The sequence below is a fragment of the Coloeus monedula genome, assembly GCF_965178545.1.
Source record: "Coloeus monedula genome assembly, chromosome: 1".
Classification (NCBI taxonomy): domain Eukaryota; kingdom Metazoa; phylum Chordata; class Aves; order Passeriformes; family Corvidae; genus Coloeus; species Coloeus monedula.
The window spans coordinates 61403685-61507159 of NC_138781.1; the positions used below are offsets into that span (position 1 = coordinate 61403685).

The following is a 103475-nucleotide window of genomic DNA, read 5'->3' on the forward strand; positions in this document are numbered from 1 at the left end:
GTCTTGTTTTGAAAGACAGGTGTCTTCCAAGGAAGGGCAGGAACCTCCCTTGGAATGGAAAATATTACCTCCTTCCCTCCAAATTATTGTAACTTTGAAATTACGGGGCTTTCAGGCAAAGATATGGGAAAAGGAGTAACTGTTCTTTACTTTTACTTTACTGACAGCAGCAACAAACGAAACCAGAAACCCAGTCCCAGCCTTCTCTCGGCTGTCAGGCCCTTTCCCCTTTGCTGCAGTCACGGCCGCAGCCGGCAGGGGCGCTGGTGGCTCCCGGCCGGGCAGGGCAGGTGCGATGATTCCCCCGCGGCTGCAGGGGGCGCTGTGGCGCGAGCTCAGCCACCTCTCCACACGGGTAATGGCGGCGCAGCCGGCACGAGAGATTGAAAAGGGGCTTCTTCCTTTGCAAACTCACGGGGGGCAGCTGGTCCAGTGCCCCTCTGGATGGTGAAATGGGCTGTAGCAGGAACCTTAGAGCAGCAAGCTGGAACAGCAGAGGTGAGCACACCCCCCAGGGTGGCAAACAAAATGTAGCAGCAGCTCCACAGCCCTAGCAGGAGCCATGGGGGGCTGGGCAGACACAGTGTACCGAAAACCCCGAAGCAGTGGCAGAAAACAGCGGGGCTGGAGAGCAGCAGCCAGGCTTCTGCAAACAGCCGGGAGATGCTCCCTTGAGGGGAAGGGGGGGAGTGGGGAGGGGAAGGGTCAGGGTCCTGGGTTTTCCCCTGTGGCACACGAGCAGATGGTGAGGGTCCTTTCCAGTGATATCAGGTGTTAATAAGGTCCCAGTTCAACGGCTGCCGAGCAAAAGCCCACTCACGGCAAGGAAGAAGCAGTAAAGGACAGAACTCCACAGTGGCCTCAAATTCTCCCCACAGCAGCAACAGTACGATCTGCTCCTCTGGTCCTGAGAGTGAGAGAGAGCAAGGAACTGAGCCCAGCTCGTCTCCCATCAGCCAAGATCTCTCATTATCTCTGCACTTCCAAGGAGAAAGCCCCCTAGCTCAGAGACAGTAGCACACTGCACCCTTCCCCCTCCTCCTTGGCTGCATCTTTTGTCTCTCTTAAGTACCATCTTTATCATCTCTTAGGCAACAAATGGGAGAAGATAGAGCTAATGGAATTTGAGCACTAGGAATCAATGAGGGAGAAGAAAAATGTGAAAAGTTCCCAGAAATATTCATAATAATTAATTTAAAATAAATACAGTTTAAACCATTCCTACTTACCCGTAAAACACAGCCTGATTAAATTTGTCTTTAATTTAGTCATTTACTTTATATAGGATTTTAATACAGCATATCCATCTGTAATCTTTCTTATGACAATATGTAGATCTTTCCTTCAATGAAATTAATGAAGCTACCAGAAGTGTCCAAATGTCAAGTTGTAACATTCGTATTGGCCAAAGTGAAAAGTGAATATATAATCTAAACATTTAAATAAATGAATTAAATTAAGTTGATTACACCCTGTAAATATGCATTGCTTTTTAGAGCTAAATATACTTGATTACTTAGATTTTTGTAGAAAATCTATCTTTATGTGTATTTTGTGTTGAATTTTCTGAGGGTTATGGCAGCTCAACCTTTCTGAGCTAGGAGTAAAAAGCAAGTATTTATGTTTCTGTGTGTAATGTGTAGTTCTGATCTAAAATTAAATTTAATATTGTAGAACTCTGATGAATGAACAAAAAAAGATTATTTGCGATTTCTGAGATTTTGTTTGGCCTTTTCAGGAATTATTAAGATGATCTTGCAAATAGTCATGATCATTAAGGGACATCCTAAATTATACCTATGCATAATACCTCTGCAGTTCTGTGAGACTTATTGAATTATATTATAAGTCAAACCAATTGAAAGAGAGTAAAGAAAGCTGTAGATTACACAAGTGGAAAAATCTGTCTGCAACTGTTTCTATGCTGAACAAATGTAAAAGCACTGTAAAAGCAAGATGTCACATATATACCGGACAATTCTACTTCCAGGCATGATTTAATTCTCAAGAGTGATATGACAGTCTTGCTCAACGTTTCTGTAGAATTTGAAAGGAGAGCCAGAGTAACTTTTGTGATGATTCATGCCTGAATATTTTGCACACTTACTGTTCTGACTAGCTCAGTTTAAAAAGTGAGGGAGAGCACACACAAACTGGATTATAGCTCTTGTTCAGACGTGTTTATAAGCATCCACTTAAGATTGAGACAGTTGGTTACTTATGCAACCTGAGCTCAACTTTAACAGATGTCAACAAAGGCATACTTTTAAAAAATGGGATTACACAACTGTAATGAGGGTACTGTTTGGCAAGGGAGGACTTTCGTTACAGGAAGTGGCATGGGAGCAAGAAATAATGCTGGGTGATTAAAGGAGCCAAGGTTGGTTTTGTACATCTGGCAGTTTTCTTTGTAAAAAAACAACAAAACACCCACCCGCTCACCCAAAAAAAACCCCAAACAAAACTCAAAAAACCATCTCTCCACGTGACTACAGAAAGCATATGTGGTGTCAGAATCAAGGCAAAACAAATAATATTTTTTTCATGCTGTTTTTATAGGAGTTTTTCTGAGCAAAGCTGTACTTTGAACCACACCTTAAGCTTTTATGCAACAACTTAGCTTTGCTACTTTGTAACAGACATCGGCTCATTTAATCACTTGAAGCTGAAAACAGGAACTTTTAGGATTTATTAACAACTATAGAATGGATTAATCCACCAATTCAAGAATCCTTCAAATCACCAACAGAAATTGTAACTTTTGATTTTATATATAAAATACTGTTATGTGCAATATGTATAAACTAGAACATCATATACTAATAAATTAAGTATTAAAACTGATAGAGGCTAAATGGAATCTCAGACAGGTCCCAGTGTCTAATGACAAGCAATTACTTAAATAACCCTTTCATGTTGTTAGGTTATTCCTTCACCAAAGATGTCATGGTATTCTCCGAACTCTCCATGTCTGCTTTGCTTCAAAACTTTTGAGAAAAAAATTAAATAGAGATCATACCAGTATAAGTAAGATGTGTACTGACTTTTCAAGCTTTTCCTGAGGGAAATGTTCCTGGTAAGCAAGACAGCCATGCATATTTTTAGAAAAAACCAGTTCTGCATCTGCATTTATCTACTTTTTATGTTATGGAGAGAACATTTGGCTGGGTTGCTTGTAAAAGATGGTACCAAGCATAACCAGTAGGATGAGAACTGCTATCTAAACATAAAAGTATGGGTTAATGTAACTAAAATTTAGTTGATTGAAACTACATAATACTTGTTGTGTTTCTCATAATTTGTCATTGATAATCTGCAGTATAACCTAGAGCAGGAAAAAAAGTGGCTTCCTATCTACATGTTGTTATTGATAAAACAAACACACCTTTTCTTAAAAAAAGAAAAAAAAGACCCCAGGGGAAAAAATTAACTTCCATGCTGAAAGAGGAAAAGCAGTAAAAACTCTTCTTCCAAAGTAGGTATTTGAGGGTTGGACTTGTTTGTATTTGTCAGATTTAAAAGAGTAGTGTCCAGAAAGGCTACTAGGAGTTACTTTCTAAAAATTTAGTTCAGAAATTATAGAGATCAAGAAAAAAGTTGTAAAGGACACATTGAATTGAAACTCATCTGAGAGTCTCGTAGTTGCAATTTTAATTACTCTGTGTTTGGGCAACTTAATACAGGATAAAAGTGCAAAATGGAACTAAACTATTTTACTTCTTCCTTTGACCATGCTTGGTCAAGATGAGCAATGTGAGAATTTTGCCTGGAAATTTTGTGAAAAATCCAGAAAGTTTTAATTTGAAATTACTCCTTTGATAATGAATAAATATTACAGCCCAGCGTACACCCTGTAAAGTAATGTCAGTGGCTCACTCAGCCTCTCTGACATCAGCCCATGACTGGCACGGTGCTAAGTCTGTATAAGGTCAACAGCTGATCAGAGGCGCCGTGGGCTGTCGGGTGTCCCAGCAGGGAGGGTGCAGTGCAGGCATTGCTGACTGGCCACCTGGGAAGCAGCTGCTCTCCACCCTAAGCCAGGCAGCTGGCTGAAACCCAGGATTGAGAGCACCTTGGTTTTGCATAGAGAAGACCAGGGAGTGGAGTTTGCAGGGGTATAGTAGAGGTAAGAAAAGAGAGAAGTAGGTACAAAAGTATAAGCTGTTACTGCTTATCAGCTAATGAAAGCTGCTGCTGTTTGCAGCCCCTTGCTGGCAAGCTCTTGTTGCAGGTTGCTGTAGGAAAAGTACTCAGAAGGTCAGGATTGCAAAGATGTGAAGGTTTTTACGCTGGTGTACTGAAAACCTGATACTTATTATCCTTAGGTGGGTACCGCTGCTCTCCTTTCTCAATACTGTGATGTTATCTCTACAGTGAGGCCATTTTCTGATCCTTTTTCTCTTTTGTATTTGCACTGTGAAGTCTGATTTTGAGTCCCTTGTTTGAATTCTCTTGATAGTTTATATTTTCAGTAATTACACATTCCCCTATTTCAAAATATGTCAACAAAAATATACTTAAATATTTAAAATAAAACAGCCAGGAGTTTATGTTAAAAAGTAAACAATTAATGATTTTTGTTTAAAGGATATAAATATTTTCTGTTAACTAATGTGCTTGACAAGTTTCTCATTCTTAAAGGAAGCACTGTTTCCATCATCAAGCCGATTAAGTATTTACACTCTCCTGCCTTCCCTCCTAAAAATCATATTCTCTGGAGGCATTGGAGGCAAACTTCAGTTTTCTATGCCTTCAGTGTTTCTATCTTCAAGCAGCCTTCATCTTTGAGCAGTCTTATTGTTAGACTAAATTAACAAAACAACAGTCTTCCATGACAGCATAAATGAAATTAGTTTCACTAACTAAAAGTAAAATTAACAGTGGTCATTAACGGAGTTTATTTCATAATTGTTAAATTTCTTGTCTGCAGTGGTAATCCTCTCAAACAGGCATGAGGGAACTCATTATTATTTTCTTTGCACCGTATAACAAAGCTTTTCACTTGCTTTTATTCTTTTGTCTTCCTGGGGGCATCTCTGCATGAATGATGCAACTGGATTTACCTATTTGTAAGTTGGTGCTAAAAAAGACAAAACTGCATTCAAAAAAGTGCAAATCTTTGAACTTAAAGTTAAGAAATTTTGCTTGGTTTTCGGCAAAGAGTGATTTGAAGACTGTTCATGTACCTGTCTCTCTGGTCTGGATTGTGTTAGCAGTGTATCACCTCTCTGTTCTCTTTGCTCTGAGACTTCTGTCGAACAACAACTGTGTTTACCTGGGTGATGTCTGCTTTTCTGGTTTGCTCTTTGGAGACTAGGTATTCTCCTGAAGTGGCAATTTCTCCTTTGAACTCCAGAGAAGTACCCCGTTGATTCTGAATGCTTGATTCTGAAGTATTTCAGGCTGCTTAGGTAAGAGAAGTCACTTCTAAAACCACTCAATAGTTTCACAGCAGTTTTGCAGGCTTTAAAGTGATGGCAACAAGAGAATATTTTAAAAGTATACACTGTGTACTCTACATTACTGATGCCACAGAAGCTGAAGTACTCTCATTCATGGTGTTTTGTTACTTCAAAATGTTCCCTCCCTGTACCTAACCCTCCTGTATGTCTCCTGCTTGAGTACATACTAAATGGACTACACCAGAAGACCCCAAACCCCATGCGGTTTTTAGGTAGTATATTACCCAATGGGGCTTTCTGACATTGTTCATACCTGTAAGAAATTAAAAGGTTTTAACAGAGGTTGCCAGGAAGGAAAGCAGTATGTTGTTTGGTTATTTGTTCCTAATGGACTGCTAGACTATAAAGAATGAAATATCCAGAAAAAATACTTTGAATAATAAAATTAATGAATCTATGAAATGTCATATTCTGCCTAATTAGATGAACTTAAATAAACCAATTTTTAGTACATGGAGGAAGAGAAGAAAATACTGCATGAAACATTTTCAGTGCAACTGTTAGAATACTTAGAACAAGAATTATATAATACATTATGCTGGTTAATGTGTTATGACAGCATGTGAAGAGTTACCTTTCTTCCAGTAGCTGAACAGAGCCAAAAGGAAGTTATGCCTTTCTTCTAAGAATCTGTGTGCATATTTGTAGTATAATTATGAAATTTTAACTGTTAGCAACAGTTTTTCTCATCATAATAAGTCTTTTTCTCTTCTCTTGGGGTACCAACTGCCAGATTATCTTTGTGTTTTGGATTGTGGCACTTTATATTGAAGAATGAGGTGAACAGAGGTCTAGGGAGTTACATGACATAGAAATAACATTACTAACTATTTTGAATAATTACAGGGATGAACTAAATAAGGTAGGATAATAGAAGAACAATAAATTACACTTTACACTTGTAAATCAAAGACTGTTCAAAGTCTCTCTTTAATTCATTACTGGTAGGAGACAGAATTACATCTTGATGTTTCCATGAGCTCTGTGTATTTTGACTCAAGAAGCCACCGCAGGCCTCCCTGTCTGAGCATGTCTGGTCTTCATCTCTGGTAAATAATTCAGTGTAGCACTTCTGTGAAGAAGTAGTATCACATGTTCAAGAGAAAAGAGTCACAGAGTAGAAATCATACTGTAAATTCTTCAGTAAGCAGTGACTTCCATCATAATTCTGAGTTTCTTTGGTGGCATGCAAATTGCTGCTAAATCAGAATTAAGAAGCTCCAAATACAGTTCCTGCTATCATAAGGACCCAACAGTAATGGAAGTATAAAAAGAAATTGCCTGAAATCCTTTAATTTAGCCAGACAGAGTAATAAAACACAGTTGTCTTGTTCTTTTTATGCCTAGCTAGTTTACTCTATGTTGTAGTACTAAACGAACTTGTAGAATTTCTAGTATCTTTCTAGAGCTGAACTTTCTGATTATGACCTCTGTCTGACCCAAATATACTGAATACAGTTTAATGCTGAGACAATCCTGATCAACACAGCATCTGTTTTGTCTTGTCTCCCAAACGTCTATTCCAAATGAAGTTTCAGATGCTGCAGGACAAGTTGAGGTCAGCCTAGTTTTTCATAATAGAATAATTTGAGTTCATATTTGGTTTATTAAAAATGTAACTGCTTAATTGCAACCCTTAGGTTAAACCCCTTTCCCCTTCAAGAGCCATAGAAAAGTTCAAGTGGTTTGAAGGAAATTACCAGAGGAAATACTTGTGTGAAGACTTGTCAGTGTTTTGTGGTGATAAGGGGTTTTTTTAAAGTGTTTCTTGTGTAAATGTCATATTGCAATACTTCAATTACAGGCATCAGAGGTTTTTTTGGATAATTGGAAAACTGTTACTTTGCTACTTAGAAGCTATGTGTTCCATTTTAATACATGAACACATAAATAATATATTAGTAAATCAAGATCTTTATTTTATATTAACAATTAAACATAACTATTCTGTGAGCTGTACCTGATTTTTTTAACCCCATATCTCTGGCCTTTTCCATATAAGCAAGGAAAGGCTTAATATGTGAGAAAGGAGTGTGGAGTCAAAGTGACAAAGTGAGCAAAGTCTGAGAGAGAACAATTTGGTTATTAGAATTTTATTCTAATTTTAAATAGTGCATGGTAAGAGATGAAGATGCAGAGTCACATCCTTGGAGCATTCTGAGCAGTTTGGTAATTGCTTCCTTTTAAATATATTTTTCAAGTCAAAGACTTTGACATCTCCATTTGCAATATTTCTTTGCAGACAAGGGAGGAAAGGAAGCATGTCAGCATGTCATCCTTATATACAGGTGAGCTCCTAGAAATGATGAAATAGCATGAAAATGCAACAAGGGAAGCATCTCTTTTCGTTATGTATGTACACAGTTATGTAAGTGTCTTCTAGCCAAAGGATTAAAAATATTTTAAATGATAAATCTGAGAACAGTATCAAATAGTCACTGCTTAAGTTCCATAGCCATCACTAAGTTGCTGTGCAGTATCTTGAGGTTTTCAGAACTTACTTTACTCACCTGTAAAATGACTTGTGTTTATTTTATGGACATGCCATCAGACCTACCACACATTGGTTTCTAAAGCACTTCAAGAAAGCCAGATATCCTGTGTGCAAATCAATACTGAATAATAACTGTGCTTCTATAGTAGTTCAGGAGAGGTGATGAAGTATTCTCTATTTTCAGCTGAAAGGCAAGTTACTCTTCTTTATGTAGAAGTGTCCTATGGCCTCTTACTGAGAAGTAGATCAGACATGAAAGGAGTTTCAAGCCTGAAGCCTTTGGTCTCTTCAACCAGATATTCCACCGCATTCCGTGGGTGGTAAAGCTTGTAGTTAATCCTGGCAGCTAGAAAACGGAGTTAAGTAGAGCGAGAAACACCTCCCTCCAAAACATTTCACTGAAAAGTATAAGGAGTAGGGAATTGAGTATGCCACTACTCAAGCAGTATTATAGCAATATCCAGATACTATCTTAAGCTGACAAGTTTCTAATCTGAAAGTGGTATTCTTAGAGATCTGTTACTTTCGTAATCCTTATGTCCTGAATGCAAGCACTAATTGATAGATCTAGCTGCATAAAACTTGTCCTTTTGTTGTGTGAAATTGTAATGGCTTTGTGCAAACATGAAACAAAAATGTGTATTTGTTCTGTGTCAGAGACTGAAATGGTTTATGCCTTAAACATTGCTATGAAGGAGTTTTGCCCATTATAGCAAAAACTATATAAAGACAACCACAGAAGCCCACCCCTCCTTGACGATGCCTGACTGGAACTTTGGACTGTGAGATAGGCCGCCTCGATAAGATAAAGAAGACACTACTGTTCAATCATCTCAGGTCTAGGGAGAAACAAACAAGGCTAAGGGGAAGGAATGCATCCATAAGAAAGCCAAACAGCAGAAAATCATCCCTGGCTAGGTTTGGGGTGCGGGACACCACAGCCCACAGAGGCCAGGTTTACACAGATTCCCCCAAAACAAGGGGGGAGAAGGAGGTTTCGGGTGTGTGGCGTAACCTCTAGTCAGAGGCAGTGAACATCTGTTGCAGTGGGGATACTGCAACATGCATATATCAAACCAGGAGTCCCGTGGAAAGGAAATGTATATGGACAGACAGATTCTTGCTAGATGTTTCAGAGATGTTTATTTCTCCAGCCGCATGGCCGGGGCTCTGCCGAGGAACTGTTCCAGTCGCGGGACCAAGGGTCCTTCTGCCCGCGCAGGGAAACACAAACCAACCCATGGGAACGAGGCTGAGCAGGGGCAGGGAAACCCCGTGTCTCCCCTCAGGGCCCCTCTCCCAGGCTCCATGGCAGGGGAGGGACCCCAACAAACATCCATTCTCCCGTACACAAACCAGCTGAGCTGTGAAACTCCCAACCCTAGAAAGGCCACATCCACGGTACATTCATGTGATAGGCAGCTGAGGGGGTGTCATCATCCATCAAAGACCGCCCGAAGTGCTCCCCAGACTCATTCCTGAGGCCTTGCATTACAGGATTGCATGTGATGCAAAGTGATGCAACAGATCCAGAGTCTGCTGCAAGAGACTGTGTAAAACTGCACCCCCCCTAGGGGATGTACCTGAGCGTTCCCACCTGGTCTGGGCATATATTAATCCATTGGATTCTGTGCTTTTTGGGGGACCCTTGGGGACCCTCACCACCCAGAAGACCAGCTGGAGAGGATCAATGGAACATCATTGGGATCCATGGAGTGGTGATATTTTCTTTAATCTCTCTTTTTGTCCCTCCACCTCTTTTCTACTTCTTTCTCTTCCTTTTCTTTCTCTCTTTCTCATATTTACTATTAAATAAAATCCATACTATTGGCTTTGGCATATGGTCTCATTAACACCTTAATTCAGGCAGAGACATTTGTAGTAACTTAAAAAACCGGACCATAACAGTTCTGTTTTGTAGATTCCAGAAATTGTGATGCAGGGAAATAGTCTAATTATTCCTAAATTGTAACTTTCTGTATTCTGCATACATCAGTTTTATAAATTTGATGTCTGTCTTGGTTTTGAAAGACAGGTGTCTGCTAAGGAAGGCAGAAGCCTCCCTTGAAGTGGCAGATGTAACCCCTTTCCCTCTGAGTTATTATAATTTTGAAAATCAAGGGCCTTTAGGCAAAGATGTGGGAAATAGGAATAACAGTTCTTTACTATTATATATATAACCAGTCAAACAAAACAGCAATAACTATGGCAGTAACAGCACACACAAACCCAGTCCCAGCCTTCTCGGCTGTCGGGCCCTTTCCCCTTGGGTGCAGTTCCGCTCGCAGCCGGCAGGGGCGCTGGCGGCTCCCGGTGAGCAGGGCAGGTGCGATGGTTCCCCCGCGGCTGCAGGGGGCGCTCCGGAGCGAGCTCGGGAAACACGCGGCACCCGTGCCCTGGGATCCCGGGAAGGGAAGGAACAAAGGCTTCACAAACCCCTGGGCAGCCGATCCCGGGCTCTCGGGAACAGCAGGCTGGAGCGGCAGGCTGGAGCAGCAGGGACGAGCCCAAATCCCGGGTGACAGGCGAGATGTATCCAGATGGGAAAACCCCACGGAGGCCCAGGCAGGCAGGGCGAGCAGGGCTACAACGCAGCGAAAGCTCGAAGCAGCAGCGGGGCAGGGCAGCCACAGCCCGGCCGCCAGCAGGGCAGGGAGAACGGCTTTGGGATCCCGGCGTTGTTTCCAGCAGGAAGAAAAACGGCCGAGAAGAGGAACCAGCAGCTCCTTTATCTGCAGCTCCTGTCTCCTGACGCTGAGAGCGAACTGAACCCACACCCCGGTGAGACAAAAAGGTGGCTAGGCCCTTTTGTCTTTTCTTAAGTACCCGGCGATTTATCGTCTTAGTAACAGAATGGGGGGAAATTCCTTTAACAGGAAAAAAACTAGGTCTCTTAAAAACCCCAACAATGTCATAGAAGGAAAGTATTTTCCTTAATGACCTATCAAATTATACAGTATTTAATTGGAAAAAATACTTCCTGATTCTCCTTGAAATAGCTGCTTATTTTGATGGTGGCAAATGTTATTCAGTACATTTCTTTCAGAATCTGTTATACTATGACTTAGTGACTTTTCTCAGCTGTGTTCTGCTGAGTGCAGCATCTCCAGTGTTGTGGTTTTAGATGTTCAGTATTTTATCTAAAGCAATCATACATATTAGGGTTTTTTTAGCTCTTCCCAACTCAGTTTCTCAGATCTTTGCATGGATTTTTACTCCTGCTGACCAGAAATTATTAAGCAAAATCATTTGCTGTTTCTTAGTGTTTAGGGAAAAATATTATCATAGTATAAGAAAAATCCCAGCAGTCCCAGTTGTGTTTTATGAATACGTATCTCAGTATTCCTAAAAAGCAACTAAATAAGCAGTCATTCATTTAACCTTTCTATCAGCAGCTGGGCAAGATAAGAGGAAAACTAAGCACGTGTTTGCAGGAAGTTGGGAAGGATCACTCTTCTTCATCAAAATACTTAGAAGCACTAAGATGCAAAATAGCTTGCCCACTGTGGGTGACCAGGACACTGGAAGATTTAGGAATAGAGCCTAGGTCTCCTCAAAACCAGCCCATTCCTCTGCAGTGAAGCAGCTCTGTCTTCAGGAGCAAGCTATTTTCTCTTTTTTGATCAAGGTCCCTGCCCATATCGATTTGGTGGGGTGTCTTCCTCTCAGCTGCTGGCAGAGGAGCCCTTGCAGAGGCTGTCAGCTCTTTAGTGATTATCAGCTTGTGATTCCAGCTCAGCTCTGCAGGGCAGCCTCCAGGCCAAGCCAGACCAGAGAGAGAGACGAGAAGGCTCGTGTGGCTGGTTCCGCACGGAAGGTAGCTTTATCGTGGGTCCCCTCCGGCGAAGGGGAAAGCCAGGGACGGGCTCCCTCTAGGCCACAGGGGCCAATTGATCTTGCTTTTATAGGGATGCAGGGGATCAGCAAGGGGACCAATGGATTACAGGGGGTCTGGGACAGACCAATGGGTTACAGAACGATCTGCATAGGGTCTCCCAAAGGATTGTGGGTCTACCTTTCCTCGCCATGACCCAAGTAGTTGCCTTTCCAGGGAGTCCTGCTGGGAGATTGCTCAATCTCCTTATCTCAGCAGACATCCCTCCAGGGCAGTGGCTGGGCATACCCCACACTGGTTTATAGCATAATTGGCTCCCTTTTCATGGTATTCAGAGTTTTTAAGGTACAATTAAAGTAAAATAGAATTTAAGAGAAAGGTTCTGACACTCTAGAGAAAAGTAGAAAGGAAACACCACTTAACAAAGTAGTGATAAAATTAAGAGTTTTGTTTTAGGAAAGTCAGACTCTTGCAAGGTCAAATCCTGTCACTCACTTTTAAATCTCTTAATCTCTTATATTCCCATTCATAAAAAAAAAAAAGATGTCTCGAGTAAGCCAGTTTGCTGCAGTGGTTCTTAGTAATTTGTCTTCAGTGGCTGAGCTTGCACTTTCTACTTTTGGAAAGACAGGTACATGGCATGAAACGTGATCTCTTAACTTTCCCATTAAAACACAGAGGTTCTGTTCCCTCCCAGGTGCAGAGCAGCAATGCTTGCTGCTTTTCTTCTCTCTGAAGTGATTCAATTTTTCTCGTCTTCTCAGTGTGAACAATTGCAGCCTTTAGGTTACCTTTCAGCTTTTTCAGACAGTGTTCTTTTCATAGCCTTGTGCATTTTGAGCACACAAATCTGACTTCTCCCTCATGTCACTCACCATCTTAATTCAATTCATTAATTAATTCTTTCCTCTGTTTTACTTGCACTGAGTTCAGGCCAATATCTAGGCACTACAGGTGAATATATGAATGCACAAATAAACAGCATAGACTGTTTGCTATGAAGTCAGGCAAGTGGTAAAGAAATTTAGTATTTGATATACAGTAGTTTACCTAAAGCATCCTTGGACACAGGGGGATTTTACAGCTGATATAGAAACTTTGGGTTTTGTTTGTTCCCTGACCTGAATGGTATTAAACTCTCATTGTTGTAGTTTTAGTATTTACATGTAATGTAAAACATGGTACAGTTTTGTATTTGTAATACTGACAATGGCTCTGCAGAGGCATAATCTTCTAGAACAGTGTCATCTGGTGGTGGTTGTAAGTCATACCATTTAAATGTAAAATTAGCAATCGGATCACACTAGAAAAATGCTCTGATTATCCCTTTTATTTATATTAAAGCTTTTAGGGCTCTAATCACAGTACTATAAAGAATTTACTTTGCACAACTACTTCTCATTCTGTAGGTTGCAGGTACAACGAGTTGCCACAATTTTCACTGCACTGTCAAGTAACGTGCTGTGTTTTGTAACATTTGTATTGAAGTAAAGACAATACTTGCAAAATGAAACTGATTGCATGTGCATCTGTGCAAGATACACTCCCTGACTACTTTAACATCAACAATAGTATTTTGAATTTTATTAGTAGGAGTAGAAACTGCAAATATTACCAAATGCAACATTCTGTAAACTGTGTGTAAAGAACTGGTTTGTACATAAGCTCTCGAGAAAGCAGGTTGAGGATGATGGGTTAAGGCAGATGTTGTTAAGGCAGTTAGTGAGAGATAATGCAAATGAAGAGTGCAGAAAAATCATAGATGCTTTGCCAGGGGATCCTGAGGTAACAGACATGGTCGAAGCCTGCGCTAAGGTGGGATCTGGGAACCAGAAAAGGTCTGCTTTGGCTGCGTTCCTGCAGCCTGTTCACACATCTTCTGGTCGTGAACCAAAGCAACCAAAACAGGTGAAAAATGGAAGCGGCCTAAGCTCGGTTGTGTATGCACCTGGATCTAACTTTTTAGCCGGAATAGCGCCGGGCGTGCCTGCTCCGAGACTGCCTGCTTGTGGTCCGCTGCCTTCCTTGGCGCTGGACTGTTCTGCGCAGTCGCAGAACCGAGCCATCAACCTTTTAATGCAGCATCTGCCGTTGCTGACAGAGTTACCAAACCTATCCCAAAGGATGGAGGACCTGTTCAGCTTGCTACTGCAGCGGATGCCAGAGCCATCCTGCTGCGCAGGGTGCGCCGAGCCTGCGCCGAGCCTGCGCTGCCAGCACCGCCCGCGCCGCCCGCGGGAGCCACGGCTCCAAACCAGGAAGCGGCGCGGCTGGCGGCGAACCCAGAAGTAGCGCTGCCGCGGGAAAACCTGGAAGCGGCAGCGGCTGCGGAGCGGCGGGCAGGGGTGGCCTAAGCCGAGCCAAAAAGAGAACACACCGATCCCCCAGTGCAAGAGGTGTGGCAGGCCAGGGCATTGCACGGGCTACTGTAGATCCCGGACTCATGCCGATGGTCAGCCTTTGTCGGGAAACTTCCGCCAGGGTGCAAGGAGGGGGAATTGCTCTCCGATGCAGTCGCTCCCCCAGAGAGTGGCACAGATACAGGCACAGGCCTACTCAGCCACCCTAGAGACAGCACCCAGGGATCAGACGGGTTTGACGTCCACACTGCAGCCGCAGTCGTCTTAGACTCTAGCGGTATTTATAAGGTTCCCTTGGATGTATATGGACCCTTAGCCCAGGGATCCAGTGCGATGCTGGTGGGAAAACCTGACGTTGCCCATCAAGGAATTTTAGTGCACTCAGGAGTTATTGATGCTGACTTTAAAGGTCAGATTTGTGCTATGGTCTCCACGCAAAAACCCCTGTCACTATTCCTGAAAAGACCTGCCTTGCTAAATTAGTGCCTTTTAAGTCTTGTGTCCCCAGGATAGAACAACAAACTCACGAAGATAACGGCAGTGGATCTACGGGACTTCCCCAGGCCTTCTGGACTGCAGACATCTCTGACCAAAGGCCACAGATGACATGCACCCTGATCCTGCCGAATGCCCGTCTGCCCTGGACTCAGCTTCGAGTCTTCAGATACTGGGATACAGTGGCTACCTTCAAAATGTGTTCGCCCTGACCTACGGCACCAGAGGCAGAACAGGCAACTTCCAAATGATGACCGGAACGCCAACCATCCAAATGGCAACCAGAATGTAGCTCATCAGCCTAATGACTCTTCTGATGATGACCAGGATGTCAACCATCAGGCAGATGGTCCTTCTACATTCGGAGACTGGGATGGTCCTTCCACCAGCAGAGACTGAACTTTAAATTTCTTGTTATGGAGTCAGATAGTTAAAGCCTTAAGGACATATTTAGAATTAATAACTGATGTAAATTTCTATTTAGGATTAATAGTATAGTTGTTCTCTTATCAAACAAAAAGGGGGAATTGTAGATACAAAAACGCCACTAGCAAGGATTTTCTTGCTAGTTTCTAAGTCCATGAGAGACTTTTCTCTCTCACAGAAGAGGTAGCAGAGTAGGTAAACAACCAAACACCTGCAGCCTTGAGAAGTCTTGTTTATGGTATAGTAGAAAAATATTTTGACAATGGATGTTTTAGGATTTTAGCCAATCACCCCAAGGGGTGGCTGATCCTTTGTCCAATTAGACTATGAAGAAAAAAGTCTATAAAAGAGTTTGTAAAATACTTAAATAAATTAATCTTGCTGCACAATTCCTGCCTGCCGGATCTTCTCTCCTTCTCCTCCCTATGGCTGCAGGACACGGTGATATACCCTAGGGCCCAGGCCTGCGGTAATAACAAGGAGCTAAGGTAGTTGAGATAGTATCAATACTTCCAGTAACAGAATTGCTTGTTATCTGAACTTGAAAAAGCACTCAATGGGATTACTTGAGTAAAGTTAAGCAAATTGCTCACCGAAGACTGTATGTTTGTGAGCAATCTGAAATAACTTGCAACATAAAACTGTCCAGCTCCTGACTGCATCTGTCTCCCTTGCAGCAGCTCTGGTTCTCAGGGGAAGCTCAGCACACTAAGTCAGCAGAAATTACTTACTCTTTTGCCAGGTTAGTTTTCTGCAGACTGAACATGCAGAAATTACTAAGGAGATGGTCTGACAAGCAATGAAGCTAGCAAAAGGCAAGGAATGAGATGGCAGGCATGTGTGGGCCAGTGTTGCTGACAATTAGAGAAATCTAGACTGGTGTGAGAATAATCTTCTACATTTATGCTCTATTCCCTTTCCCAGAGAAATACCTTAACGACTGCTATAGATTTAATTTGGAACGGATTATTCTTAATTATATACCATAAGCAGTGCCTTTTGCAAGTATACATTTATCTTTTGCAGAGAGCACCATAGTGTCATATTTCTCTTTTTTAAATCTGTGTTAACTGGTGTACTTAAGGAAGATAAAAAAGGAGGGGCATATCTTCACTTTCAACTTCTTCTTTTAACTTTGCAAATAAATATGCTAGGATCAGATTGACTCTCTAGAAAAAACGTATCATTCAGCTAAGTATGGGATTTTGACATTCTGTGTGTAGGAATGTAGTTTGAGATGTTTCCTCCAGGACTTCTGTGGGGTTTAGAGTAAATGCTTTGTATGTTGCAATATGTTTTAATCAAACTTGCTCAGATGCTAAAACATTTAAAGTCCATTTAGAAGGCTTTTGATAGGATTTTGCAGAGTTATCATACATATCTTCAGAATCTGGATACTACTGCTTGATGTGGGATACCGTTTTGTATTATGGGAGTAATACTAGACACATAGCCATGCATCACAAAAGATACTGTCCCGGTTTGAGACAAATGCAAAGGAACGTCTGAAATGAACGTTCTCTGATAGAAGGCAGGTTACAGCCATCCCTCCCCCACCAGGTTTGGAAAGGATTTTCCTTGGAGGAAAGTGAAAAAAAAAGTTATTTATTTAACAAGCAGAGTGCGCACAGGCACAGGAAAGGGAAAAAAGAAGAATAATGCTAAATAATAAAACCTCTTGCTGTGGAGAGAAACCTGGTAAAATTCAAAGTCCTTGTGGGTGTGACTCTCTCCTCTCTGGAGCTGGGTTTCGGCGTGGGCCCCTTCGGGCCACAGTGTCGGGTCTCCCGAATGATATTCTGGTGTTGCTGAACAGTCCAGAAGAGAAGAAGAAGAAACCAAAGTCCCAGGGCTCTGTGCTTTAGCTAATGAACAAGAAGCTAGCTAAAAAAACAAGGGAATACCACTTTCTTCCCTGTTGCAGAGAGCCGAGAGCAGCCAGGCAGAAGTAGTTATCTGTGTTTTTGAACACAACGCTGAAGGAATTCCACCGGCTCTACCCCCTCTCCTGGAGCTAGCTTTAAAGGTACAGAACTCATGTCTGGCATAGGGCAGACGATAGGGAGCATAGTATCATACAGTCACCCCAAGACAGATACCAATTCAAAAGTAAAGAAATTCACATTGATTTTTTTAAATACCACCAATCTATATGTGATTAAATTATATATACAAATATTATTTCGTCTATTTCTAAAACCCAGGTTAGGCACCTCCTGTGAAGAACAGGAGGTGATCAAGTACCTTGAAATTTACATAACAAAAGACCTTGCTGTAGTAAAAAAAGTCCCCTAGAAAACATCCAATTATCATATGATTACCAGATTAGTATTATTGCAACCCATTAAAAGAGTTTCAATTAATAAATCTCCTTACCACTTTCTGTAGAACTAAGACTTTAGTGTAGGAAAAAATGACTTATTTTATTATAGTTTCTAATCTCAAATTTATTCTCTTCCACACAGCCTTTAGTCCTAAGAAAACATCTGTACTATGAGAAACACTCAGAACATACCATCTCAAGGTTTAAATTTCCAAAGGAAATAATACAGAGCTCTCTTTTGTGTTGTATACATTTTATGAATTAATTTTAAAAAGCTGTGGTTTTCTATTTGATAGCTGTAGGAGCTAGAGTCCTTTCAATTATGCATCTGTCCATCAAATTCACATACTACATTTAGTGACTTAGGTTTAAATCAAAAGAGTAATCTGAACAGAAAAAGAGAATATGAGCTAGCATTTGTAATAGAGAACATAGGTGTGAGATGATCATGGATTTATTAGGTTATTGAAGGTTGTTAAAGGGTTTCCCAAAACATTTATCAGGCAATGCTCCTCTCACTTGATAACCTCTGAATTTTGCAGCCATACTGCTGCATGTCATATTTAGAGGAAACAGAATCTACCTCACAAGTAGAAAATGTTTAATTTTTATGGATGCAATAAACTGAGTTGCCCATTTTATGTCTTTTCCTCATGGACTGCTATTCAGATGGTTTTGCCCTTTTAGTCCCAGAGACTTTTTCCTATACTTCTGTTTCAACCTACAGAAAAGATACCTTACAAATCTTCAAGATACTTACCTGGCTGTTACAGCTTATAGGTTCAGATTAACTTTTTTGAAGGTTTTTGCAGTCAGTAGTTCTCACCAAAAATCAGTAGAGTGTGCAAGTCACTGCTGTCATCTGAAGCATGCATAGTAGTCTTAACAGGAAGACACAAAATAGAGTCATTACCAGTCACAGTTTATTTACAACTAAACAGATTGCTGAAAAATATTTTTGTTTAAACACGTTGCAAAAAACCTAGAAAAACCAGCTGTTTATTTTTGCTGTATATGTATCTTGATTTTTTTTTAGTCACTGTAACAGCAAATGGGAAAATAATTTCCTATCCATTTTCTCCCCTCAAATTACTTACAGATTTCAGGAGTGTATTTCAGTGAAAACATTTCTGGGTGTTTGTGATTACTGCATACAGCCTCCTTAGTAGGAAGCTTTACAGAAGACCACACGGTTCGTTGCTTGCAAACAGCACCATGTATTTTTTAGCCTTCATACAATGTCACTGTCAACAAGTTTCAAAACAGTCCCATTGTTGGAGAATGAATGCTGGCTACTGCTGACAGCATTCAGCATCTACACTGGCAGCACTGAACACGCACAAACGTCATCCAACGAGGGATCTAAAGCCAGAGGTTTTAACCTGAAGTAGCCAAGAACATTTCCGCCCTAGTTTCATGGAAACAGTAGCAACAACAATAGTAGCAAACACTGCCTTTCCACCTTCAATGGTATTTCAGTCGTAACAGTGTATCTCAGGTTTACAAACAGAAGGTTTCAGGGTGGACTAGAACGAAAACGTCTCGACTTTGTGATCAGCGGATAGGTTTCCAGGCAGTTTCAAAAAGCAACTTTTGGGCATTTTTAGTCGGAAGCTTTCACAAGCCCAAGAACCAAGCATCTTTTTGTTTTCTTGCTGCCCGATTCTTCGGCTTGTCCTCGACACTGTCGCTGACCGACTCAGGAGGACTCTCACGTGAGGGCTTACAGACCCTCAGGGTCAGCATTCTGGTAAATCAAGCGTCGCGGTGGCGGGGTTTAAGGTACGGCTACGGCGGCGGAAAGGTGCAGCGAGGCGGTGTAGCTTTTACCGCTCTGTTTTTCCTCCCTCCAGACAGAAGCGGTCACTCCTCCGCCCGCTCCATTCCCAGGACGGCACGGCCTCCCGCACCCGCCGGGAGAGATGGAGCAAGTGAAGCCAGGCAGCGCCGCTCCGCCCCGCCCCGCCGCGGTCCTGGCTCCCAGGGCCGCTCGGGATGCACCTCCGCCTGCGTTGTGGGAGGAGTAGCGCCGGGCATTGCGTTCGGAAGTTTGTGCCTCGCCGCACACCGTGCTGGCCGAAGCGCTCGGCTTCACGTTGGCTGCGCAGGCGCAGCGGTCGCGGCTGCCCGTGCCCCGCGGAGGGGCGTCCGAGGGCCGAGCGGCGGTGGCTTCGCGGGCCGGGGCGAGGGGAGATCGGTTCCGCCGCTCCCTGGGCGCCCCTCGCCGCCTGGCCGGTCGGCCCGGAAGCCGTACCCTCATCCCCTTCTCCATCCCGCCACCATGTTCAAGAAGCTGAAGCAGAAGATCAGCGAGGAGCAGGTGCCGCCGCGCGGAGTGGGGGGACGTGCGGGCTTCCTCCCACCGCAGGTACGGCGGGGAGGGGCCGCTGGGAGACGTGTCCGCCGGAGCGTTGTGGGTGCTTGTGACGGCCTTACACCCGGCGGGGCGGGGCCGCGCCTCGCCCGGGGAGGCCTTGGTTGTCCCGCGGGCCGGTCGGACCGGCCCTGCTGCCGCAGCCGCGGGAGGGTCACGCCGCTCAGGCCTGGCCGACCAAAGGCTCCGGGGTCGGTCGGCTGTCGGGAGTCGCGCCCCGGGTCGCCGTCAGCGTGGTTTCGCTAGAACTTCGACATCTATGTTCGTTGTTACCCATCCGCCTCATGCCAGAGACCGTGCTTCGTTTTGGCCGCGTTACAAAGGCTGACTTGCGGAGGAATGTAAAAACCATCTCTTGCTTGAACATCAAACAGAATGAAACAGAAATGGGTTTCTTCCTTAGCATTTAGCGTAATGATACTTTCAGGTGCACTGAATAACAAACCAGCATTGAGGTCCCTAGTTATCCTTTTCTCTCATCTTAATGGTTATTCTTTCAGTTCTGTACGTCCCTTCTGTTTCCATGTTTTAGAGGGCTGGTTTGCTTACCTCAGCCTTATCCTTGGGTTTTTTAAAACTGTAGATTAATTGAGCGTATAGTATAAATCAGAACAAGGCATTTATTTATTTGTTCTAGTCATAACATTTTTCTCTTGCATGTACTTTCACTACATTATTATAAATGTTGGATTCTAGAAACGGCTGTTTTTAAGTGATAATGATACACACTAGATATAACACGTGTGCAGAGTATCTGTCCAAGTGACAGTGGCCAGAAGAACGTTGTCATGATTTCACGTGTGTGTCCAAGCAGAATAAATTCTCTCTTAGAAAATTTTGGGTAGAAAGACTTCAACAAGTTAACTTCCTATTGGCAAAGTCTTCTGGTAATGTCTGCCTGTGTCTTATTGCTAGGTTAAGTATCCTTTGTATCTTGGAATCTAGAAGTATAAAACTGAAATAAACTCTGAATTCTGTGAATGTTAAGCTACAGGCAGGTAATTTAGTTAATTTGACAAATAAGTGATTAGTTGCCTGGGCTTGATCTGAATGTAATCTGAGCCACTGGGAGATTTGGCATTGCATAGTCTCAGTATTAGACCATGGTTTCAAAACTTCTGACATTCAGTTATGTTGTATTTTTTGAATCACTCATTTGTGAAATAGAAGTAAGATTCTTGGAAATGGGTTTATTGTGAAGTTTTATGTAGCTTGTTGAGTCTTACTTTAAGGCCTTCCATAGTTATTAATTTTGTGCCTTCTCTAGTTAGTGAAGTATATTTTTGTTAGTTGCAGTTCAGAGTGCTGTCTTAATTGCCATATGTGGTGAACTTTCAGTACAGTGTAAAAAGATTGAGCTGCAGAGTTTACTGTTTTCAATATGCAGCAGCTAAATTATGATACCTTTCACACAGTATTGTAATCCATTTAGTTCAGGGTATTGTAATCCACATAGTTCAGGATACTCAGTGCATGTGTTCAAGAGTTGGTACTTGCTTAAAAGCATCCTACTGAATAAATAAAGGCCTACATGCATGTATGCACCCAACAGTGTAATATACTTCAGTCTTTATCTGGCTCTTGAAAAATTAACATTGACAAATACCCTGAAACCTGATACGAGGGCTTATGATAAATTATACCTAGTGTACAGACCTAGTGTGCTGTACTGTGGACAGAGCAGATTATGTAACTCAAGGGTTGACATAAATGGAAAGGCAGAAGCAAAAAATTACTGCATATTTTTACTTTCATGTAAAATAGTTGTCTTGCAATGTTTCTTACTCTTCAGTTGCTCTCATGGGACACTAGGGGGACATAGTTAAAATTGATCTTAGAAGTAAAATAGGTTTGTCTTCTCATTTCTTGTATCTTACCTGAAAACAGATTCTCTGAAGGAGGACGAAGTGAAGTTTTGAGGCTTATAAAATATACTGTAGTCTTGCAAAAAGTGTGGGATATGCTTTTTTCCTTTGCTTTTAGTAATTCAGATCCTTAAAATGCATTACTTCCTGTCAAAACGTTTTCAGATCAAATTTTCCTAACTGTTACAATTTCTTAGTTTGTGAAACTCATGTTTGCATTAATTTTTGCTCTTTTCTTTCCTATACCCTGTTGTAGAGGGGCTTCACTCACTATGCTCTATACCCTCTCTGCTCTACTCATATCCCCTACATGAATAGAACAATTTTTTTACAAACCCTATGAATACTTTGGTATGATTTTTTTCAGCAATACGTTAAGCTTTCATGGTAAATAGCTGTTTGGTACTCATTAAGCTGTTTGACTTTTGAGTAGTATTTTTGGGTTGGGACATTGGTCTACCTCATCAGACTTCTAACTATGACAGATTTTAGAATAATTTTGATATAGCTACCACTCCTGTTTTCAGCAGTGTTCAGCTGATAGAAATTTCAAGAGGAGGTAGGGTCAAGATGTGCATGTGCTTGCCTTATATATCCCGGGTCAAGTGCTCCTGGGCCCTTCCCCCAGGTGGAACTTCTGATCGTCTGACCACTCTGGGGCTGGACTGGGGCTCCAGGGGTGGAGTGTGGCACATTTCCTCTGGTGTGCCAGATATTGGCAGCCACTGCAGGACTGGGATACAGGTCCAGAGGCATGGGGTGTGTGGAACAGGGCATCACCTCATCAAAGCAAGGCCTGAACTTTCCCTTCCCCCGCACACATGCTGGAAATGTTTTGAGCCCACAATTCTTCCAGCCTCTTGAAATAGGTAATGAGAGATCTTGCTAATTACTTTTTTTTTTTATAGATACGCTTGTTGATACTTTACTACTCATTCTATTTATACTGAGATTTTATATTTGAAGTTTGAATTATGAGGCTGGCAAGGTGGTTTGTTTGAATTGGTGTGTTAGAATCTCAGTTTGCATGAAGCTGTAAAATTTCTGTGAACAGATTTTTATTTCAGATAGGAAAAACAAGTACATATTGACATCTGAAAATATAGTAATTTCTTCTGCCCTTTTTCATTGTTTAGATTCAATTTTATAAATGTTATAAATTTAATGTTTATAAATTTTCTTTGTGTCATATTTTTGTTTTTAATTTTCTAAATTCATGATCAGATGCTATTACACTTGTAAATGCTTGAATCCCTGTCAAATCACAAAACTTTTAAACTGTAAGCAACTGTAATATGTTCCTAAAATATTAGGAGGCTGGTTTTTCAAATATGGTCTAAGAGGACCGTAGTGAGAAATAATCTAAATAACCCATTGCATGTTCTTGTGGCTGATTCATGACACATTCTGCTCTGGAGACCTTGTAGTAAGGTAGAACTTGTTATATACGGGTTTTTTTTCTTTAAAAAGATCTAGACTAGGCTTTACTGAGATTATATAGTTAGTAATTGTTGAAATAAATTATGATGCAGAATAATTATTCTGGAATTTATAGTATTACTTGTTGATATACATGATCTCTCTGTAGGTCCCTTCCAAATCCCCTCCATCAACTGGCAACAGAATCAGGCCAACTTCATTTACAGATCAGAATGATGAAGGCACTTTAACACCAGACAAAGAGGTCAGTAGAGAACTGGTTTTCTCTGTTTTTCAGCATAAAAAATTCTAACATTGTGTCCTTCGGTGCTTTTTTTTTTTTTTAATTCCTCAATCTCACTATTTCCTGTGCATTTATAGATGTGAATAGTCTATTTTTTAGGTTGAATACTAAAGTGTTTAATATTAACAAAACAGATCTTTAACCTGTAGTGATTAACCCCCAGATGAGGAAATGTTTTAAGTCTTCAGGTCTTAAAAATCTTACTCCTGAACTGAACTCAGTGAGGTAGTGGGACAGAAGATACATTCAGAGAGGCTAACTTCATTTTTGTCCTGCTTTTGGTTGAAAAGCCTAGGTGAATCCAGGTAATCTGAGGTGGATGATCCAAAAGTTTTAAACAGAGCATTTGTGGTTGTTGCTAACCATGCCAGTAATAAGTATCAAACTCAAAAGTTATTTCCCCCATCCCACTTCCTCTGTCCCCTGCCCCCAAAATAAAAAACAACCCAGCCCTCCTCACCCCCCCCAAAAAAACCTAAACAATAAACCAAACTGAGTCTAAATTATCAGTCATAAAATATGATTAAAATAATTATCAGGATGATGGGTAACCTTGACTTGCATAATAAAGCAAACAAAGAAGATAATCTGGACTTACCTCGTTTCATAGTGAGTACTGCAGCTCTTTTGAAGTGGCTTGATTTTAAAAAAGGCAACAAATACAAACAAACAAAAAATTTCCCTGACTTAGTGGGCATGGACATAAGCTGGTAGCATATTTTTCAGCGGAAATGTTGTGTCCTAGTCAGAAAATTCAATTGCTTCGTTTTCCCACAAAAAATCATGTGTTTTCTTGCAGTGGAACAATCCACTTTAATTTTTAACACCATGTTTTCTTTAGGACATAGTCAGCTATACCTGAAATTTGTAATAGATTTCATTATGAATGCTATCAGTGATTACAGCTTGGCAGTTTGCTCCCTGCAATAATAGAAATTAAAGGGAAACTACTTCATGATTTGGTTTTGTATTTTGGTATTTTCTAATAAGTACTTATTTTCTCTACTGTGAGATATATGTATATGTATGTAGGTATGTATGTATGTATGTCTGTAATGAATTTCCTCTCTTCCTGGAGAAAGATTTTCTGTTAACTGGTGCTCTAGAATGTTAGCAAGCAGTGTCACCCAGGATAAATTACCAATATTTTCCGTAAGGATAGTTTTCTGTTCTTAATGCAGGGTATAGAAGTAGCATATTGCCACATGAGAACTACTGCTGTGGTCTAGAAGGAGTGAGTTGGTACTGAGAATTGATTCCCCTCTTTTTTTTTTTTTTAATTTATTGTACATTGTGCAGGATGTTAAAGAACTGATTTGGCCAAGGTTTTCTGACTTTTTAAGAGGCAAAAGCCTAGGAGAATATGAAGTATTGAAGCCATGAGTCATGTTCTTCTGTGCAACTGAATCACTGTTTTTTGTCTGTCATTAACTTGGTGCTGCCTCCACAAATGGAAGAAATCTTCCTTCCTTTTTCACTGAGAAACAAAGGAAAAAAATTCACTGGTAACACTCCTCACCCTTTTATTGTACTAATGCCAGCTGTTTTTCTGCTCAAATACTTACTGGTTGACTGAAAGGCAGAATACTTTTCTTGAGCTTGGGTTGATTTTTGAAGATGGTTGCTTTTATTCCAAATCTGAAAAAGGTATGTGAGCCTGAAGGCTTACCTTCTTTTTCAATTTAATCAATTGATTTAGTAAAAAAATAATAGTTCTTTTCACAATTTGGATAACATATTTAAAAGATACATATTTTTTTTAATTTTGTTGGATGCTACAGACATTTCACCTGTATGTATCAATGCTTTCTGTAGTGTTCATAATTTCTATTGAGAGCTACATTTACTTAATTAGATATGTGTTGTCCCCAGCAAACTCCATTTTCAGACTGCTATTCCAGATAAACAAGAGAAGCAAAGGATTCCCCGTAGCACATGCCAAGTTACATTGGAAGAACATGTATCTCTGAATAGAGTGGTTAGACTGGAATGACCAGAGAGACAGAAGGAGAAATAAGATTAAGAGTGGAAACAGAAGTACTAAAGTATCCTCAGATTTACAGTTATCCTTGGTCTTAGGGGAGCTGCCATAACAGTTTTACTTGTGAAACACATCCTTTAATTAGAAATTCAGGAAGTAGTGAAGTCCTCAGGGGATGAAAACCTCTTACTTTTTTGGTAAGGTCTGGTTTTACAAAATCAAATGGAAAATTTTGTAAAAAATTAAGTTTAAATGATTAAGACAAGAAATTTAGTTTCTCCAAAAATTTCTCATAAATGTTGGTGGTATGATTAAAAGCAAATAATCTTTGCAATGTGTTTCTTGGATTAGGTTTTCATAAAATTCAGTTCAGCAGCAGTATGCTATGCTTAAATAAGATGCAGTTATTGCATATTGTCACTGAAAATACATGCCCTGATTATATGGGCACATTATGTCTTTTAGAGCGCATTTTTTTTGCAGTGTTCTCATTTGACCAAGCAATTGTGTTATGCGCAGGTGTCAATGACAGTGGCATTACAGTGAACTGTTGGACAACATTTGATACAGTGAAAATATTTGGTTGAAGAGTATTGTATGCTAAAACGTTTTGCAGTACATGAATAATTGCTAACCCTTTTAGTACTGAAAGCTAAGCAAAATTAGTGTTTAATTATTCTTTTGTATGGTTTGTGTCCTCTGTGAGCTATGTTTTAGTATGTCTTTAAATAGATCAGGTTTTTTTTATTTTTGCTTCTGTAGTATGAAAGTTCCAACTATTACACATGAAATCTTTGGTTTATTCTCAGTATATTTTTATAATAAAAACAATTTCAGAATTAATTACAGTTGTAAATGGCATCATTAGTCTGATCAAAGATTTATAATAAAACATATATGCAAACATTCTTGCTTTATATTCTACAATGATAAGATTTTTTTAATATTTCAAAATCCCAAGATGTTATCAATTTAAAATAAACCTACAGCTTGTATGCTCCATTTATGGAATACCAGGTCAGTTTCTTTTTCATGCCAGCTTTCCTCTTCAGCTTGTATTTATTGGATATGTGGATCTCCAGTCGAAGTATTACAGAAAACCTTAAAATCTTTTCATGTATAGGAAAAAGCAGACCTCTGCCTAGTTCTGTGTTCTCTTATTGCACGTAGCTTGTAAAATATGACTACACTGTGAGGTAAAACTACTTCCATAGAACTTCTTCAGACAATTTGTGTATCCAATGCTTTCTGAGTTGGTATGCTGCTGTTTGAAAACAGCCCTAGACTATTCAAATATGCTTACTTAGTGATTCCAGTTTTTTCTGGGGAAGACTAGTGATTGGTTTTCAAACTGTTACTGCATTGACTTTGAACAGAGTTTGAGGTGAAATACATCAGTTGTATTCACTATAGTTCCTGGAAGTTAAAAATGTTCTTTTTATTCTACAATATACTTGTTTACAAGTATACAAGGCCCAACTGCAGAAGATAACAAAGCTAGTGCTAGTTTGCTACCAGCTGACAGCAAACAGCTGATATATTGCTGTGGATGACCTCCCAGTCATGCAGATCCAAGTATCATTGACATCCTCATGAGTGTTATGGAAGTGACAGCAGAGCACAATATATATAGCTCTTAGACCTTGTCCCGGTTTGAGACTAATTCAGAGGAATGTCTGAAATGAGTGCTCTCTGATAGAAGGCAGGTTATAGCCACCCCTCCCCCACCAGGTTTGGAAAGGATTTTCCTTGGAGGAAAGTGAAAAAAAAAGTTATTTATTTAACAAGCAGAGTGCACACAGGCACAGAAAAAAGGATAATGCTAAATAATAAAACCTCTTGCTGTGGAGAGAAACCTGGTAAAATTCAAAGTCCTTTGTGGGTGTGGCTCTTTCCTCTCTGGAGCTGGGTTTCGGCATGGGCCCCTCCAGGCCACGGTGTAGGGTCTTCTGGATGATGTTCTGGTGTTGCTGAACAGTCCAGAAGAGAAGAAGAAGAAACCAAAGACCCAGGGGAAAAAAAAAACTTTCTTGCCTCAGCTTGCAGACTAGCTGAAAAGCAAAGGAGTTTAACTCTCCGTCTCTCTCCTGAGAAAAGGAACTGAGAGCTGGGAAAAAGCGGAAAGGTGCTTTCCTCTGCTCTGTAGCAGCCAGGAATGCAGGGGAGTGTATAGCTGTGTCCTTGAACACAAAACCGCTCGGGATTCTTTTTTCTCCCTTTCTCTCAGACCCAGCTTAAAGACACAGAAAGGCACAGGATTCATGTCTGGCATAGGGCAGATGATAGGGGATACAGTATCATACAGTCACCCCAAGACAGACCTAAAAATAAATGAGTCAAGGTATTTTTTGGTCTCACTTCAGTGGTATATAATGTTATTAAATTAGTTTAAATGTTTCTCTAGGATTGGCTATTAATAAAGCATGACAAGTAAAGCTGTAATAATATTCCTTCAGTACCTTTGTTATTCCTGCATCTTTTCTGTATTCGTATGCTTAATTTGAAGTACTGCTAAATAGGTGTTGGCATGCAAAGATGGTAGTGGTTCAGATATATCTGTGCTTTTTTTCCTTTCTGATATTTAAGACTAAATTTTGGAGGCTGCATAAGCTAGTTTGAATCTAAACTTGTATTTTACAACTCCTGCTACATACACCAACATGCTTAGGTTGCTCATCAAAATTAAAAGCAAACCAGAAAAGACCTTGCATTTGATTTCCGTACTACGTTTTTCTTAAAGTGCAGTTCTTCTCTCCTAGGTTTTGAGGCTTTTTTAATTGTAGGGAGAAACCCCTGAAATTTTAGCTCTTCAGTTTTTCCTATTCCCTTATCACAGCAGGGATAAGGCAAAAAAGATTATGTTGCAAATTGCACAAAGCTTTTATAAATAAGTATTTTGTAAATAAGAAAATTACTGAATTATTCACAACTTTTTTTCCTGACATTCACCACTGTTGGGGTTTTAGGAGTTCTCCTATTTTCTTTTTCTCTTAAATAATTTTCCCCATGTATGTTGCCAGGGGGACAAATTACTGGGTGCTTAAGAAAAACAGAAGACCTGGCCATAGGGGGAGGGGTCCTTCTGGCTACTCTCTTTCACCTGGGGTTTTCTTGTGTAGAGTGGGGGATGCTGCGAGATTTGAACTGGGAAAAAGGGGTTGGGTACAGCCCAGCTGGTGTTCTTGGCAGAGGGAGAGGAGGGCTCCCATCTTTGTGGAGGGAGTTCGTCGCTGCTGGAGGCTTCTGCTTTTGGCTGCCTTCCTTCTACTGTGAGTGGAGTTTGCTCACTGGAGCGGCTGTTGCACTGGGACCCTAACACCCCTCCTTACTAAATGAGGGACCTTTTCACCATCTGCTCGGGTGCCTCAGGGAAAACCCCGGATTCCCAAGCCTGCCTTTCCCTTCCCGCTGGGGAGCTGGGCTGCGGCCGCCCTGCCCACCGTTACTTCGAGCCTTCGCTACTCTGTAGCTCTGCACACCCTGCCTTCTGAGACATCCCAGGGTTACCACCGCGGCTCCAGAGTTCGTCTGCCAGCCAGGATTTGTGCTCATCCCTGCTGTTCCCGAGGGTCCGGCCGGACACCGGGATCGGCTGCCCAGGGGTTTGGAACTACTGATTCTCTTCTTTTTCTGAAAGGGAATAATAATTACCTTTGGCAATCAAACATATTATATGCATGTAACATGTATAATATTCAACTACTGCCATCTCCAGAGCAGTGAGACTTGGGTCAAACACTGATCCCTGTTAGATTTTGGGTTTTCTTTCACAGCGTATTAAGGAAGCTCTTGATCTAGGAATTGCATGTACTTTGGCCTTTGTACCTCGCTCATCAGAATCCTTACAAAAGAAGATTTGAGCATGGTATTTCTTCAGAGGGAGGAGGAATAATAAGAATAATAAGAACACAGTTGTTTCTGGAGTTCAGAAAGTCCTTAAAGATCAAGTAAGGCTGCTTCACTTAGACCAAACTTGAGTGCTACAAAAACTGTTCAGAATGATGAAAATACGAAGGTTATTTAAACAATAACTTTATGTGTCCTTTGATAAGGTAAATGTCATCAAGCATTTGGCTTCGTCAATCGTTTTACCTCATTTGCAACTTTCTATCCAAGATAGAAACGTTTGTTGCTTAGTAGGATTTTACTTGCAAAAAACCAGAGTAAGTTAAATATTGTGACAAAAGATCAGCGATGTCACAGCCTGTTAAGGAAACTTTCCTGTTTGACCACCAAGGAGCCACTCTGGCAGTCACACTTGTACCACCCCAGGCTTTTGCTGCTGGGACTGAAGCCCCTTCACCACAAGCAGCTCCAGTGAGCTGATGGGTGCCCCACCTGACTCCACACACACTCACACTGTCAGACAAGTTTCCCTCACTGCCTTGACCCAGGGTTTCTCGTAGCAGAGTCCTAGACTCTGCTTCCTTTAAGAATTTTTATCATGGTGCAGTGATATAATGACAGATGGAGTTGGGTGTCTCCTGGTAGGGACCCTGAACAAAGGAATGCCTGGCTTTCATTCTGTGTGCCTGTTTTAATGGTGATATTTGATCTGGGGTCTTGTCACTGTTCATTGAGTTCTGTGGAGTCTCTGAGTTACTGTCCACCATCCAGCCGACATAGCAAGTCTGTGCCTTTTATTGGGCAAAGGGCTCATCACTGGGAGTTTCAGCCATTTCCCCCCACCCAGGGCACAATCTGTAGCTTGCAGTGCAACTGTACACTGAGATACTTGTACCAGTTGTATCCCTCAACAGCCTTCAGCCTATAAATTCAGTGCTTGAGATTAAGGTCAGTATGGGCTAGGGAGATGATTTGCTCTGGAGTATCACAGAATTGGTACGATGGGAAGGAACCTCTGGAGGTCATGTAGTCCAACTCTGTGCCAAGGCAGGGTCACCTTGAGCAGGTTACACAGGAGAGGAATGTGTCCAGGTAGGTTTTGAATGTCTCCAGAGATGGACACTCTATGACCTTCCTAGGCAGCCTGTTTCAGTGTTCTGCTACCCTAAGTATAAAGAATTTCTTCCTTGTGTTTTGGTGGAACTTCCTGTGGTTTAGTTTATGGGCATTACTCCTTGTCCTGTCGCTGGGCACCACTGAAAAGTCTGGCACCATCCTCTTGACAACCTTCTTTGAGATATTTGTATGTATTGATTAGATCCCTTCTCTGTCTTCTCTTCTTTAGACTAAAACAGGCCCAGCTCCTGCAGTCTTTCCTTGTGAGAAAGATGTTCCAGACCCCTACTTATCTTTGTGGCCCTCTGCTGGATCCTCTCCTGTACTTCCTTATTTTCATTGTACTGAGGAGCACAGAACTCGATACAGCACTCCAATGTTGTCTTATTAGGGCTGAGTAGAGGGGGAGGATCACCTCCCTCAACCTGCTGGGAACAATCTCCCTCATATACCCCAGGATACCACTGGCTCTCCTAGCTGCTAGGGCACTGCTGGCTCGTAGTCAACTTGAGACTCCACCGAGACTCCAAGGTCCTTCTCTGCAGTGCTGCTCTCTAGTAGGTCAGCCCCCAACCTGTACTCATACTTGGGATTATTCTTTTCCAGGTGCAGTCCCCTTGTTGAACTTCATTAGGTTTCTCTGTGCCCAATTCTCCAGCTAAAGGTCCTGCTAAATGGCAGCACAGCCTTCAGGTGTATCGGCCACTCCTTCCAGAGTATGTTTGAAACAAAATGTTGGAAGATCTTAGTAGGATTTCTATCGCAAGCTTCAAGTGTGATATGATGGCTTTCTTAGGATTAGAGAAGGGTAAAGAATGACTTATATCTTTCCATGTTCTGTTTACGGTATGCTTCATCTCAGTTGATTCTCTGCTTGTCTAGTTTTTTTGATCACAGTACCAGCTTAGTGCTGATGTGATGCTAGTGATACATTAGACAGTATAGCACCAGATGTCTTTAATGTTCCTGAAGCTGTCAAGATAATTCAGAGTGGGTTTTAGGACAAATCCTGAAGCACAAGAATCTTTTGTGGTAATACTACTTAATTTTGTCTGACTAGCAGCCTGTTTCTTGTCTGTTTGCAGGCAGAGGTGAATAATTTTTTTGTGATTTTTAATACCCCTTTCCCTAACACCCCTGCCCCTGAGTTAACTAGACAGTTTGTTCTTAAAGTCATACTGAATAGATGGTAGAAAAAAAAAATGAAAAATGCAGATAAAAACACATGTAAATATTGGAAAGCATTAAGTAGTGTAATTACAGGACTCACTAGAGAGCTCTGCCTGTAATTTAACTAAATATGTAGCAGGTTATGAGCTGTCAGAGTAATAATACTGTAAGCAAATCTTTAAATATTTTCATTATTGGTCACTTAACATTGGAGAGTGGAGGATGAACTCACTAATGGGCAAATGCAACCAGTTCTAAATGTGTTAAAGAAATACCACTCTTGGACCATGACTGAATATATTCTGTCTTTCATAACTATTTGAAGTGTGAATCTCTCATCTTGGCTACTGAAGAGGAGATATTTTGAAATTTCATATTGATAGAGTGATCACTGTTTTGCCGCAGTATTGTTCTGCCCTTCTTTATTTGTAGGGTTGGCTCACAGAATCACAGAATTAAACGGGTTGGATAAGACCTTTTAGATCATCACGTTCAACCTATGACCTAACACCACCTTATCAATTAGACCATGGCACTAAGTGCCACATCCAGTGTTTTCATAAGCACCTCCAGGAACAGTGACTCCAACACCTCCCTGGCCAAACCATTCCAATGCCCAATCACTCCTTCTGTGAAGAACTTCTTCCTAATGTCCTCCTAAACCTCCTAAACCTAAACTTCCTCTGGTGCAGCTTAAGACTGTCACTCGTTTCCTGGGAGAAGAGACAGACCCCCACATGGCTACAACCTCCTTTCAGGCAGTTGTAGAGAGTGAAAAGGTCTCCCCTGAGCCTCCTTTTCTCCAGGCTAAACAACCCCAGCTCCCTCAGGCACTCCTCATAGGAGTTGTGTTCCAGACCCTTCACCAGCCTTGTTGCCCTTCTCTGGACATGCTCCAGCATCTCAACATCCTTCCTAAATTGAGAGGCCCAGACCTGGACACCGTACTCAAGGTCTGGCCTCACCAGTGCTGAGTACAGAGGAAGAATCACTTCCCTGGTCCCGCTGGCCACACTATTCCCGATCCAGGCCAGAATGCCTTTGACCTTCTTGGCCACCAGGGCACACTGCTGGCTCATGGTCAGTCTGCCATCAGTCAGCATCCCCTTTCTGCCTGGCCACTGTCCAGCCACTCTGTCCCCAGCCTGTAGTGCTGCAGGGGGTTGTTGTGGCCAAAGTGCAGGACCCAGCACTTGGTTTTGTTAAACTTCATATCACTGGATTCAGCCCATGGATCCAGCCTGTCCAGATCTCTCTGCAGAGCTCTCCTACCCTCCAGCAGATTGACATTCACACCCAACTTGGTGTTATCTTCAAATTTGCTAATGGTAGGCTTGATCCCTTCATCCAGAGCAGTGATAACGATTTTAAACAGGACTGGGCCTGACACAGATCCCTGGGGGACCCACTAGTGACTGGCCACCAACTGGAGGCAGCACCATTCACCGCCACTGTCTGGGCCCAGACATCCAGCCAGTTCTTAACCCAGAAAAATGTGCACCTCTCCAAGCCACGGGCTGCCAGCTTTTCCAGGATTTTTCTGTGGGAGATGGTGTCAAAGGCTTTGCTGAAGTCCAGGTAGACAACATCCACAGCCTTCCCCTCAAGTACCAGGCAGGTCACCTGGTCATAAAAGGAGATCAGGTTGGTTAGGCAGGACCTGCCTCTCCTAAATCCATGCTGGCTGGGTCTGATTCCTAGGCTGTCCTGTAGGTCCTGTGTGATCGCACTCAAGATGATCTGTTCATAATGTTGCTGGGCACTGAGGTCAGGCTGACAGGCCTGTAGTTTCCTGGATCCTTGTTTTGGTCCTTCTGATGTATGGGCATTACAATGGCCAGTTTCCAGTCATCTGGGACCTCCCCAGTTAGCCAAGACTGATTATAAGTGAGAGAGAGTGTCATCATGCTCTCTTCTGCCAGCTCCCTCAGCACCCTACAATGTATCCCATCTGCTCCCACAGCCTTGTGAGCATTTTAAGTGGCTCAGCAGGTCACTAACTGCTTCCTTCTGGATTTGCAGGGGGTCCATTCTCTGTCTACTAGCTCAGGAGGCCAATTGTCTTGAGGACAATCTGTCTTTTTGTTGAAAACTGAGGAAAGGAAGGCTCCTTCCCTTCTGTGCTTGCCTTTACTCAAGAAAGAGTAGGGCAAAGCTGAGATGATTTAGAAATGTTCTTGCATCTGATGAACATCAGTGAAACAAAACAGTATTTTAAATTGCATTCTACTCTTTTGTGTAAACTTTTAGTTACGATGGAGACCCTGGAGTTGTATGTCTGCAAACTCAAGCAGTACTGCATCAATTTCCTTTTTCTTAAAATCATAACTGTAATATGGATTGGCATATTTTAGGCAGTGGATGCTTTGGATCTTCTTACCCTGTTAAAACAGGGTTGCATATCCCTATCAGTCTACCAGGTAGTTTGAGAGAATTTTTAAAAATGAACTTGTGCCATTGCTTGAAGTTCTTTGTCATCTTACCTGTATGTTTTGGGTTTTATAATGAACGTTTTATGAAAGAATGGATTTGAGATTTATGTGTGAGCCTCCTGAACTTGGCTGCACTAACATGGTCATGGATTTCCAGGGATGACTGAAAATGTAACAGTTCATAGATGCTGAACAAACTGACAGACCATCTTTTTTGTGGGGGATGAACTTGTTAGAGATCAAATAGAAATTCTTCTTAATGCAGGCTTTTAGTGTACTAAATAATGCGATTAGGATTAGGCAGAGTAATGCAATGGTGAAATGTCACAACTTAATCTTTTGAGCACTAGCAGGCTGTTACTGTGAAGAGATAATTTGAATTGTCTGTGATTTGTGAAGTTCTTGATGGTCATGTTAGAAGTGATTTAACTAAGCTGAAGATAATATATGTTACATGTTGAAAATGTTCATAATCTTTTGGTTAATAATATTTGTGTAATCCATTTATCAGTGCTTTGCAAACTGTTTCATCTTCTTAACCTTTGCATGTTTGGTCTTCTCCAAACATGCAAAGTAATTTTTATCCTAAAAAATATCATAATTTTATTTGTGAATTTGCATGCTTCTAATTCATGAGACAGTCAGGCTTGCTTGTAGTATTGCTGCTGTATGTTTGTACACTTGTGTATACCTAGTATATGTCTTTTCTCTTATTGGCATATGCCCTTTCAAGAGGAGCAAGAGCTTTTACGACCATCAACACTTGAAGATTTTCTGGAATTATCACTTGTCAGTTTCCTTATTTTTGTCTTGTCTGAAAGCTCAGAGGAGGAAAAAACTTAAGTCTTCTTCACCTGAAAAAAAAAATAACCCACACATGTGCGCATATATATATGTACATATATATACACACAGGTACATATATATATATATGTACATATTCACACACACACACATATATATATATATATATATATATATATATCAGGAGCTGTAGCACAGCTTACTCTTAAGAATTATACTTCTAACAGGCTGAGAGAGGACAACAAACTCAGTGTGTGCTTGCTACCACAGTGAATGCACAGGGCAAGTGTGTTGAGGCCCCAGGGGAGTGAAGAAGATTGAGAGCATGAAGAATGTGACCATCTTTTTTATTAGCAGCTCATCTTTGTAGTAACTTAAAAGTGAGAAGTTTCAGTTGAGTTTGTTGGACATAACTAGTTATTGGCAAATATGAGGCTGTTTATTGTATATGGCAGTCACTGAACATTTACCGCTTCTTATGTTTTTTGAAAGGGTTTTGTGAACATAAATTGAAAGTCGTGTAGCCTTTCAGATCTAACCCATGAAAATATTATTCTATCTTAATTTGAATTTATGTAATTAATCTGCTACAGCACTGGAGTCAATGTAATCGTCACAAAAAAAAGTAAATTTAACTCCTAACTTATATTACTATTTGATTACTAAAAGTACTGTTTAGTAACTTGATAGAGGGGTTTGTCTCATTATTTCAAAATAATTTTGTTTTATTTAGTGTTTTGGTTCAGTCAGCAGTTGAGTCTGAAATCTCAAGCTGTAAGGAAGTTAAACCTTGAACTTCTGTATGTCAGTATGAGCATGAGAAGAATATTTTTCTCAACTCAGTTACAGCATCCTAAATGCATTAGATTGCATTGCATTACATGTATATATCCAATTTGAATTCAAATTCCAGTCTCTTCACTTCATGTTTTCACCTCTAGGAATTTCTATCTCTTCTTAGATACTGACTTGATAATTCAACTCATGGTATTTTTACAAAATAGTCTGCTAGTAGTTTAAAAAAAATTGTAAGGAATTTTTAAAAATGTAGACAGAATTCTAGTGTATAAGAGCACTAGATGATAAGCAGTCAAAAGCAAACATTTTATATTGTGTATAACTGAAATACTGATAGAATTTTTAGAATAGTAAGTTGTTCATGGATACCTGAGAGCAAATAGGGCTCAGTGGCATATGAAGGCAGCTTCTCCACAGAAGCTTTAAAAAAATTACAGTATCAATGCCTGAAACATAGTTTTTATCTTGGGCTAAACTAGGATCTGTCTTTTAAATAGCATGCTTGTTTATTTCTAAATGATCAAAACTGTACTTTGGCTGTTCTGAAATGATCTAGTGCATATTTTCTGGTTATGTCTTCCCTTTATCAATATCTGTTGTCTCATAAACTGCTGTATTGTTTTATTACATTTTTAATAGCATGGAAAAATTGAGTAAAATTTTGCAATGTTCTTTATTGCTTGATATATTTTCATTTTCCTCCTTTTTGCATGGAATGACAGCTGTTAGCGGGGATGATAGCAGAACCTGCTTTTCTCTCTGAGTATACTATCTTTGCTTTGGATCCCATCAAACAACCTAAGCCACAGAGTGACGGTGTGGTGAGTCCTCCCCACCCCTCCTAGTGATGCCTTTAGCAGGTGGAGGAGAGTAATGTACTAGAAGGCAAGCTTAGTTGCTTGTGGCTTGTTCTCACAAAGACCTCTGTCTTAACTACCTTGTTGCTAACCCTGCACTAAATTCCACAGAGTTAGTACCTGATAGCTCCTGGCTGGTATGCTGTATGATGTGAATTTACTGTAACATTAAAAAATTAACGTGTTTTCTCTTATACAGGTAACAATACTCTACACAAATTTAAATAACTGTTGCACAAGTTTGTATGTTTGTTGCATAGAAATTTCCTCTTCGTATTTGTGTATGTCTGTATGTATTTCAAGACAAATGGATAGAATTAACATTGGGATTGGTTATGTGTAAAACTTACATGCTTTTTGCTGTGTACAGTGAAATGTAGCATGTCATTTACGACTAATGGTAGCAGGAAATAATTATTTCACATAGAGACAGAAGTTAATCTTATGCTTAGTTGGTAACCTAGCAGTTACCATTGTGAAGATGAATAGTCTTTTTTTTTTAATAGTTAGATTTTGCTTTAAATATATGTTTCTTTGCCTGGAAATGTTGTCTTCACCATATATAAGTGGGAAAGCTCGGTGAGAAGAGGCAAGAATTGAAGAAAAAGAAGCAAGTATAGGGAGGAAGTCAGACTTCTGCTTCCTGATATAGGCACATACAAAGCTGTATTCTTATTATTGGCACAGGACTGGAATGGCATTTTTCACATGCTTCAGAGACATGGCATTCCTGAGTCCATAGTGATTCAAAGCACACTATTTTTTAGAATCCCAGCTCATCCTGGTACTTTGTGATTACTTTGCTTTTCTTGTTTAGTAAGTGCTCTTTTCCTGCTCATGGTTTAAAATGACCAGTCACTGAAAGCTATAACAGGGTTGAAACTTAATAAGCAGGGCATAGCACAGCACACCGTGTTGCATTGGACTTGTCTCTCTCAGGCTAAGCAGGATTGGACAGAAACAGTGATTAGAATGGTGGTCCCTGGAAAGTGTATTCTGACCATATTCCAGGTCCAGCAATCGCTACTTAAAGAGTCACTGCAAATTTAATTAAGCTTTTTTAGTTTTCACTACACAACAGAATTACCTCAAAAAATTCATTTCAAATAACCTGTTTGTGTGAATGCTCAAATGTTGTCTTTATGTGATCTTTAATATGTACTTTAGCGGCATATTTACTGGCTTGCATATTTATATACAAGACTGCATACATGCAACTAATTATAATGTAACAATTATTGGTAATGTGTTACCAGTGTGTATTAATATGTTACCTGTAAAACTCATTTTGTTCTTGGAACTTTTTGAAAATTCTAGAGCACAATAAGAATTGGGAGAGGGAGAAAACAATGACAGGAAAGTTTATGGAGAATAGGATGACTGATTTAAAAAATACATATATTAAAGAAACACCCACATGATATATGTTTAGAAAACCTAGGTACACAAAAAGTACAGGAGAGGAAAGTTTTGCCAACACACACAAATACATACTAATTCTGCTAAAACAAACCAGTATTTTAACTGTATATGTAATCTGAGAGTGAATGGCATAGAGAAGTGACTGTAATGGTGGATTTTTTTGACTTAGATGAAATTAGTATAAACTCTTTACTAACTAAGCTGCTTAGGTTTTGTTGCATGAAGAAAGAGTTCAAAATATTCTTGGACACAGTGGGGTTTTTTGTAAGGAAAAAATTAAAGGAAAATAAGGGAAGAAAACATGTATTAAGCTCTCCTTTTCTCCCTCCATAATTACTCAGTTTTGGAATACTTGAGAAAGTATTATTATTAAAAGCAGTAAAATGTTTTTAAATACAGACATTTAAGCTTTCACTTGTCAGGCTTGCTCATCTATTTATACCTTTGAGAAATAAGTATGATTTTGCATTTCAGAAATAGGAAAGTAAGGTGGCACAAATGTTACTGGAACACCCTAATGTGCTCCAGTTGAAACTGAGCTCTGATTTACACACCTTCATAATAAAAAGCAACATTTTTATTAGAGCTTGTAAATATAGCTGTCTTTGGATAGAGATATGGATGTTATGTTCTATGAGTTTGTGGAGGAAAAACTTCCATTGGTCTCCAAAAACCCTGATGTAACTGCTGGTTTTAAGACTTTCAAAATGGCTGCTTGTGCTCTGTGAGTCTAATTTTGCTGAGAGCTTTCTTCAGGCTTATGGAAGGCTAGGGCTTTTAAGCTTTTCAAAGCCTCTTGGATCTATACTTATATATAGCAACTTCCATTCATGCTTACCATTCAGCGTGTGGATACCCAAATACAATCCTTTGCCCTAGAGCACAGTGACATAGGCTTGCAGCAGCCAGATACCTATGGTGGTCCATTTTTTATATAAAAGATTACTAGTTTATATCTTTTATTATTTATACCAGTAGAAAGTCTAACCCCAAATATAGGTTATTCTTTTGTTCCCATAGATTGTATACAAAGATACCTGCATAATAAGTAGGAAACTTTTCAAAGTGGCAGCACTAGTTTAGTTTTGAAATTGCATTTTTAAGGATCTTTGTAGGTCCTTAAATCGCAGCTTTTTAAGCATCTTCACAGAAAGGAACAGCAACCATGGGTTTTATATTCATAAAAACCTTATTAAATTTAATAAATCTACTTAATCTTGTGTTTTAAAATATATGTTAAATATTAAATTATACTTATTAATTACATGCACAAACCCACCCTAGTTTGCTTTAACTCTTTTTTATGTGTATCAGAATGCAAGATTTTTGAGAGAAGTGTGTGTGGTTAGTTTGTAAGTCACAGAATCACAGAATTAAGTTGTTTGGAAAAGATCTTTGAGATCATCGAGTCCAACCTATGACTTAACACCACCTTGCCAACTAGACCATGGCGCTAAGTGCCACATCCACTCTCTTCTTAAACACCTCCAGGGATAGTGGCTCCACTCCTCACTGGGCAACCCAGTCTAATGCCCAATCACTCTTCTTGTGAAGTCTTAGTAAAGTATTCGTCTTCCTCTCTTGTGAGTCCTATAGTAGCACAGCAGATGCTTTGTAAATTATAAAACAGATGATAATTTTTTATTTGGATTAACTTATAATTAACTTTTCCTGTTAGGAAAAAAAACCAAGAACAGGTAATGGAGCCAAGAATTCAATGTAGAAGTGCTTCAGTTTAAAACCTGTAAAAACTGTTAATCCACTAGGAATAAATCCACTGCCACAGGATAATGTTCTGAAGCAGAATGCAGATTTTGTTCAAGCCGGGTGAAGCACAGTTTCCAAATCCAGACTTCTTGTATGGCTGGTTATTGCTCATTTTTTTCTTGTCTGTATATGGGTAATTGCTCATTTCTCTGGTTTCCTTAACTATCTGGATTTCTCTTTGTTCTGTGGTATTTATGTACCACCTCAAGTATGCTCCATGTCAGACATTCTTGAAGCCCTTTTACAGTGAATCATTTCTCTGCCACATTAATGTTCAGATATGCCTATCTGGATATCCAGAGTAGAAGCTGTGAGTGTGATCATGTAGGAGATGAATATACAAGGGTGATTATGACTGAGATTTCAGTTCTAGGTACACTTTAGATTTTGCAGCTTTCATATAACTGTCAGGGTACAGCTTGATTAAAAGTTAAGAGTTACACTGCTCTTCGGTGAATTTACTAATATTTTGTTTGACATGCCTCAGTGTTTCACTTTTCTTGAAAAAATCCATGTCCAAGATGGTTTCTAGCATATTCTGCTAATTCAGTTGGACTGGATTTATACAGCAAAAAGCCATCTAGATTTGTGTAAGTTAAAATCATAGACTATCCTGAGTTGGAAGGGACCCACAAGATTGACCCAAGTCCATCTCCTGGCCCTGCACAGCACAGCCCAAAGAATACACTATGTTCCTGAGAGTGTTATACAATCACTTCTTGAACTCAGACAGGCTTGGTGCTGTGACCACTTATCTGGGGAGCCTGTTCCAGTGCACAACCACCCTCTGGATGAAGAACCTTACTCTAATATCTTAGATACTTAATCTTCCCTGACAGAGCTTCATGCTGTTCCCTTGGGTCCTGGCACTGGTCACCACAGCTCCTACCCCTCCATATCCCCTCATGAGGAAATTGTAAACTGTTATGAGGTCTCTTCTCAGTCTTCTCCAGGCTGAGCAAGCCAAGTGACTTCAGCTGCTCCTTGTACAGCTTCCCCTCAAGGCCCTTCATCATCTTTGTAGCCCTCCTTTGGATGCTCTCTGATAGCTTTGTATCTTTCTTATATTGTGGTACCCAAACTGCACACAGCACTTGAGGTAAGGCTGCACCAGTGCAGAGCAGAGCGGGACAAGCCCCTCCCTTGCCTGGCTGCCGATGCTGTGCCTGATGCACCCAGGACATGGTTGGCCCTCCTGGCTGTGCAGGCACTGCTGACTCACATTCAACTTTTTGTCAGCCAGGACCCCCAGGTGCCTTTCTGTGGTGCTGCTCTCCAGCATCTTGTTCCCCAGTCTGTCTGTCTGTACATCCAGGGTTGTCCCATCCCAAGTGCAGAATCCGGCACTTGTCTTTGTTAAACTTCATGTGGTTGCTGATTACTCAGCTCTCTAATTTGCTGAGGCCCCTCTTCCAGGGCCTCTCTGCCTTCAAGGGAGTAAACACCTCCTCTCAATTTAGTATCATTGTCAAACTTAGTGTACCTTCAAGTCCTGCATTCAAGTCATTTATGAAGATGTTGAAGAGCACAGGGCTGAGGATGGAACTCAGCCTGTGGAACCCCACTAGTGACAGGTCTCCAGTCTCATGCCATTCCATTCACTGTAACCCTTTAAGCCCGACCCATGAGCCAGCTGCTCATGCACTGCATGCTGTGTTTATCCAGCTGTATGCTGGATATTTCGTCCAGAAGGATCCTGTGAGAAACAGTATCAAAAGCTTTACTGAGATCCTAAAAGGTTACAAGTGGCTTCCCTTGGTCAGCTCCGTGGGTAACCTTGTCATAAAAGGAAATCAGATTTGGCAAGCAGGAGCGTCCCCTCATGAGCCCATACTGGCTGTGACCAGTAATTGCATTGTCTTGCAGTTGTTTTTCGATAACTCCCAGAAAAATCTTCTCCATAATTTTACCAGTCAATGAAATGAGACTAAGAGACCTGTAGTTTCCAGGGTCATCCTTCTTGAAAATTAGGACTGGGTTAGCAAACACCTGAACACAGAACAAAGAAAAAGGAGGATAGACTGGCTAGGAACAGAAATGTCCAAACTCTGTAAAAAGAACCCCAAACCAATAAAAAAAAAAAAAAAAACGAAACGAACAAACCAACCGACTCAAGACTATTGTTTTTTGTTGTGTTGGTTTTGTTGTTTTGGGTGAGATTTTTTAAAATGTATGTGTGTTCTGTTTTCCTTTGGGAATGCAGAAGTTTTGTGTAGGATGTATTTTCTGAAAGTCTGATTTTCTTCCCATGCTTGTTTGGAGTTTTAGTCAGTTTGTTAGAAGCACTTCTTTTCCAGTTAGTTTCTGTCCCCCCAGTACACTGAAACAGAAAGATGGTATTACAGCCAACTCTTACTCATATTGGCTGTAAATACCAGTCATCAATTAGATTTTTCCTGCTAAAATTTTGTCTTTTTGTTGTTTCTTTGATTTGTCTGTAAATGTTATATAAATAATTATTGTGAATTACTTAATTGGAGATGTCAGTATTTGCAGATGTCTCGTACTAATCCATGCACACATAGCTGCTTTGTAGTTCTGCATATTGCAGCAGTCTGTTCTGAATTTAACAAACTAGCTTGTTTGCATGAAGATATCTTAATAAGCTTTCTAAAGAAAGTACTAAAAACACAGGCAAAGAAAAAAGCATGGATGCTGTTTCTAGGAATCAGTGAATTACAGTCCTTGTAGTCTGTTTCTTCTAATGGTTGTTTTTACCTCCTATAGAACTTAACTAAACAACCACTTCCTGGAGCCACAGAAAACAATGGAAGTGAACCTGTCTCTCCACAGGTATGTGCAGGGCATGGGGAGTTTGTTTCCTCCTTCCCTACTGTGCTGTCTTTGTGTTACATTGGCTTGAGTGCCCAGTATATATCTTCATGCTGAAGTAGGGATGATAAGTACTTGCCTGTCAGGATGCTCGGATATTTTCTTGGTGTGTAATGCCATTAGCTGCTATTAAGTATTGTCACTGACGTGTGGAGCTTTTTTTTTTTTTTTGTAAGGGCAGGTCAGCAGAGTGCCAGCATTGAGATGCATCTTGTTGCACACCCATCATGGGATACAGAGCATTAAACTCACTTTCAAAAGTAGAGGGCCTATTGCATGTCTGGAAAGCTACCTTCTAGTTGAAGGGAAAGAACTGATAGCCTAAAAATAGTGTCACTAGTGACAAAGATGTAGGTAATTTTTTAATATTTGTCAGGGAAACATTTAGCTTGCTGAAATGGGATTAGCAATGGCTCCTGGCACATGCCTCCCAATATTTGATTGTAGGGGCAACATTGTGTAGTAATGCTTTTACATCACTTTTGTAGCACCAGCTGTATAGGTTACCACAGTGCAGAACCTTTTGGTATAGAATGAAGTCAGTACTGTAGCTGCATAAATCAATAATTTTGTTTTATGTAAAAATCATAAGCCATTTAAAATAAAAATAAGAGAAGGACTGTTCAAGATGGCTTGCTAGAACTAATGATCATACAATAACAACTTCTACAATCAATTTCTTTTCTTCAGCCTAGGAAAGTATCTGTGTCTTTAAGATAAATGTAGTATTCTCTTTAATACATCAAGAAGTGAGTCAGTTATCTTTTTCAAGTTTGAGACAAAAGTAAATAACCATTTATATTAGTTACACATTCTTCACTTTTTAGGGGGATTACACAGAAATGCATTCTTCTAAAAGTTTAAATCAGAGCTGTAGTTTATTAGATTTAGTTGCTATCTGAAATTGTGCACATCTGGTAGTTGCATGCATGATTTTTCTGCACAAGGACATGATCTTTTAAGGAAATGGCAGCTGTTTGCTGTCATGTGTATGTTAGGCAACAGTAATTTATTTGCACAGGTCAGGTCTCTTTTCTGGACTTTAGTGTGTCTGTCTGCCTAAAAGCAGTGCAGAAATAATTACTTGCTTTGAATTTTTGCAGCAAAGTGACAGTCAGTCTTTTGCCCAGAAGCTTCAGCTTCGAGTACCCTCCATGGAGTCTTTGTTTCGAAGCCCAGTAAAAGAGACCCTATTTCGCTCTTCTTCTAAGGAGTCCCTAGTACGAAGTTCTTCAAGAGACTCACTGAATCGACTAGACTGGGAAGCCCTCAGTCCCACCTTTGATTCACCTTCTGACATTGAAAGTGAAACAGAAGAGCCTCTGGGAAATATGGACAGCTTCAGCAAAGAGCAGTTGCTGCAGCGTCTGCGTAGAATGGAGCGCAGTTTGGGCAACTATAGGGGAAAATACTCAGAGGTAGGCAATGTGACTGGTTTAGCTTGGCAGAAAGGGGAAAGAGATTAGGCTAATAGATACTGCAGCAGTGGACAATCTTTTGTTTTCCTATTTGGAGCAAATGTTTCAACTTAAAACTAACACGGAAGTTAAATTGTTCTAAGTCTAGTTATTTTTGACCTAGATAAGTCAAATGTTTTTCTGGTAATAAAACATGTAAATCCTTCTCTTGCTTGTAAATAATTTTCTGATGTCAGCAATAGAGGTAATTAATGGTTACTCACACAGAGCAGGACTATTAAGATTTCAACTGAAAGCATCTAGCGGGGGGTGGAGTTTGCTACAGACGTGAGCGTGACTTGTACTCCCATGACAGCAAATTTACTTTTTTTCTGAAACTTGTTCTTGAAATGCACAGTATGTATTCTATCCATGTGCAATAGGCAAGCATTTTGTTTTCAAGAAATAAGTTATATTCTTCATAATTTCCAGATATTCCCTGGGAGGAATTAATTCAAACACCTTTTTTTTTTTTTTTTGTATTTTAGTGAAAACAAATTATATAAGTAGTTTCACTACTCATTTTTCAAATTACTGGGGAAAGTAAAGCTGTCTAACTGATGGTGGTGTGTTGGCATTGGGTTTTTCAACTAGTTTGGGGGTTTTGTTTGATTTTTTAATTGTTTTTTGAAGTGTGAGGGTGTTGTATTTAAAACTGGATGTTTGCAGTGTTTTTTACAGTTCTTTTAATGTTTGCTGCCCTCAAATACAAAAATTCCTGTGCAGACTTTTGTCTACTAGTGTCGAAATCCCTGGAATCTAAAATATGCTACAGTGACTGCAGTATTCAGAATATGGCTGAAACAGCAGTTGTTTCACAGTAATTTTTCCTTCACTTCCAGCTAATGTAATAAGTATTTTTTGAAAGTTTATGTAAATAGTAGTTGCTAAAATGAAAATTCTTCAGTTTGTGGGTTTGTTTTAGTGCCTTCTTGGTTGTTTGGAGTTTTTTAATTAGTGTAATCTGTCCAGCAGTTCCTAACTTTCTGGGTCAAAAAGGCTTGGGTTTTTTCCCTGGTTTTGTGAGTTTCTTTAGTTCAATTTGAAAGAATTGTTTTGCTGGAACTTGGAAGAAACTTGTTTCAATACATAATGAGTAATTAAGGCAGAAATATTTTTTCCCCTCCTAAAGTAGGATGCAAAGTTAGCATCTCAAAAATATGGTAAAGGAAGCCATCCATAGCAGTTTCGGTTTTCTTTTAAGGGCAAAATAAATATGACTTTGAAATTAAAAGTAATTTTGAATTTTGAAACTGTTTTAATTTGTTTTAAATAAGAATTTGAAGATATATTTTGACATGCTGATTTCTGTTTTGGGTGTTGAGATTTGTTTTTCTTAAATTTTTCATCCGTTTGAAAACAGAATGTTCTAATTCCAAGTGCCATTATGCTACTTCAGCTTTGGCAGTTGTAATCAAATATTTAAGTAAACAAAGTTGTGCAGTTACTTGTTAAGTCCTTTTGTCAGCTTACAGTGAGAAATGAAATACTGTCCATTTCCAATCTGTCTTTGCTGGATATGTGCAAAGCACATGGGATGAGAACATTGCACAGACCTTTTTTTGTTAAATTTAGAAGTGTATTTTTTAATGCATGCTCTTTGTAAAATTACTTTTACTTAATCTCTCTGGGATATGTACTTTTACAAGTGGTCATCCCTGTGGGGTAGTTGTCTGGGATGTAACTTTCTGATACTGTTTGGTTTTGATCCCTTGTGTTGAAGGATGGTGTGTGGTCTGTCTTCTCAGGGAAGGGAAAACTCTGTATGAGTGCTGAGTAACATCACTGTTTCGTCATGTAGGCTTTTATTTTTTTAACACATTAGAGATATTTTATAGTTAGAAAATGGAAACATTAAGAAAATTTAAGTATGTTTCTATGAAAAGAGCATTCTCAAGTGGAGTAAAGAGTTTGAAAATACAGGTAGTGATACAACTAAGGAAGTTTGATGGCTGTATGCAGATGCATTGTCATCTTTATATCCAATTTGTGTATTTTAGCTAGTGTCTGCCTATCAAGTTATCCAGCGGGAAAAGAAGAAGCTGCAGGTAAACATTACTTTTCATTCTCTCGTACCTGGATGCTTTTTTGAATATTAAAATGTGTAGTGCCAATACAGATTTAATTTTCAGTGCATTGTGTGTGTGTAACAGAAGATGGTTTCTTAGGTGGGATTTCTAAGGAAGCTAAGCTAAAATTATTTTGTCAAAATAACTGTGAAGTATTATACTCCAGCCTTTTTTTTTTGCATCAGCTGACTTCAGGGGATAGATTGATAGATTGCCAAGCCATAGTTGGCAGTTTATGACAATACAAAAGAGAAACAAATCATTATATCTGTTAATTCTTCAAATTTATTTTCCATTTTAAAATTACATGTAACATACCTGATCTTTATTTTTCGTTTTTTCTTAAGAGCATACTGAGTCAAAGTCAGGATAAAGCACTTCGCAGAATTGGAGAACTGAGAGAGGTAATTTCTTTTATTGATTGCATGTTTACTTTATATCACACCTACATAGGATCTTTTTCTGCCTAGCTTTTGACTTTTTGTTCACGAAATATTTTCTATTACAGAGCAGGGTATTTTACTGCTTTTTTTGTTTTGTTTATATGGGGTTACTCCTCTGGCTTGTTTCCCATTCAGCGGCTTATTGCTATACTCTTAAGACAGAGCAGTGCATCACCAACTGAACTACTTCTCTTGTTCATTGTGAAATAGGCAGACGTGTGTGTGGTTCTTGCAGTATTGTTGGGCCCAGCCATAGATGTCTTTCTGCAATTTGTTGCTCTTTCATTACTGACAAATAGTAATTCAGGCAAACACAAGTGATAGGCACATTTTGTAAAGATTTCAATGACTATTAAAAAATATTCATCTTTATCTCAGTTGTAATACTTACATTGTTTTATGGATTTTGGTATAGTTTGGTTTCAATCATAAAATCAGTTAGGTTATGTTATGACTTGCCTCCTTAGGTTATAGTGAAATTAAAAGAAGAAGTTCTAGTGTATTTGGTATTGATAATAAACACATTGGACTTAAAAAACATGTATATATGATCAGGCAGAACAGACTAAAAAAGCAAGTTCAAAAAAGCCATATTGTCAAACCCTGGTGAAGCACAGTGTGAAGCTGAAACCATTTTATTGCCTCAGGAACCAGTGCAGCGCCAGGCTTGGAGATGGGCATGCAGCGTTCTCTGTGTGTGCTCTTACCTTGCTGGAGAGCTGGGTACCATTCAGCCCAAAGTCACAGGCTTTGTCTATGACTGCATACCTGCTTCTGGTGTGTGCCGTGTCGAGCAGCAGCATTGGCATGGAGGTTGCAGGAGCCATTAGGCCATGGTGAGGTCCCACCATGAGGTTTTTTTTACTGAAGGCAGACTCACTCCAGGCAGTTGGGTGTTTTGCCCACAGACAGGGACCAGGACCTGTCCCCTTCATAATGAGGGATGGTGACTGTGAGCATCTGGCCATATGTGTACTCGAGGCTCAAGTTCACGCACAAGGAGCTATCCCTGTGACTAGTCAGGAAGGCAGTCATTTCAAAGGAGTTCACTGGCAAATCGCTGGGTACTCTTCAGCAATCCAGGGAGTAATTCAGGTAAGCAGGCTGTGAATTGTGTGTGTGACTGGGTTAGCATTTTGGTTCACATCTGTGCTGCCTCTGCCCCAGCAGCTGAGAACAGTGGGTCAGTGCTGGGCATACCGTGCTCATCCGTTCTGTAGCCTGTGCCTGGGCTGTCACCATGTCCTAAGCTAAACTGTCAGTGCATAGGAGGGAAAAAACCACAGCGTTACTGTCAGAAGTAGCTTGCCAATGTTGTGTCTTTTCCAGGTCACTACAATGTCAAATGAAAAAGCTCATTCTGTGTTAGGTCCATATCTGCATGCTCCTGTCGGATTAGTTTTCCAGTTTATTGCTACTCGTTAAAGTCAGGAAGGCATATGTGGAACAGAGTTAAATCTTTGGCATATGACAAAGGGTTGGACATGTGCATTTTATTTTTCACTTCTGTCGTAGTCTTTGTGGTTCATATATGTAGATAAGTTATACATATATTTCTGATTTATTTATATACATTTGTATATATAAATTTCGTGTAAAATTTAATTTCATTCTTACCAATCTTGTAGATTTAAAGATTCCTTCAAATCTAACACTGAAATTCTTTTTCATTAATTGATACACTTCAAAAAGTGTTTTTCTGATCCTTTGGAAGCCCAGGTGTTGCAGCATTAGGTAAAACAGGCAATGAAGGAAAAATTACAAATAAAATGGTAAGTTTCCATTGTGGAAGCTAAAATGGTCCAAGGTAGTTCATTCATTGATGTAGTAATTTGTTATCAAAAATTAATTTTAAAAATCCTTTTCTTCATCATACAGTCCATTTTCCCCATAAATATGTTGAATCAGGCAGGTTTCTTCAAAGAGGGCCACGTAAGAGTAAACTAATCTTCCTTTGAGGCTAAATTGACAGCGTGATATAGTCCCTAGAAAACAATGTGGTTTTGCTTACTTGGTTTTTTCCTGTTTGGAGTAATTCCTCAAAACCAGTCTTCAAGCAGTCTTCAGTGTTCTCTTTCTCAGAACATGATCAGAAGGGACTTTGAGATCCAAAGAGAACCATTTCTGTGTTGGTTTCAATAAATCTGTTTGACACTTGTTCTCACACTGACCTGCTTTGCTTTGTTTGGAAGGAATTGCTTCTAAAGCTCAGAAGCACAAGGCAGAAGTGTGATCAGTAATTGCTGAGAACATGAGGCAATGCAGTGTTAAGAAGTGGGTATAGTTGGAAAGAAAGGAATGGTTTTTGCAGTGATGCTTTCCCTCAATGTCCTGTCTGTGCATGACTGGGCAGGCTCAGCTCATACAGCTGTGGTGTTCAAAGCTGGTATCAGCCTCGTCTGTGGCAGGTCATTCACTGTTGGAGGTAAGGGATAGACAGCGAGAGAGCATAAAATCAAGATTTAGAGTTGAAGGAGAGCAACGCAGGAAGCATCCAGTGCTCTGTTTTGTCTCATTTGCTTTTTCATCCTTTTGTTCTCTATCTATCATCCTCTGTCTTTGCCATGTTTGTGGGTGGTGATTGCTTTTATACAAGGGATCGTTGTGGAGTAACAGTCATAGAAGCATTCTCTCCCTAGGGTAAAACATTGGGAAGATTATATGAATGAAATAAAAATATAAATAAAAAAGATAAAAAAGTTTTTGAAAATATTTGCAGTGCATGCGTGATATGTGTGTGGTTCTGGTTCTCTCAATAAACAGATGTGAATTAATTTAAGTACATTTATTTTCTATTTGAATTATAATTATTTAAAGAAATTTAAATGTTTAAACTTTAAAAGTACAGGAAGTAACTAGAAGAAACCTCCTTCAGGAAATATAAGACTGTGTAGATCCTACTAATGCATTTAGGCAATATCTACAGCTATGAAAGAGATATTTTAGATATTGTTTCATAATACTTTGATAAGTCTTTTGAGTTCACATTTCAGTATTCATTTGTGGTGTGTTTGTATTACCAGGAGCTCCAGATGGATCAACAAGCTAAGAAACATCTCCAAGAGGAATTTGATGCTTCCTTAGAAGAAAAGGATCAACTTATTAGTGTACTGCAAACTCAGGTAAGATAATTTACCCAGCAGATGTTGTTTAAAACTGCTCTTCTTACTTTTTCTCTTTTGCTATATATTTCCTATAATGTATATCCATGTTTTATTATAATTGTTCTGAAGTTGTAAAGCTTCTTGTGAATTTAGGATTGTCTAGAAATTAAATGTGTCTTTGTGGTAGAGGATACCTTTGTAAACATCTCAATCATGTTAACTGTGATTGACTGATTTGCACTTAAATACCTTTGTGATGTTTTTGTTATGAAGACATCAACATTAGATGTCTGACCTAAAATTGCTTTTGTAAAATTAATGTGTTTTGCTTAATTGTTCTTCGTTTCTCTACCCATAGTCATTCTATTTTTGTTAATTGGAAGTGTAATTCTGACTTTTAAGAAATAGTAAAAAATTTCAGACAGATTTTTTCTTTTTCTATTTACTAATATCAAAATTAATTTAACTTTTTCTTGTTTTGAAGATTAAAAAATTATCTGCTTAGAATCCTTTGATTTTTTTAAGAAAAAGTACATTTTGTTTAGGTGTCGTTGCTGAAACAGAGATTACAGAATGGTCAGATAGGCACTGAATTGCCTGATCAAAATGTCCAGTCAGAACCACAAGTTCGAAGTCTAATAAAAGAAGTCAGTGCAGAAAATATTGTGGAACCAGGAAGCAATGGTAGGTATTGTGGCTTTTTCAAAAGACTTTACATTTTGGGGAGTAAACCAGCTGTTATTTATGATGGAGTAACAATATTTAGGGCTGGCCATGTCATAGTAAGGTTATATTATCTAGAAGAAGATTGTTTAGGAAACAATGTGGCAGCTAGAGGACAGGATAACCCTTTTAAGAAACTAGATTTTCATAAGAATTCAGATCTGGTATGTCTTTCCTTTGTCAATATTGATAATAACATTTAAATTGTTGTTTTGTTGGTAGGTGTTCTTACTATCTCCATTTAATACAATTAAGGGATTCTGTCGCCCATAAGTGAGGACCTATCCCTGGAGTTTAGAGAGCAGATTAGTTGCCAGTCTCAGTCTTTTGTTTGTGAGCTTGGGGTTTTTTTCTCTTGTTTTATCAGAAAAAAAGTAAAAGCAAAGATCAATTTTGATATTCCTGCTGTTGAATAACCTAACTGTTCCTCACTTAAGGAGGTTGTTTAAATTAATGGGATTCTCAGTGCTGTGTATATTTGATTACTGAGCAAGGGACATTATAATGTTGATATATAATAAAAGTGTCTTTCATTGGTACCCTTCATAAAAGGCAGGGTTAAGACAGAGGCAAACATGCATCTTGAAGTCATACTTGTTCAGCATCTGCTATGGTTTTTGTGTGTAGGGATGATATGGAGTGTTAGGTGAGAGATGTTATCTAGTGCCATGGTTTTTGTATTGCTTAGTCAATAATGAAAAATCGTGTTTCAAGATGTTTTCTGTGTATGAGTCTGCTTCTGGACTATAGTGTGCCAGGCATCTACCAAAGCAGCTCTCTCACTCTCCTCCACAGCTGGACAGAGGACAGAAAATTTAAAGAATTTAAATTCATGAGTTGAGATAAAGCCTGGGAGAGATCACTCACTGTCAGGGCCAAAACAGGCTCGAATTAGAGATACGAAGTGAATTTATTACTAATAACATCAGAGCAGGATAATGAGGAGTAAAATAAAACCTTAACGACACCTTTGCCGCACCTCTCTCTGCTTCCTAGCTCTACGTCCTTCCCCACTGGGGCAGGGAGACAGGGAATGAGGGTTATGGTCAGTTCATCACCCGTGGTTTCTCCTGCTACACAGGGAGTAGTTCTGCTGCTCCACCATGGGGTCCCTCCCGCAGGAGACACTTCTCCATGAACTTCTCCTGTGTGAGTCCATCTCACAAGCAGCAACTCTGCCATGTGAGCCCATCCCACAGGCAACAGTCCTCCCCCAACTGCTGCAGCATGCGTCACTCTTCCATGGGGTGCAGTCCTTTAAAGACAGGCCGCTCCAGGGTGGGCCCTTCTCTCCACGGGCCTCCCACAGGGTCATATTCTCCTCTCAGGCATCCTGCTCTGGCATGGGCTCTGGCATGGGCTCCTCCACGAACTGTGGGTGGATCTCTGCATCCCCTTGGTCCCCCATGAACCGCAGGGGCACAGCTGCTTCACCATGATCTTCACCACAGGCGGCAGGGTAATCTCAGCTCTGGTGCCTGGAGCACCTCCCTCCACTCCTTTGCAACAGACCTTCGTGTCTGCAGAGTTGTTCCCCTCACATATTCTTACTCTGCTCTTTTTTGGCTGCAATTATAGCTGCGCAATAACATGTTTTTTCTTTCTTCTTAAATTTGTTATCCCAGAAGCATTACCCCCATTTCTAATTGGCCCAGCCCTGACCAGTGGCACGTACGTCTTTGGAGTTTTGCCAGGGGTTGGCTCTTCAGGACACGAAGAAAGCTGCTGGCAGCTCCTTGCAGAAGCCACCCCTGCTGCTCCCCTCCCACTACTGAAGCTTGGCCATGCAAATCCAGTACAATGCCAAATACTGTTGCAGCCTTCAGGGCATCAGAGCAGAAGCACACAGTAAAATACTATCAAATGTGCTAGTTATACAGAGTGATTCAAACTGAAAGGGAGTATGTTTAAATTATAGACATTAGAAAAAAGTCTTTATTGTGAGGGTGGTGAGGCACTGAAACAGGTTGCCCAGAGAAGTTGTGGCTCCCCCATCCCTGGAAACGTTAAAGGCCAGGCTGGATGGAGCTGTGAGCAACTTGTTCTAGTGTGAGGTGTCCTGGCCTATGGCAGAGGTTGGAACTAGATGATCTTTAAGGTCCCTTCCAACCCAAACCATTCTATGATTCTATGAGTACAACTCAGAAAGATGCTAAGTATAACCTTTATCCTACTGAATACAGTATTGCCAGCCTGGATATTTTAGAACTAATGTCATACCCAGCCTTGGGAAAACAATAATCTGTGTGTGTGGCACTTGAGAAGTGTGGTTTGCTTTGCTTCACATTTTTTCCTACTTGTGCATATTCTGTTAGTAGCAGCAGGCAGGTTTATAAAAATCATGACAACTTTTTAATTACATAAAAAACCTTGTTGATTAATAGCTTGGTTTTGAAGCTGATAAAGTAACTGGGGTTTTGTAGCTAATTTGTTGTGAAAGACTATGTTTACTATTCTGTGTATGTGTAGCGTGTGTCTGGCACTTACTGTAGGTACTAGGAGGTTTTGCAGACTTCACACTTTCTTTAGAGACCTATGAGTCCACTGCATTGTGACTGATGAATGTTGATCTGCATTTTGGAAACGGTGTGCATATGATAATATTGGTATGTTGTCTTATAGAGGGTAACGAAGACTCTGTTAAAACACTGGAAACTCTTAATCAGAGGGTGAAGCGCCAAGAGAACTTGATACAACGTTGTAAGGAGACTATTCAGTCACATAAGGAGTGCTGTGCCCAATTAACCAATGAGAAAGAGGCACTTCAAGAACAGTTAGAAGAGAGGCTTCAAGAACTGGAGAAAATGAAGGTATGGAAAATGCTCTTAGCTTTATGGGTAACTGTGAAAATATGGTAAGAACTCCAGTATTTCCAAAGTTTATTAATAGGGCAGACCATTAGACAAACTGTCCCTGTACTCTTTTGGAGATAAAGGTGCAAAACCCACCTGGAATTAATACACTGAGCAATTATTCTAGAGTGGTGAAGTAGCGTATGAAACCTTACTGTACAAATAACCATCAGAATGGTATCAGAAATAAGTAGTTGTGGGAAACTGGGATGAGAAAAAGACGGTCTTAGCACAGAAGACAGAAGGTAAAGTGAGAAAAGTGGAGCAGAGCTAAAACTTTAAGACATAGTGAACGAGGCATTAATTATATAAATTAACAGAAAAAAAAGAAAGGCAGAGCAGTGGAGATCACTATATGGTGAACACAAGTGCAATCCCAAAGCTAGTAAATTAATACTTTGCTCAATTTTCCTTTTAAGGCCATTAATGCTGAGTGTGGAGCATAAGTAAGGTGGCTAATAGTAATAATAGTAATGAAACCTGAAAATGTGCTAAGTATAGCTGTACTTAACTTTAGGTACAGAGATCAGATTCCCATCTCTGTCTTCATCTCTGAGCACTTAGCCTGGTTTGGAAAAGCTCTGAAAGACTTGAGTACTTTAAGGACATTTTCTAGAACAAGGCTAGTAACAATCATTTGTGTTGCATTGCTGAGATCCTCTTGTAAGCCAAGATGCACGTAACAGAGCAGAAATCTTAGACAGATTTCTTGTTTTACTTTAGCAACTCAGACCTTCATGTGTGGAGGGTCTAACAAAGCCTTCAGATCTCTGAATTGCTACAGAAGCCATAAGGCAGCCTACCTCTGGGAGATACAAAAATAATTTAAAACTGCCCACTTCAGTTTCCCTGGATTGTGTTCTGTGTTCTTCCTCCAAGGCATAGTACAGGGTAAGAGCCAAAGCTAAGCTGTTTGTCAACCAACTTGTGGTTGGGATCTTTTTTTAGGACCTTCACATGGCTGAGAAGACTAAACTGATTACGCAGCTACGTGATGCAAAGAATTTGATTGAACAGCTAGAACAAGACAAGGTAAACTGACACTTTACCGTGCCATAAATCAAGTCTCTCCTGATGGGAGAGAATTTGCTGAAAGTCCTTGCAAGGAGTTTCAAAGATAAACCGAGACTTTTTCTTTAGTTTCAATGCTTCCAGATAGTTGTTTATTAAGTCTTATCAGAGGAACAGAGCCTCTAGTGTGACCCAGGTACAGCATAGAAGGAGGAAAAGTAGGAGTGAGACTAATTACCAAGATTTGCACAGCCTTTTAAAGATATTTTAACCAATAGTTACTAAAAACGTACATTATTTTCACTTTCTTACCAATTATTCAGTAACAGTATTAGGAACTGCAGAATTTTCTATCCAATCATTCCAAACCACTTTTACTGCAGAATATGGAGTAGTAGAAGAAGGAGAAGAAGGTTTAGAGAACAACAACAATCCTCCATTTTGATATTTTTTACTCTTATCTATTTACTACAAAGAGAAGCCTAAAACCTCTAAAATTTTCACCCTGTGACAATCTTACATAGTAGTCTATCACCTAATTCACACCACTGTATTTTCTAGTTGTTGTCTGACTGTAGGTAATTTTTCCCAAGGTTTGAAGCTAAAACAGTGTTGTTCAGGGGGGTAAAAACCCCTAAAAAACAGGCAGAGAAATATTCTCAGCACTCTGGGTTCCTACAGTAAACGAAGCTGTAGGTTTTGAGGAAGATTGTTTAAAACACAAAATATCTGTCTTCTTGGTATTAGAAGCTGGTTTTAGTGGTCTGATGGTTTGGTCTATGTTTTAATAAACAAATAATTTAAGCTGCTTGAGAATTTAATTGTATATATACCATAATGTGTAAGTCTGTTAGGCTATACTTAATACTGCAACATGATATTATTTAGGATGAAGCAGATATATTGAATACACTACTTGATGCCAACTCTAAAACGAACAAAAAAGCTCCAAACACAAATGAAGATGAGATACATTTAAATTAATTTAAAAATAACCAGTGAAGTAACTGTACTTTCAATAGAAAATGAAGAGTTTCTCAGTTTTTAGCTCCTTAAAAGTTTTTTTCATCACGGTCTTGGTACCTGGAGTAACTTGTGGTGGTGTCATAAGCGACATGACTAACATTGTATGGCGTATTCTCAAAGGAGAAGTACACGCTCTACAATGCTTTTAGTTTGGGTTTGTTTACAGAATACATTTCAAAGGAGAGTGTCTGTAGTAGAAGGAGGAAGTTTTTGGATGGTCCATGGTTGCTGGAGTTCTTTTCACCACTAGATAAATTCTGGATACTCTTAAAAATAATCCCTATTCTTATCTTCTTTTTGTTAGCATTTTCTGTTTTCTGACATAGAAAAATCCCATGATCTCTCATCTTCTAGTAGCAGACTACAGTTTATTCCTGACAAGGATTGTGCCCTGGTTTGAAATTGTTTCAGGTATATGTCTTATTTATTTGCTAGCCTTTTATCACAAGAAGCTTTTCCATAGGGCATGGTAATTGCGGAGACAAAGCGACAAATGCATGAAACATTGGAAATGAAGGAGGAGGAGGTAGCCCAACTGCGTGCTCGAATCAAACAAATAACTACAAAAGGCGAGGAATTAAAAGAACAGAAAGAAAAATCTGAAAGAGCTGGTAAGAAAATACATAGATTATTGGCTTTCACATTTATGTATCAGAAAGCTTGTGTGGTCTTTTCCAACAGTTGTTGTTTGGAATAGATATTAAGAAATGCTCTTTTTTCTATTCTACATATCACCCGTGCTACCATCATTACTAACTTCACTTCTGGACAGCAGAGTTTAGGGGTGGTTTTGACTGATTTTTCTGCTACCAATAAAACTGGAGTTAGGAAGGAAACTTCTGAAAGACAACTGTACTTCCCTGTTTGTAGGACAAAAGATTGATGGAGTCTTCTTCTGGTCTAACTTAAGAAGAGAAACTTGCAACTACCTATAAATTGTCATTCTAATGCCCCAAGTAATTCTCACAGAAAACAAAGCAATGAGTGTATAAGAGTTTGTGAAGAAGTAAAAATGTTATAACCATAATAAGCATTTTATTTCAATAATTTTAATGGAAGCATTTCTGATTTAAGTGAAATCAGAAGCAGTGATGATTCCTTTTGCTTCAGGCTTGTAACAAGAGGAACATTTATGTAACTGTTACATGATGTAGTTTGCTTTTTATGGAAATTAGATAACATTATATGTGCTTGCAGTTCTCCTTTTGCTTGAAATGAAGTTAAATCATTGTTTTTTAAACAGTGAAATTGTTTTGTACTACATCAAAATTCTTTTAGAATAATTTAATTTGTTCTCATTGGCATATAAAGAAGCTTTTGGCAGAAGCTCAGGTGTTACTTTGAATAAAATATTACACATATTTTCTTTCTCTAAAAAGCAATGAGAAGTTCAAACATTACAGTTCATAGTGGTTTATTTTAAATCTATGTAGATTTAGATTAGAACTTGCAATTTTAAAGATTAATTTGGATAGATCATTCTGCTGTAATGCAGAAAAGCAGCTAGAACATCCATCTTGTGGAAGTAACAAACATTTTGATTAGGTGCCTTCCTCTCCTACCCTTTCAAGGTTGCACGTTTGCACTTAAGTTCTGGAAATTCATGCTTCAGAAGTCAGTCAGTCCTGCTAAAGTAATATTTTGTTTGGTACTGGGGAGACAGGAAGCTCTTCATGATTAAGAAAAGAACCTGAGGAATCTTCTAGTACTTCTGTAGATATGAAGTTATTGTCCTAGTGGTTTACAATACTGTTTTTTGAGGCAACAGAAACAATTATGAATTATTATTGTAGTATGTATAATGTAATGTGTAATGTAGTAATGTAGTAAGCACACACTGCTTAATACAGTAATTTCTTCCAGTTTGCCTAGCCAGAAGCTGAAATGAGGTTAGAGATGATTCTGTAGAAAACTTTTTGTTGTAAAAACTTTTTGTTGTAATGAGAAGTAATTTAATTTGAATGAGTAATGTGTTGAGTACACTACACTTTTCTAGGGAGAGATTTGTGTGTTAAATGTGCTCTTTTTTAAACAAAACTTTTAAGTACTTTTGTTGACTTTACAGTGCATAAATATCAACTTTACCTTTGCATTTATTATAGTCTTTTAAGCATGCATATATATGTGTGTTGGAACCCTTGGGAAATTAGTTAACACTGCTTTTAAGACAGAATTGTAAGGTGACCTGTATTAGATTTTTCTATTACATCCTTGGCTTAATACATTCCAAAAATGTTGTAATCTGCAATGTTAGTGTGGTTCAATACAGGTGAACTAAATTATTTGAGAAAACCGCCTTTCATACTGGGAAAGCCTGAAATTGCTTTTTAGGCCACAACCTTTGAGTTGTAATGGTTTTATGAATTGGGCAATTTCATGTATTTTAGGTCAACATTTAAAGTTCTGGTTTTTGGATAGTTAATGTGAGGTGACTTTCACAGAACCGCAGAATGGGTAAGGTTGGAAGGGACCACAGTGTGTCATCTGGTCCAACCTCCCTGCTCTACTTGGATCATCACAGACCACATGTCACAGAACTGCATCTACACTGTTAAATTCTAGACATCTTTTTCTGTATCATGGTTTGGTGAAGAATTTATTTCATGTAATGGAGTAGAAATGTTAATTTCATTTATGTTATAGCAAAATAAGGATAAGCATAATACACTTGAAATTTACTTTTGTAGTGCTGCTCAGAGACTAAAAAGTGGTATAGTTTTCCATGTCATCTTGCCTACTTGCCTACTACATCTCTGGCATTTTTCTTTGTAAATCAGGACTTTAGTGAATTGCTCCAGTGTTTGATTTAATGTGAGTGCACTTTTGTGTAATGAAATAGTGAAAACGTATGTATGCTTATTTTTTGTTGTGTTGTGTAAACTGTAACTTGGTCTCCCAGTTGAAGTTCTTTTTTTTTTGTAGTTAGAGGTACATTATGTTGAAATCTCACAGAGCATCTTGTTTTTGTGCATCCACACGTGCCAATAAGTGAATCATGGTGCCTTTCCCAAGCCTTGTATGAACAGGACTGGGGTAAGGGCTCTGGTTTTTTTACATCATACATTGGGTACTTGAACTGGGTTCTAAAAAGTAAATTCTGTGCTTCTCAGGCACTTCTACTTGAGGTAACTGCAACACAGGGTTTTTTTACTTGAGCAAAGATCTTTTTAGTATTTGTAAATTTCCAGGTAAACTTAAGTTTGTTTCTCCTGAGATTACCTAGCATAAGTACTTTATGACTTCCCAGGATGCGGAATACTGATTTATTTATAATCTAAGAGTAAAGTCTCTAGAAATCAAATCCTATTTGTAGGTAGCGTTTCTTTTGCAAGCTTAATTAACATATGCTTTGCACCTTTCTTCAGTGAGAGAAAAGGCTTGGACTGTGCATTTAAAATCCTGCCTAGATGCACAAATCAGCTATAGGAAATGATTTCAACCTTTTTTTTTTAAACCTTTTTTTTTTTTAATTTGGACACGATGCCTGCTCTCAGCCCTCAGAAACTGAACGTGTAATCCCCTCCTTTGCCAGCCGGTTTAGAAAGCTGGTTTGCTTCCTTCACAATTTTTAGCACTAGGAGGCACTGTAGGCGAAGAGAAAAGGTGTGCAGCGCTGGCAGAGGAAGTGAGAAGTCTTTGCAGCGCACCTGGGTGTCACTCTGGCTGGGAGGGGCAAGGTGAAGGGAACCGAGATTGGTACTTTGGAGTGGCGTAGGTAAAGTAGTCAACTCTCCAGCACACGTTTTATAAAAACCAGGTTTGGAAACCTTGCACTTCTTAAACTCTGCTCAGACTCATGTTTTGGGATTTACATACTGTGAAAAACGAGGTCCACTCTCCTGTGAGAATTTAAAGGGTTTAATATAAAGACAATAAGAGACACATTAAATAAAGCAAGGGGATAACGGCCGGGTGCCTTGGCGCTCTGCCAAGAGCACACCTGATGCTCGAGGATAGTCCTTTTTATACCATTTTTACTGTCTGTTCTTTATGCATATTCAAACTTTTCCAGGAGCTGTTCTGCATGGCCAGTCCTTGATTCTGTCTTTTTAGAGCATGCGTATTCTTCTGCCTTGTGGTTTTATTTCTTTTGGTTCTTGAGCTTGGGCTCGCTAGGTAAGAGTTGATAGTTGAGTGGGCCTCTTAATTCTCCAGACAGTCAGGGCTGATTGCAGCTTTGGGCCTCTTTGGCCCCCCGGGCAGAGCGGTGATAGCGGCTCTCGGACCCTCCTGGCTACCGCCCCCACCCCCCCCCCCCCCCCCCCGGGGTTCTCTGGGTGGAGCAGCCTTTGGGCCCTTTTGTTCCCTGGACAAAGTGTTGATCAGCAGCTTTTCAGGCCTCATCCTCTGTTGCTTGGAGGTTATCTTACTTGCTCACACTTGCTAATATTCTTGCTATAAAGAAAGAAAACTACATCCACACAGCAAAAGCATTTCTAACATTATATAATATCTACCTTAATACTTGCGAGAAGCCAATATTACAGTATATGTTTATAACACATACTGCACAGGAGAGTTTCCAGTTTGTCTGTCTTTGTCACATGAATGGGGTTTTGCAAGACTCACCTGAGACTCTGTTGGTGTACTTGTTTTTATTTCTGATTTGCTAATGTGCCTTTGTAAGACTTCATTCAGCCAATACTTGGTTGAAAGACCTTCCCTGAACAAAGTTATCCAAGCTGGAGAAGAGTGCAGAGGCAGTGCCTTTACTCTCTGCATTCAGAATAGGTATATTTAAATAAAAACATGGACTTTATTTCATGCTTTTATACATGGTAGAATTAAAATCCCTCACAGATTAAAAATAAAAGTGATAATAGAGACCACATTCTGTCTGCTTAATGATAGTTTAGCCCTCTGCTGGTTTGAAACTTGGTTGTGTCCAGCTACCCTAGAATTAACTACTTTGAATGAAAATACTTTGTTTTGCTTAAGGGCTAAATGTGCCTGAGATGCATATAATTTAACTTTTAGAGGGCTAAGTGTGTTTCTGTGAAGTATTGCTTCTTTGTGCTTTCATACCCTCTTTGGCTTTTTAACCATCAGCTTTTGTCTGTTTTTTGTGATGGCATCCTGCTTGTGGTCATGGTGATGCAGCTTTTGTACTGCATGTTGCTCAGCAATTCCGTATCAGTAGTCAATTCTTGTGTGAACCTGGATCTTCTCTTTGACTGATCTGCGGGCTATGGCAAATGTATTCTCTTTCCTTTTGCAGAAGTAACATGTTTCTCAAAGAAAATAAAAGTACATGATGCTCAGAACAAGAACCAGAAAATGTGTATGGAAAAGTTTAATAACTTAATGTTCTACTTGCAGACTTTAATTTCAACCTGTACTTTGCAAAGGTCCATAGGGTGGGGGTTTTTTTGGTTCGATTTTTTTGTTTGCTTGTTCAGGTTTTTTTGTTTGTTTGTTTGTTTTTTGTTTTGGAAAAAGATATCTATGATGCTGTAATCCTGAAGGACTTGGCCAGATTTACTTGGTCTGCTTTTGTTAGGACTGAGAGGAGCATCAGGGAAGTCACTAACATTCTCCAAACACAGTTCTGCAGGCTGTATTCATAATCAAGTTGTACCCAGTGTGGCAAGGGGGCAGAACTTGAGTCCTGCAGAATGCAGGTGGCAAATGCTTTGATAGGCATGTGAAGAACTGTGCAAAATAAGGAGCTATAAGCCTTGTGGATGTTTGTATTATATATTAGACTATTTTCCTATTTAAAGTAATCTTGAGTGCTCTTAATTTTTTTAGTAGTTTTAGCATTTAAGCAGAGCCAGGAGTGGAAAAGTGGATACAGTGGTGTGCTTTGATATCGCCAGAGTCGATAACAGCCCCATTTTGCCTTAAAGCATGATTGTTGCTGTGAGTAGTCAGAAAAAGGCTTCTTCAGAAAACAGAAGAAAATTCTGTAAAAGGTCAGAATTTGGGCGAATCCAGTTTTATGAAAATAAGTTACTTGAAAACATATTTGCAGCATTGCCTCAAAAGTATAGACTGTGGTTAAAATCTTCAGTTTTTAATGTTATTAAAAGATGTGGAATGGAAATTGTTACTCACTTCTCAAACACATGCCTGAATGCTATTAAAGATAATTTCAAAAAAGCAAAGATTTCAATAGCTGCTGTGAATGCCTACTAACTAATGATGAATCAAAAAAACTGGAGATGTGTATGTCTATTATGATTTTCTTTTGGGGACAGAATTTATTGCAAGAAAACCTAGCATAACACTTCAAAAATTATTTTGTTCTGTTTCCTTGCAAAATAGAATCCAAGTAGTCCAGGGCATAGTAGAATAATATACTTTTAGGGGGTTGTGCTCTGATAAATTACAGTCTTGATATTGGCACTGTGATTTTGCATTTTACAGAGGTGTTTTGCCAAAATTCTGTTATGCAAAGTATTAACCATATAGTAGAGTGTTCTGAGACGGAATTTTTCTAATATGCAGCAGGGCTTTTCCACATTCATGATTCATTCAGGAAACGAGATTTCCCTAATAGTGATTGAACTCTAGTCTTGTGTAATTCTATATAGATTCTGATGTCAGTTGTAGTGAGTTTTAGGGGTATTGAATAAATAAACGAGCTCACAATATTGGAATTTATTTGCTTTCTTTTTACATCTAAATTATCATCTGTGAAGTGAATAAAGCATGTTAGAATACTTCTCCTTAGCATGAGATGAAACTATGGAGTTATTGCTTCTATTTTGTAAATTAAAATGTGTTTCAGTGGATTTGTGAATCCTATGCAAGAATAAATAAATTTCAACACTGCAGCTTGAGTGTTCTTTTGAAACAACTTATAGCTATTCAAGTTTTCTGGGAGCATATCTTAACTTTTAATATTTTTTTTATTTTTACATTTTATTTGTGACATTAGACGCGCAGGACAGTTTTCTTAACACTCAAAAACTACATTGGTATTTAAATCTAAGTAGTGAGATAATGAAATTAGCAAAGCCATCATCTCTGTGGACTCCATGAAACACAGTTTGAAGAAACGATTCTCTAGGTTTTACAGTTTGAAATTACTCTTAGGTAAATAAAGTGCCTGGTATACATTGGTGTTCTATTCAGGAGAAACTTTTCATGACCCACTAATAACTGACTTGCATAGTAGTCATTCTTGGTTTATGTTTCTGTCTGCTTGTTTTAGTGTGAATTGCCTTTCCTTTGTGCAGCTGTTTTTCAATTCTTCAAAGTTATTCAGCACGTATAGGCAGAAGAGGAGTGTTAATAGTTCATTCATTAATATGGTTTATGCATTTTATAGTGATTTTAGGCAAACAAATTAAGCTACAGGATGTATTGGAAAAAATTCACATCTATTTGTCAGTTCTCTTTCCTTTCTAGATAATAAACATGTGAATGCTTGATGGATTCCTAAGTTCGTTCTTGTTATTTGTGAAATTCTATCAAAATACATAGATATTTCTCAATTATTATATACTTTTTTTTTCTTGGCAGCTTTTGAAGAGCTTGAGAAGGCTCTAAGTATTGCCCAAAAGACAGAGGAAGCCCGGAAAAAACTGCAGACAGAAATGGATGAAAAAATTAAAGCAGTAGAAAAGGCAAGTGAAGAAGAGAGAGTAAATCTTCAGTGGGAATTAACCAGAGTGAAACAAGAGGTGGTAGAGATTATGAAGGTAAAAACTTTATTACGGTTAAGCTATAGTTGTAAAATACATCAGTATGGCAGAACTCTGTTATAAAGCTTTTGCTATTTAATAAAATCTATAAAAATATTTTCTGTGATGAAAGATTTACTTAATGCAAAATAGAAAACTCCTAATAGATTTTTTTCCTCCAGCAATTTAAATCAGTTCATTAGTGGCATGTAAAAATAAATAATATTACTGCTTGCTTCACAGTATTTAATAAAATTATTTATTAAAACTATACTTGAGACTTTAAGCAGAGTCAAGAAGAAGAGATTAATGGCAGGAAGCTCACACATCTCCACCAGGATCTTGGGTTTTAATCACTTTTAGTTTTTAATCATTATCCTAGCTGAGTATGTGTAAATGTTTAAGAACTTGTTGCCATATTGTTTGCTGGTTAAAAGTTTCTATAATTTGCTTCACCTGGTGTATTCAGGTAGGAATTGCTGGACTACTTCACATGCTTTGCAAAGCTGTAAATTTGAACACCCTTAAGTTACAGTTTTTGTGTTGACATTTATAATGGTATTTATTTTTCTAAGAGAACACACTGATGCTTTAAGGGGATGACTGACATGCTTTACATTATTCTTAAATAAAGCACGGATGTAGGTTGTACATAACTGTCGACATAGAGTATCACCACTTGACTTTCTGGCTCACGAAATAAGAATACTGGGAAAGCTACAAAAAAGTTCATTTTCCAATGTATTATCATGTTTGAACTGAAAACACTAAGTTGCCTTGGTAGAAGAATCTTTAGAAAATGTGGTGTTTCCTCTAGTAAAACTATGAAAGACTTGAGAAAGAAGATGGATAACTTCAAGCTTGAAAATAAGAACTGTTAGGGCTTAATATTAAGCACTCCAAGTGATCATTACTTATTCAAAGGGAGAGAAGAGATGGTTCCAGTTTCTTCTCTCTGTTGCACTGCTTTCTTACTAAGAAAAAATACAAAGTGTTAGTTAATATTTTGAAATATTAAGTCAGTTTTTTCTGACTTTAATTCACAGAAGTCTTCAGAAGAACAAGTTGCTGAACTAGAAAAAATCCATCAAAAAGAGCTGGCTACCAAAGATCAGGAGCTGAATGAGAGATTACAGGCTCAAGAAAAGGTGTTCCAGGAGAAGATGAAGGCAGCTCTTGTATGTAAACCTAAAATGCATAGAAGGACTTTAAGTGTGTGTTGGGATTAGCGGTCTTGGGTTAACACTGTTCCACAGTGAGAGTCCTTCTGTGCTCAGAGATAGGAGTGCTCTCCAAAAGTCAAATACCTCAGAGACTTCAGCAACATGAAAAGAAAGTAGCTGCAATGATCCAGACTGAATAATGATAACTTATCACTATCAATGCTCAGTAACAACTGTATCTTGTGGAAACTATTTGTTTTTTTGAAATTGTTTTTTAATACCTTCCTATGGATCATTGGCAATCAGCCCCAGCAACTAGAATAAAAGAAGTAGAAAAAATTAGGCTGTTTTAAAAGTGTTCGTATAGTTATGTCTGGTTGTGTTGTGTTATGTGAATGGGGTTAACTATTCATAGTGTTTGACCTCAGAAAAAGAATTTTATTCAAAATCAGACTGGGAAGAATTCTTGGAATTCTTTGCGCTTTTTCATGAACTGTAATCCACTATAGATAATCATGTAATTTTGCCTAAATAATGGATATATATGTAACATATGTGTATATATTGTCTATATTTATCTGTTTCAAATAATCAATTGGTTTTTGTGCCCCTCTGTGACGGATAGTGACTAGGACTGAGGGTCTTGGACAGTCCTGTCCCGACTATATTTTTCTACCTGTTTTGCAGGTTATTTCCTTAATTATAAGAAACAGAAGCTTAAAAATATATTAGCAGTGGAATCAAGGGAGAACAGAATTTATTCCTCTAAGATGTTATTTTCAATTAATAATGGTAAACAAACGAAAATGGAAGGCTTGATTGCATTACGTTTCTCATGCAAAGACAAATGCTTTCCAAAAAAAAAAAAAGGAAGTGATTTATTACAATTGTGTTTTCACAGATCAAATACAAACTCCATGTGTTTTTGTGTAGAAAATAAAGATAAATAGTGTATGACTCCTGTTAACTCACTTTAAAATACCCTATAATAATGTTCTTGAAAGTGGGATGATTATATTTGTAGTTTATTGTTTAGTTGTACTTCTTCATGCAGGAAAAAAATCAGAGCAAGTGCTTAAAAGCCCTTCAAGAGCAAGAGCAGCAACAAACCCTAGCCTTAGAAGAATTAGAGCTGCAGAAGAAAGCCATACAGTCTGAGTGTGACAAGAAAGTTCAGAAGATGCATCAAGAAGTAGAGACTTGTAGAACTGTGAGTAAAGATTTCAAAAGACTTAAGCATTTACAAGTTGTCCTTTAGGTATGTGTTTAGCTGTGGCAAGTTTACAAATGGTGATTTCTTGTGATTGGGTCTTGTGGGATTAAAGTGACAAAAGTTTAGTGTATTGCCATGCTATTCTGCAGCCCCTAGTTTTTTATAAGATTAGGTGGCAAAATATAGAAATACATTCACTTTATAGCATGGTGTGGGGTATGAATTTGTATCCATCTACTTAATTTTTAGGTATGTTATACAGAGGGGTTAAATTTCAGGCTGTTTAATTTCTGGGTACTGCTACCTTACAAATGCTTATAAGGATACTTTAGTAAGTGCTACAAATGAGTGTTTGAGATTGCTTAAAAAAATCAGCAGCAAGGGTATCAGTAAAAGCTAGATTTAATATTAAGTGAGAGCACAACAAAATTCGTTGGCAAGATTCACTCTACTACTTACAGAACAGTAAGGAAAAACAAGGAACAGCAAAACCAAACAAAATCCAGGCAATCAAACAGAAATGAACCAAGAACTGTCTAGGGTGTGTGGGGCTATGTGTGTGTGTGTGTGTTTAGGTGCATGTAACAAAAAGACAGTGAGGGCAAAGATAAAAGGGAATACAGCCTAAAAGTTTAACAGCACTCAAACTTAAGAGTATTTTAACTTAAATTATGCCTTAAACCTAACAATTTAATAAAGAAGTAGCACTACCTTATACCTAACTCAGTTTACAACTTAACCTTAACAATTTAGCAGAGGAATAACATTTAACAGCATTTAACCTAACCTGTAAGTTAAACTTAGCAACTTAGCAAAGAACAACACTTAGCAGCATTCCACTTAAGTTGTGACTTAACCTTACTTACAGGTCTAGCTTACTTACATATCTAAGATACTTAAACATCTAAGAAAGCAGCATTTCTCCCAGCTTTGCTATAGCATATGTGCACGTGCATGCACACAGACATAAAGAGTTAGTGCAAGCAAGGTACCTGTGAAAAACTCCCCTGGAAGGTAAGTGAAATACTTACCTCAGATGCCTTTGCATCCCCCCAGTGGATGAAGGGTTGAGTATCAAGGAGTGAATTGGTCCAGGATTTGCCGTTGTTTGTTGATCCTCCGAGTACAAAAAACTTGAGCGTTCACTAGCTCTGAGAGGTGTCCCACTCAGTGGGAGATTGCTCGTCACAGCTTGCTGCAGTCCAGGAGAGCTCAAAGGGTCTCATTTTGGACCGCTGTTTACAGGGTCGCTAGAGAGTGGGCTTTAGTCATAACAATGTTCCATCCTGGCCACAGTTTGGTTTGGCACTTTCTTTGAAAGTGTGAGAGCAGGTATGTTATGCCATTCAGGCAAGAAAAGTAGTTTCCAGTGCTATTCATAAGGAAAACACGAGCTTATTAGCAGCAGTTTCTGGGAGTAGACAGTGTTTCTGATAAGCTTGGGAAGAGCTGAGTCCAGGTGCTGTTTTTTCAAGGCTGAGGCCTAATGAGCATTTCTCAGATCTCAGTGTGGCCTGAAAAGGAGGGAGGAATGCACCACCCAGTAAGCAAAAAGATTTGCTTAAATTTTTGAAGTGTCCTTTGCTTTGTGTAATGAGTAACATTGTATTATCTGCTAAGGCAAGTTTGTACATTATTCCACCACTCCCAGATATTAGTTTGGAATTTTTGCCCATAGAAGCATCAAAGCTTTTCAGCAGCATTTCCATGGGAGGTAGAATTATTGATAAATCAGTAAGCAGGTACAAAACTTCATAATACTATTCCTAAATTCCCTATATCTTTCATCCTGTATGTTGGTACTTTACTTTAGGAAGAAAATGTGAACATATCTCTCATAAATATCACGACTTACTTTATTTGAATTAGTTACATTATTTTCAAGTTTTTGTGTTTATTTCCACTGCAGTGAAATAGAAAGTTTTTTACTAAATAACTAACTCTCCATAATGGAAGCAAAGGTGAGAACAAACCAGATGAATAAAAGGCTTATAGAAGAAGTTGACATTCACTAAAAATAATGGAATAAGTGACCTGTAGTTATGTGAACCTGGTAAGATTTTTTAAAAATTAATCAAATTGTTGCCTTTTGAATATTCATATTCTTTTAAAACTTTATTCTAACAGAGGATTCTTGAACTGGAAAGCTCTCTTGCAAAGTATTCGCAAGATGACAGAAAGCAGTCAGAGGAATTAAGTATTCTCATAGAGTCTGAAAAAAACCAGCACAGTAAGGAAATCAGTGATATGGTTGAAAAACACAATAAAGAACTGGAGAATGTGAAACAGCAGCAAGAAAAGCTTTGGACAGAAAAACTTGAAATTTTAAAGCAACAACAAATAACTGAAATAGAAAAAATAAGAGAAAAGCAACAACAAGAGATACATACCATTTTGAAAGAGAAAGAAACAGTTTTCTGTGCACATATAGAAGAGATGAATGAAAAAACTTTAGAAAAACTTGACGTGAAACAAACAGAATTAGAAGCACTGTCTTCTGAGCTATCAGAAGCACTAAAAGTTCGTCATGATTTAGAACAAGAGCTCTCAGAATTGAATAGTAAAGTGTGTGAAGCAAAGCAAGAACTGAAAGGAGAATTGGAAGAAGAGAGGAAACGGCACAGTGAAGTGATTGAAGCAATGTTAAAAGAGCATGAAATGTCTATTCAAGATGTTGAGAAGGTACTCAAAGAGGAACTCAACAAACTCAAGCAGTCACTGGAGGAGAAAGACAGACATTTGGAGGAGTTAAAAGCACGTGAACGGAAACTAAAGGAATCTGCAGAAAGATCTGAAGCTGAACTTGTCCAAGTGTCTGCAAAGCTAGAGGAGCAAAACAGTGAAAATACACAGAAAGTAACCACTCTAACACAACAATATGAATGTCAGCTGAAGGATCTCCAAAGAAAGGCTGATGAGATGAAGAGAAGTCTGACTGAGAAGGAAAATGAAATTGAGCACATGAAGAAGTTACAGAACAAGCAAGTGGAAGGGCTTAAACAGAAACTGTTAGCTGCAGAGGAGAGGATTAGTGCTTTACAAGGAGAGTATGAAAGTAAACTGAAATATCAGGAGAAGAAAGTGGAGAAAATGGAACAGAAATCAAAAGATATGCAGGAAACTTTCAAAAATAAACTTGCTGAGCAGGAAGCTAAACTTAAAAAAGAGCTTGAAAACAAGCAGTTGGAATTCAGTCAGAAAGAGAGTGAATTCAATACTAAAATTTTGGAAATGGCACATGCCAGCTCATCTGGAATCAATGATGCAGTGTCAAAACTGGAATCTAATCAGAAAGAGCAGCTAGACAGTCTTGCTGAGGATTACAGGCAGAAATTGGAAGATGTAATCCAAAGTTGGGAAAAGAAACTTAATCAGCAGATTGAAGAGCTCAGGGAAGAACATGATATGGAGCTGCAAGAGAAAGAGCAGGAAGTTGGAGATCTGAAACAAAAGCTTTTAATTTTCAGTGCTGAAAAGGAGGACTCCAGAACAGAAGTAACCCAACTGAAGGAAGAACAAGTGAGAAGGGAGGCATGCTTGAAGGATTTGCAAGAACAGCTAAGGCAGTCAGTGGCTAAGGTGAATGCTTTGTCAGATAAGGAAAGTGACCTGAAAACACAGTTGAAAAAATTGGAAAGTGAACTTAAACAGTCCCTGAAAGAACAGACAGGACTTCAGGAACAGCTCAGTAAACAGAAAGCAGTTGAAGAGAAGGACAAAGCCGCAATCACTGAGCTGGCTGATACACTAAGAACCCTTGAAGAGAAACTCCAAACTGTGCAATCTTCTCAGTATAAAGATCATGAAAATTATGAGAAAAAAATAGAGGCAATTCGGCTAAAAGAAGCTGAGTTTAAAAGGTTGTCAGGAGTACTTACAACCCAGTTAGATGCTTGGAAGAATGCTGAAGCTTCATTGCATACTAAAGGCAATGAATTAATTGAAAAATGTAATGAAAAAATTGGCATAATAACATGTAAAATTGCAGACTGTGAACACCGAACTGCAAAAGTTAAAGAAGCAATATTAATCAAAACAAGGAAGATAACTGTACTAGAAGCTCAACTTAGAGAAATAACAGAGCATCATTCTGCTGCTACTACTTCTTTGCAAAAGTCAATGCTAGAGCTGCAAGAGAAGGACAATTTAATTATATCCATGAGAGCTGACATTGAAGGACTTGTAACAGAAAAGGAACAATTGCAAAAAGAGGGAGGGCATCAGCAGCAAGCAGCATCAGAGAAAGAAACTTGCATAACACAGCTGAGGAAAGAGTTGTCTGAAAATATCAATGCTGTCACATCAATGAGGAAAGAACTCCAGGAAAAGCAATCTGAAGTGTCTGCTCTCAACAAAACAGTTAATGATCTTAATGTTAGACTTGAAAGCACAGTAAGTTTAACAGAGAAGGAAGCAGCCATATCTCTGCTAAGCAAACAACATCAAGAGGATCGGTTGCAGTTGTTAAATCAAGTAGAAGAGTTATCATCCAGAGTTGAGATGCTGAGTCAAGAAAAAGCATCAGCTCTTGATCAGATAGATCATTGCACAGCCCAGCTGTCAGAGTGGAAGATGAAAGCACAAACCAGGTTTACACAAAATCACGATACTATCAAAGATTTGCAGAGCAAACTCGAATTAAGCAATATTGAAGCCAATAAAAAAGATGAAGAGCTAAATAAACTGAAGGAACAGCTGGCTAAACAAAGCAGGAATCTTGATAGTTTAAAAAGTGAATTGGAACAAAAGCAAAACAGGAGGGAAAAGGAAGAAAGTGAGTTAACTTCAAAGTTAAAAAAACAAGCAGCAAAAATTGCTGAACTAGAAAAAGACATTGCTCAGAAAACTATAGAAAATGATTCCTTGGTGGAGGAACTTAAAAAGTCTAATGAACAAAAAGACACAGAGAAAAAAGAGATAGCTCGGCAACTCCATCAGGCAGAGAAGGTGGCTTTTGAAAAGGAAAATAGATTTAAGAAGGCTGAAGAAAAAGTGCTTAATCTTGAGAAGCAAATAGGTTCACTGAAAGCTGATTTTGAAGCAAAGGAGAAGGAATTTGATCAAATTAAGTCAGTGATACTTAAAAGGAAAGAGGAAGAACTGAAAGAATTAGAAGAGAGACTGAATGCAGAGAACAGCACTAAGCTGGCTGATCTGAAAAAGAAGGCAGAGCAAAAAATAGGTTCTATTAGAAAGCAGTTACTGTCTCAGATGGAAGAAAAGAAACAGCAATTTAAGCAAGATAGAGAGGATCAGTTAAGAGAGCTGGAGCAGAAAGTGCAAGAGAGAGAAGCCAAAATTGAGACCTTAGAAAAAAAAATTAGGTCAACAAGAGATTCCACAGAATTAGAGAAGGAAATGCTAGAAAAAGTAGACAGTGTAAAAGCTGCTGTAGAACAAGAGAAAAATAACTTACTTGAGAATGTCCAACAGACATACAAAGAGAAAATGCAGGTGTTACAGAGGAGCTTAACCGAAAAAGATGCATTATTACAGAAGTATGAGAAGGAACAACGAGAGAGTAATGACTCTCATCTAGAACTGCAAAACAAACAGAAAGAACTCCTTAAAAAACTAGAATGTGTTGAGAAGAGCCATCAGGAAGAGCAGGTTAGGACCAAAAGTCTCAGGAAAGAACTTGAGGAACAAACAAAAAAATATTCATTGTTAGCGGATGAGCATGCTTGTTGTGGTGGTGTTTTAGCAAGCAGTAGGGAAGAACTGAAAGTTAAAGAACAAAAACATCTTGATATGGAGAGTATAATTGGAGATCTCCAGAAAAAAATGCAGGAAAAGGAGGAACTCAGTCAGTCTTTAGAACAGAAGATAAAAGAGTTAGAAAATAATATAGTGAAGAAAAATGAAGTGCATAAGATTGAGATGGAAGATAGGAGTTTAAGATACGAAGAAAAGCTAAAATGTCTACAGCAACAGTTGGATGAAAGAAATTACAGTCTTAAAGCTTTTGAGGAAAATGCTGAAGAAAAGGCTAGGTCTGTTTTGGAGCTGCAGAAGTTGCTAGTTGATATGCAGAACCAGCAGAAGGACTTACAGACTAAACTGGAAGAGACTGAAGGGGAGAAACAGAAACTACGCAAAGAAGTTAATAATCTTCAAAAAGACATACGTACTCTGCGAAAGGAACATCAGCAAGAGCTTGATATAGTAAAGAAGGAGTCATTAGAAGAAATGGAGCAGAAAATCAGGTAAATTCTTTGTTCCTGTTTGTGTTACCAGTTCTGTATTTTATGTCTAGTCACTAAAACCTCAAGAATAGTTTTCTAAAGCTCAGTTTGTAACAAGGAAATAATGACTGATACTTTTCTTTAATTTTTCTAAATAGACTTAGAGAAATAGCAAGAAAAGAGGTTTGAGTTTTGGCAAAGTAATACCATTTCTGATCTGTTTCAGTGATGGTCATTTTCAACATTGTCAAAGCATATAATATGACTCTATTTTTCTCAAACAGGAAACAAAGTTTATTAAAACTTAGTACTGAGAGCTCCATGTTCAGATGGTATCAATAGTTGTTTATATGTACTGCACAAAATGCGGTGTACTGCTCAGCACTCTTAAAAGTTTCTCAAGCAATTCTAAAAATTCTGCTTTTCATGGCACATTCTTTTCCTCCAGTTCTTCAATTTTCTCAACAAAAACTCTGCATCTTTGAAAGGGTTCAGTTCTGGTTTGTTTTTAAATGAAACACCTATGCCTACCTGGTGAATTAGATAGGAGAGGAAGAAAAAGCCTCCCTGAATCTCACAGAATTCTCATAATTCAAAACCATCTCATTTTAAAACAGTTTTGGAGAAATTCCCACATCTCTTGCCTTGCCTGGTGTTTTTGCACACTCTTTAAACGTTACATTTCCTTGCTGTATGTTCTGACATTTTTGTACAGATGTGAACAGGAAGACATTGAGTTAAAGCACAACTCCACCTTAAAGCAGTTAATAAGAGAGTTCAATACTCAGCTGGCTCAAAAAGAGAGAGAATTGGAAACAGCAGTAAAAGAGACAATCAGTAAGTGAAATACTAATATAACCATAATCAGTAAAATAGTCAGAAAACCTAATCTTCAGTTATTGTTGTTTTGGGGAGGGGATTTTACCTGGGACTATGATAAACACAACATGTGTTTTATGAATGTCTAGAGTACTTAAAGGAAGAACTTCTCTTGCTTAGGAAATAAGTTAAATATTAATTGTAGTACAATTAGGAAAATGCATATGTAGCTATTCTGCAGGATGGATCTTTGATCTAGCACTCTTTACATCTGCCATGGCAAGAGTTACCTATAATAGCCATAGGTACCTATCTTTCTGTCATACGTAGAAAAGAAATTGAGAATAAAGTTTTGAAGGTGAAAGTGCATTGGTAAGTTTCCATTGTAATGCTACTTTGTCTTCAGTAGTACAAACTTTAATATTCCATTGTTGAATATATGGCATCTGGAGAGTGCCTTTTAGAGAAACTTAGATCCATCTGAGAATCAGAATTGCATTTTCTTAGCTGCGTCTTGCAGACTTCATTCACTAACCACTAGCAGGTACCAACTGAGTATGACGTCTGATTGTAACACAATGTGGTTATAACTAGAGTACAACATATTTCATCTGCTCTGTGTGTCTTTTGCCACCATAGTGTAAGTTGGAGATTAGAGAAGTGAGAAAAAGGTGTGTTTTGATTCCAGTTCCTGGAAGTATACCTACAGGTGAGGAGTTTCTGAAGAATTGCAAAAGTTTCAGTCACATCTCTCAATAGAATAGGAGATAGAATTAGTTGTTAAATATTGGTTGTCATCTTCTAGAAACTAGTTCCAGCACCAGGTAGAAAAAATTGCTCCAAACTGCAGACAACAAATTTCGTACATGTTAGGATCAAGGAACATAATAGTAACTGACAGTGTGGAAAAATGAATTTTCATGGCAAGTTTTCCTTACAGTTACTTTGAAACATTTTTAAAATACTGTTATGACATAATTAAAAAAAAAAAATCTTTTTTTAATGCTGCATTTTTTTTATAGGTAAAGCCCAGGAGGTAGAAAATGAGTTGATAGAAAATCATCACATAGAGACAACACAGTTGCATAAAAAAATTGCCGAAAAAGATGATGATCTAAAAAGAACTGTGAAAAAATACGAAGAAATCCTTGAGGTATCTTTTTGAAAAGATATGACTACATAAATTTCAAAATAACTCTTCTTTGATTGCATATCTAGACAGAAAAACTGAAGTTCTTATATCCTTGAGCAGTTTGTGTGCAGATTGGAATGAGAAAACTGAATGACATTAAGCTTTTACTAGAGTTGTGGTGGTGGTGATGTATTTGCTCCTTATAAGGATTTAAATACAATGTTTATGGGGCAGTGTCTCTCTCTATCTCCTTCCTCTGATGCCCTGCTGAGATTGGTGCCATAGCCCTTAAAGTAAGGTTCTGTTCCATGAAGTCTGTTTGCATACTTTTTATGCTAGTAAAGGTTTCTTTTTTTTTTTTTTTGCTTGTAATGAACAGTTTTTCTGCATGATATTTGCAGATAGACATAATTTTGCTCTAGTAGTATTTCAACCAGAAGTTACCAGCCAGTTTAAGGATACTTCACCAAGGATGCCTCCTGTTTTAGACAAGTAAATTATTCCAGTCCTGCCTGTATGGCTCAAAAAGGCTAAATGGTTTTCAGCACTAGACTGTACATCATATTGGAATGCAGGCTTTGACTTTGATAATCCTAGTCCACTTTGCACAAACAATGTAATAAAAGAGACCATTCCATGAATAGAGCCAGCGGTAATAGATGTAAGTGGGCTGTTTGTTTGTGATCAGTTACCAGTCCAAAGATCTATGTACTTAACATTACTGCGTGCTTCCTACTAAAATTTTCAGACATGTAGGCAGGCTGTTGTGTTTCAATCTGATTTTTGAACTTCTAGCAGGCTGAACAGCATTAGCAGGGTTTTACATTTAGAGTCCCTTTCTTTTGTTTACTAATTTAGAAAAGTTTTTTGATATAAAGAAAAAAAAGGTTGTTTTTTTGGAGTTTGTGAGGGGTTTTTTTGTTAGTATTTTGGGGGTTTTTTGGTTTTGGTTTATTTTGTGGGGTTTGTTGTTTGTTTGTGGGTTTTGTTTTGTTTCATAGGGGTTTTTTTGTACAATAGGTCTAAATACTGCATTTCTGGAGAATTTAAATTTCTCTTACCTCAGTGTGCAGTGTGTTGCCACTCATGTCCTTACTTTATAGGCCCAGATAGGTATGTGATTTGAAGTTGAGCTGGTCTAATTCCTCTGTGTTTTCTGCTACTTTCATCCTTAGTGTCAGAAACAAGCATGCTGTAGCCATTGTATGATCTTGAAGGTTTAGGCTAATTTGACTTATGTGCAATTGGAGGACATGAACTATGTCATTTTTTGCATCTCACTGATGATGGCAATGACAGTTGCCTGGAACTGCAATAAACTGTAGTTTGATATTTTAAATTACAGAATACATAGGTATTCTGTATATCTATCTAATATAGGTATATGTATGAGTGTTTTGTTTTTGTTGTTTCAGGGAATTTAAAAAAAAATTAGAGGTTTTTTTTCCTTTGTTCCTGAAAGAAGTATTGCAAGCATCTGAAAAGTTGAGGAATATTTTTATTAAGTTAAATGTATGTCATGTTCATTGACATCTCTGATAGAAATAGGAACATATACATCACCAGATTTAGCCTAAAGTTACCAGTTATTACTCCACTTGTACTTGACTTGGCTCATGATATGTTTGAGAAATTTCACATTGTGCAGAGAATTTTGTCTCAAATGGTAAGAAGATGAAGCAAAAATAAAGCCAAATGCAAGAATGAATCTTTCTCATATAACTTTGTTGCTCTCTGTTGCATTTTAAACATGGTTGATGCTAAAAATTGTCTAACTTGATTTGAGTATTTATCCTCAAAGACAAGCAGGAATCATTCAGTCGCACTTCATATGATTTACTTGTGAAGTGCTCCACTTTTGCTTTATGTGTTGTTTTCTTTCATGAAAACTTTCATCACATAAGATTTCATGAAAATCTCCTTAATTGAAAGATTTTTAAATCAGCATAGCCTCTAATTTGGGAACTAAGTATTTTTTCTTCAACTAAAGTATATAATTAGAGAAAAATTGAATGCTGTTTTCCAGCTAGTTTATTTTAAGCCTAACTATGAGCTAAAAATAAAATACCGAACTTCATTTATGTATCCTTTCATTTGTTGTAGTGCCTTCCATGTGAGTACAGGATAGGCTTTCTGATTAAGATTTGGAAAATTATAACTTTTTTAAAGTCTTAGTCTATAACTGTAATTAAATCCCAATAGCATGTAGTTTATTTTCAGAGTGTGCCAGGTGTTATATAGAACAATAAGTTCTTACTGTAAATACTGATCACTGGCATGTTGGAACCCCACTTGATAGCTAATAATTTCAAATTTAAAATAATATTATCTCTTCAGGGGGTCATCCTAATACTTTTCACAGGTATGTCCTTTTTACAGAAGTGTCATTCATCATTTTGAGTTTAATTTCTTTTCAGCCTTTCAAGTACCTTTTATAACTAAGAATGATGTGCATTCAATTGTGATTTGTTTAATTAAACAGTTATGTACAAATTGTAAAATTTTAGATTCTTGGTGGACAAAAAAATAAAAAAAACAAATCTTAGAAATAATTAATTGTTGATGCACTTCTGAGGGCATAGAAAAATCATCTGAGTGAATAGAAGCTACCGTTGTTTGGAGGTCATGATGTTTGAGCCAGGTTTTCCTTGAGGATGGATATTCTTTAAAACTTTGAGGCTGTAAAAATTGCTCAGGTACTGCATCTTCTCATTTTCTGTGGGTACATTTACTTCATTTCTTTTTGGTGATGCTTTCTGGGCTAAGGGGCTGCATGAGGAGGGTGTTTCATTCTTAAGTCGTGCAAGGAGCACCTTAAAAATTGGTCTTAGAGGGAAATAATCCTTTTTTAGTAATGGCATACCGTAAGTCTATTAAGCCTAGATCAGCCTTCCAGTCCTACACTTACTTTTCCAGAGAATATTCTGTATCATTATAATTTGTACACCTGAGATTTTTGAATAGAACAAAATTTCCATCAGCAGTTCTGAACTTGTTATCAGTTAATTAATTGTACTAATTTGACTTGAAGTACTACTGTGTTAGTAGAGCCATCAGCTGACCAACTGCCCTGTGCAGTTAGGATGAGTGAAACTAGAGTTTTAGTTTTGTTCAGCAATCAAGACATGCACTAGGAATCGGAGTGCTGTTTTATAAGGTCCCTAACATATTCTCTCACAAAAAGGCCAGAGGGGACACAATTTTAAAAAATATTTGTTTTTGCAAAATGCCATATAGATGGATTAACTTCCTAGGATTTAGGTCATTGTATTTTTGTCCTATACAGGAAAAGTTAATTTCCTCCCTACCATTCTTGTTACTGCTTCTTTCCTCCACACTGCATACTGCCTTCCAAACCCTTGAGAATGGGAAATCGTTGGTCATTGTTTTGGAAAATGTGCTTAAAAGTGTTTTAGTAACATCCCTGTGAGAGTGGCTGAGGAAAGGATTTAAGTCCTTGTCACTTCCATAATATAGGAATTAATTCCATAATATAGAAATTAAATCATCTGCCCCTTCCATGAATGTTATGACCTTCATGCACTTACTGGATTATACTCAAATGCTGTTTTAGTGCCCAAGAGAAATAGATCTTTTCTTGAATTTTTAGAAATGTAACTGTAATCCTAACTATGTAATCTTTGTTGTTGGAGGCCTACAAAATCTTGTTAAGCATGAATTTTTTTTCTTGGTCTATTCTGTAGGCCTCTGATGTAATTAGCTTTTGCACAAATTTCAAGCATATCCTTTCTGTGTATAGTATAATGTTTGTTGATTGCTTTATGTACAACATAGTTAAGGTTTTGAGTGGTTAATTGTGTAAGTAGTTTTTTTTCCCTGTATTTTGAAGTCTCGTGAAGAAGAGATGACAGCAAAAGTTCATGAATTGCAGGCACAGCTGGAAGACTTGCAGAAGGAATACAGACAAAGGATTGCAGAAGAGGAATATTGCAGCAGTGAAAAAGTGAGCTGGCACTGACATTTGGTTTTATATCTTTAAGTGTGAAATTCTTGCTCCATGTGAAATTCTGTAGTTTATTCCTAATTTGATTTTATTTATATATCTGGCCTTAATTTTCATGTACAAAATGAATCTCTTCAGAATCTGCAATATTTGATACTACCTTTTTAATTGGTATGTTGAAAAGTCCAGTTCTGTTGATATTATTAAGGTGGGGGATTTTGCCCTCTACATGTGTTTATGTTGATTTTATTTGAAGCCTGTTAGAAGGAAAGAAAATCCTGTTAAGTAAGTTTAAGTGTGATTTTTTTTAAAAATTCATGTTTCAGAGGTGTCTGAAGTAGTGCCTTGAATATATCAGTTATGGACAGAGAGGCCTTCATTGAAAGAAGACTGACTTCATGCTTTTGTCTTTCTGAGACTACATTTTAATGTGAGGAGTTCTTTGGTGAAAATACTATAGTAGCTGTTATTATACTGAGGAGAGAAAAAGTGTATGAGTTGTTGAATCATTGATGAGAATTCATATTTACCTTACTTTTAAATTTTTCATTTTAACAACAGGTAGCCCTGGGGAGCTTTTAGGAAGTGGAAACGACGACAGGTGGCTTGAGAGTAATACGGGGAAATTGTACAGGAAGCTAGGAACAAAGTTAGGGAAGCCAAAGCCCAGTTAGAATTGTTCTGGCCAGGGATATTAAGGCAAACAGGAAGGGCTTCTATACATATGTTGCAAGCAAAAGAAAGACTATGGATGATGTGAACCCTCTTCGGAAGGAAATTGGAAACCTGGCTACCCTGGACAAAGAGGAGGCTGGGGTTCTCAACAACTTCTGTGCCTCTGTCTTCAATGGCAAGTGCTCCAGCCACGCCACCCAAGTCAAGAAAGGCAGATGCAGGGACTGGGAGGATGAAGACCCTGAGCCTACTTGTCATGGTTTGACCCTGGCCAAACACCAGGAACCCATGACAGCCACTCACTCACCCTCCCCTGCTACAGCTGAGTGGAGGAGAGAAAAATTTAATGAAGGCTTCATGAGTTGAGATAAGGACAGGGAGAAAACACTCCAAGGGCAAAACAGGCTCAACTTACAGGTACAAAGTAAATTATTACTAACAAAATCAGAAGAGGATAATGAGAAGTAAAATAAACCCTTAAAAACACCTTTTTCCCCTCAACCCTTCCTTTCTTCCCACCAACAGCTCAGGGAGACAGGAATGAGGGTTTTGGTCAGTTCATCACCTGAAGTTTTCTTCTGCTGCTCAGGTAGAGGAGTCCTTCCCCTGCTACATTGTGGGGTTCCTCCCACGGGAGACAGTTCTCTGTGAACTTCTCCAGTGTGGCTTCAGTCTCATGGAACAGCAGTCCTCTGAAAACTGCTGCAGCATGAGTCCCTCCCATGGGCAAACAGTCCTCCCAAAACTGTTGTGGCATGGGTCACTTTTCCATGGGGTGCAGACCTCCAAGGACAGGCTGCTCCAGCCTGGAAGCAGGGGCGCCCTCTTTCCACCGGGTTTCCCACTGGAACACAGCCTCCTCCAGGCATCCACCCGCTCCAACATGAGCACCTCCCCCACGGGCTGTGAGTGGATCTCTGCATCCCCCGTGGACCTCCATGGGCTGATGAGAGGAACCTGTTTCAGCATGGTCATCACCATAGCCTGCAGAGGAATCTCGGCTCCAGCAGCTGGAGCTCCTCCTGCCCCTCCTTCTCCACTGACCTTGGTGTCTCCATGTTGTTTCCCTTACATGTTCTAACCACCTCCTCTTCTGTAGCTGGAATTCAAATTACACCACCACTTTGTTTTGATTTTCTTCTTAAATATGTTATCACAGAGGCGTTACCATCATCTTTAATTGGACCAGCCTTGCCCAGCAGCATGTCCATCTTCAGAGCCATCAGGGACTGGCTCTGCCAGACATGATGGAAGCTCCCAGCAGCTTCTCACAGAAGCCACCTCTGTGGCCTCCCCACTACCTAAAACCAGGCCATGCAAACCAACACGCTACCATAGGAGACGATCAGGTTCGAGACCACCTAAAGAACCTGAATGTGCACAAGTCCATGGGACCCAATGAGGTTCATCCACGGGTCCTGAGGGAGCTGGAGATGAAGCCACTGAGACACTATCCATCATTTTTGAAAAATTGTGTCAGTCAGGTGAAGTCCCTTATGACTGGAAAAAGGGAAATGTAACCCCCATTTTTAAAAAGGGGAAACTGGAATATCAGTGAAACTACAGACCAGTCAGTCTCACCTCTGTGCTAGGCAAGGTCATAGAGCAGATTCTACTGGAAACTATGCAAAGACACATAGAAAAAAAGAAGAAAAAAGAGGTGATTTGTAACAGCCAAAACGGCTTTACAAGGGGGAAGTAATGCCTAACAAATTTGGTGACCTTCTATGATGGGGCTACAGCAATGGTGGACAGGGGCAGAGCAACTGACATTGTCTACCTGGACTTAATGCAAAGTATTTCACACTTCCACATTACATCCTTGTCTCCAGATTGGAGAGACAGGGGTTTGATGGATGGACCACTTGGTGGATAGAGAACTGGCTGGATGATCACACACAAAGAGTTTTGGTCAACAGCTCATTGTCCACATAGAGACCAGTTACATGATGAAGTTGGAGCAGTGATAAATAGAATAGGATTATCCCCTCTTTTGACTGATGATGCTGTGTTTGATGCATTCATGGGGTCAGTACTCGCTGGGGTTGATACTGTTCAACATCTTTGTCAGTGACATGGACAGTGAAACCTATCAGGGCTGAGTGCATCCTCAGCAAATTTGTTGAAAACACCAAGCTCTGTGGTGGTGCGGTCAGCACGATGGAGGGAAGGGATAATGGCATCCAGAGGGACCTTGACAGGCTTGAGATGTGGACTGAAGCAAACCTCATGAAGTTCAACAAAGCAAAGCGCAAGGTCCTACATCCAGGTCACGGCAATCCCAGACACACCAATGGGTTGGGCAGAGAAGTGATTGAGAGCAGCCCTGAGGAGAAAGACTTGGAGCTGACAAGGGATGAAAAACTCGATATGAGCCAGCTGTGTGTGCTCACAGCCCAGAAAGCCAATCAAATCCTGGGCTGCATCACAAGGAGTGTGGCCATCAGGTCAAAGAAGGTGATTCTGCCTCTCTACTCTGCTCACATGAGATCCCACCTGGAGTACTGTGCACAGTTCTGGTCTCCCCAACATAAGAAAGATGTGCAACTGTTGGAGCAAGTCCAGAGGAGGGCCATGAAGTTTTTAAGAGGATTGGAGCACCTTCCCTATGAACACAGGCTGAGAAAGCTGAGGCCGTTCAGCCTGGAGAAGAGAAGGTTGCATGGAGACATGGCAAACTTCCAGTATCTGAAGGGGACCTACAGGGGAGCTGGAGAGGGACTTCTCATGAGGAACTGTAGTGACAGGACAAGGAATAATGGGTATAAATTGAAAGAGTGGAAATTTAGATTAGACATTAGGAAGGAGTTTTTCACTTTGAGGGTGGTAGGACACTGAACAGGTTGCCCAGGGAGGTTGTGGATGCCCCAACCCTGATAGTGTTCAGTGTCAGGTTTAACAAGGCATTGAGCAACATGGTCTACTGGGAGGTGTCCCTGGCCATGGCAGGGAGTGTTGAGACTAGATGATCTTTAAGGTCCATTCCAACCTGTTAGCATTCCATGATTCTATGATTCCTCAGTTGTTCCCAGAAAGGTATCAGACAGATTGGCAATGGTAGCATAGAGCTGTAAAGTGTTTGAATATTGCAGATATTAAATCTCTAAAATATGTTTATAATAAACAAAATAAACAGCTAATTTTGCCTGTGTCTGGAATGTTGTCCACAGCTCTTCACTCCTTTGAGTTTCCATGGCAGACTTTGGAGAAAGTCGAAGGAGTTCTTCTATCTGTGGCGGGTATAAACCCGTTCAGAGAACTCCATAGCTGATAAACAGCTTAGTTCTAAAAGATAAAAGGATGTTTCATTTGTGGGGAAAGAAGACCAGGTTGTGTAGTAGCGCCAGTACTTAAATACAGTTAGAGCATCCAGGTTCAAAGTAGTTGCAGAATAAGAATGCAATTTTTTTTTCCTGATTGTAAGGCAATTAAATATCTGTGATTTTTCTGGAATACAGGCATCAAAGTTTTTTGACTAATTTTGAGAATTCCAACTAAATTCAAATTTAGCAAATTGTTCACAAGCTTTCTTTTGCATAGCTGATTCAACTGAATGTAAATGCCTTATTTGATACTATTCACAATGGTGATTTCACTGCAAAACAACATAACTATTCTAATAGATTATGCTGTTGAATGTACACATAATTCCTGGTATGTCTTCTTATCCAGTCAAAGCTCAAATACTTAGAGTGATGTAAGTGGGCTTTCAGTTTCTGTTTTATCGGTATTTCAGGATTTGATTTTTACTCTGACACAATCTGTTCTGGGGTCAAGAGGCAGTTTTCTTTTGTCATCCTTAGAAATGGAGTTGTTTTTAATTTTTACTTCTATCTTAGTTTGTCTGTTGCCTGTCCTTGGTATGTTTGTAGGAAACTAATTTTGCTTTTACCTGGTACAATAGTACATATTTGCAATGGCAAACAATACATTTTGGCTACAATAGCATTTATAGGCAGCACTACAGAGCTATATGAGAAAATCGCACAGGGCTTGTGAACTTGTCAACATACCAGAACAGAACTGTATAAATCCACATCTGGATTTTACAGTGCATTCAAATGAATTGTGTTTGCCATGGTATTTTTTGTCTCACTTTATACCTTTTTTATTTTGTTGCTTTGTAACATTTTTCTGTTTTGGTATTGTTTTTTTTTACCCTTCAGCACTAGTAGTCAAACAGTTTGAAGTCTTCCATTGACTGGATGCAACTTTTTGTGGGCAACATTTTTTGTCTAAAATCAGAGACTCCCAAGTCACAGAAGTTTGTCTTATAAAACTTTCTGTCCTGCTTGTTGTCAGCCTAGACCAAACATTGCACCTAACATATCTACTTTCACATGAAATGTACTCTAGATATTGGAACAGTACTTGTCTGACTGTGATAAAAAATTGACACATACTAACAACCTTAAGTGTTAATGTTTGGAGGTAAAAATACCAGAAAGTGTCTCTCCTTGTGAGAAAATAAATGTCTGATTGAGGTTTTCAGAAGCAAAAATTGCACTTAGAGGTTTGAGATCTTTAGAGAAATTATTTTCCCCTATTTTCTGTTTGTGAAGTGTAGGAAACCACGAAGATTTTATCAACCTGAGATGGGGAATAAATCTCCTTTTCAACACAATTGCAAAGAGGCTTGGGAAGAAAAAAGTTATACTGACCCTGAGATCAGCTGAGTTGGTTAGAGCATGGTACTCATTATGCCAGAGTCAACAGGTTTGATCCCTGCAAGGGCCATTCACTTTAAGAGTTGGACTCTATGATCCTTGTGGATCCCTTCCAACTTATAATATTCTGTGATTCTGTGAATATGTACCACTCTGCCTTAAGGTTTAGCTTACCTTAAAAAAATTTCACACATAAATTATTTGATGTTGAAATTGAAGCATTATTTTCCTTAGAGTTGGAACACTGAAAGATAGAAATTTCAGCTTAGAATTTTTTCTGTACTTCATAAACATCTTTGCAAGATGTAGAGCTCTTAAAGCTCTTAACTGAAGCTAATTTCAGGTAAATGTTCACATTTCCAAATGTGACTTGAAGAATTAAGGGAATGCATAAAATATTCTGAATAGTATTAATTGTAGTTAGGGTATCCTGTGATGTATTTCATACTCACTCGGTTATTATTCATCTCCAATATGCATTTCATCAAGATTTGGAAAAGCTAGGTTCTTGAAGTTATATTTATGATAATTGTCTTGAAGAATCAAATGAGATAATTTAAATATAAGCTTTACATACTGTCAATACAAATAAGTTAAACTATTTATGAGACTAGTTATTATTATTTGGTAATGTCAATTTTTGTCATCTTCAATTAACACACTGTATCAGAGCTAGATGATTGATATTTCTTTCTCCAATGCTTGATATAATCCGTATTTTTCATACATTTTAATCTAAATTTTTATTGTTGTTATAGGTCACAATAACAGAACTAAAGGTAAGTCTTATGTGTAATTGATTTTGCTCTCTAATAATTCCATTGTGGAGCAGTTTTAAAGCTGAAATACTGCTTATAAGTTTGTGTATGTTAAAAGGAGAAATAGGTTTATTGCAAAGGTACCTATGATGTATTTTCAGCAATTTCCATATATGACTGTTTTTTCAGGCACAACTTGCACAGAAGACAACACTAGTCAATGATTCAAAATTGAAGGAGCAGGAATTGAAAGAGCAGGTAAGGGTGATGTTGAACAAGTAAGAAGTATTCTTGTTTGATACTCTGTGTTTGCAGTATTAAGAGGTTTGTTCTTTTCAAGTGATGATGTGGCACATCTTCGTACAAGGTACTATGAATATAATAGACAAAAAAATAGTTTTCACTCATGCTTGCTCTCAGAAGATCTGTGTGCTTTTCAAAGTATACCTCCATCCTCTGAGAATAAAAATACCACATGCTTGTGATACTTGTTAGCAAAGCAATTGCACAGTGAAAAAGGGAATAATGCACCTTATGAAATTCTGGAATTTTTTTTCAAAACTAAAACTTTTTTGATGTTTAAGTACAATTTTTGTTGTGTGCTTTTTTATCTGTGCTTATATATAAAATAGAAACATGAATATATAACATATACCCAACATCTGCTATAGATATTTTTATGTGTATATACACATGTACAACATTGGGACAGTTTTTAATAATACAGTTTTTAATGTTTTCCTTCCTTAAAAAGCAAATGTATTTTGATTTTATAAGAGTCGATATTTAGCTTATTTCAATTAAGCTTATTTTAGCTGCTAGTTAACACCGTTTATCATGTCACCTGTTACCTGTTTAGATTCATGTACTGGAAGACCGGCTGAAACATTACGAGAAAAATATTTATGTCACATCAGTTGGAACACCATACAGAGGTAAGCAGACAATTTTTATCACAAATAAGTTTTTCATTTGTTTGAAAGATACAGTTTGGTCTAGAAAATTTATTATAACATCAGTCTCTTTAAAACACTCATGTAATACACTTATGATATCCTTCTTTTCTCTTGTCTATTATAATAGAGTTGGTGTGTGCTCTCAGATGACCAAATCACACAGCATTTTGTTTGATGTTTTCTTTTTTATGTCATTCAGTTAAAAGAGCTCTGTATCAGAGTTCTTAAGCTTTCTGTAGTGCAGGACCCAAGAGCACCCACAGGGACAGAGATGGGCACACCTACAGCAGGGCTCAGGCAGGGACTGAAGGTCCCAGGCAGAGCTGGGACACATCCCCTGGGCCCTTGGCAGGAGATAATGGGGGTCCCAGGGGAGGCTGGTCCCAGCCACCTGGGAGCAGCCCCAGGACCCAGACAGAAGTAGACTTGCACTGCTCATGTACTCTCCTTTAGACACTGGTGGTTGGACACTTTGGAGATAGAGTATGGGCTTATGGACCTTCTCTCTGGTGGTGTAGTGTTCCTCTCAGACTCTTTTATTTTAACATAAGATAGAAAAATGCACAGGGAAATGAACAGGTATTGCTCACCTCCAAAAGATTTGCAGCTGTTTAGTTGAGGAGTAAATCCTGCATAAGACTCAGGGCTCAAGCATTGAGCTGTGCTAATGTTAGAGATACGGGGTTTTGCCGTCCTGTGCAGACCCATCTTATCTGAACTCAGAAGACTTTAGAAAACCATGTCACACTTGCTTTTTACAAATTTGTGCAAATGGTGAAATTATCTCAGGATGATCTACATCTCTCATCCCCTCAGAAAGTCCATGCCTCCTTCCCTCAAGGTGACAGAGTCAAGGATGGGAGATGGTTGTGGGTATTCGGTGCCTGCTGCTAGTGCAGGGCTGGGAAGAAATGTCATCAAAGATTCCCTCAGCATATACTGGTAGGGAAAGAAGCAGGTGGAAAGAAGAATAGCATAGCATACTTCAGCTGGAAGGGACCAACATCAGTTTTATAGTCCAACTGTGTGCCCACTTCAGGGCTGATGAAAAGGTAAAAGTATGGCTTTAAGGGCACTGTCCAAATGCCTCTTCAACACTGATGAACATGAGGCATCAACCACTTTTCCAAGAGGTCTGTTCCAGAGTTTGACACCCTTTTGGTAAAGAAATGTTTCCTCATGTCAAGTCTGAACTCCCCATGATGGATAAAGGTTTCAACCATTTTCCATGTGGACTGGCACTGGGTACCAGGGAGAAGCAAGCAGCACCTTCCTCTCAGAGTCTCCTCAGGAAGCTGTAGAGAGCACTGAGGTCACCCCTTAGCCTCCATCTCTCCAAATTAGAGAAACCCAGACTCCTCAGCTGCTTCTCAGAGGACACGCCTACCAGCACCTTATCCGGTAGCAGAGGTACCCTCCTCTGGTTGTGTTCATGTACCTTCACATGCTTTTTAAATGGTGGGGCCCTGAACCGCACACAGTACTCAAGCTGAGGCTGCACCAGTGATAAATAGGGTGGGATAATCACCTCTTTTGACTGCCTGATGATGCTGTGTTTGATGCACTCCAGATGAGGTTTGCTCTCCTGGCTGCCAGGGCACACAGACTCCTGACTCCTGTTGTACCTCCTGCTAACCAGCACCCCCAAATGCCTTTCTGGAGGGCTGCAGTTACTCCGTCCCAGGTGCAGAGTACAGCATTTGTTCTCGTTTGTTTTCGTGCTGTTAGTGAAACTTGGATTCATATGAGTGACTCTCAGTATAAATATTCTCTTATTTTTGTTTACACAGATGGAAACCTTCACCATACTGATGTTTCCCTGTTTGAGGAACCTACTGAGTTTGAATACTTGAGGAAAGTGCTCTTTGAATATATGATGGGTCGTGAGACAAAGGTATGGAAATTTGTATATGCTGACAGGTGATTCAGGTTAGAGTAAAGTTTAACACCCTTGCTGTATAGGTGTGAAGTACCATGTGTTTGTGATTTGTTATATGTTGCTTATTTCTGACACAGAATTCAATAGGCTTTCACATTTTCTTCCAAAGAGACATAATCCATAATTTTGAAACTTCATCAGCCTGCCAAGATGAGTGGAAGGTGGAGGGGGGTTTCACATCTCTCACCACTGTACCTATCAAGACAAAAACCTTTATGGGTAGATATGATTTTATCAGCAAAAGTCCTGTTGTCAGTCAAACTTAATGTAAAATGAAAGCTGGTATGCACAATATTAGAAAAACTGATCTTTTGATGTAATCTTGACACAAACATGGTAAGTAACAGTTGGATTAAATAACAGTTTGTTAGCTGTGAAGATGGTGAAATACCTCTTCAGTTGTTCCTTATAGATGTTTCATAGTGTTCCCAAATCTGTATACCTTAGGTAGTATTAATTCACTCTTAAAAGTAGTGAAAAGCTGGACAGTAGGCTTCTTGTAAGCTGCAGGCTTGTGAAATCATTCCTTAATTGGAATTTTAGTAGCTTCTCGCAATACTGGTGCTTAGGGACTGCTGGTATTCAAAAGAGGTATGTTGTAACACAAACATTATTCTTGGATAATAAATTTTATATGGATGAATTTTTGTATTTGATGTTTTCCTTCTCCCTGGAGTTCTTCCATTCTTGACCTGCTTTCAACTTAGAGTGCCATAAAGCAAAGAGATTTTATGTAGGTTTCTGTCTTAATTAACTCTGTTCTCATTGTGCTCTTTACAGAATAAAACTTGGACAGTGCAGGGCATCCTTTCCTTATGGGATTCTTCTTTCTCTCTCTTTTTATCCCACTTTTAATTTTGATATTAATTCCTTTTTTTATTACCAATACAAATCTCTGATGTGAAAACCCCAGAATCAATAGTTACCTTCTGTTCTCAAGCCTGTGGCTCTCCTACTTTCATGACAAGCAACTAAAATAATTAATAAAAATATGTACAGTAGTGGATTTTATGATTTCAAATTGTAAGGGACTTACACAAGTGAAAATGCTAAAAAGTCTGTCATCAGTGTTTTGTCTTAAGGGAAGTCTTGAAACAGCTGCAGACAACTACTGCAGATAGCTGATGCACGTAGCAAATTTTCATTCAAGAAAACCTAATTTGAAACCTCATTTTCACTCATCAAAATTTTTTCTTACTGATCTTCAAAACATTGCTATACATGCCTCAAAACTTTGGATTATAAATTGTTACATTTTTTTTCCTTTTTAACAGTGTTGTACTAAAATTTGCAGTTGATTTCATCAATAACAGCAACAAACTACAATCATTGCTGAAGAAAATTGTCTTTAGCTCTTCCTTTGGTGTTTCTTTTTCTTTAGTTTCTGTCTTTGGTGAAGTTTTGCTTCAAAAAGTAGTTTCAAGCTGATTTCATCTGCTGGTTTTCTTTCAATCATTAAATGTGTTGCTGGAGGACACTGAGCTTAGTGTCTGCTCTCATCAGGATTATATAATCATAAATTTATGGAACTATGTCTTGAGAACTGGTTTAATCCTGCTACATGGAGTGGAAAACCATGAGCAGTGATGATGTGAATGATAAAACCTTTTAAAACAGTTTTAAATATGTTAGTAAAGTATTAATGTGCTTTCCACCACCACCACCCCACCCCCTCCCCTGCCCCCCCCCCCCCCCCCAAATACAGTTCTTGAGTTAAAAGATAGGCGTTGTGATTTATCTTCTCAGTACAGATATTCCTTTCTCTCAACTTTTATCTTCCTGGACAAGAAGAGGTGGTTTTTTAATCTAATTTTGTCTTGTAAGATCATTCTGGTGGCCCTTCTCTGTGCAGGATCCTGTTTTGCAGCACAAATATGTATACCATGTCTCAAAGGTGATTCAGTAGTGGAACTGTTGATATCTCTGGACATGCTTCCTCTTTTTTGAACAGAGTTCAAAAGAATCTGTGCAAATTATCCAGGATGTATTGCCAATTATGCAGCCTAGTAAATGATACTGGAATGCGATCAAGACATTAATGATTGCACCAGTTGGTCTACAGTATTGGAGACGTAAGAGAAATGTGGAGATTGATACAGATCTGAGAGTCAGGAATTACTGTCATGACTTGTAATGTGTAACTTATCACATCCTTTGTAAACTGCTTGACCAAGGTGTATATGTGTCTTTGTTGAGAAGTTTTTACTGTCTTGCCCTCCAGTCCAACTTTATTATTTGCTTGGCAGGATTTATGCAACGAGATTGACAGCTTTTTCTAAGCATGCACTTTTGTCTAGTATACTGTCTTTTTAATGGACTCTATCATTTGAGCATAGATACCATGGAATTTATACCATACTACAGTAGCTGAAGTTTGTGACCGTAGAATCTTATCATATATAATGTGCAAACACTGTTTTCATATAATTCACATCATGCATATACAATGTGAAACAAATAGTTATATCTTACTGATTTCACAGTTGTCCACTGCCATTAATAAAATAGTATCCAGTATTATTAAATTAAATAATTTTTAAAATATTACAAAGCATTTTTGTGGATGTGGAATTATGTATGGGTAACCTATATCTTTTTAGACAATGGCCAAGGTTATAACAACAGTGCTGAAGTTCCCAGCAGATCAGACTCAGAAGATACTAGAACGAGAAGATGCTCGACCAATGGTAAGTTATGTAAGTAAATCAGGTTTATGCAAGAGGATTAGGTGTCAAGAATAAGGAATTAGAAACTTTTTTTTCATCTTCTTTTCCCTGTGTCCACATTCAAATGGTCTCTGTTTCTCCCTCCTTCCCTCTTCTTTAGTGGAATACCAAATTCCAGCTCTAGGTTTGACTTTATAGCAAGAGTGAGAAAAAATAATCTGACATATTAAATATGTATATATAAAAATACATATAATGTATAAAATTCACACTTCTTAAATTCAGAAGTTTTTGTGAAGTCATACCAGTTTTTTTGAAAATGTATCAAGAAACATTTTTTCAGCCCTAGGATAAAATTTCTGGCAAAAACAACAGGCATTATGCTCGTAGAATAGAAAATTGAATATCTCAATCACCTGACATACATGTGTTTGAAGTGAGATGTGTGCAGTTTTATCTTAAGTGGGTATCCTAACAAGACTGGGGTTTTGATTAGGTTTTGGGGTGTTTTTGTGAGCCTGTTTTATTTTTGTACTGAAAAAACATGAAAATATGTCCGTTCACTCTGGGTCAGGACAGGTCAAAAATAAGAGTATCAACACTTTGGTGTTGTCTTTCTCCCGGCATTGTTTCCCATGTTGTCTTTTTTGTAACATTTGCTTAGTACTTACTTACTAGAAAGGTGAAATTGGGTTTGAGAAGCAGATGCAAAAGGACATAAGATTATATGAGCATAAGCATTTCTTTGGTATTACTGTTACTGTTTTATGTATTGGAGATACTTTTAATTAAAATAAAAATTACAGTAATAGTCTTCTCTACATTGTATCTGGAGTCAAGCCTGTGATCCCTCTCTTTGTGGGTCAGCTTAGTGAAATATTTAGGAATTAAAGTGAGAGGAAGAATTGCATTCTGTTTCTCTCACTGACCATGCATATATATTTATTTAGTGCTTGCAAATACAGAATAAAATAAAAATTTCAATAATTTTACATTTCACTTGAAGTAGATACGTTAAAGTCCTGTAGATTCACTGAAACAAATTTTTAAAAAGTCTGTACTTTCGTCTTGCAGTATCACATCGGAGGAAAGTGTTAAATACTTCAACATTTTCCTGTACACTTAGTACGTTTGAGAGTCCTGCAATCTTAAATACTTTAAATACTTTTAGAAGTATATAAATATTGATAATACTGCAGCTTCAGTAAGTATCATGTATCCCAAGCATGGTTTTCTCTCTCTGACATTAAAATAGAAAGCTGAGACTTTTTTTGCTTTGGTTTGATTTGTTTTGTTTTGTTTTGTTTTGTTTTGTTAAGCCAGAGTAATACTTAGGAAACATTTTGAGAACAGAGAGATGGGCCTTGTTTTGCAGACACTTCGTTTTTTGATATTTAAACCTGGTTTTCCTACAACAAACATTCACAGCTTCTGAAACAAAATAAAAACTTAACTTGAATTCATTCAACAAATTTTTATCCTTGGTATTAAATTTTGTCTAGAACACACAGTGAGGTTTATTTTGCAGGCTGTAAGTGCTTTGATTTGTTAAGGATATCATTGTTCAAATAGCTCTTGAGTTTCACATAGCAGTCTCTTCTTGGCTCATATCTAGCCTATGAATTTTCTCCTTTCCAAATCCACAAAGGGATTGAGTTAGACATCTAATGGAAACTCAAATATTAGGGTGTATTATGAAGGAAGAAGTATTTTTTCCTTCACTTTCAAAGTTACTATGTTCGTTTGCTGAAGCACAAATTATTCTGGGGATGAGTCTTCCATAATTCCGTTTAGACCTAAAAAGTTGGAGAGGTCTTTACAAATTATTCTGTCAAGAAATATGCTTGGGTTTTTTTGGTTTTTATTTATTGGCATTTGCTGACATGGCAGTAGTGTTCCTCCACACTTAATATTGGACTGATGCTGGTATATGAAAATATCCAATATTTAGCTCTCATGAGCAATGAAGTTCTGAACTACAACATAAATGTGCATTTTAACATAAAGCTGTTAGTTTATTGCTAAAATGTCTGTAAGTAATTTTAATGTGTAAATTATTAACTTACCATGCTACTAGAGTAAGTGTGTGGTACTAAGTATCTGTGCATAATTTTATACCCTCTCAGTGGGCATATATTTAACAAGTTCCTGAAAATTTGTAACATTCACTGGTCAATAAACATCCGCTAGATCAATGTAATCTTTAGTTATCTGGCTTTTACTATGTAGTTGTTGTGATCTAACTGCATCAATCTCATCTCAAGATGTCCACAGAGTTCTTATTTGTTAACACTACATAATGCTATTAACAAAATAGTCCAATAAGCTCTTTTCTTCCTGGCTTTGTAGTTTGCCTCACCTCGCAGTGGTATCTTTTGAATATGCCACCAATCTGTACTTAGCTAGTGTGTGGGTGAGTGGAGTCTAATACATTCTTGTTTTATGTAAAATGAAATCTGTATTATGCAATTAATGATTCTTCTGCTGTTTTTTCTTGCCTGCTTTTCTTCATTAAAAAACAAATTTTGGTTCTATATGTGTATGATAATTTTTGTTCTCCTTTTAATCATGTTTTGCTTTACAAAGCCAAGTTTGAAAATGGTAAATATTGATTCAAAACCAATCTTTTTGATTGACCCTAACCCTAAGCATAACTTCAAGTGTTGATTGAGCTACAGAAATCTCAGTTGTATAAACAAAATCAGATTTTAAATCAATTAATATGTAATATTGAATTTTATTGCACTTGGCTTTGTTTTGTCTTTATTAATTTTCTGAGTTCCTTTTTTGAATAGGCAAATAAATCAGATTTGTGGGAGACATGCTATACTGCTTGAAATTAATTATTACATCTTGTAAATATGAAAATGAATTATCTTAAAAAAGATTGATGAATATTCTCTGCAGAGGGATTAGGATATGATTGCATTTAAGCATCAATATCTTTCTGAATCACAGCTTTTGATATCAAGAGAAGCTAAAGCAGAGAGATGATGGAGAACAATTACGGGAGCTTTATGCTCTCAGTTTATTGTGTCTTTCTTCAAGTTTTATTGATCTACTTTAATTATGAATCTGCAACACTAGTTGTAACGTTACAAGAATGGAACAGCTGACATAGGCCTAGAGCTTCAGGTTGCATCAGACTAGCCTAGCTAAACAAGCAGCACACAAGCAATAGTTGGTTGAGAGAGGACTGGGATATGGAAGTACACAGGAAAAAACTTTCTGCACTGACTGATAAGATTATAATTTGAGTCACTAGTGGTGTATGATATGTAATAAATTCTGCAGATGAATTCTATAGGATATGGTTGTTTCAACTTTTTTTTCCTCCTTTGCAACTGGAAAGCTTTGCACAGTTGCCAGGAGTTGATTGAGTGCACGTGAAGCAGTTGCTATCTCTTGGCTGAAATGCGGTTGTTGGCCTGCATCACTGCCAGAGCAAAATTAACTAACTTAGGTTATTGTCATTGCCAGTTACCACAGTGCAACTGCCAGGTTATCTTCCTCTCCTGCAGTTATATGAACACAGCCTTCAACACAAAACAATACCTCTTTCAAAGGAAAAAATGTGTTCATTTAACAGTCATGGTTTCTACTTTGTGTTCTTTTCCATCTTTGAATACAGTAGTGAATGCACTTCATTGCACTTAAAATGCAGTAGAGTTTGGACTGTTTGCCAACAGCCTTCATCAGTTCTGACAAAATCAGCAACTGTTTTCTTTAGCCCTTTGTTGAAAAGAATTGAATTGTTGATATTGATGGAACAAAATTACTTCCAACACTATTGCAGAATAGGTTGCAGAAGGTATGTTTGGAACTTACATTCTTGTCATGCTGTCTGTAATGCTGGTGTAAAAAAATTCAGGTGTTCTGAGCTGCATTTGAAACATACCATGGAAAGGCTTGTTGATATTGACCTTAATGTCAGAAACTATCTGTTACACTTTCATAACATCAGCTACTGTATATGTAAACTGTTCAGACTTCATTATTCAATTGTAGTTGCCTATTTCATCTCAAGTATTTTTGTCACTTATTCTTGCATGTATATAACTTAGAAATTAAGTGGATGCTGACTTCATTGTGAAGGCAATTGATATTTTCCTGTAGAGGAAGCTATTTGCTAGCTCTAAAGTTTTACATCATCATTTCAATTTTGATGATAAGCCTTATGCAGAGAGTACAACTTTGTTTTTCTTTGAATTAATATGCAGTGATGTGGTACACTATTTCCAGTGAGACTGCTGAATGTTTTGCTACACCTTATTTTGTTTTCATCAGTTTCTCAACTGCAGGTACTGTAATGGAATTGCTTGCTCAAATAATTTGGCAGTTTGACTTACTTGAAATTCTTCTATCTCCTAATTGTATTAATAAACAATGTCATTATTTTAATATTAAGAGCTTCTAAGTTGTTCTCAATAATGTAACATTTGATTATTTCTTTTAACTTTCCATTCTTCTAGTTGTGGCTATGACCGTCTTGAAGAATTCATGATGAGAATGTCTCATGACATTGCTGCTTAGAAATATGTTCATATCTCTGTTGCCTCTTGAGAAGGGACAAGAAGAAAAGCTATTATTCAAGGTCACAAACAGAACAGCAAGAACCAAAACTCTGCACCACCTTTGGACTGTGAATACAGTTAAAACTGCCTTGACAGAAATGCTAATCAGGGGTTGTTTGGTTATTTCTCTTCTATTGAATACTGTCTTCTATTTTGTGTTAAAGGTTATTTTTTTAAAGGAGAGAAAAGACTTTATCCAAGGAAGGAATTGCCCACTGCTGTACTAGACAGGTTTTACTGGGTGTTTTTTAAGAGTTGAAATAAATGATTTGTTTCTTCTATTTATTTTTTTTATTTTTGATTGAGTTGTGCAATACATTTTGGATGGATAGCGACTGAGGTGATTTTTCTGATGAACTAGGCACTCTTGTTGACTATTTTCTCCTGATTTGATCTTGATTGTTTGCTAAAGGTCACTTCTATATGCTTTTGCCTACAATAAATCCAAATTGCAGTACCTCGTTTGTTTACTCCTAGCTTTTGTACTTATATTTTCTGGAGAAAAGGTATGTTCCTGTAAATTGTAAATAGTAACTACATAATTGTATCATACGCTGATCTGTGACTGTTGACAGCACTAATATGAATAGAGCTAAGATGAAATAAAGTTTATTTACTGTATAATTTTGGAATATCTTTGGTATGACTTTTCTTTTAATGGACACACCAATTTTGTTCTGACTCCTGTTGGAGACATTGTTAGCTGAGATACTGCTAGGATGAAATCACTCTCATAAGAACAGCTATTCAAGTACATTAAACTGTAAGAAGTCAATGAAGACATTCAAGTTTCCAAGAGGTCACAACCTGCGAAACACATACATGGTGGGCTGAAAAGCTGGCATGATAATGTAGCAAATAGCTTCTTCTTCTGCTTTGTAGAAGTTCTAGAATCACAGAGTGGTTTGGGTTCGAAGGGACCTTAAAGATCATCTGGTTCCAACCCCTCTGCAATGGGCAGGGACATCTTTCACTAGACCAGGTTGCTGAGACCCCTTTCCAGCCTGGCCTTGGACACCTCCAGGGATGGGACATTTACAACTTTTCTGGGCAACCTGTTCCAGTGCCTCACCATGCTCACAGTAAAGAGTTTCTTCCTAACATATAATCTAAATCTCTCCTCTTTCAGTTTAAAACCATTCCCCTTTGTCCTAACACTATCTGCCTGTCTAAAAACTTGTTCTGAAAGGCTGCAATGAGGTGGTCTTGGAGCCTTTTCTTCTCCAGACTAACAACCCCAACTCTCTCAGCCTGCCTTCACAGCAGAGCTGCTCCAGCCCACTGAGCATCTTTGTGGCATCCTGTGGACCCACTCCAACAGGTCCGTGTTTTTTCTTGTGCTGAGGACCCCACACCTGGGCACAGCACTGCAGGTGGGGTCTCATGTGATCAGGGTAGAAGGGGACAATCACCTACCTTGACCTGTTAGCCAATCTTCTTTTGCTGCAGCCCAGGATACCATTGGCCTTCTGGGCTGTGAGTGCACACTGCCACATCATGTCCAGCTTTTCATTCACCAGCACCCCCAAGTTGTTCTCCAGAGGACTCTTCTCAATGAGTTCCTCTCCCAGTATTCTCCTGGTCTGGACTCACTGAGGTTGCTCCCGACCAAGGTGTAGGACTTTGCACTTAGACTTGTTTAATTTCATGAGGTTCTTATGGGCCCACTTCTCAAGTTTGTCCAGGTGCCCCTACATGGCATCCGTTCCTTTTTTTGTGCCAATTGCACCACTCGGCTTTGTGTCATCTGCAAACTTGCTGAGGGTGCAGTCAATCACATTGTCTGTGTCACTGATAAAGATGTTAGAGAGCACCAGTCCCAAGACAGAGCCCTGAGGGACACCACTCATCACTGACCTCCATCTGGACATAGAGCCATTGATCACAACTCTTGGGTTGTGTCCATCCAGCCATTTCCTTATCCATTGAATAGTCCACCCTTCAAACCCATGTATTTCCAATTTGTAGATAAGGATGTCATGTGAGACCATGTCAAAGGCTTTAGAGACATCTAGATAGATGACACTGGTTCGTCTTTGCAGTCATTCCATCATAGAAGTCCACCATGATGGAAAATTATGTATTTTTGTTCTTTTAAATAATTCCTGTGTGGTCTTTTTGGCATGTAAATTGTCATCCTCTTAAGTGATACACAAGTATGCATAAATTTAACCTCTAGCTACTATGATACTTACCATATTAATAACTAACATCTGTAATGTATATGTTCGTTTGTCAGGATAGTTTGGGGTGATCAGTCCTCCATGAATAAAATTTTTAACAAGTATTTTAGGGGAAGCAGTCCTCTAAGTTGCTCATCTTTGAACATAAGGGGTAGGATTTTTTTTTTTTTTTTTGCAAGTGCACTGGGATTCACCTTTTTTGGTTATCTGCAAGAAAAGAAACAAAAAAAGCTGAATTTATTTGCATAGATTTTTATCCTAGTGAAACTAGAAGTGAAACAATTTGAGTGATCCAAGGCCTATTGTGGCCACTAGCAGTCTAAAGAATGCATCTGGTTTTAAATTGTTGTTCAAGGTTTTAAGGGACACAGGTTGCTTTTGATAGTTAAGTACGAAGAGTTACATCTTTATTTCCCACTGCCTTGTGTCTGACGAAACTTTTAAGTTTTATGCTGCTTTAACATTTGTAGCTTCTGGGAAGTTTGGGGAAAGGGGTTAAACTTTTTCCTTTTATCAAACATCAAATGTATCAAATTTGTTTTCAAGATCCAGTATTCCTTGTGTTTCCAATGGAAGCCCTTCTCTTTCCTTCTGTTGTGTAGCAGAAAGGCATCCTCCAGACTGTCAGAGCAGCAGCCTTGACTGGACTTGACATGAGTCTGTTTGGCTCTGAAAAAGCCTATTCCTCTCATAGCTGGCTGAGGATTTGTAGGATTTTGCTATTGCTATCGTTACAGCAGTGTAAAACATAGATATGAGCTTCAGTTTTCCATGTAAGCTGTATGTCGTCTTATGCTTTAGGAACTTCACTGCAGGGATCTATTATTTTGACAGCAAGTATTACTGAGATTGCTTACAGTTCTCTTGTCCTCACACATAGATTATTTTTCACATTTTCCGGTTTTGTTCTTTTCCCTTTCCATGAAAGAAACTAATTATGGACTGTACTTTGTCAAGCATGACCTAAGTGCAGTGGAACAAACTGAAATAGTCTGTTTAATATTCATACAACATTGGATAGACTAAATAATATTTTTCCCTTATGTAACCTAAATAAAGAGATTATAGAGGGATTATAGAGTCATTGTTTTTTAAAAACTAAAATCAGGTAACCTCTACCGAAATTCACATTTTGAAAAAGTTAAATGTTTGGGGTGTTTTTTTCCCAGATATATATATATATATATACTCATTAGCAATCACATAATTATTCCTTAATATAATGGGAAAGTGTGCTAAGTACAAGAGTTTTTTCAGGCTGAAGTTCTAACTGCTTCTAGATTTTCTTAAACAAGAGTATGTAAATAAGGCATTGATTTAGAATTTAAATAAAGTTAAGGTGAATGCATGAAAATGGGTGCTTTGCTTTGAATAATGTTTTTTTGTTTTTGGTGGTATGTCAAATGGTGCTAGTAGTGCCAGTCAAAGATTGGGCTGCCATTTTAGCAAAGGTTAGAGGATGCCAAACTTATTCAGACTTGATTATTAAAAGAGGCATCTGCAAGAGAATGTATTTGGATCATCTTATACTGAACCTTGCCTTAGTCTTCTGTGCAATATATATGATATTTGTAATTTTATGAACGTACATACATGTGCCCAGAAAACAATGTGTAGATCCATTTATAAAGATAAGACTTAAAATGTTTATTGAGCATCCTCTAGTGTTCTAAGGGTTAAACATTGTTAATTTAGATGAAAAATACCAGGGATTTTATTCATGTATTATTTCAGTGCCTAGGCTGGTATTTATTGGCAACATGCTATTTCAGACTTTTTATAAACAGTATCTATAAATCCATCCAACTTCTAGTTCTGCCATTTATAGTACCTTTTTCTGTCATCTGTACTAAAATTTATTTACTCTCCCATGTGGTGTGTGGTATCTGGTTCTTTCCTCTAAAATGAGGATTTCAGACTCTGTAAACTGGAATAAATACTGAGAAGATTGGTTTGATTTTTGTAATCGAAACTCTTGCATAAATCCTATTGTACTTCTATGTGTGCTATAGAAAATACTTTTTTTTTTCTCTGTGGAGTTTGTTAAATTGAGAAGCTTATTTTTTGTTTGCTGTTTCAGGGAAAAGACAGCTCTTTTGCAAAGTCATTACAGCTTTGTTATGGCCATCAATATGAGCAGAAGCCTGGCAGCCTCTCAACTATGTGACGAATATCCAGACCAAGCTATGGTGTAGCTGTTCCTAGATGCTGGTCCTCAATAGCATTGCTAGCGTAGGATTTTCAAACTCTCTTTGGTTGTGTATATTCATTATATGTCAAATTAGAAATACCAGAATAGAAGTAAGCAGTAAGTTGCATGTTCTTCTACCTTGTCTCTATCCATGCTCTAGGAGCTGCTGCCTTGTATTTTCTTTCTCAGGCTTCCATTTACACCTATTCTAGTCTTCCTCTGTTAACACTGAGTTAGTTCCCTGTATGCACTAGAGTAATTTCAAAGGCACATTGACTCAAAGGAAGTACATCTCTGGAGATTTTTTTTGTTGTAGAACAGTGACAGCCATTATTTCCTGCAGTTGCCACCTAATACCATGTGACATACCAGAGAAGAAATAATTAAGCTCACGGTAATTACATGTTATTTTATGGCTGTGCTAGCACATCGTGGTACAGCAATGGATGGTAACGGAGCTAAGTGTGGCACAGGGATTTGCTGTACCACATGGCTTGCATCTCTTGGTTGCAACTTTCAGAGCAGTCCAGGTCACCTGGTGGCCATTAGGCAAAGGTTAGCTGCTTTCTAATTAGGTGAAAGCCACTTTGATTTGGCAGGTAACTTTTCAAAATGGAGACAAAGGCCTGCGTGGCTCTGGGGGCTGACCAGGTCCAGGGTGTGGAGAGCATCGTGGGTGCTCCTGCCAAAGCAGGTCTGCATGCCTGCGGCAGAGACACCTTTGCCTGTTTGCCTGTGGTTGTGTCAGGATGGCTTGCATATCCAGCATTTCTGTAAGTATTTAACTTTGCTTAAAGGAAAAGGAATGAACAGCAGAGTGTATGCAGAGTGTATCCCCAGTTATATGGCCCTTTTAGAACAGTAGGTAAGTAAGAGGGGAAAGAAAAGAAAAAAGAAGAAGGGCTAGGTGAAAAGTTAGATTTTTCCTTTACGGTAAAGAAAGTTGTAATTAGGCTGAGCTTCTAGCTTCTACTTCCCTGAAATGTGTTTTCACATTGAAAGAAACTGTCCTCACCTTGAAGCCCTGTGGTGAGTGTTATCTGCATGTTATTTAAAGCACACCACACTTCAGCCCCAAGATTCCAGTGTTGTTACTTAATTAAATCCGATCCAACCAAATATTCAGTACTGGAAGTGTCTAGCTCAGCTAAATGTGGATTTTTTTCTCCTCTCAGCATCAGAGGTAGCACATTCAGGAGATAATGATTCTCAGGATATTAAACTATTCAAGGTGAAGCACAGTTTCTGTGTATTTTATGCAGGTTCTGCTATGGTGGAACCTCATTTCTAGAATGGACTGATAGAAATGTTGCTATATAGATAGATACAGTATGAGCAGGAGAGATCCAGGTTATGTGTACTCTTCTTCAAGATGCAGGTATAATACTGCCCCTGCCTGGCTCCGTGGGGTCCCGCGTGCACCCACAGATGCACGGGTGGGTTGAGAGTAAGAGCGTGTATCTCTTGGAGGGATGCTGCATCTTGGGAAGCCGTAATTAACATTTACTTTAGATAAGCTCTGATACTGACTAAAAATAGAAGTCATTGTAGACATCCTCCAGCAGGATCCTGATGGTTTTCAGAAAGCCTTTTGTGGCAGCAGTAATGGCATACTATAGTTAGGGAATCAAATAAATTCAGTATATCTTATATGTCACTGCTGCTGTCAACTAATTGTGAACGTAGTTTGTTTAACGTATTGCACTGGCATGCCTGGACTTATTTATCATGTGTCAGGGAAGGCAGGGCAATTAACATCTCAGCTGATTTCGTGTGCATTGTGACCAGCCCAACCAGGCTAGTCCTGGCTTTGTTGGTGATGTTGCTGAGGACAGAAGCATGGCTTGCTTTTACCTGGGACATGCAAGTCTCTAGGCAGTCAGAAGGAGTCTGGGGAAGCATAATATACTCTTAATTTTTTCCAAAGGTTCTGCTTTTCTCTGAAATTGGAGTTGTGGCTGAGCTTAGATTTTTTATTTTTGATGGAAAAGTCTGTACCAAAAAAGTCTCCCAGCTTGGGCATGACAATTGCTGTGTCCATTTTGGAAGACATCCCAAGACTTTTCTAACCTTGCTAGTGCCACCTGGTTGGTCTAGGTGTAACTTTGTTTTAAAACAGAGTGATATTATAAGCAACTCGTTAGAAATCAGAAAGTGAACCATGGAACTGTCACATCGACCTCCAAATTTGTTGTGTTTTCTTGCTAGTCTATGGGATGTCAGGGTTGTTACTGTTGAATTCCTCCCAGAATCTCTCTTACAGCAGGGCCAGTCACTGAGGTATGTGAATAATGTGGCTCATAAACAAGAGAGCTTGCTGTGTTATCACAACTGCTGTGCTTCTGTCTTTACATTATTTGTAGTGAATATCACTCTGGGGAATGCATATTCCTTGTCTTAAATCCACTGATTTAAATTGAATTATACTTGCCAAAAATTCTTGGGGGGGGGGGGGGGAAGGGGGGCTGCAGGGTTTGGTTTTTTGGATATTTTCCCTTTTTTTTTCTTTTTTACTGTTTATTTTTCTAAAATCACTGGCATCAACACAATATCCTTCTTGCTATCCAGATGCTCAAATTCAGTATTTTTCACATTATTAAACTGGATAACTATGCTGCTTCTGGCATATCTCAGGCCAATAACAAGTCCTACAGACTCCTATGGAGTCCCACAGTTTCTTTTTCTGAACTCCTGTGTATGTGCAATATACACCAAATTAAGCCATAGCATAGCAGAGAATTTACAAATAACTGGGTTGCAGAAGGGTCTGTGTATCCCAGATTATTTGGTTAAAGCTCAAGCTTTGATCTCACACACACAACTTCAAAAAGTGTCTTCTCTGTGTGGAGAACAGGTTTGGATCTCTCAAAGATGGTAAATAGGTCATTCTTTGCATGAATTTTTCTTACAAGGAGTGTGTGATAGTTAACATGTGGAATAACGTGCATTGAATGGCTGAATAATGGAAAGCAGATGTGCCAAGAATGCCAAGCAAGATACTTGAAAGCTGTGGTGTAAAGTGGACCTTTCAACAAATGGCCAAAGCTCGTGCAACCACTAGGATCTCAGTTTATACATTTAAAAATGGATGCTAAATCAGAAAGAAGAGATACCACTTCAATGTCTAAATCAGTGAGATTTAATAAAGTGTAGAAAAATGGTGGATCACAGGATCTACCACGGGGCGAGTATTCCTTGACTTTCTCATATCTAGTACGTTTCCCACTTGTGATTTTTCTTTTGATGTAGTAAAATGAGACAAATGGGATAAAATCCACTTGTATTTGGCTTAAAAATTCTAATCAGTCTGGCTTTATTAAAGGTTCTGGGATGTATTCCCTGACTTTCTGTGGGTTAGATCCAGGCTGTTGAAAAGAACCTCTATCACTGGAGGTTCACTAATCATGAAAATCAAAGGAAGCAGACTATCTATCTATCTATCTATCTATCTATTTATCTAATTATATACCTCATATCTTTGTCTTAAGCTGTAATTATATAGAAAGCTAAGACATAAATTTAAGGGCATGTAAATTGGTATGATTTTTCCTAGTTAATTCCACATAGATTTAAAACTCTATTTTTGAAAACAGAATAGTTCCTGGTTTATAATACTATGTTTGTTCTGTAGGTCTCATCATCAGTTGGTCCTTTGAGTCTGGCCTCAGAACAGCTAGTAGGAAGGGTTAGCTATCTGTAAAGCATCAGTTCTGTAAGCTGTTGTGATAGTGTTGCTGATATACAGGCTGCAACGTGGCTTTCCCTGCCTTGGGGAGTGGTAGCCTCTAGCTGTGCTTAGCATATGAAATGTGCAGGTTGAAATCAGTGGGATTTTTTCATGAGAGGTGACGCTTTCAGAATCTCATAATTTATTCTCTTCACTGCAACATTGCAGCATGTTGGTTCTCCTTAGGAAATTGTCCCATTCTCCTGGGGATTCTCTAGAAGAAGGGGGAAGAGCTGTTGGTGGTTTGCAACTCATACTGACTGAGGCTAGGACTCAGCTACTTACAAAAACTGCAATAACAATTTTTTGTGCCTCTATATCTCAGGTACACAAATTCTTGACAGCCTGAGGTTACTGTAGAAAATGCAGTTTTTGTGGCAGGTCTATTCCCCTCCTGATCCTGGATAGAGAACAACAGTTGGTAGGAGGATTTGATTTATCATTTCTCTTTGATGTATTTTGCCAGTTGGCCTAGCACTTTTCTCAGAAGTTCCAGGGTTAGCAGTAAAGAGGTAGTCTTCTAGAAAAAAATTCCCTTGTGAAAAGTCACAATTTCAGCATTCACCTCCTTTACTTATAATCCCCATGAAGTTATTAAAAAAATTATGGAGAAGAGCTATAGCCTGGAACAATGTCTTTTGAAAGCGAGCAATATGTTTTTCTCCAAACTGCATGTTTCATTCAACAGCCTCATCTAGTCTGAGGTTAAAATACAGCCATGGGTGAGAGCTCACTACATGGCCAAGAAACATTAAGTTAGATGAGACTGACTATCTAGCAAGTCCAGTTAAGAGCACATCAACTTTCTTAAGTATGGGGCTATCATATATATGGTTGCATTCCAGTGAGTGTTTAGGAGGTACTAGAGCCTAGGTGTAGGGTGGTTAGTATTTCTGGAGTTTCTGTGTAATCATAAATAAGAGAGAGGTTTTATCTCTTGACCATTCTTGAAAGCCCAGCTTGAAAGCCCAGCTTTGGGTGCTCTGAATTGTCCACGGATGGAGCTTCACTTTTCCTTAACCATGGCTCTAGTACCCTGATAATCTATTCCCTTTCTCACAATGGCCCTGTGGGGCATCTGTCAGCAGACCCGAGGGAAACAAAATTTCCTCATCATTTTTCTTAAGAGAAGCCCGATGGAGCTGGTGTAGCTATTTTAGGGGTAACTACCTGCAACATGTTGCATGTGCTTTTGGAATATGTTGTCACATGGCTTATTTTTGGATTTACACATTTTTATCCACTGGTCTTTCTTATAAGTTGTATATAACAAAAGAAATACTGCTTCAAAGATTTGGTTACAGTATATTGACAAATTAAAGTGTGTCTCCTGTTGTTAGGGTGATAAAAGCTGTGATTAAATGACAAAAGGATTAAAAGTATCCATCAGTCCCTGAGCTGTGGTAATGAGGTTCAATTTAAGTAACTGAGCATGATCTCACTAAAATTAAAATGCATAGTAACAACCCTACTAGCGAGACCAATGCTGCTAGTGAATAGAAAAGAAGCCTGTGTGTGTTTGACTTGCGAAGTGTGTATGTTTTTAAATATATAGCATATGAATATGTACAGGAAAACTGTATTTCTGACCACATGCTGGCTGTCAGAAAATGAGAGGTGCAAACTGCAATGACTGCTTGCTGTTAGTAGTATGAAAGGTAGCCTGAATTCCTGTTCACCCCAAACCTGTGCTTGGCTTCATGTCTGCCATTCAGTTCCCCTTAGGTCAATGAAGTACAGGTATGATCTCTTATTTAAGCATGTACTTAAATGAAGCACATACCATAGCTGAATAGAGACTGCTGAGTAGGTCTGTTACATGAGTATGAAAATACAGAGATCTGGATGTACTAAAGAAAGTATCTTGGGGAGACGTTATGATGTGTATCCCATATCGCTGCCCTATGCCCAGAAATTAATTTTTGTGCCTTTCTATGCCTCTAAACTGAGCCTGAGAGGGGGAAG

The 103475-nt window shown here is 38.7% G+C and overlaps 1 protein-coding gene across 11 annotated transcripts; it reads left to right on the top strand.

The window, feature by feature from the left end:
* The first annotated feature begins 19449 nt into the window (after positions 1–19449).
* GOLGA4 (golgin A4) lies at positions 19450–94041 on the top strand. 11 transcript variants are annotated; one of them, XR_014226893.1, is made up of 26 exons: positions 19450–19715; positions 23223–23318; positions 36227–36325; positions 42278–42343; positions 43486–43800; positions 45840–45887; positions 46256–46312; positions 49375–49473; positions 50001–50139; positions 52801–52988; positions 53979–54062; positions 55531–55678; positions 62538–62716; positions 63745–63876; positions 64916–65071; positions 67202–71280; positions 71975–72096; positions 73101–73231; positions 77061–77174; positions 83275–83295; positions 83464–83532; positions 84134–84209; positions 86021–86124; positions 88770–88856; positions 89910–90039; positions 93308–94041. XR_014226893.1 is itself a non-coding variant. In XM_082292599.1 (25 exons), the coding sequence occupies exons 1-25, from the start codon at positions 19677–19679 to the stop codon at positions 93317–93319; spliced, it is 6717 nt and encodes a 2238-aa protein (XP_082148725.1). In that variant the 5' UTR covers positions 19474–19676; the 3' UTR covers positions 93320–94041. The 11 variants fall into 11 exon arrangements, 2 of the variants coding, with proteins under 2 accessions (XP_082148725.1, XP_082148726.1); XR_014226895.1 differs by having other exon boundaries at positions 19473–19763; positions 77103–77174; XR_014226896.1 differs by having other exon boundaries at positions 19473–19763; positions 62538–62641.
* Positions 94042–103475: the final 9434 nt, after the last annotated feature.

What these genes read in the sequence shown, in the direction of transcription:
- GOLGA4 (XM_082292599.1), top strand. Translation starts at nt 19,677, where the DNA reads ATGTTCAAGAAGCTGAAGCAGAAGATCAGCGAGGAGCAGGTGCCGCCG. An exon ending in TGTGGAACCAGGAAGCAATG is followed by an intron (nt 50,140 to 52,800) that starts GTAGGTATTGTG and finishes GTTGTCTTATAG; the next exon opens with AGGGTAACGAAGACTCTGTT. An exon ending in AGAAGATGAAGGCAGCTCTT is followed by an intron (nt 63,877 to 64,915) that starts GTATGTAAACCT and finishes TTCTTCATGCAG; the next exon opens with GAAAAAAATCAGAGCAAGTG.